At 33.6% G+C, this 144179-nt stretch overlaps 2 protein-coding genes across 2 annotated transcripts; both read left to right on the top strand.

Annotated features, from left to right (window-relative positions):
* Positions 1 to 19272: 19272 nt before the first annotated feature.
* LOC126890100 (uncharacterized) lies at positions 19273 to 20037 on the top strand. The gene has a single exon (XM_050658948.1). The coding sequence runs from the start codon at positions 19273 to 19275 to the stop codon at positions 20035 to 20037; it is 765 nt and encodes a 254-aa protein (XP_050514905.1).
* Positions 20038 to 70796: 50759 nt separating this feature from the next.
* LOC126889359 (uncharacterized) lies at positions 70797 to 135087 on the top strand. The gene is made up of 4 exons (XM_050657605.1): positions 70797 to 71342; positions 77495 to 77950; positions 88531 to 88968; positions 134334 to 135087. The coding sequence occupies exons 1-4, from the start codon at positions 70844 to 70846 to the stop codon at positions 134645 to 134647; spliced, it is 1707 nt and encodes a 568-aa protein (XP_050513562.1). The 5' UTR covers positions 70797 to 70843; the 3' UTR covers positions 134648 to 135087.
* Positions 135088 to 144179: the final 9092 nt, after the last annotated feature.

Raw genomic sequence — 144179 nt, 5'->3', positions numbered from 1 at the left:
AAGCGATGTCTTCTTTGACAGGCAGGAAAAACAAGTGATTTTGTCTGAATGGCGGTTGGTTAAAAAATTAATTAATTAAAAAAAACATGAAATCCTTTATAACAGGTATATTTGTTAAAATCCCTATACAGGGCTACATCACAGAACAAACAGAACTAGTTTTCAATCGGTTGACCGATCATCATCAGTGTTTTCTTGAATCTAACATGCTAACCACCAAAGTATGTTCACACTGCGGTGAAGAAGTAAGGCCGTACAAGATAACGACGAAGTAGAAATTTTCACAGAAGAAGACATACAAAAACAAATAATAAAAACCTAGAAAACGAAAAAGCAGCAGGAGAAGATGAAATAACAGTGGAATAAAATACGGAGGAAGAGAGTTACATAAAGAAATAAACCAGCTAATACAACAAATAAATATAATGAACAAAACAGACTACCAGCCGATTGGAATGCAGGTTTTATATGTAGTACCGGAATAAAATACGGAGGAAGAGAGTTACATAAAGAAATAAACCAGCTAATACAACAAATAAATATAATGAACAAAACAGACTACCAGCCGATTGGAATGCAGGTTTTATATGTAGTACCTACAAATATAAAAAAAGGAGATCGGGAAGAGTGTGAGAATTACAGAGCAATAACTTTATTAAACACCACATATAACATTCCAGCAAACATACTAAACAAAAGACTTAAATCATGAGCTGAACGTATATTAGGAGAATACCAGAACGGGTTGAGACCGGGGAGGTCGACGATTAAATCCATACATACAGTGGAGCAAATAATTCAAAAATCTAGAGAATACAACAGAGAAATACACCTAATATTCATGGATATAAATACGCGCTTTTGATACAATCAATCGGACGAAAATAATGGAGCAGCTAGAGAATGTTGGAATGCTTCGACATTACTTAATCTGATATTCAAAGTAATCATGAGGAGAACACATTTTGCAAACAAAAACATGATTACCGATCAACTTCAACTAGTAGCATATGCAGATGATCTAGTCATCATAGCAAAGGCGAAGATGACACTTATAAAAGCAGTTGGAAAATTACATAAGTAAAGGATCGTTTAAACACAGCGATATATCAAACAACTTATCAAGGTCAATCGAGTTGTTGCAACTTATCACTGTGTGTAAACGGTGCATCGCACAACTTATCAAAGTTGGAGTTGGGTTGAAGGTGGTATCGCATTGAATCGCAGCGTCTAAACAGCGTTTCAACTTGTCATCACAACTAGTTGCTGTGACTTATCGTTGTGTTTAAACGACGCTTAAGCGAAGAGAATAGGACTAGAGATAAACCAGCACAAAACAAAATACATGACGATAGAAAAGGATGACACAACTCAGAAATATCTAATAACACAGAACCATAAATTTGAAACTGTATCCACAGTTTATCCATGTAAGTTACTTCGTACTCTCAAAGAGAGAACGGAGGCAAGAATTCTGAAGGGCAAAAAAACATATGGAATGAGTAGAAATCTACTGAGAAGCAAGACTCTAAGTATAATATGAACCTGTATAAGACCTTAATAAGACCTGTTGTTACATATGGAATGGAAACAACGACTATTAGCGAGAAAGAGGAACATAGCCTTCTGAAATTTGAAAGAAAAATAATGAGAAAAATACTGGGCCACAATGTAACAAAAGAGGGAGAAATAAGAATGAAAACCAATGCCGAACTTGAAGAAAAATTAAAGAGAAAAAATATAGTCAAATACAAAAAATCAACCCAACGCAAATACGGGACATTTAGGCGTCCCGAGAGACTTTTTCGGACCCCGGGACAAATCGTTAAAAAACGAGACAATCCCGTTTTTACGGGACGTTTGGTCACCCTAGTATACAGGAATTTTAAGAAAACAGAACCGTTTTAGCCCTTTGCGGGCAAAGATGATACTATGTATATAGTTTCTTAGTTCGCAAGAAGTGTGTAGTGTGTATGTTTTCCTCTCGCCGTACAGGTACGGTAACTGTCGCTCTTAGCAATTATTTTAAAAGAGACTCTCTTTTTCGGCAAGCTTTAACCCGGTAATATGTACAATTTAATCGTTTAATCGCTTATGTTGTTAAAGTCGCTGTTTGTTATTAAACGTTTTTCGCTTAAGAGGATCGGTACGTATTTTCGGCTGCAATGCTATTCAAATGGGGTTTCATTTTTTTCGAATCCTGAGAAAACTAATAAGTATTTTTGAAAAATTTAAACGCAGAATGAAAGATTACGTTATTAGCGAGGGCCGAAAGTCCCTGATAACTTCTATAATGTATATTTAAATAAGTTACAGGGGTGAAAAACTAAGAGAAAATTTAGTGTGATTTTTAATTTCAAATATCTCATTCAAAATAAACTTTTTATTTATTCTAAGGGACTTTCGGCCCTCGGTAATAATTTAGTCTTTCATTCTGCGTTTAAATTTTTCAAAAATATTTATTGGTTTTTTCAGGATTCGAAAAAAATGAACACAATGCCGTGGTAATATTTTCCAAATCTATCTTTGTCTTACAACGCACTCAGCCGAATATAATATTGTCAGCATATATTGTCAGTCAGACACTGACAATCAGTGACAATTTTAAATATTTGACATTGCATCGGGAATATTTTAAGTTATTGATTAAGGCTATGGGTACATAATTCGCAAATATTTTACGTGTATCCCTACTTTTTCTGTCTTTACACGGCAAATTACGTGTAGTAAAATTCACACTGGTATGGATATGTAAACATTACTAGAATGTCATTCTACTTGAAAATGTCATCATTAATTTAAAGAGATGGGTTTTGAATGTTCTTGGATAACTGTTATTTTTATAATTGCAAATTATTAATTCAGTTAATAAATGTGATAATTTTTTCACTAACTATGTATTCAGTGATTGTAATAATTTATTTGTACAACAAAGACTAATACTCAATCGAGAAAAGAAGAAAAGTGTTAAAGTGATTTTTTAATAATATATTGTTATGGAACGCTTACAATTTTGAACAACTTTAACAACAAAATACTTGGATCACAGAATATAATATTATCCTGATGTATTCTCTGCTTAGATCTTCCACAAATAATACACAATAAATAACTTTTTACTAAGTTCACGTCTTAAATCAATTATTTATCAAATACACTATATATCAATAATTTTTAATCAATAACTCAACATATTCCCGATGCAATGTCAAATATTTAAAATTGTCACTGATTGTCAGTGTCTGAGTGACAATATAATGCTGACAATATTATATTCGGCTGAGTGCGTTGTAAGACAAAGATAGATTTGGAAAATATTACCACGGTATTGTGTTCATTTTTTTCAAATCCTGAAAAAACCAATAAATATTTTTGAAAAATTTAAACGCAGAATGAAAGACTAAATTATTACCGAGGGCCGAAAGTCCCTTAGAATAAATAAAAAGTTTATTTTGAATGATATATTTGAAATTAAAAATCACACTAAATTTTCTCTTAGTTTTTCACCCCTGTAACTTATTAAAATAAACATTATAGAAGTTCTCAGGGACTTTCGGCCCTCGCTAATAACGTAATCTTTCAATCTGCGTTTAAATTTTTCAAAAATACTAATTAGTTTTCTCAGGATTCGAAAAAAATGAATCCCCATTTGAATAGCATTGCAGCCGAAAATAAGTACCGATCCTCTTAAATATTATTGATATATAGTGTATTTGATAAATAATTGATTTAAGACGTGAACTTAATAAAAAGTTATTTATTGTGTATTATTTGTGGAAGATCCAAGCAGAGAATACATCAGGATAATATATTCTGTGATACAAGTATTTTGTTGTTAAAGATGTTCAAAATTGTAAGCGTTCCATAACAATATATTATTAAAAAATCACTTTAACACTTTTCCTCTTTTCTCGATTGAGTATTAGTTTTTGTTGTACAAATAAATTATTACAATCACTGAATACATAGTTAGTGAAAAAATTATTACATTTATTAACTGTTAAAATAACAGTTATCCAAGAACATTAAAAAGCCATCTCTTTAAATTAATGATGACATTTTCAAGTAGAATGACATTCTAGTAATGTTTACATATCCATACCAGTGTGAATTTTACTACACGTAATTTGCCGTGTAAAGACAGGTAAAGTAGGGATACACGTAAAATATTTGCGAATTATGTACCCATAGCCTTAACAGACAATTTTAATTTCTCACTCTCCTTTAAGGCTATGGGTACATAATTCGCAAATTTAAGTGTATCCCTACTTTTTCTGTCTTTACACGGCAAATTACGTGTAGTAAAATTCACACTGATATGGATATGTAAACATTACTAAAATGTCATTCTACTTGAAAATGTCATCATTAATTTAAAGAGATGGGTTTTAAATGTTCTTGGCTAACTGTTATTTTTATAATTGCAAATTATTAATTCAGTTAATAAATGTGATAATTTTTTCACTAAATATGTATTCAGTGATTGTAATAATTTATTTGTACAACAAAAACTAATACTCAATCGAGAAAAGAGGAAAAGTGTTAAAGTGATTTTTTAATAATATATTGTTATGGAACGCTTACAACTTTGAACATCTTTAACAACAAAATACTTGGATCACAGAATATATTATCCTGATGTATTCTTTGCATGGATCTTTCAAAAATAATACACAATAAATAACTTTTTATTAAGTTCACGTCTTAAATAAATTATTTATCAAATACACTATATATCAATAATATTTAATCAAAACTCAAAATATTCCCGATGCAATGTCAAATATTTAAAATTGTCACTGATTGTCAGTGTCTGACTGACAATACATGCTGAAAATATTATATTCGGCTGAGTGCGTTGTAAGACAAAGATAGATTTGGAAAATATTACCACGGCATTGTGTTCATTTTTTTCGAATCCTGAAAAAACCAATAAATATTTTGGAAAAATTTAAAGGCAGAATGAAAGACTGAATTATTACCGAGGGCCGAAAGTCCCTTAGAATAAATAAAAAGTTTATTTTGAATGAGATATTTGAAATTAAAAATCACACTAAATTTTTCGCTTAGTTTTTCACCCCTGCAACTTATTAAAATAAACATTATAGAAGTTCTCAGGGGCTTTCGGCCCTCGCTAATAACGTAATCTTTTATTCTGCGTTTAAATCTTTCAAAAATACTTATTAGTTTTCTCAGGATTCGAAAAAAATGAATCCCCATTTGAATAGCATTGCAGCCTAAAATACGTACCGATTCTCTTAAGTATGTACAACCTTTCTGTGATTCTCTTCTGTGTTTTAAACCAAAACAAAATACATCTTTTGAACCAGTTTCCTAAAAGTTCAGTCTTAATTAATATCGAAGGACAGTGTCCTCGCTGGGATATAGTCGTGGTCTTAAAAAATTTGCCGATGTCCAATTAGGGAAAATGAAATAATAACCCCCTTTCCCAAACGGTGGGGAGAGATCCAAATAAAAACTTCCCCAATGTACTTATACAAAATTGCGAGAGTGCAATAGTGATAAAGTAATTAAGATTCTGAACTTAACTAATCTACATAACTTAATAGTAGGGGAGCCAAGCGGGGATTTTTGCAGCTATTAGAGCGCGTCAGATTATTACATGGGGAGAAACCTTGTACCCTGAAAATGTACCTCCACCATATATTGGCTCTTAATGCAGGGGAGTTCGTTAAGGGGGCGCCGAAAAAAATCTGTCCGTAGAAAAACTCGAAATCGTCGATTAAGAGGAAACAGTAGCGATCAACAGGTAGCGAAAACGCGTTCCAAGATTGCGGCTTTAATTTTGAATATTTTTTCGAGATACTTGGCACACGTATTCGTAATATAATAAAGAATGGCGGTACAGAGCCCAATTTGAAAAATATATTAATATGTGGAAATTACTCTGTAATTAAATACAATATTAAAAAAATGAGCCTGTACCGCCATTAAGAACAAAAAAATACACTTTCTTCAAATAAACTTTTTTATTCGATGCCTAGACTTTGTGTCATTTTGGAACTACTAAAAATTTTTATTTCATTAGTAGTTCCAAAATGACACAAAATCTAGGTATCTGATAAAAAAGTATATTTGAAGAAAGTGTATTTTTTTGTTCTTCTTAATGGCGGTACAAGCTCGTATTTTTAATATTGTATTTAATTACAGAGTAATTTCCACATATTAATATATTTTTCAAATTGGGCTCTGTACCGCCATTCTTTATTATATTACAAATAAGTTTGCCAAATATCTCGAAAAAATATTAAAAATTACAGCCGCAATCTTGGAACGCGTTTTGGCTACCTGTCGATCGCTACTGTATCACCTTAAGATAAGGTAAGTTAAGTACATGCAAAACAGTGTATATTTCAAAAATTTGACGATTTGAGCGGGGCGTAAAGAAATGGGCGAGTCCCAAAGTTTAACAAGGAAAAAGCGAAGGAAAAAGCGGATGATACCAAACACGACTTCCCATGGAGAGGGGTGGGGGGTAAATTTAAAATTTTAAATACGAATCCCGCAATATTTTGCGAAATGAACATCAGATGGAAAATCTGTAAAACACACTTTCTTATTCAATATTTTTGAAAAATCTATAAAATCGCACCAAACATGACCCCCTCCACGGAGATGGGGTGGGGGTTACTTTAAAATCTTAAATAGGAGCCCCTATTTTTATTGCAGATTTGGATTCCTTACGTAAAAATAAATAACTTTTATTCGAGACATTTTTTCGAATTATGGATAGATGGCGCTATAATCGAAAAAAACCATTGTTGGAAATGGAAAATAAATAAAAAATGGAAAGTCCCCACTAAAATGGAAAACTTTACTTAACTTTTTTTGGTTTTAGGACCTACTCTTCACAACCCAATAGGTCCCCATAAAGCTCGCGTGACTGCACATTTAGCATACTTTGCTCCCCTACCATAAAAGTAGACAGTATTGTTGTTTATTTGGGTTTATATGACTGCGGATACTAAATCCATTCGCCAAAGTAGACAGTAATTTATGATTTGTAATCAGTTAATATATTGGTTTTATGGGTACCCCGTCAAAATAGCCCCGTCAAAAAAGCTCCGACAAAATAGCCCCGACATAATATCCCGCACACAAAATAGCTCCGACAAAACAGCGTGCAGACAAAATAGCCGCGGAATAATAGCCCGCCGACAAAATAGCCCCGACAAAATAGCCCCGACAAAAAAGCTCCCTTCAGAATTCATCATGAAATAATTCCTTAAAAGTACATTTTTTCGGAAGTGGTAATTATCCTCTATTCAGATGTTTATCTTAACCACATTAAATAAAAATGGTCTTTTCAGAGAACTCGAGTCCTGTCTTCCATGCCTCTTGGAAGTTTGAACATTTAAGTTAAGCGAAAATCAATGTTTATTTATGATATAAACATTTTTTTATGTCTTCGGGCAACAGTAAAATGCATTTTAAATTAAATAAATTAAATATATTTTTCCTTTTTGTCGAATAATTTAAATTAAAAAAAGTTTTTGGACACCTTGTATAAATAATTAAGTAATTGTTTATAAGAGGCTGTTTTAGCCGGGGCTATTTTAGCCGGGGCTGTTTTGACCGGGGCTATTTCGTGTGCGATCTATATTGTCGGGGCTATTTTGTTTGCGGGCTATTTTGTCGAGGCTATTTTGTGTTCGGGCTATTTTGACGTGGCTTTTCTGACGGGGCTGTTTTGACCGGGCTATTTTGACGGGTCACGGGTATATGTACACGCCATTACCGCCAATAACCTTTCATGGTTGACGTAATTCTCCTAATTGACACAATTATATAGTTCCTGTTTCAAAGCACTAGATACGACATTTCTAACTTTCAAAGAGACGATGCTAATATCTCGATTTATTTCATAATATGGCTTAAATGAAAACGCATACATACAGTTCCTCGTTCCCAATTGCAATTGCTATTTGCACCTTTAATAGTGCGGCCGATATGTGAAACAATTGCACATTTAATGATACAAGCATATAATTTGGACCACATTTACTACACATATAAAGGTTCAAATTTAGATATGAGGCCATCTCAGATTTTGCCTTTTACAAAATGGCGAGCATTCAAAATGGCGGCTATACATATGTGTTTAATAGTACCATAACTTTTGAACGAAAAGTCCAATTTCAACTAAATTTGGTAATGTAGGTTATTTTTTTGATTTTCAAGATGGATGTGGTGAACCAGAAGAATCGGTTTACCAGAAGTTGTGTTTTGACTGGTTGTTAATGTAAAAATATGTTTTTTTTTTCAATTTTTTCCCTCTGTATATATTAATTTTTCAAAAATGTAATACCGCAATTGAAAGGAGCGTAAAAATATTTTGTAGAAAATATTTCGAACTTTTTAGTTATCTTAATTACTATTTAATAAATGCATAACGTATCTTCACATGTACCTATGTGTGGCAGATTAGTGCAAATATTATATGAATTATTGTGTATTTAATGGTAGAAGCATATAATTTGGACCACATATACTACACACGTCAAGGTTCAAATTTAGATATAAGGCCATCTCAGATTTTACCTTTTACAAAATGGCGGGCAGTCAAAATGGCGACTATGCATATGTGACTAATAGCACGATAACTTTTGAACGAAAAGTCCTATTTCAACCAAATTCGGTATAAAGGTTCGTTTTTTCATGTGTAAGACCAAGTGTGGTATTATAATATCACCCTGTACAAAAGATGTGTTATTCAAAGAAAAACATATATCATTCATCGTTCGCCCTTGACCAAGGCCGAGCGTGAGGTTGCGAAAGTTCATTCTAATATATAAGTAAACGCCCGATGATATCATCATCATTATTATTGTAGTAGGTCGTTACTGTTATATGTAAACACATTGTTATGGTTAGTCGTTGATGGAGGCGATTGTAAATATAATGTATTTGAACCAAGAAAGAGAGTTTTAATTAATTGGGACCAGAAGGCATAACAACACACTATTTAATACATGGCGATCCTGTAAATTAATTGGGAGAATCTTCTGAAAATGGGCGACAAAAATTGGAAACACCGACGGCGGAAAATGGACCAGGACGAAGATGGACAGGAAACCCAGTAAAAAGACAAAGTGATAAAATGTAAGTAAGAATGTCTATCTTTATTAAAAATGCTTCCCTCGTTTTTATATTATTATTGAACATTGAATATTTATCTTTGCTGATTTTTGAATAATTTATAAAGTATCGTTTTTTTTTAAGAATATCTATGAATTTTGAAACATGAAGTGATTTTTGAATTGAATATTTTTATCGAAGTTTATTATATATGCTATTCTTGAATTTTTATTGAATTTTGAATCTTTATTGAATTTATTTGAAAAATCTCTATCCGATTTCGATTTTTTTAGTACGGTTATTTTTAAATATTGTATGGAATATCGAATTTTTTCCAAAAAATTTCTATCGAATTTTGAGATATCAACCGATTTTGAATACTTTTATCTAACTTTTGCATATGCTATTATTACATTTTTATTGAATTTTTGTCGAATATGTATACGATTATTGAATCTTTATTAGCCAGTTGTTTTTGTTATTGAGTATATAGATACATTTTCATCGATTTTGTGTTAAATTTTGTATGATATGAACCTGAATTAATATTTTTTGAGTGATAAATGATATTTTTTTAATGAATAATGATTAGTGATGACATACCTTGATATAAGAGCTTTAAGACAAACATTGCTATAAGCAAGAGATATATTTTTAACGAACCGACCTGAAGAGTCGAGATAAGGAATCTGGAGAACTATATAGATAAGAAGAAGAACTAACAATATTATAAGCTAAATATTACGAGGCAACTAGAGACAATAAGAAACCCACTGCTCTTGTCAAATTAGGAAGGTACTAATGATTTATAGAAGCTTGAAAGCTTATTTGAGACCCACTCTGTGTTTTGAAGGGTACCTATTTTATTCATGATTATTCGTGAATAAACAACGGCCTCAAAGCAAGGGACTGAGGTTGTGATATTTTTAGAAGAATTTTAACCGCATAAAATACCTATTTCGTGTTTTGAGTTAACTATACCACCTTAATGGTGCGTACAGATCAGGGCGAAAATTCGGGTTAATATTGGCGGAGAACTAAGACATCCGAGTGAAACCTCTTTTATTAAGGTAAAACGAAGGTATCGGAGCTAGTATATGAAGTGATGATTATGATGTTATATGAAATGATATATGAGATAAATGATATATGAAATATGTATATGAAGATGAATTATGTACACTGTAGAAGTGTTAGTATGTGGAGAAAATTGAAGAATTATATGAGTTGTAGTACCAGACAAGAAGAAGAAGAGGAAAATATGTGGGAAAAATGAAAGAAGAGACATAAAACTTGTCAGAAATGTCAAAATAAACAAGCAGAATTAAGAATAATATCAAATAAGTAGCTAATCATTGAATTATGTCTAAGAATTAAAATTGTAATTTTTTTTCTAAAGTAACGTAAATTATAAATAACTTATTTTTAAATGCATATAATGAATTCAGGTTAAATTTTCGTGGAAAATGGAAGTGTTTGAATTAAGGATAGACAATATCTTACAATAGTGTTAGTAGACAGTAAGCAAAGGGACACAAAAAGTGAAGTTCTTAGAGAGATTAAATCTTTATTATAGGTACAAGAGAGTTATTAGAAGTTTTTTTAGAGACATATTAAAAGTGTTAGAGAGATTACATTTCTATTATAGGTACAATATTTTAAAGTTAGTAAGGCGTATATAAATAAATAAAAATAAGACTGAAATAATAAGATGAAATAGTAAAGTAACGTTAAATTATTTTTTTATATACCATTTAATAGAAGTTTAGGTAATATTTAGCTTAGCTTAGGAAGTATTAAAGTCGAGATTTTATTACAATTAGATTAGTTACGGCTTATAGGCACTAAAAGACTATTTAAAAGTTAGGATCAATTTCATTCACTGTGGACACTGTTTTGATGAAGTGAATTAGTGAACGAAAAAAAAAAAAGGACGAAAAGACACGACGTGAAAGTACGTGAACTAGTAATAGGTTATAAAATACCAGTTTTAGTATAGGGAAAATATGAACTTTTGTGTAAAATAGGAAAAAGAATATACATGTTTAGGGAAAAATTGATTGATCTGAAATGTACCAGGTTACAGTTAGTTAGGATAGTTAGGAAATTTAATTTTTGAAAATAGTATTAGGTAATCATAAACACTCTGTGAAAGGGAAAGAGGGATATACACTCAGATATTCTTCTTCTCTTCTTAGGACTTTCTTTTTTTAAAAAAACGGCGATGATAGACAATCAATCTTATTTTAAAAATATGTAATTTTAACAAAACGGGGAGGTGTGGTATTATAATATCACCCTGTACAAAAGATGTGTTATTCAAAGAAAAACATATATCATTCATCGTTCGCCCTTGACCAAGGCCGAGCGTGAGGTTGCGAAAGTTCATTCTAATATATAAGTAAACGCCCGATGATATCATCATCATTATTATTGTAGTAGGTCGTTACTGTTATATGTAAACACATTGTTATGGTTAGTCGTTGATGGAGGCGATTGTAAATATAATGTATTTGAACCAAGAAAGAGAGTTTTAATTAATTGGGACCAGAAGGCATAACAACACACTATTTAATACACAAGGTCTTGAACCGGAAGAATTGATTTAACAGAAGTTGTGTTTTTCCTGATTTTTATATAAAAACATGTTGTTTTCTTACCAATTCTTTCACCTTGTATATATTATTTTTTCAAAAAGTTGATACCGGCTTTAAAAAGATAGTAAAAATATTTTTTAGGAAATATTTTGAACTCTTTAGTTATGTTAATTACAATTAATAAATGCATAACGTATCTTCACATTTACCTATGAACCTATGTGCGGCAGATTTGTGCAAATAATATAAGAATTATTGTGCATTTAGTGGTAAAAGCATATAATTTGGACCACACACACCACAAATACAAAAATTCAAATTTGGATATGAGGCCATCTCAGATTTTGTCTTTTACAAAAATGGCGGGCATTCAAAATGGATATGCCGCACATAGGTACATGTACATTCATTTATTAAATGGTAATTAACATAACTAAAAAGTTCAAAATCTTTCCTAAAAAATATTTTTACACTCTTTTCAATGGCGGTGTTACCTTTTTGAAAAATTAATACATACAATACAGGGTGAAAGAATTGAAAGAAAAAACAACATAGGTTTACATAAAAAACAGTAAAAACACTTCTTCTGGTAAACCGATTCTTTCGGTTCAAGACTTCGATCTTATTCATCAGAAAAAGAACCTTGATGCCAAATTTGGCAGAAATCGGACTTTTCGTTCAAAAGTTATCGTGCTATCAGTCACATAATATGTATAGCCGCCATTTTGAATGCTAGCCATTTTTTGTCAGGGCAAAATCTGAGATGGCCTCATATCTAAATTTGAACCTTTTTATGTGTAGTATATGTGGTCCAAATTATATGCTTCTACCATTAAATGCACAATAATTCTTATAATATTTGCACGAATCTGCCATACATAGGTACATGTGAAGATACGTTATGCATTTATTAAATGGTAATTAACACAACTAAAAAGTTCTAAATATTTCATAAAACATATTCTTACGCTCTTTTCAATGGTGGTATTATCATTTTGAAAAATTAATATATACAGGATGAAAAAATTGAAAATAAATTATTTACATAAAATAAAATAGTTTTAAATAAAACCAGGAAAAACACAACTTCCGGTAAACTGATTCTTCCAGTTCACAACATCGATCTTGTAAATCACAAATAGAACCTATGATACCAAATTTGGTTGAAATCGGACTTTTCATTCAAAAGATATCGTGCTATTAGTCACATATGTATAGTCGCCCATTTTGAATGACCGCCATTTTTATAAAAGGCAAAATCTGAGATGGCCTCATATCTAAATTTGAACCTTTATATGTGCAGTATATTTGGACCAAATTATATGCTTGTATCATTAAATGTGCAATTCTTATAATATTTGCACGAATCTGCCGCACTATAATGCTGGCCACTCACTTACGGATAACGAAGAGGATATGGCATGCAGGCCAAGACTGAAGGCCGTTATCGAAAACCGACACACACTAGAATCAGTTCGTTATCTGACGACCTTTTTCTTCAGGTAAAGATCTGTAGGGAATCGTAACTCTTGCCACACACAGTGCAATTATCGACGAGAAAGCATGTCCCTCTCACGAAAAAAAGCGTGTGCGTTAATAATTGTGCTAGAAAGTCGGAAGAAAAAGAAAAGAGCGTACTGGGTTAAAGATTGGCTCATGAAAAGAAACAGGTTATCTTTATCTCACATGGCATTTATGGCAGAATTAAAACTTTCCTGTACGGAAGATTATAAAACATATTTAAAAATGGATGAAACATGTTTTAAAAAGCTATTAAAACTAGTGATACCTTTAATAAAGAAACAAAACACTAGAATGAGAAGTGCCATTAGTGCGGAAGAGAGACTAACTGCAACATTAAGGTTTTTACCTTTCTCTCTTAAATCCCGATTCGCGTAACATTTATCTTTAACCTTCCATAGGCAAGGATGTGATTGATAAATATCAATAAATTGACGTAAAAACTCAGAATTCTTTGCGTTCTTGTTTGCCATTTTCTCTTTAAAAATCCGATTTGCCGATCGATGCCAGTTAAGTTAACGATCTGCAGTCCAGATGTCACACACTTGCAGTTTTGTGAAGCGATCGCGCCAAGGTCTGAATGACAACTGCGTGTGGGTGGTAGTTTTGACCTTCGGTTAAGGGCTTGTCAGGCGCCAGGCCTCTTCGTTATCCGTAAGTGAGTGGCCAGCATAACTGAAAATTATAATAAGAATTTACCAATATACTTACTGACTAGAACGTTGCAACAGCTGTAACTTTGAATTTGTCGCCAGGAAAATCAAAGAGTTTATAAAAAATCCATTGCACCGTAACAAGCCTGACGCGAAGAAAATTCCAAATTGAAAATACCGAGCGAAAATTGTTAAATATTTTAATTCACTGGATTGCGAAATATACACAGAAAACTGCTTTTCTTAACATCTATTTTGCCGAAAAAGGGTGAAGGTAACATCACAAAATTAAAGAGGCACATTGCTGAGTTCTGGAGTATATGTTAAAATGAGAAAATTTTATCAGTACAAGCGTTTATTAGATAATTAATATGTACTTTAAAAGATTTATATACTTTTAACAAGTAACGAAATTATGAAAAGTTAGTTTAATAATAAAGCACTGTTAATATGACAGTTAATGACAAATAAGCTCAGTCAAACAACTAATAGAACATCGTAATATTTTCAATTTTTAACTCATTATTTTTTTATTTGACTTTAATATCGTTCTAGATATCCTCATATTTTGAAATAAAAAAAAATCCCTATATTTTACGAATAAAAAATATATTCTGAAGTTGATGTTTAGTAAAATACCGTCTATTATGTGCAATTCCAAGTAGTTTTACGCTAATGACGTCGACTTTGCAAAGTAACAAGACACTTACTCAACATACACACTACATATGACACTAATACTCATGTTGTGAATGGCTGAATGACATAAAGTCCAGGTAATAGAAAAAATAAAAAAAACTTAATTTTTTTGTTAATTGTCATTTTTGACATTTTTGACCTGGTGTCATTTTCCCCCCTTGGTCATCCGTGTAACAAAAAAAGGTTGGTCATCCGAAGGTTAAAACGTAAACGACGTCAAAACTTGAATGATTCAAGCTCGACTTTTCAATAGGCTGTGATTGATATTATGTTATATTACATAATATACTATTTCTGCGACTATAATCGTCGGCCTAGTGTGAAAAATGTATAAGTCCAGAATACCTGTTTTTACGGGAGAGAAAAAAACTAACTATTGTCCATAACTCCTTCTTCTTCTTAAGGTGCCGAGACCGCTTGTCGATCGTTGGCTCTCATGTAGCCCAGCATATTAACAATCATTGTCTTATTTACAGCCGCACGAAATAGTTCAGTGCTAGTTTTCCCAAACCATTGGCATAGGTTTTTAAGCCAAGAAGTTGTACGGCGGCCCACACTTCTTTTTCCCATTATTTTACCTTGCATGACAAGGTGAAGTATGTCATATTTTTCTGGGTGACGCATTATATGACCAAAGTATTCCAATTTGCGTCTTTTAACCGTGTTCACTACTTCGCAACTTTTATTCAAACGTTTCAAAACCCTTTCTTTTGTGACTTTTTCTATCCAACTGATCTTCAGAATACGGCGGTAGACCCACATTTCAAATGCTTCTAGGTTTTTAAAAGCGATTCTGTCAGTGTCCATGCTCCAACCCCGTAAACTCTATAACTCCACTTGTATACAACTAAATACAGGGTGCCCAGAAACTCTACCGACAAACGAAAACAGGAGATCCCTCAGATAATTTTAAGACAATATTTAACACAATTCATCTAGTCCGACAATGCTTAATAAGGGAACTAGAGCTCTTTGAAGATGGCGTCTTGGAATTAGTTTTTCTTAAATATCTCCAGAACGCTTCTATTTAAGAAAAAAAAAACACGAACTGGTACGCATATTTATCTTCTAGAGATAAATCGATTCCATCAATTACTAATTTCTAGTACCGGTCATAGGCACCCGTTTTGGGTAGGGCAACGAGTATTTTACCGCATAACTTTTTTGTCTTTAACTTTTAAGCATTTTTGACACTGGATTATTAAATCGTGAGGTATTCTAGTACTAAAAGGCACTCTTGCTTTACGTCAGTAGGCACCGGTTTCTAGAAAAATCGATTTGAAAATGTTTCTTTTTTCAATTTTAAAAAAATTTGAAAAAAAAATTCAAATAACAACGGTGTATTTTACCGACTTAAGGCTTTTAGTACTAGAATACCTCATAGCTTAATCATCAAGTGTCAAAGATGCTTAAAAATTAAAGGCAAAAAAGTTATGTGATAAAATAACCGTTGTCCTACCCAAAACGGACGCCTATGACCGATATTATAAATTCGTAATTGATGGAATCGATTTATCTTTAGAAGATAAATAGGCGTGAGTTTTCGTTTTTCTAAATACAAGAGTTCTGGAGCTATTTTAAAAAAACTATTTACAAAACACCATCTAACAGCTTTAGCTTCCTTAGAAAGCATTTTGGGACTAGGTGAATTGGGTTAAATTATCTTCAAATTATCTTAGGAATCTCCGGTCGTCGTTTGTCGGGAGAGCTTCTGGACACTCTGTATAATGTGAAAATTGCGTAAGTCTCAAAACAATTAAAATTCACGTTCTTAGTAATTAATTTGTTTTGTCGTTTTAACCTGAACCCTGAAGGTACTCAGCTGTTTACAATGAACGACTTTTTATTGTAATATACAAGGACTTTTTATTGTATAAATAAATAAATACAAATATGTAGTAATACAATAGCATATTATGCAACGAGAATTAAATGAACGTCATTCGGAAGCGAGTATGAGGGATACGAAACGAGCCGCCTAGCGGCGAGTAGAGAATACGAGCTTTATAATGATAATTTAATGCAAGTTGTATACACGATTTTTTCTATGATCATGCACAACAAAAAATATATTCAAATTTATTAATTTTTTAACGCAAACAAATTAAGTAGTTTGTCAGTTTGTTTACATATTGAGAATGTCAAAGCGTATGTATTTGACTTGCCATTGGTCACTGCGCGTATGCCACCTTCATCACGAATGCCATATCGTAATGAAAATCTGTATCATAATGAAGTTCATTATGATACAGGTAGTGAAATCATGAGTTACCGGCCAAACCCGATTTCAGGTCAAACTAATTTGGCCTAGGCCAAACTAGTTTGTCCTAAGCGCGTTAGGATAAACTAGTAGTTTGTGCTATCGCGCGTAGGCCAAACATGTTTATCCTGATATAAATACACACACTTCAGGTCAAACTAGTTTATCCTGAAGTGTATGTTTTTATATCAGGATAAACTAGTTTAGCCTAGTCTAAACCAATTTAATCTAGTCGAAGGTAATTGATTACAGATTTGTTGCTGATTTAAACATAAGTTTAGAAGACACTATTAAGAGTTGTAAGACTTTTAAGTATTTAGGGTAAATGTTAAACCGAGATGACACTTGTATGAAATATATAGAAATGAAACTTGTACGGGGAAAACAAGCCACGAAAGCACCCCATGAAGTGATATGGAAGAACACTCTAACTAGAGAAAACAAAAAAGGATTTTTTATGGCATATTGCTGAATATTAAGAGCGGAAGAACGGCCAGTGACAACAATAACGAACCGAACAGTGACAACGAAATAAAATACGGACAGTTGAATTGGAGTTTATGAGAAGGTGTCTACAAATCACCAGGTAGGATAGTTTAAGGACAGAGGAAATATGAAACAGAATAGAAGTAGAATGCTCAATTACAAAAAAGTTGTGGTAGTAAAAGTAGAGCCCTAAAATGGTACGGGTATGTGCAAAGAATGCCGGAGCACAGGTGGCCGAAAATATTACTGGACTGATGGGCCAAACGGCTAAATACCATGTATTTTGTTTTTGAACAGTTTATATTTAGGCCAAACTCTCTTCCCACTGTGTCAATGGCATTTAAAAGGTGTTGTAATCCATTCATATCATCACTTAAAATAACTGTATCGTCTGCATATCTGATTGTATTTATCAGAATTCCATTAACCTTCACACCCCATTCCAAATTATGCAGCGCTTCCTTAAATATTCTATCTGAGTACAAATTGAACAACAGTGGGGACAGTATACAACTCTGTCTGACATCTCCTTGTATTTTGCATATTTCTGTTGATTTTCCATTTATGCAAGCTGTCGCTGTTTGACGCCAGTGTAATTTTTCTCTGATTCGTACATCTTGACTATCAACTCCTTTATCCTTTAATATTTTAATTAATTTGTGATGTTGTACTCGATCAAAGGCCATCTGATAGTCAATAAATACAGCAAAGACGTCTTTTCTTTGATCTCGGTATTTCTGCAATAACACATTTAGTGCAAAATGTGCGTCCCGGGTTCCCAGTCCATTTCTGTAGGAAGCCAAATTGTGTTTCATCCTGGTCTTCTTCGCATTTATCTCTGATTCCATTGTGGATGATACCGTAAAAAGATTTTCAAGGCGTGGCTCATAAGGCTTATCATTCTATAGTCGCTACAGTTTTTCGGACGCTGTTTTTTTGGTAGGGTTATAAATTCGGACTTTAACCAATCTTCAGGGATATCACCAGTTGAATAAACATCATTGAAAAGTTTGACTAGTATTCCAATGTTTTCCTCATTTACGAACTTTAACATTTCTGTAGGTATGTTGTCGGGACCAACGGATTTCTTGTTCTTTGGCAATTTTATAGCATGTTGTATTTCTGATTTTAGTATTTCTGGACCTTCACCTTCATCTAAAGTGTCCAGTTCTTCGGGCCTATCATCATTATACAGTTCATTTTTATAATTATACCAGGTATGGTATGTTAAACAGTAAATGGTTAAGATCAATTAGTTACCACTATAAACATCCTGGATTAGCCGATAATAGTATAAAAAGCCCGGTTTCAGGTAAAATTTAAATATGTTTTCTGGTAAAATTTGTCAATCTTCATTTCTTAATGTTGATTTAATTGCGTACAATCCAAACTCATTATAATTTCATTAATACAGATTAGGCTTATATTGACGAAACTGTACCGCTAAAAGGGTTTTTCGAATTCAATTGTAGTGCGCGACGGGGTTGATATTTAATCACCTTTTAAGTGGTTTTCAGGTATTTATATAATACGTTTATGGAACTGAAAACCAACCAGTATTAAAATACGATTTCTTGATAAAATTTGTTAGTCTTTATTTATCACGGGAAGTGTTAAGTAGTATTACTCATTTTATTCATTACGTTATCTATCATTATGTGGCGTCCGTGGGATAGTAATAATGGGGCTTCTTCTAGTGTTCCGGTAAAGAAGAAACATTTATCTGTAGATGCAAAGCAAATTGTAAAAACTATATACGGTACCTTACTTAAAAGAGGACTTGATACAACTTCCGCTACGAGTGAAATATGCGATTTGACGAAAATACCTCTGACCACAGTAAAAAGAATTACATACATCAAACTTCATAGAAACAAGCAAAAAACGTAAAGATTTCAGTTCCACCAAATGTATGGACGAAGCCGATAAGGACTTAATACGTCGAAAAGTCTATAGCATGTACGAAGAGCAACGCATACCTACATTAAGAGCTCTGAAGCAACGGCTCAATGTTGACGAAACCCAAATAAGCTGTAGCCTCACCAGCTTATGGAAAATTTTGAAAAGTATGGGCTTTCGATATCGTATAATTGACAAAAGACAAGTAATTATGGAATCTCATAGATTACATAAATGGCGTTCTGAGTATATAACTTCGATAAGAAAATTCCGTTCTGAAAATCGTCCGATAATTTACCTCGACGAGACATGGTTTGACACACATTCAACGCGACCTAAAGGATTTGCCGATCCGTCCGGTACATGTAAGACAAAAGCTCCGTCAAATAAAGGGAAAAGAATAACGATTTTACACGCTGGATCAGGAAACGGTTGGGCTCCAAATGCCCTGTGGCTTTCTGCAAAGAACATTAAAAACTCCTGCGTCGACTACCATGAAGATACAACGGCAGAACTTTTTGAAGAATGGTTCAAAAATAATCTTTTGCCAAACATTCCTCAGAATAGCGTGATCGTAATGGACAATGCAAGCTATCACAGTCGCCATCTAAGTAAGGCTCCAAACTCAAATAACACTAAATTGGAAATTCAAAATTACATGGAGACTAATGATATGTATTTTGAAGAATGTTATACCAAACAAGAGCTTTTAGAAGTTTTAAAGGCATTTTCTATAAAAAAAGTATATATTTGTGATACATTGGCAGAGGAAATGGGACATACAGTGCTGCGGCTTCCATCCTATTATTTATTGTATGTTTAATCCCATAGAACATATGTGGCACGAATTGAAGTCTAACGTGAGGTCACAAAATATTTCTCCAACGTTAAGTAGTACTGTTGTAGAGTTAATAAGAAAATGTGTCAATGATATTCTTCCAAATAGTTGGAGAAATTCAGTCCGAGACGTAATAGGTAAACAAAATTCATATGTTCGTGTACATCATAATTATAATTGGACCGATCATAATTAATTTAGATGGGGATAGCGATAGCGAAACGGAACTATGTGTGTAGTGATACTTTCATCAAATCTACAAATGTTACTATTAAAAAACGGTTCTTATCAGAACCACAAATTATTATTAATGTTTGAATGTTTGCTTTTCTATAATCTTAGCAATTAAAATAGATTTAATTTATTTTAAAACTCATTTGAAAACATTAATTTCTATTCGGGTATATAAGGCAAAGCAAAATATTTTACATCAATTTTTTTTTGGTTTTTGTAGTCGTAATTATTGTAATTGTCAAAAGACCAACTCTGTCTACCTCGGTTGCTTATCGCTCCGGGTGGGTCTTAACAATGGGCCAGGTCAGATAAATTTAATAATGTTTACGACCGCAGTAATTATATTTAACCATTTACTGTTGAACAAACCATAGTTCGAATTTCGTGTTCGTCTATTATCATTTTTCCCGACGAATCGGTTATAGTATGTGGAGTTTTCTTATAATAAAGACCAGCTACTTCTCTAACTTTTTTAAACATATTAAACGTATCATGTTTTTCATTAAACTTTTCTAATTCCTTGCATTTATCCTCCATCCATTTTTGTTTAGCTACCTTTATTTTTTGTTTAATTTGTTTCTGTTTTTCTTTGTATTCTGTTTTGTTATCTTTCAGTTTTCTTCTCTGCTCCATCGATTTTTCTTACCGCACAAAATTCCTAGGTTTTGGGCTTTTTAGTGCTTCGTTGATTCGCCTAAGTTTTAAATTATTATTAACTCGAAAACGAGAAAAATTTCAACAGCCCTCTTTGTTCACAGCGAACTAAAAAAAAAAACGTAAAAAAATTGTCCAGGCCAAAAAGTGGATTTATACAATTTGTTAATAATAAATTGTTTAAATAAATTCGGAGAACTTTTCGCCTAGACGACCTCCTGATTCTGGGGTATGTCATGAAAGTAATTATGCAATTAATCTCATGGAAATATTTTTTCCACCTACCTCTACCGAAAGTATACTTTTCCGGACCTGATTGTAGGGAGGAAAAGTAAAAGTGACGTCATGGTATTTCATTCATGAAATATAACTTATTGACACCCTGTACAATATCTATTTTCTACTATGTAAGTATCTATACATTTTAACGTTTATTTATAAAACACCCTGTATTTTGCAAAATGGTAAAAAACAGTAAATTGTTATTTTGATTTAACAATGTTTACATTAATAATTTGACTTATATGTGACAGTTGACAGTTATATTGTACCTACTTGTTAGTTTTAGTTTTAATAAATTTTGTTGGTTAGTTACATAAATAAATTAAGTAAAAATGAAAAATGACTTGTTATTAATTTGAAAAAGGTGGAAAAACCATATGTATAATATGGGAGTAAATTGCCTTTTCCTCCCTTGAATGATTACTGCCCTCCGCTACGCGTCGGGCAGTAAACTTCATTCTCGGGAGGAAAAGTGGCACTTTCCTCCCTTGTTATACAAATAGCTATTTCCACCTACCTCTACCGAAAGTATACTTTTCCTGACCTGATTTTAGGGAGCAAAATTGTACTTTTCCTCCCTAGGGAGGAAAAGTAACAGTTACGTCATGGTATGTCATTGATGAAATAACTTATTGATATTCTATACAATATTCTATTATCTATTACGTAAGTATATTTACATTTTAACGTTTATTTACAGCGCACCCTGCATTTTGCAGAATGGTAAAAACAGTAAATTGTTATCTTGATTTAACAATGTTTACATTAATAATTTGACTTATATTTGACAGTTGACAGTTATACTGTACCTACTTGTTAGTTTTATTGCTCTAATAAATTTTGTCAGTTAGTTACATAAAATAAATTATTTAAAAATGGAAAAAAACTTGATATTTGAGGAAGGTGGAAAAATCATATGTATGACATGGGAGTAAAGTGCCTTTTCCTAACTCGAATGATTACGCGTCGGGCAGTAAACTTCATTCCCGGGAGGAAAAGTAGGACTTTCCTCTCTTGTTATACAAACAGCTATTCCGAACGAACTCGATCTATTCGCTTTGTATAATAAGATAAAATTGCACAAAGTAATTAAGTATCGTTAACTAGATAAGGTAAAACCGCAAACGGGTAACTAAATATCAATTAAGTGATAACAAAAAACTGTTAACGAGCAACTGAAATACCGAACAATACGGAAATTAAGTAAAGTGTACAGCAAACGGGCATTAATTAAATGAAATTAAATAGCAATAGCCAGCCGTATTAAACATAGAGATGTATTGTTACTTGGAAAACGTTATATACAGGGTTATTGATTAGTGGGGTAAAACTCCGTAGATCCGTTATATTAATAGATAGCAATAAAAGTTAACCAAAATTGTAGCCAATTTTGAGATTCATATTTTAAAATTAATTAGAATGTTACAGGGTGCTCGATAATATAGTGCAAACCAAACTTATGTTTTTTTTTATAGAATAGCTTGTATTTTATTTTATATTCGAAATATTGTTAACTTCTCCATTACAAAAATATAAAGGTGTGTTATGTTATACCTGGTATTTCCAAAGTTATAAGCAATTTTATATGAAAATCGTAACAAGTTCAACTCACTGTATAAATAAACTAATAAGCACAAAATCAATGGATTATTGATGCCATATTATTTTATTTATTGTCAAAATTTTCATAAACGATTTTCTTTATATTGAGTACAGGGTGAGTCGGAAGGCAAGTACATTATTAAATTTAAAGTAATTTTAAATGGAACACCCTGTATTTTATATCACTATCGAAAAGTACCATTACCGTACTTTAATTTTTGTACAACATTCCCTATGTCTAAATTTATTAGTTTTCGAGATATTTTAATTTTTCAGAGCAAATTATTACTGACGGGTTTAATTCTTTCCACATTGTAAGTAAGCCATGACTAAATTGTCTAAAACTGACAATTTACGATTACTGATTATCAATCTGGTAATAAATGTAACAATGTAGCAAATAAAAAAAGAAATATAACTTATTAATAATAAATTTTACAAAAAAACACAGCCACAACATAAAACATTTTTGAAACAATTAAAAACTACTTTTTCCACCTACCTCTACCGAAAGTATACATTTCCTAATTGGAGGGAGCAAAGTCGTACTTTTCCTCCTTAGGGAGACAAAGTACTTTGTTCCCTAGGGAGTAAAAGTAAAAGTGGCGTCATGGTATGTCATTGATGAAATAAATTATTGACGCTCTATACAATATTCTATTTTCAATTACGTACGTATCTATACATTTTAACGTTTATTTATAGAACACCCTCTATTTTGCACAATTGTAAAAACAGTAAATTATTATTTTGATTGAACAATGTTTACGTTAATAATTTGACTTTGATTTGACAGTTGATAGTTAAACTGTACCTACTTGTTAGTTTTAGGTCTCTAATAAATTTTGTTAGTTGTTAGTTACAAAAATTATTATTTAGAAATTAAAAAATGATTTGTTATTTGAGGAAGGTGGAAAATTCATATGTATAACATAGGAGAAAGTGCCTTTTAGAAATCTAAAATGCCTAAGTAAGAAAAAGTAAGTAGAAATGCCGAGAAATCTAAAATACATAATAATTACTCAACATTTTGAGGCACAACAACATGGGTATCATCAAGTCACGTGGTTTTGCTCGATCGAATGAAATCGTTTCGATCGAGGACGCAAACAGCTATCGATATACGGTCTTTCTCACACTGTAGATTACTTATAGCGCGTTTCAGTTACATGAACGCGTAATTTTTTTGATCACCTGGCAGGTAGGAAATCTCACCAAAAAACCAGACCTGTCTTTTTAAAATATTATTTTAAAAATAAAAAAATACCCTGTCACAATAGTCCCCTTATTCTGGTTAATATTTTGTACACATAAATTCAAATTCAATTCACTGAAGTTCAGATGCTCCCCCTGAAAATAATCCTGGGGAACCCATACAAACATCTTGCAGAGTTAAAATCCCTTGCAAATCGCCTGCCTTGTGTATTTTCTTTATATTTGAATATTTAAATTTACTTTAAAGTCACCTCAAAGATATTTTTTGTTATAACAATTTTTGCCTTTTTTTAATTTTGGGGGGATTTTTGAGCAAAATGACTGCTGCCCTCCAGCCATACTAGCATTTTTGTATTAAGCTAACATGGAACAGTTACCTGAAAAATTTTCAGATTGCCTAAAATACCTATCCAAAAATGTCGAACATGTCTCGTGCTATTACTGATACATATTAACTCGGCACCTGCCACGTGGCTTTGCAAGGCGTCAACTGCCACGTGGGGTGCTCACAGCACCCTTTAAAAATTGTCTGTGATCTACTTGTTTATAAACAAAATAATGTGTTGAGTTACACAAGTATATAAAAAAACATGTTTTATTAACTTATTAGCTACTAATATATTATAAAAGTTAAAAAATAAAATTAAAGAGGTGTTAAAAGCAAATTAGCGAGTACCAACCCATAATAAATGAAGTGAAGTAAAATATCTAAAAAAATTAAAATTTATTGGGCATAGAGACTATATTAATAATTTAAATCGGTTATTACAATAAAAAATGTAAATCTGACCTGTTTATCAAAAACACAAAAAAAAATTAAAACTTAAACTGGCAGATAATGACACCCCGATTCGACTTTAGAGCTACAAGTTCAGAATGACACTAAATATCCACTTCAAAAGCAAACATATCTATGCTATATAATATTAAAGAAAGGTACTATGACGCACAGCACGGTTAACAAACTTGAAATACCAAATATTTGATGAAAATGTGTTATGGGGTGCTGGTAGTACCCCACGTGGCAGGTGCCGGGTTAATACCATTGCTATCCATTGACCAAATCCATCGAATAAAAACTGAAATAGTGAAAGCGTTGGAAGGAGATAAAATTTGTTCAGCAGTGTTCCTGGATATCGCAAAAGCATTTGACATGACAAGTATGACGCGACGGCCTGTTAATGAAGCCAAAGAAAATATTTACTATGCAAATCATTGAAATATTGCAGCCACACCTAGGCCAGCGAACATTTAGAGCTAAAATTAAAAACGAATACTCTGAGTTAAATTCAGTAAACGCAGGAAGCGTTCTTAGACCAGTTCTATACCTTTGTATACATCTTTCCTGAGAAAGAAAACAGGCAACTAGCCATATTTGCTGATGATACAGCAGTCCTGACAATAGGAGCTACTATAGAAGAATCTACGGTAAACCCACAAAATGCAATTAATGATATAGAACGCTGGTCACAAAAATGGCATATAAAGTTTAATGAATGGAAATCAGTTCATATTAACTTTACTAACAAGAAAATCAATTATCTCCTAGTGATCTTAAACAACAGCATTGTTTCTAATAAAAAACAGCGAAATTCCTTGGTTTAGATGAGGATGTCAAATAGAAATTGAAGAAACATTTTAAAAAGAAAACTAAACAGTTGAAAATAAAGTACAAAAGTATGTTTAAAGCAGGTATTATTAACTTTCCATCCAAAACAAAGTTCTGATTTAAAAACAGATATTGAAACTTGTGTGAACCTATTACCTACAATTATGGGGCTGTCGCAAAAAAAGCAATAATAACAATGTAGAAACGCTCCAGAACCGAATACTTAGGAATATTGTAAGTGCTCGTTAGTATGTACGGAATAAAGATTTACGTAGAGATCAAAGTCGAATGTATTCCAAATGAAATTAAAAATGAATACAGGCTCCATAAGCATCCCAACCATGAAGTACTTCAGTTTCTTGTCAACCAACCCCAGATGCGAAGGCTCAAGAGGACTATTCCGTTCGAGATTGTGTAAAATGTGGAAGTTGTGCAAGGCTTAATTAGTATTGTGCATTGTAGCCACAACAAGGACGGAGCAGTTAGTGAAAAGCAGAGTCAGTGTTGTGCTGTGTATCCACAACAAGAAAGTGGGTACTTCATGTTAACAAAAAGTTATAATGGACCAGGTGTCATCTAGCGTACAAATAATTTTAGAAAAATTAGGAAAGCAAAAATTGTAAAATGAAATGTCGAGAATTATATTTTTCAGTCGGACTGAGAAGTGTGTTATACGGAGAGAACCACAAAAAACTGATTTGAAAACTACAATATAAACGTTTTTTTTTGGATATTAAGTCCTGACCTTTGTCAAGTGTCCAGTTACAACGTTATTGTAACTTAATGTCACAAAAATAAACACACACTAAGGAAAAATCCACAACGGATATTACACGAACTTAACCCTTAGTCTTCCCACGGTACTTTTAAGTACCACCAAATTTTGGTACGCTTAAATCCCAAGTATTAAAGTAGATATTACTTGAGAATGTTCTGTATTAGTCATCAGCTGATATTTAATACTTCAAATGTCATTCAAATGATTCCCTTTTAAATACAGAATTAGATTTTTAGGTACTCTAAAGGACCGTTGAAAAAAAACAACGCTTTCAGCTTATTTTAAAAAGTTATCTGGAAAACGAATGTCAAAAACTGATGAAAGAGAAGAATGTGTTAAATAAACAATTTCAAGAATACCAAAATGCACTAAATGAATTACAAGTTCAAAGCCAACGTCAGCTAGCACAAAAAGAGAATGTAACCGAAGAAGTTAGTCTGCGGATGACCACAGTTGAACAGCAAGAAGATAATGACCAGGTTTCTCTGGAAAACATTAAGAAGAGTCAAAAGAAAGATAACGACTTAAGAGTTATACGAGATTGGCTTAAAAATGGAGTAAGACCTCTTTGGCAGGAAATATCTAAATACAGTCGAACTATAAAGGCGTACTGGGCTCAATGGGAATCCTTGCATCTTTCGAATGGTTTGTTATATCGGAAGTGGGAAAGTCCCGATGGAGTACGTATAGTTCAACAAGTGGTACTGCCAAAATCACACATTAAAAGTGTGTTGCAAGAACTTCATAGCAGCCTGTCTGGAGGACATTTTGGGGTAAAAAGAACACTGGCCAGGGTTCGAGACAGATTTTATTGGATCAATTGTCGCCGAGATGTAGAAGAATGGTGTAAGAAATGCGACTTGTGTAACAACACAGAAAAAGTAAGGCTGACTTAAAAGTACCGATGCGAAGTAACTGCAAAAAAAAAATTAAAGTTCTGGGAGACTAAGGGTTTGCTCACTACGGAGACCAAAGAATGGTATCCTAGCCTAGAACATGGTATCGTACTCTTCATATTCGTGAATTCTCGCATTTAAAATAATGTATTTATTTTACCTGACGATCGAAACTGTATTATCGATAGCTATGTAAAATAAAAGCATTATTTTGAATGCCAGAATTCGCGAATATGAAGAGTAGGATACTATACTCTAGTCTAGGATACCATCCTGTGGTCTCCGTAGTGAGCACACGCTAAGGGAACCAAAATAAAGATTTGGAATGAGTTTACCAATGAAACGTGCAGATCCTGAGATGATTGAATGTCCAACCGAATTAGAGAGGTCATAAAGTTTACAACCAATACTACTTCGTTACAAAAATATTCCTTCTTAGTGCGAATATTTAGTTGCCAACAAATTAATTTTTTTTATTTTTAATTAGAGTTAGAGTAAGTATTAGGTCTGGATCCCACGTATAAAATAAAAGTTGATTAATAGCAAGCTGAAAATTTGTTTATAGCTTAAGGGTGTCTAGTCTGACAAACTTTGATATATGGGAACACTGGAACAGGGGAAGTTTTAATTGTGGAACAGGTTAAAAATTTGGAATGGTCAGACCACGAAAACGGCGCATGTATTTTGTCCGACAGAAGAGACTTAAACTCTCCGAACAGAGATTAAACTCTCATGCAAAAATCAAACTGCTATTTATTTACAAATGGGCGTTTTAATGAGTGGAACATGTAAAATATGTCAAATGACAGGAATTATGACAGGTGATAAATAGCAGTCTGATTTTTTCATGAGAGTTTAATCTCTGTTCGGAGAGTTTAAGTCTATTCTGTCGGACAAAATAAATGTGCCGTTTTCGTGGTCTGACCGTTCTAAATTTTTAACCTGTTCCACAATTAAAACTGCCCCTGTTCCTGTGTTCCCATATATCAAAGTTTATCCGACTAGACACCCTTAAGCTATTAACAAATTTTCAGCTTGCTATTAATCAACTTTTTTTTAATACGCGGGATCCAGACCTATATATTGTAGCTTATCAAAATTGTAGCAAAGTAGCTTATCAAAATAGTGAATGTATTTTAAATGAAATTTTCTTTCGAATACTGAGAAAACTAATAAGTATTTTTGAAAAGTTTAAACGCAGAATGACAGATTACTTTATTACTGAGGGCCGAAAGTCCCTTAGAATAAATAAAAAGTTTCTTTTGAATGAAATATTTGCAATTAAAAAGCACACTAAATTTTCTCTCTTATTTTCAGCCCTCTAACTTATTAAAATAAACATTGTAGAAGTTTTCTTGGATTTTCAACCCTCATCAATAACGTAATCCTTCATTTTGCGTTTAAATTTTTCAAAAATAATTTTTAGTTTTCTCAGGATTCGAAAAAAATTAATACATTTAAAACACTTAAAACATTTTGACAGGCGACATTTTGCGTCAATGTCCTTAATAAATGATATTAGAACAAAAAAACTTTCAACAGTCTGAATTATGTATGTATGCACATATATTATATTTTTCCAATATACGTTCTCTAGGGATCGTAAATACGGTTGAGAGTGCCTGCGTAACAAAGCTCTAATAGTGAGCAGTAGATTGCAGCCTATAGATGCTTCAATCTTTCGCTTAGTCTCAACCCAAGGACCCAGACGCTCGAGATGTGAAAGCCTTTCTTCCTTCCATTAAAGGTGTCACTGAAAAAATCGACAAAATCCTAAAATCAATAAATCAAGAGGATTACAGACAATATTTACCCACCAACAAAAACTTTCCTGTCTTGTCAGATCAATGAAAGACAGCATTTCATACGATCAACACGGAGTTTATAAAATTCCCAAAATTATATACGCCAAGCCAATCATAGAATCTAAAATAGGATTTATGAACATTTCATTTCTGTTTTGTTCGCAATTTCGATTAAATTTCAGCCAACACCATCTTCATACAGGTCACAAAATTGACTTTGAACACTTCAAAACCATATACTTCACAACCTTCTATAAACCAAAAATTATCTGATGGCGCAGAGGTTACAACCCAGACAATATATTTGTCAGCGACAGAATTGGAGACCAGGTGACAAAAATCGTTGGAAGCGCCCTCCCAAAGACATAGCACAGACCAATAATTTGTCTTTCCAACGCGGCAATCAGATACGAAATTGTTCCTTTCAAGAGAAGGTTCAACTTTACTAAAGCAAAATGGGAAAAATTCTCTGAAACATTGGATCAAGAAGTTTCCCAGCTAGAACCTTGCCCTGATTCATACGAAATATTTGTAGAAATCGTAAAGCAAGTATCACGGAAATTTATCCCTAGAGGCTGTCGAACTGAGTACATAGCGGGGCTCAATGAGGAATCTAAACCCCTACTTAAAAGATACGAACAGCTATATGAAGAAGACCCTTTCTCGGAAGCGACAATACAGGCTGGGGAGGAAATGTTACATGCGATATCCGCCAACAGAACGGAAAGGTGGTGCAAGCTGGTCACGAGTCTGGACATGAAACAAAACAGCAGACGTGCCTGGAAGCTGATTCGGAATCTTGGCAACGATCCCGCTGCTCCGGCAGTCAACATGACAGAAGTCACACCCGATCAGATAGACCATCATCTTCTAATGAACGGTAAGACGACATCAAGAAAGAACAAGGTGAGAGCTCAACGGAATATCGACGAAGAAAGAGATGTTCTAGGTACCTCTTTTTGTCTAGAGGAGATGAGAGGCGCGATCCATCAAATGAAAGATAATAAAGCGGCTGGCCTGGACGACATACGAACAGAGCAAATAAAGAACTTTGGACTAAAAACCGTAGAGTGGCTCGTAAAAATGATGAATTGCTGCATCCGTACATTACAAATCCCCAAAATCTGGAGAAAAGCTAGAGTGGTAGCCCTCTTAAAACCAGGGAAGGATCCGGCGGATACAAAGAGTTTTAGACCTGTATCTCTCTTGTGCCACCTTTTCAAGGCCTTTGAAAGAATGATACTGAACCGGATCGCAGAATATGTGGAGACTAAAATTATTCCAGAACAAGCAGGATTCAGGCCCGGAAAGTGCTGCTGCAGTCAAATTCTTAATCTCACCCAACATATTGAAGATAGTTTTGAACAGAAGGAAATAACAGGAGTAGCGTTCATAGACCTAACTGCCGCCTATGATACAGTTAACCATCAACGGCTACTCGCAAAACTTTACGAAACTACAAAGGATTTCCGACTAACAAGGTTAGTGAAATGTCTCCTCCAGAATAGACGCTTCTACGTAACGCTCCAGTCCAAGAACAGTCGGTGGAGGGACCAAAAAAATGGGCTACCACAGGGAAGTGTCCTCGCGCCGATTCTATACAATATATACACCAACGACCAACCCATACACCAACAAACAAGGCAATTTATTTACGCTGATGACACAGCGGTGGCAGCTCAGGGAAGAACCTTCAATGAAGTCGAAGTGAAACTGACAGATGCCCTGGGAGACTTAGCTCTATACTATGATAAAAACCATCTGAAACCCAATCCCACAAAAACCCAGGTATGTGCTTTCCACCTGAGAAACAAGCATGCCCGAAGGTCGCTGGAGGTGGAATAGCGTGGTCAGATGCTGGAACACAACAAGACGCCAAAATACCTTGGCGTCCGTCTGGATAGAACTCTGTCTTACCGATACCACTGTCAAGATGTCAAGAAGAAAGTAAGTGCCAGAAATAATATCATCCGCAAGCTAACTAATACAAAATGGGGAGCACAACCACACACTCTCCGCACTTCTGCCTTGGCATTATGTTTTTCGGCCGCGGAGTTTGGAGCACCAGTATAGGCAAACTCCGCTCACGCAAAGAACGTCGACGTGGCTCTAAATAAAACGGTCCGTATAATATCGGGTTGCCTGAAACCGACACCTATCGAAGAGGTATACCCCATTGCTGGAATTGCTCCACCACCTATCAGGAGGAAGGTCACGTCAGAGGTAGAACGGAAAAAGCAGGAGACGGACCGAAGACCACCAAACTCAGCCAAGCAGACTAAGATCTCGGAAAAGCTTCCTGAAAACATCAAGATCCATCCCCGAAGCGCCAGAGACGCGCCGAATACACCTATGGCAAGCGTCAGCTACCGCGACACATTTTCCTCCCTCGGAGGAAATGGCTGCTGGACACAATTTACCGTATCCGACTTGGAAAGCGCTAAACAGACTAAGAACCGGCGTTTCACGTTGTGCTAGTAACCTGAAAAAATGGGGATACCAGGAGGACGATACCTGCGACTGTGGCGCGGTTCAGACCAGCCGGCATCTACTATCATGCACAGAGATGAGAGAGACCTGCACAGAACAAGACTTAATTATAGCAAATGACAGGGCCATCTATGTGGCCAACCATTGGAAATACAGAATTTAAAGTTGTTGGTGTTCCGGACACGGAAAGTAAGTAAGTATCTGAGGACCCATAGAGATTGAAAAACAGCCAAATTGTCTCAACAAATGAGATGACGGCATAAGGTTGCCTTCGACTTGGCGACCCCTCCTAAAGAAAACATCGTCCGCTCTATCTACCAATCCAAATCCCACCGCCAAAAATCTTTTCGCGGCAACTCCCACTTAAGCGTCAATCCAAATCCCGCAATGAATAATATTCGCGCCAACTGCCACCCTAAGGCCACGTCAGCGAACCACGGTATAAATGAGCGTTCCCACATCAAACACAACAGTATGGTAGTGAGGTAGTGAGTAGTGACTGGAGCCTCAGGAGATTGAGACCCCGGAAGCCCTGAAGATGACGTCAGAGAGGACGTCGAAAGCTCAGCCTAGAAAACAACGTATATACACAGTACATATTATATAACGTTTGCCTCACTACAGAGATAGGGAAATCAATGTGTTAGAGATAGAAGTACGTTTTCCAATGAGTAAGAGTAAGAAATATATATGTTGACGTCACAGACGTCGAAGGAATCTACCGTCATAGTTCAGCTATTCTCCGCTAGTTGGCGCCACTTTTACTCCAATTCGCCATTTTTAATCCAATTCACCATTTTTAGTCCAATTTGCCTTGACACAGACATTACGTCGAAGGAATCTACCGTCATAGTTCAGCTATTATCCTCTAGTTAACGCTATTTTTAAGTTAAAATATTAAATAAATTAAAATTAAAAATTTTAATCCAAGTCTTTTGTTAGTTTGGTGCTAGTCGCCACGGAACCCTCTTCTTCTTTTTGTCAACTGTATATTCTTCTTTGAAAGTTCGGCCAAGAAACCAACGACGCGGATCAATCGGGAAGCCTGGTAAGTTGAATTTTAATATTAATTATTTTATTGATATTGATTTAAGCTTAAAGTTTCATTGTATTTACTGCGGAAACGCGGAACAAAATACACTAGACCAGAATTTCATATTAACTTATATGTATACAGTGTTCCCTCGTATATTTCAATTTATAAAATATCTCTGGAGCTGACACAGTACTCGTTTTAAGATATTGTTTGAGTGCGGGGTTTATTTAGCAAGAGCAAAATAGAATCAGTGTTGACAAAGTGACGTTTATTATGTTTTTCGCGATTCTTTCTTATACTATATCGTGCAAAATCAACTGGTGTAATTTGGCACCAACGACGGAATGCTTGAGGAAATGTAATTGTTTTTTAATATTTTCAAACGAGACAATATCTGCGGATGGTGCAAACAAGGATTTTTCTTTAAAAGAAAACTTCAATATTTAGGTTTTAGAAGTGACAGAAGATGATATTTGCGACATATAGAAATAATTAAAAAATAATTTGAAAAATAGCAAGGAGATAACTCATCCACTTCTTATTATTTATTTCGATCTTCTTCTTATTTCGCCGTCGCCTTTCGAAGGTTGGCGATCTAAATTGCAATTGTAGTTTTGGAAACTGCTGTGCAAAAGGTTTCTGAAGAGGATCGGTCAAACAATCTCTGTGCAAATAATAAATTAATAATGAACAATTTTAACTACTAAGGATGCTAAATAAACGCACATATTTATAGTACAATAAACACACTAAATCTTTATGAAGAAATTATAACAATGGAACGAGAAGCATTTATGAAACTTAGACCTATAAGTACTCTGCAATTCTGAGCCGAACTTACAACTAACAGTTAAGTTCCCAAAATATTCTGTGTATCCTGCATTACTGTAAGGATGTGAAACTTGGATCACTAAAGTTAATATCATTAATAGAGTAGAAACCTTCGAGATGTGGTCTGATCATTTATACAACGTAAATTATCTCAAAATGTTTAAGCTCGTCAGTATATTATTTGAAACATGGAAACATAATAACTAAACAAATATAATCAAAATATGAATACTTGAATACTTAGTAAAATAACTTGAATAATTAGCAGATATCAAATGAATAAAAATTTTCAATTTCGTTGCAACACAAAACTACAACCACATCATTATTCCAGTTCAATCAGAGACTGCAGCAAACACCTCCACCGGTTTCGAAACTTATTAGTCTGTAATCAGGAGGTACATAATAATATGCTGTTCTCTCTGACCCAACTAGGACAAACACCATCGTGCAGTCACGGATTGCAACGAACGAAATGGCAGGGATGCCCTAGCGGCAACTGCTAGCCAAAAACTACGTTTTCAATCTAATAGCACTTCAAACAACATCCAAAAATGTTACTCTACATCCTACCAGATTGAAAACAATTTTTTGGTATAAACAATCCTACCAGGTTTCTTGTTTTCTTTTAACCCTTATCCGGGCAACACATTTTACTTACGTAACCGGGCAACTCGCGTCCGTTGGGCCCACCACTGTTCTCTAATATAATATTCATATTTACCCTTATATTATGTGTAATACTCATTTTTGATTTTTTATTTTAAAGTTAAATTTAAATTCTCTAGATTAAAAAAAGGTGCTACTATAGTACCTATGCGGTCTACCTCGAGGGTGCGATCTACCCGAAGGATTTGCACAAAATAATGAAATGCAAAAAACTTTTGTAGAAAAATTATTTATTCAAAACTAATAAAGATTTGAAGCCAAAGAAGACTTAATTAATAAATAAATAAAATCTTTTTTAAATCTAATAGGCCATTTTATTTGAAAAGAGGGATTGGTATTTACGCATACCTGGAAGAAGATTACGGTGTTGTTGCCTTTCATTATTGTGTGCAAACCCTTCTGAGAAAAGAGTATAAAAGGGAAAATATAGTAGGGCCATAAAACTTACTCCAAAGAATATCCACATTATGATTGTTGACACTCAGGTGCCCTGCAGTTAGTAGGAGTCCAATAAAGGCATATATCTCGGTAGAGTCGCAATATGTCCAGTTCTCTATCCCTAACTTTTTCGGCTTCTTTATTTTACACTTCACTATTTCGTTCACAATTTTTTCGTCCACAAACAAACAAAAGGAATCAACAAAATTATCCACACTTTGACCAGGGGCTAACATTACTTTGTGCACTTTGCTTTTTATTATGTCGCAGGATCGCATACGTCCTGTCGGTTGTGGTTGACTCTTCCAATTAGTTCCATCCTTAGCTTCAAAAATTACACACTCTGAAATCTGGGAACTGGTAGTTACACATTCTTCTTCATTATCACTCAATACTACTTGCTAATCATCCTCTTCGCTTGCTTCCGAAAGATGATCTTCAATTTCAGAGTCACTTTCAATGCCAACTACTTCAGGAGATTCTTCATCATCGGAATCCCATAAATTATTAGCAATATCTTACAGTTCTGCAGCTGATAATGGTTTTCGGGATATTTTATTCGCACTATCTACTTTCACTGTAATTCAATATAATTTTACTGGCTTAGTAGTTGTCGACACTAACATCGGTATCAAACGACTGATAGCAGATGCATTATTTATTTCAAAATATGTATAGGTACCTACCTAAAAATACTATTACATTCCAACACTCATTATCAGTTTTTACAATTCATTTAGAATAGATATAACACCTATTGTAAGCATCTCTTTGATGTTCACATCAAAGAGATGTTGAAATTGTTTGTTGCACGTTTAGACTTTATCATTGGATTTCCGGAATCATAAAAGTCTTTTACATAATCCACAAAACATTACCTGACTGCCAGATTAACTTCTGTAACAAAGATTTAGACTTTAAGTATAAATACAAATACGGTCCGACGCGACGGGTCCGTGTTGCCCCTTTACGTGACAAAATTTTTTCGACGCAATAATTTCAAAAATGGTAATGAATATTTTGAATGGCTCATGACTATGTTGAAGGAAACATACTTCTAAACAAATTCAGTGATGCATAAAATTCAATAAAATTTTTTTTATCAGTTTATGATAAAAGAATTGGCATCTCCGGGCCCACCTTGCCCGGATAAGAGTTAATTTACAGATATTTAATGGTGTAGTTCATTCTCAAAGGAAAAATAGAAGAAAATTTGCTCGGAAAAATATTGGTGGCGTCGAAATATTCGTCAATGGATTGGATTATCAGTAGATCAGTTGTCACATGCCGCACAAAATAGAGAAAAAAATGGGCACATTGTCATGGAGACTACCAGACCCTAACTCTGGTACAAATAATGGGTAAAAATTCTAATCGTGTGTAAGATGTTCTTAAATCGTCTAAGAGCGCAACGTTTTCGAGAAAGTATTTTAAGACAGCTGATTCTTTAATATATTGTTCCCTATGCTTCCTCGAACACCGTACCGGCCATCTGGCTGCTGATAAGGTTGCGTTCATTACTGCGCAGCACACCTGTACAGATAAACACAAAATCAGGGTGATTGATTAGTGTGATAAAGCTTAGTAGATTCGCTATAGTAATAGATAGCAATAAAAGTTCATAACAAAAATTGTAGCGAACTTTGAGCTTAACATTACAAAATTAGTTAGAATGTTACAGGGTGTTCGATAACACAGTGGCAGACCAAACTTTGGTTTTTGTAATTAGAACTCCCTATATTTTATTTTAAATTCGAAATCCTCTTAACTTCCTCATCACAAAAATATAAAGGTTTTTATGTTATACAGGGTATTTACAAAGCTTTAACCAATGTTCTATGAAAATCGTAATAAGTTCAGCTCCCTGTATAAATAAAAATAAGCACAACAGCAATGGTTTATTGGTGCCATATTTTTTTTGTTGATGTTGTTGAAATTTATAAAAGGGATTGATATTACTCATTTTCTTTATATCGAATACAGGGTGAGCCAAAACGCAAGTACATTATTTCTCAGTACGGTAAAATGGGGTGACTTTGACCGATTTTATAATTTAATCCTATAAAAATCATATTCTAAATTTTGCTACATTTTTGTATATGCAAATATGTTATGGATTTAGGCGTCTACTTTCAGTAGCTTAGATTATAATTACAAGAAAATAATCGTGATTTAGAAAAAAAAAATAAAAAATGCCTTTGGTCACCCCATCTGGGGGGAAGTTCACCGTATATGCTTTTTGCCTGTTAAACTTATGTTTCTTTTAGGTGGGGTTAATTTGACCGTTTTTAAACCATTTTTTCTTAATTCGTTATATCGGTGGATTTAACAACCCTTGGAATATTAATTCTTTTTTTTTTTATTTAAAAATGAATTTTTTGATATTTATAAATTTGATTCGTTAAAAATAATTTTAAAAATTATACAGGGTGGCTGAAGTATATCACAATAGATATTTTTCTATGTTTTCGGTCAAACTCACCCCAGCGGTCAAAGTAACCCCATTTTACGGTAATTTTAAATAGAACACCCAAATTAATAACTTGCTCTGAAAAATTAAAATATCTCGAAAAGTAACAAATTTAGACATAGGGAATATTGCACAAAAATTAAAGTACGGTAATGGTACTTTTCGATAGTGCTATTAAATAGAGGGTGTTCCGTTTAAAATTTCTGAGAAAAGAATTTAGTTGCGCTTTGACTCACTCTGTATTCGATATACAGAAAATTAGCCATATCAAAAATTCTTAAAAATTTTCACAATCAACAAAAAAAATGGAACCAACAAACCATTGCTCTTGTGCTTATTTTTATTTATACAGGGAGCTAAACTTGCTACGATTTTCATAGAAAATTGGTTATAACTTTGTAAATTCCCTATATAACATAACAAACCTTTATATTTCTGTGATGTAGAAGCTAAGAGGATTTTTAATATAAAATAAAATATATTGTGTTCCATTTAAAAAAACGAAAGTTTGGTCTGCCACTATGGTATCCAACACCCTGTAACATTATAACTACTTTTGTAATATGAAGCTCAAAGTTGACTACAATTTTTGTTATTACTGTTAACTTTTATTGCTATCTATTACTATAGCGGATCTACTGAGCTTTATCACACCAATCAATCACACTGTATATTGAATTTAAAATTATTTTAAGACAAAAAAATTTTTTGTCATTACTTTTTAAACCACAGAAATGTCTGGCAATTATAATTCATATTTATAATAATGTTTAAAAAGTAATGAAAAAAAATTTTTTTATCTTAAAATAATTTTTTCTACAACCGTGTTAAAAATGCAATTTTAAGTCATTAATACTTTAAAATTTTTATGGCACTGCAGTTCGTATTGACCGTATAGGCAATTTTGATGTAATGTCAAAAAAATTTAAAAATGGAATGTCAGTCAAGTTCAAGTAAAGATTTTTTCTAGATATTGTCCTGTAGTTACGTTTGTAGAAAAAATATTGTATGATATGCGTGTTAAAAAGTACATTTTTAAGGCACTCATGTGAATTGCAGAACGCGCTTCGCTCATTCTGCAAATTTTCTCATGCGTGCCTTAAACGTGTACTTTTAACAATTATATCATAAATAACTATTAAATTCGATATATTTACTTGATCAGGTGTGCTGCGCAGTAATGAACGCAACCTATATCAGTAGCCAGATGGCTGGTACGGTGTTCGAGGAAGCATAGGGAATAATATATTAAGAAACCAGTTGTCTTAAAATACTTTTTTTCCGACATTTCTAGCTCTTGGTCCAAAACATTTCGTTAGCTGACATATGGAAATCAAAATTGACAAGACCTTGGGGGAGGAGCTCATTCATAAAGTAACCATGGAACTACACACTGGGGTCTGAAAAACTCAGGCACATGAATCTTTCAATGTAACTTGCACATGTCTGCGTCTTTTGGTGATCCCTTGCACGTAAATTCAGTCCAGAGCCGACTACGTTGAGAGATAATCGCCGCGCCGCGTAAGTTTGTTGTATAGTTTGCTGTGACGCTTTTAGTGGAGCTGTGGGTACTTCGGACCCCAGTGTGCAATTAAGGGGTGTTAAAATTTTGAGGTGATTTTTTGTTATTTGCTAGTATTGCAGATTCTAAGACAAAATATTAGCGTCCACTAACAATCAAAGAATTAGAGTGGGATGCTGAAAACCTGGTGGGCGAATGAAGATGAACTTGAGACCACCGAAGATGATTTTGGAGACTTATCAGATGAAGACGATGATTATATTCCTGAACATCAGTCTGACACTGATAACAAACAAAGTGACGACAATAATGAAGAAGAACAAAGAGAACCCAATACCTCGCAGAGAAATATCGCCAGTATACTGGGAAATTTTTTTAGAATATCGTACTGTTTAGAATATCGAGCTCAATTGCATTATGTGTGTCAGAAACAAAAATGAAGTGCCTGGCTAAGAGTAAGAAATAGTTATCTAGTTTATCTTGTAACAACATTTATATTTTATTTTAGTTAAATGGTTTTTAAGAGACAAGTTTTATTTCACTGGAATTGTGTTTGATTTTTTTGGTCATATCTCCATATTTTTAAAAAGTGTAATGAAAGCACTAGTTTATGTTTTTTCACGTTTATCAGATCTAATGTGAAATGTTTTTCTTTGAAATAAACATATTTTGAAAATAAGATATTGTTGTTTATTGTTTTGTATTACATACCTCAGAAAAAACAAATAAATAACATTTATTGCTAAAAAATAACAACTAGGGTTTTCGAGACTCCAGTGTGAGTGTGCAGTCTACGTTAGATGAAGGAACTGTGCTGTTCTAGGGGTAATTAACATGGTTTATTGACAATGTTGTCTGGAGCCTATCTTTTCATTTGAATACAATGTTATTACTGTATTGGGAAATATTATTTGTTTTATATAAACAGATCGTCTTTTAACACTCATTAAATACGAATCAGTTTATGGTTTTATATTTTGAAAGCAATTTTTGAAGTAGAAGTCGAAACGTCAAATAAATTTAAGTTCAAACTTAAATTCTGGCTTATTCCCATCTAAAATGGTAAATTTCAATAAATAGGATACCAAAAATTGAATCTGTTATTACATGTTTCGTATACCCCAGTAAATGAAGGGGAAATACGGCGATACCGTGTGATTTTTCGTGTAATTTCGTGAAAATTTGGATTTAGGTTCAACTTAGCCTCCACTTCAAAGTTGAATTTGTGCCTTTGATTACTTTTACTCGGGGGGTGACAGTCATCCTTTCTCAGGGGTGAAAAAACACGTGTTTTAAATAAGTCCGGAAATGGATAAATTAACTAATTATAAGCAACTTTTGTTCCATAGAGTGTTTTTTTAAAAACGTCAATACTTACTTTTCGAGTTATTTGCGATTGAAATTGTTTATTTTTTTGGATAGATTTTTTCGCCGCAACTTTTTTTGGGGGCGGTTTTTCACCAATAACTCAAAAAGGAAGTATTTTATGAAAAAAAAATATTCTAAGCAAAAATATTGCTCATAGAAAACGAGAACAACGGTGTATTAATGAAGTCTATAAACCCAGTAAAAGCAAAGTTCTAGCTCATGAAAAATACGTTTTTATTCGTCAAATTTTAAATCGAATATTTCAACGTGAAATCACCAAAAAATAAACAAGTTTTCTGGAAAAACCCATTAAACTTTTTAAAAAAACTTTATTTTATTATTTATAAAACTTTCTAGCATCAAAACTAGGCGAGTTACACTTACAATAAATTTGGCTCTTTTTGGTAAAAAAAAACAAACAAAAAAGCATTTTTCCAAAAATTCTACAAAAAAAGTTTTTTACTATAAAACCAAATTTTTTCAAAACTAAGCATTTCGAACCCGTCAATCTTACAAATCGTATAAGTAATTAGACACACATAATAAAGTAAATGGTAAAGCGGTAACGATTAATTTTATTGGGGGTGCTAAATAGTGGGAGATTTTCCCGATTTTTTTTTTCCCAAAAAAGGGACCAACTTTATTTTGACCGCAACTCGCTTAGTTTTGATACTAGAAATTTTGTAAAAAATAATATAAAAGCTTTTTTTAAAAAATTTAAAAAAATAAGTTTTCCCGAAAACACGCTTTTTTGGTTTTGTATGGCCTACATTTTTGCTAGGAAAAAATACTTACTTTTTGAGTTATTGGCGAAAAACCGTCTGAATTAGTATATTGTACAAGAAGAGAGAAAAAAAATATATTTCTCACGAGCGCAGAAGTTTGTTGGCACGAGCCGAGGTACGAGGCGAGTGCCGCAAATAAAGCGATGGAGAAATATGTCGTTTTCTCACGTGTTTTACACTGTACTTTTTCTATGGATGCGTTTTTGTCAAGAGTTCAAACTTCAAAATTAAATAATTTAGGTGCTTTTATGTAGATTATATGCCAAAATTGAAATAAAATACATATGATACATATGTAGGTTATTAATATTCTTAATATTTATATACTTTTATTTATTTAAAATTATAGTTACCAGTTATATTTGAACAGTTTCGAAAGGTAATTCCTGGTAAATTTTGATTTGACACATTTAATTTGACAAAAATATTTCTGTTTGTATTGTGCATGTTATCATGGAAATCGCGATTCTACGTATGGAACCCGTGAGAAAAAATATTTCTCACTGAAATGGCTGACTTTTCTCACAGCCTGAGAAATTGTTCGTTTTGAATGTATGTAAGTAGTGAGAGAAGTTGCACATTGTATACCATCCATAGAAAAGCGTGTTTTTTTGTTGAAAAATACACATTTTCACTCGTAAATAACTCGAAAACTTAGTTAAAAATTCTATGAAATTAAAGTTACTTAGAATTAGTCAGGTTATTCATTTCCAGACTTGTCTTGAAAGTATTTTTTTCACCTCCGAGAAGGGGTGACTTTCACCCCCCAAGTAAAAGTAACCAACGGCACAAGTTCAACTTTGAAGTAGAACGGAGGGTCAGTAGAACCTAAAACCAAATTTTTATGCAATTAGGAGTTGTCCCTGAAAATTACACTCCAAATCGGTCGTTTACTGGGTTAGGAACATTTGATTGATTCGTGTCTCTACTACTCTCTGTAGATATCTGTAGTGACATATCCATTGCAAAACATAACTCTAATTTTTATATAGATAATTCTGATATAAGTGAATAAAAATAATTTTAAATTTTATCCTCAAAAATTGCTTTTTTCAATTCTCTTTTAAAGTTAATTTATGTTAACCAATATAATGAGTACATTTCTATGTTAACGTTATTTTTCACTTGCACTCTGTCTCGTTGAGTAAATTGGAATTTTCTGAGTCCTCCGCATTTCTCTTAAAATACGACTGAATCTGTTTGTGTTTCCTGAATAATTGTTGAACCTTTTTTTTGACACATTGTACTAGAACTAGAAAAAGAATCAATTAACTTAATACAACTGTACGTCCCAATGGAAGTAACTTCGAAAAAGTCATTATTATAGGCATTACAGGAAATAGTTTACCCAATAAGACGCAGCTAATATTTCTTTCGGAGAATCCAAGAAAAAGCAGAGATTAGCACAAAGGAGTGGGATATGGGGGGAGTTCAGGAGAAGAAATATTAAATTAGAAATGGAGTAAATATTACATGAGACTTCATGATCAACAATTTAAAACTAGGAAATACCGAGTGGGTACCAAATTGGTATGGTACATCTAAATTGTAACTTACAAGAGAGATGATAATTTTCTTTCCACTTTTGTTGGGTCAGATGTAATAGATCTTCGTTTATGATGGTATTTGGCCACAAAATATGAACAATTCTTGGTAGACATTAGTTAATAAAGACCTGCAGTTTGTGTATAAGGGTTTTTGTCACTTTCGAGGTTTGACATTCGTAGAGTAGAACAGATATGACATTTTACTGAAATAGTCGAATCTTTGTCCTTGTAGTATACTCGCCAGACATCCAAACAAGGTTAAGCTTGCTAAATGCTTTTTAAGTTTTTCGTATCCTCATACGAATATCATCTTCTGTACTTCCGTTATCTGTTATGACACTTTCAAGATACGTAGAGATTTGCACATTTTCAACCTGCATGTTGTCGACAGTAAATAGCGTGTTGTTTTTTACATTTATTCTCATGAACTTGGTTTTACTAATATCGATTTTCAAACCTATTTTATTGGCTTCAGTGGAAAGTGTCTCCAATTGGTCAGCCTCATCTTAGAACCTTTGTCCGAATAGGCAGATATCGTCGGCGTGTTCTAGATCTAGTTCAGATTTGGTAAGTTAATAGACGAGAACAACAAACTTATTGTAGATAAAGAAGAACAGTTACAGACTTGGGCAATTTACATAAAAGATTTGTTTACGGATTATCGTCATATTTCTACGAACTCTCTTGATCTGAGTGGACCAAAAATATTGAAAAGTGAGGTGATAAAAGCTATAGATCAAACGAAAGATGGGAAAGCAACAGGATGCGATGAAATACCAGTCGAATTTTTAAAAGTTTTTAACGAGAACAACATGAATGTAGTATTGAAACTGTTCAATAAGATATACGATACTGGTCAAATTCCATCGGACTGGCTGAAATCTACATTTGTGCCCATTCCCAAGAAATCCAATTCTAAGACGTGTAGCGAATATCGCCTTATAAGTTTAATGAGTCATACCCTTAAAGTATTCTTGCGTATTATCCATTCCAGAATACGAGCAAAATTAGAACACAGCATAAGTAAAACACAGTTCGGTTTTAGATGCGGTTTTGGAACTCGAGAGCCCCTATTTGCAATACAAGTCTTGATTCAAAAATGCCTGGATCAACAGAAAGATGTTTACGCCTGTTTTATCGACTATGAGAAAGCATTTGATACTATCAAACATGACAAACTCATAGAACTATTACATCTTTCAGGACTTGACACTAAGGACATCCAGATTATAAAAAATCTATATTGGAATCAAACAGCCCACATAAAGAATGGACATATGGTGAGTGAAAACATAACCATTTCTAGAGGGGTTAGACAGGGCTGTATTCTTTCGCCACTGCTTTTAAACGTGTACACGGAACAAATATTTCTAGAGGCACTAGAAGAGTACAATGAGGGCATCAAGATTAATGGCGTACCAATAAGTAATTTTCGATATGCAGATGATACTGTTATACTAGCCGATAACATCGAAGATTTACAGATGATGCTAAATAGAGTAAATACAACTGGCAACCAATTTGGACTGAAGATCAATAGAAAGAAAACTAAATTTATGGTGATCAGTAAAAAGAACATTCAACATATCGACCTGAATATTGAAGCCGAACGTATTGAAAGAGTACACCGATTTAAATATCTGGGATATACAGTAAATGATAAGTGGGACCCAGACGTAGAGATTAGGATCCGAATTGAAATAGCAAGATCCAAATTCATAAAAATGAGAAAGCTCTTAAGCAACCGCAACCTAAGCGTTAACCTCCGATGGCGCGCCACAAAATGCTATGTACTCTCTACGCTACTTTACGGAGTAGAAGGGTGGACGTTAACAGCAGCAACTATAAAGAAGTTAGCGGCTCTAGAAATGTGGCTGTATCGACGCATACTGAGAATTCCTTGGACAGACAGAGTGACCAACACAGAGGTATTGAGACGAATGGGTAAAGAGTTGGAATTGTTAACAACTGTTAAAAGGAGGAAAGCGTCATACCTGGGCCATGTGTTCCGTAATGATAAGTACAGTCTGCTACAGCTTATCGTCGAAGGCAAGATTGAAGGTAGAAGAGGTTTGGGCAGGAAGAAGAAATCCTGGCTGAGAAACTTGAGAGAATGGTTTCAAATACCAGAAGCTGCGAACATAATACATGCGGCACAAAACAGAGAAACCTATCGTTTGATGGTCGCCAACCTTCGGTAGAAGACGGCACATAAAGAAGAAGTTCTAGATCGCTTAGGCATGTGGTTAACGTCCATTGTATTTCTCTTGTAGCAGAGTATAGTTTGTTAATGTTGTTCTGAAGCAATTTCATTGTGGCATTTTTATAATCAAGTAATTTTAATAAGAAATAAGCCACAAATTTAGCAAAAAAAAATGATTTTATAATGTTTCGAGGCCCAAGTCGGGTGTCGTTTTCAAAATACAAAGTAATACTAAATTAAACAAAATGATTGTTGCTTAGTAAAAAATTCTAATAATAATTTATTTATTCTGTTTCATTTATATTGGCAATTCAGATATGTATTATACATTTTAAAATAGAAGACTTTAAAATGGTATTGCCAATATTGATGAGTTGCATTCCTGTGACGACTTTACTAAAAGATAGTTCATTCGATTACATGAAATCAACACAACTCAAGAATATCCGCCATAAAAATTCATAGCATGTGATCTGTCTTTAAAAAAGACACCTAAATGCAACGGCGGCAGTAAAATTCTCGCTCTAGATATTCCATAGTAAATCACGAGGGTAAACCAGGAAAAAACCTTGTGATACTATCCAGACATCGTAAGTATTTGGGCTTACATTTAGTTTACTCTCGAATCTAATACCAAATTCTGACTTTAATATATATTATGCTATTTTATATTATAAATAATATTAAAAATACATAGATATTATATACACAATACTAAAATATAAAATATGTACTGACTAAAACTCGATAAATATGTTACTGACTTACTAATCGTGGTATTTTCATTCTATTGGCTTTCTATTTTAGTATAAGTAACCACATCCTACTGCATTCTACCGAGGAATTTACGACACAATTGGTTTCATTTAACATAATTGGAGCAGCTTCTTTGATTTTTCTCTTTTTACTCTCTGCTTCTTTCAGGACTATACTTGAATCTCTTCACTGAACTACATGTTAATTATCCCATGCGTGTTGACATATTTGAGATCTATCAAATTCTCTATTTTTAATATAAGACTGATGTTCATTTATTCTAACGTTTAATGGTCTTGATGTTTCACCTAAATAAAATTGTTCGTATTCACAAGGTATTTTATAAATACAATGCATTGTTCTTTCTTGTTCATTGTTAGGTTATTATTTAATTTGAACAATTTAATTTAATTGAAACATCAAGACCATTAGACGTTAGAATAAGTGAACATCAGTCTTATATTAAAAATAGAATATATTAAAAATAGAATTTGATAGATCTCAAATATGTCAACACGAATGGGATAATGGACATAGAGTTTAGTGGAGAGATTCAAGTATAGTCCTAAAAGAAACAGATAGTAAAAAGAGAAAAATTATAGAAGCGGTTCTAATTATGTTAAATGAAACCAATTTTGTCGCAAATTCCTCGGTAGAATGCTGTAGGATTTGATTACCCATAATAAAAGAGGAAGTTAATAGAAAGAAAATACCACGATTAGTAAGTCAGTAACATATCGATTTAGTACATATTTTATATTTTAGTATTATGTATATAATATATATGTATTATTGATATTATTTATAATTTAAAATAGCATAATATTAAACTCAGAATTTGGTATTATATTTGAGAGTAAACTAAATGTAAGCCCAAATACTTACGATGTCGGCATAGTGTCATGAGTTTTTTTCCTGGTTTTTCCTCGTGATTTACTATGGAATCTCTAGCGCGAGAATTTTAGTGCCACTGTTGCATTTAGTTGTTCTTTTTTAAGACAGATCACATGCTATGATGTTTTTGTGGCGGATATTCTTGAGTTGGGTTGATTTCATGTAATCGAATGAATTATCTTTTAGTAAAGTCGTCCCAGGAACGCATCAATATTGGCAATACCATTTCAAAGTCTTCTACTTTAAAATGTATAATACATGTCTGAATTGCCGATATAAATGAGTCAGATTAAATAAGTCATTAGAAAAATTTTTTACTAAACAACAATTTTGTTTAATTTAGTATTATTTTGTATTTTACAACGACCCCCGACTTGGGCGTCAAAACGTTAATAAAACTTTTTTTGGTAAAATTGTGACTTATTTCTCATTGAAAATAGTTGAGTATAGTTTGGAGAGAACATCGTATGTAGAATAACAAAAATAGCTATGTTAAAAAGAAACGGAGACAGCACGCATCCCTGCCTGACTCCAGTAAATACGTCAAATTCCTCACCATTGATCCCATTGTGTGTCACGCTGCATTTCGCCTCAGTGTGCAGTGACTTTATAATGAAAATCATTTTAATATCAATGTTCGATGTTGTAAACGATAAAGTTATTTTAATTTTGAAAATATTCACATTTTAAAAAAACCTCGTAACTTACGTCTAACCAATTAAAAAATATATTAGCGTGTAAATCAGAAGGACTTTTTGTGCAAAATAACCAGTTTTTATTTTTTATATTGTTGGCTGGGGAATCTCTGTTCATTTGCAATCTCACTAATTATTTAAATTCTAAATTTATCGTTCCGGTGGGATTCCAACCCCACGTCAAGAAAGTCTTGTATCACCCTAAAACCCAAATCTTCACCTTTTTTCATAAAATGAATAATAAATGAGCTAATCTAATAAAAAAAGTATCATTTATGTACATTTTCAATTATTATCATAAAAGAAAATTTACGTAACATAAATAATATGTCAAATGAAACAAGAATATTATAAACCAAGAAGCAAGTAGGATAACAATCTAGTGACTTAATCAGTTGTGCAAAATAAGAGTCTAGAATTAGCTAACTCATAGTGTTAATGTAGACATTAATGAACGGATGTCTTTAACTTCATATCTTCTTCTTTTTTAAGTGCCGTCTCCCAATTCATGTCATCAACACTATCTTTACTTTATCTCCGCTCAACACTATCTTTACTTTATCTCCGCTCCTCTAAAGAGTTATATAGAACTGCATTTAAACCAGTCCCTTAAATTATTTAACCATGGCACTCTCCTACTTTCCATACACCTCGCACCTCGTCGCACCTAGCACCTCGTCGCACCTCGCACCTGCACCTCGCACCTCGCACCTCGCACCTCGCACCCCGCACCTCGCACATCGCTCCTCGCACCTCGCACCTCGCACCTCGCACCTCGCACCTCGCACCTCGCACCACGCACCTCGCACCTCGCACCTCGCACCTGACACGTCGCACCTCGCTTCTTGGACCTCGGACACCGGACTTGCACACACACTCACACCCACCAGTGTATGTAGTGAGGATGTGGTATGTAAATAGTTGGTCACGAAGGATAAGCACAAAAATAACCCGGCTACGGAAAAATTAGTTTAGGAAACGCTGGTCTATAGGAGTCTGTGCTGATAGGGGGTTTCTCAAGTTTGGGAATCATGTCTGTGCTGGCTAATTTCCATGAGGTTGGAAAGTAGGACATCTTAAGACAAGCATTGATTGTTTGGGTAAGCAGCAGGATAATCTTCTATGGATGCCATGAGGGCCAGGAGATGTGTTTTTACAAAATTACACATCTCCCTGACCGTTTACTCCTGCACAGGAGCCACCATCGGGTGAGGGTAAGCTACCATATGCTGGATGAGAGTACGGAGTATTTCTTCCACTCTCAACTCGGTAACCTGTCAATGTCGCTCATTAAAGTTTGGGTCATTTGGTGAGATTAAGGCTGCCTGAAGTGAGCTTTAGAAAGCTTCAGCCTTATCTTGTGGATTATTAAGAATGATATCATTGAAAATGAGATGTGAATGAGGCTTTGACTTTTGCTTAGTTAGGATTTTGAAATTGTTCCAGAATTTTCTACCGCCTGGATAGATCAGAGGTAACAAGCATCCACTGTGATTGTTTCATCCCAATAACCTCCAGCTTAGTGGAAGCCGAGAGCCGGTTATATTCTGTTTTGATAAGAGGGTCTCTGAATCTTTTATACTTTCTGAGTAATCGTAGTTTTGTTTTTTTATTTGCGATTATTCTAGGAGGTAATGCAGAAGTATATGGATTGTATCTTGTTAATGTTATAGCAAGAGATGAAGCTCCTTGTAGAAGACTTTTAATTTTGGAGATTCCAGTGTCAACGTCATTTGTAGTCGACATATCACCTAACTGAGGAATGGTATGACTGATATATTTGTAGAATTGTTAATATTTTACCTTAATTTTTAGGACCCCTGTATATATCTTTTCTCTTAATTATTATTGCGAGCGCGAAAAGGAGTCTCACACATATGGACCTGAGTAGGCCCAGATGGGTGGAACGAATTGGGATTACTACGGCAGCCGGTCCGAAATACTTCTAACGTTGAATTTTTAAGGCTTAATTAAGTAAGAATAACATTCGCAACTTTGAACCAATTTTAATAGTTTGGTCCTCATGGGAAAACGGAAAAGGGAGATTAGATGTATTTAAGATAATTTGTTTTAGCGTGGGGGTTGTAGAGTCAGTCGATTTTAAGATCAGAACGACGACCGACGTGTTATTGGGAATAAGACGTAAAAACACGCTTTAAGACGAATATTATCACAAAGCCGGTTATAATATTAATTAGACGCAATTATCTCTAAATACCTACATTTCTTTTTGTAAGAACACGTAAAATTTTGGTCGCAATTACACAAATACTTTTACACTTCGTCAATTTAATAGTATCAATAATTTAGTTATATTTAATTAAAACTGTTAAACATTACACGGACTTTTATTACGATTGTCTTTAACGAATCCTACATATTCTTAGAATACTTCCTAGTTAGCTTTACGATAATCGTTTAATTTGTAAAACATAGACTTACTTACATATATTGAGCGTACCTTCAGCGCTTCCTGACGACAAGATCTCTTGGACTGGTTTGATGCTATCTCTTTCTAGCACATTGTAGCGAGAAACTACAATGATTCTAACTTCTCCCAACTTAAAAATGACGTGAATGATACTGTCTCAGCTTTACTGTGTGTTAGAGTGAAGCAACACTGATAAAAAAAAAGATGGTGTCGTCACTTCGCTCATTATGACACTCTGTCTATATTAACATAAAAGTATATGTTGTAAAAGTTTAGTAGAAAATTGTTCTGGAGCATTTTTACATACATCTCATTTCACATAAATTTGGTCAATGTACTCAGCCACAATTCGAGAACTCTTTACCTTCAATATTTTTAAGTATTTTTTAAATTATTACCATATGATTTTAAACGGTGTTAGTGCATATCTATTTTAGCGGGTTTGAAATAATATTTGTGTATGTATATGAAAATAGTAATTTAAATGCAACATCTATAATCTATATTATTCATTTTAACAATGGAAATATTTGTCCTTAATAATATTTTTCATACAGAACAAATAAAAACTTCGTTTGTATAATGGTCTAGAAAGTTTATTGAAAGACTATTAAAAAGTCATCCAAATGGATTCGCAAAACGTTTTCAATCTAGATCAGATCATCTTCAGTGCCTAGAACGAAGTATTTCCACGTTAGAATGAATACAAAAGGTTAAAATTATGACAAGTTAAAGAAAAAATGTGGAATAGACTTACGTTCTGCTTAGTACATGAAACTAGCAACCTTGTAGAATAGGTGACATCGAGAAATATGATTTACATTTTTAAAAGATGATGTTAGTGGCGACTCTAAGTCGATGTTAAGCGATAAAATTTCAGAGTGCTCAAAGGGCAACATGATTCACTGCTCGATGGTAACGTGTGGTATTTGCCAGTTAGATGGACACAGACCAACAAGAATATAGGAGATGACAATCTATTTATCAGACTGAAGTGACATGACAAGACAGGTAGTTAATTTTTTGTTTGAATTAAAATTCAAATTATCAGTTATGCTTAATGGATGTTAATAACTGTATTAAAGTGGAATTTAAATTATAATAAAAGGGATTATATTGTAAAAGTCTAAAAGGCAGCTCTCTGTTACAGAAAGAACTGTTATTATTGTTATGTTAATAAAAATGTTGTTCATAGTAAAATCAATGACACCATTGATGACAGTTTAAAAAAGAGGAAGAAAGTTTAATTTAGTTTTGAAATGAAAAGAGAACTGAAAAAACTTGAATGTAAACAATTAATAGAAGGAAAATACAAGAAACCTATTGATATTGTAAAAAATTGAAAAAAGAGTAATGTTGGTTGCCTATGATTACGGTTGTAATGGGTAACAGAGAAAGAGAAAATGATAAATTTAGCTGATTATTATTTGAATTAGTTAACTAACAATTTGAAATCTACAGATGGTACTGGAGTGAACAGACTGAAATGGCTGAAAGAAAAAAAATCACCCATTTCAGTCTGTTAACTTCAGTACCATCTGTAGATTTCAAATTGTTAGTTAACTATTTCAAATAATAATCAGCTAAATTTATCAATTTTCTCTTTCTCTGTTACCCATTACAACCATAATCATAGGCAACTAACATTACTCTTTTTTCAATTTTTTACAATATTAATAGGTTTCTTGTATTTTCCTTCCATTAGTTGTTTACATTTAAGTTTTTTCAGTTCTCTTTTTATTTCAAAACTAAATTAAACTTTCTTCTTCTTTTTTAAACTGTCATCAATGATGTCATTGATTTTACTATGAATAACATTTTTATTAACATAACAATAACAACAGTTCTTTCTGTACAAGAGAGCTGCCTTTTAGACTTTTACAATAGAATCCCTTTTATTATAATTTAAATTCCACTTTAATACAGCTATTAACATCCATTAAGCTTAACTGATAATTTTAATTTAAATTCACAACCAAAAATTGACTACCTGTCTTCTCATGTCACTTCAGTCTGATAAATAGATTGTCATCTCCTATATTCTTGTTGGTCTGTGTCCATCTAAGTGGCAAGTACGACACGTTACCATCGAGCAGTGAATCATGTTGCCCTTTGAGCACTCTTAAATTTTATCGCTTAACATCGACTTAGAGTCGCCACTAACATCATCTTTCTCAATATTTCTCGATGTCACCTATTCTAAAAGGTGCTAGTTTCATGTACTAAGCAGAACGTAAGTATATTCCACATTTTTTTCTTTAACTAGTCATAATTTTAACCTTTTGTATTCATTTTAACGTGGAAATACTTCATTCTAGGCACTGAAAATGATCTGATCTAGATTAAAAACGTTTTTCGAATCCTTTTGGATAACTTTTTAATAGTTTTTCAATAAATTTTATACCATTATACAAAAGAAGTTTTTACTTGTTCTGTATGATTTTTAATTATGGTATACAGCCAGCTACTGGGACTTTTCCATTGATTTTGAGATAATATTTTATTTTAAGAGGAAACAGTAGCGATCAACAGGTAGCAAAACGCGTTCCAAGATTGCGGCTCTAATTTTGAATATTTTTTCGAGATATTTGGCACACGTATTCGTAATATTATAAAAAATGGCGGTACAGAGCCCAATTTGAAAAATATATTAATATGTGGAAATTACTCTGTAAATTAATACAATATTAAAAAAACGAGCCTGTACCGCCATTAAGAAGAACAAAAAAATACACTTTCTTCAAATAAACTTTTTTATCCGATGCCTAGATTTTGTGGCATTTTGGAACTACTAAAATTTTTTATTTTATTAGTAGTTCCAAAATGACACAAAATCTAGGAATCGGAGAAAAAAGTTTATTTGTAAAAAGTGAATTTTTTTGTTCTTCTTAATGGCGGTACAGGCTCGTCTTTTTAATATTGTATTTAATTACAAAGTAATTTCCACATATTAATATATTTTTTAAATTGGGCTCTGTACCGCCATTCTTTATTATATTACGAATACGTGTGCCAAATATCTCGAAAAAATATTCAAAATTACAGCCGCAATCTTGGAACGCGTTTTCGCTACCTGTTGATCACTACTGTTTCACCTTAATAGGGCTTTTCATCGATTGTCATTTGTTTCGAGCTTCTGTCATGTGTCACATAATATTAAGATATCTACGTCATACGTCTTTGGTTTGTTTCGTGGTATATACCAATAACGTGTGACGTAGATATATTAATATTATGTGACACATGACAGAAGCTCGAAACAAATGACTGTGAATGAAAAGCCCTATTCTACCAACTGGTCATCGGCATTTATGATCAGTTCATATTTCTGATGTTTCACACGACTGTTCCCTAATGATTTTAATGACAAACTCATATTTTTCTTACTTTGGTTCTCACCCATTTTACAACATAGAACAATGGTAAAACTCTTGAATTATCTGTCTTTCCGTGAACATGACTCCTTCGTTATTCGAACAGATAAAATTACACATAAGGTGTCAAATAAGATCCTAAAAATCGAATATAAAATTAAAAGGTGAAAAATTTGACCTTGGATTTTCAGTACAGAAAGTGCAACTGGAAGTCCTATCTTAAGGCTTTTGTCAAGAATGACTCAAATATCGTATATGTGTAATATGTAGTATGTAAATCGACGTAAAATTACACCAAGAATTCAAATTTAGACTTCCTCACATTGGGTGAATGCCTATACGCTGTGAGCTCGTACGTAGAGGGGATATTTACAAATTCGCGAGCAGTGGCAAGTCTGTACACGTTTACCGGAAATTTGACATAAATGTCAAAGTGATTAATTTAAAAAAAATTTTATGTAATTATGTTTATTTACAATCTACATCATTAAAAGAGTATTAAGTAAATTTTTTCCATGTTTTTGGTGATGAAGAAGAGACTTCCAATGATGTCTCGTCTTATTCTATTTATGTTTAAAGTTTTAAAATAGGTCCTAAGGCCAGGTTCTATCTAGTCTCCTTGTGACAGGGCCATTATGAAATAATTCCCTTACTAATTCGTTGTCATGGTGAATGGTAGGCTCGTTTTGTGATTCCGAGGCTCGATCCCAGGCAACCAAGTGACGTCAACAACGTCGAGGAAACGTCAGTATTTGGTGGAATATATACACGTGGTTGAACATTACGTCATATCGACGTATTTTGTAGGTGATTTTAAATACGTAAGATTATTGACGTTAAAATACGTTTAAAAGACGTTTTCATTTCAGCCAGCCTGACTGACGTCACGAAATTGGGAGGAGCTTGGAGCTTAAAAGTTACAAAACTAAGGTTATGTTTGTATCGTCGTTGTCGTTTGTTTGTCCTAGTATTTTGCCTATTTTGGATTCATTTGGATTTTGTTGGCTGTTTTGTGTGTATTTTTTAAAACTTTTGTTTGTCATTTGTAAATTTTATAAATTTACCACAATGCAAAGTGATTATTTAAGGAAATTATTATTGGAAAATCCGCAGATGTTTTAGAAAGGTAGGCGAAACAATTTTTATTTACTATTCATTTTTCCCTGATATTTATCAATAATGATGAATTTTGCAAGCAATAACATTATTTCTTTTATTGTTTTAGATATTCATTGAAGCTGAAAATAATTGAAGATTTAGATCCATATACAATTCAGTCATCAGAATTGGATTTTACAGTGCATTCCATCAATTACTGTTATAATGCTATTATAGATAGACTGGTAGAGTCTCACAGTTACTACTTTAAGCAGCAGATGAAAGCATACAAAAGCCTTCAGGCACATAAGAACCTTCACAACTGGATTTGTTTTGAAACATTTGATGTTTTGATGATTTCTATATTATTGTTGGAAAGGTAAGTCTTTATTTTATTTATTTACCATTAAAAAATATATGGATACCGTAAAATGGGGTGTAATTGACCGCTGGGGTGAATTTGACTAAAAATTTCGAAAATGATTCGAACATATGCTTATTTTTTTTTGGTTATTAATATTAGTAAATTTTATGCTAATTCTGTTCATTGTAAATGTATGTTGAACATATTTTATGTAAAATTTAAGAGTTTTTTTCTTGTATAAGTATACCAAAAAGCAGCCTCGAAATGATTAACTTAATTTGTAAGAAAATAAATACTCTTAAACTTTCTTATAAAAATCATTATACTAAAAATATTATTGGCAACTGTTGGTGTAATATTTCAACGAATCATTAACTGTAGATAAAAATACCAGTTACTAATTTTGAATAAATTTTTAAGTTTCATTACAATCTTCAAATTTGTCAACTTATGCACTTTTCGCTTAAATTTGGGGCGAAGTTGACCGCCGGGGTGAAGATGTCCATCAGGTCAAAACTTGCAGGACCTACATTGAATCGACGCTGCTATTTGTTTCGTAGTTTGAAACACGGACGGGAGCTGACGAGTAAAATATTTTTAAAGATAATTACCTACTTATCGACAATACATTTGTAGAAATTAGGATAAGAGGACCATGAACTTGCAGACATTTAATTACTGTGGAAACAGAATACTTTCACATTAATAATATAAAAACAAATTCATGGATTATAATAGAATATCAAACTAAGAGGAATATTAAACATTTTGCAGGACGAATTTCAGCGATTAAAGATGAGGAAGCTAATATTAATTTTCTAAAACTCTCAAAATTGGGAAAATTTATATGGCCTGATATTCTTGACGAAGACAATATTCCTCTAAGTAACATAATAAAAGTATTAAATGCGCCAAAAATTTGCCGAAGAGGCGAGCTGTGATATGTTTTGGACTTTTCTGCATATAATTTTAAATAAGTAACTTTCTTTATGTAATAAAAAGTTAATTAAAATGTTTATTTTAATTTAAAATCATTTTAGTGTGTTTATTGTGATGTAATTGTCTTTTTTTTACGCGATTGACTCTACTATTTTATTTATTTATATCTTTAGGCACTAAGTTTAATTTAAATAAAGGAAGACTTACTTATATTATTTTATTTACATCACTTATTTATTTTAATAATTACAAATAACACCAACTAACACATATAATTTATTGACAAACTCAAATTTATGATTTAATTAACTAAACATAATAATTCCGATAACTAATAAATACATTTCATATCTTCGATTCGAATACATTAAATTACGCGACGCGCTTCGATGAATGAATGACTGGCCTGTGCTTGAATCTCGGTTCTATATATACTTCGGCAGCGGTCGTCTCGAACGCCGTGGATAAGAATGGTATTGTCTCGTAACGCCGAGAAGCTTCGGGAAGAAATAGGCCAATTCGTGAGCGGACTAAATAGTGTCACATTGCCCCCTCCATAAAAGATGGTTCCTCCTGGAACCTTGTCGGGACTGGAACTGGATGCTGGTATCTGCAACTGGATCCTCTTTTACAACTTCCAGTTGTATAAAAGTGGCAGGGGACGGTCTTCGCTCCGCACCAGTAACTATGCGGATTGCAACAGACTAACACCCGGACCTCGGTGTCTTGAAAAATTTCTTCTACCATATTTCGGATAACTCTCCAGTCTAATTGGCGGCATTCTAACTTTGGCATGGCTAACTTTTGCACGTCGGACTCCAACACGTGCTCTCTCAATTGAATTAATGCATCCCATACATTTTGGTAGGTAGGTTGGTCATGGACAGTGTCTTTTGTTACCAGATAGAATAGGTAACGTGATGCATCTTGGAGTTTCAATGCTTTTCCAGGAGCTGGCAGTTGGCATTGAAGTTCTGCAACTCGACCAAACTTCCTTCGGAAGGCGGATGCCAACCCTCGTGCGTCTTTGATACCGGCCGGGATGGTATGGGCCAGTGAATAGTCATCGTTAAGTGCGAGTAGATCTCGCTTTTCTTCATTGGTAACACCATGTCTCGCTTTACCGGTACCTCCATAGGCCCCCATGATCTCCTCAAACGTGAGGTCAGGCATCTCTCGAACTTGGTTTACTTCCACTTCTTCATCTACGTCGTGGTCTCCCTCGTATGGCGCAAACCGGTTATGGTGGACTATCATCGGCTTTCCCCTAGGAATCTTGCTTATTGACAATGAGGTACGGACCTTCCCAGAACTGCTGCAACTTGGGAGAACAACCTGTTCGCTTCTTTGGATTATAAAGCCAGACTTTGTCGTTCTCCTTGAAACATCCCCTCTCGGCTTGGGTATCGTATCGTTTCTTCATTCGGTCGCTAGCGATCTGAAGATTAGAACGGACCAACTCATGTATATCGTCCATTCTTCTTCGTAATTCATTCACGTAATCCTCACCAGCAACATCTTCTCCAGGTCGACATCCAAACTCTAGATCACAGGATAGACGCATCTCACGTCCAAATAGGACTTTTGCTGGTGTTTGGCCAGTTGATTCATTAACAGCAGATCTATAGGCCATTGCGAAGGATGGAAGCTACTGGTCCCAGTCTCGTTGATGATTGGACACCATCTTTGTCAAATACTTGCCGACTGTCCTATTCATACGATCCACCATTCCATCCGATTGCGGGTGATAGGCCGTGGTTCTTGTCTTCTTCATGCCTAGTTTATCACAGATTCCTTGAAATAGATTGCTCTCAAAGTTTCTTCCTTGGTCACTATGGATCTCCAGAGGTACTCCGAATCGGCTGATACAGTCTTTGATTAGCACATCTGCAATAGTGGCGGCCTTCTGGTCTGGAATTGCGTAGATCTCCACCCACTTCGTGAAGTAATCCATTACCACCAGCATGTATTTGCATCCATTGTCACTTTCTGGAAATGGCCCGGCAATATCCAAAGCTATTCTTTCAAACGGACTTCCAACATTGTACTGTCTTATAGGAGCCTTTCTTTTCCGGTAGGGTCCGTTACTTGTAGCACAGGTAGTACATTTCTTACACCAGTCCTTCACATCGTCAGAACTATTCATCCAATAAAATCGTTCTCGAATTCTCTGAAGGGTCTTCTTTACACCAAAATGCCCTCCTGATGGACTGTCGTGTAACTGACGGAGTACTTCGGCTACTCTGCTCTTTGGAATCACCATCTGTGTTCTCCTCACTGAACCATCATCATTTTCTATTACTCGTTTAAGCAAGCTGTCTTCCAAGATAAATGAGTCCCACTGGGCCCAATACGTCTTAACTACTGAGCCTAGGCTTGATATTTCTTGCCAAGATGGTCGACGATTTTCTTCTTTCCATTTTCGAATCTTCTGTAAAACTGGAGCTTTTTCTTGTTCTTCCTTGATCTTGGTAGGCGTCCACTCGTCGTTGACCACTATTGTTCTTAGTACTGCTGCTTCCTTTGACTCTGTTTTGTTGGAATGGGAACATTCTGCTGGACACGGTCTTCTAGATAGAGAATCAGCGTTCCTGTGGCTAACTCCGGCCCGATGCTCGATCTTGAAATCATATTCTTGAAGTCGTTCAATCCATCTGGCTATCTGACCCTCTGGATTCTTAAACTGCATTAACCATTTAAGGGCGGCATGGTCGGTTCGGATTAGAAACTTCCTTCCGTAGAGGTATTGATAGAAGTGTTCCACTGATTTTACTACTGCTAGAAGTTCTCTTCTCGTGACGCAATAATTTCGTTCAGGTTTTGAAAGCACTTTACTAAAATATCCAAGGACTCGTTCCTGTCCTCCTTGGATCTGCGACAGCACTCCTCCAATTCCCACATTGCTTGCATCCGTATCTAAGATGAACTCTCCTTCTGGCAGTGGATGCCCTAATATTGGCGCTGTAATTAAATGCCTCTTCAAAGTTTCAAAGGCCGTTTGGCAGTCTCCATCCCAGCAATAATCCCTTGCTTCCTCTGTAAGTCGCGTTAATGGCTTAGCAATATCTGCAAACTTCTTAATGAATCTCCGGTAGTATGCACATAGTCCCAGAGAACTTCTCACTTGATGTTTATCAGTTGGTTCAGGCCATTCCTTAATGGAATCGATTTTTCCTTTATCCACGGCCACTCCTTCTTTGCTGACTATATGACCTAAATAATTGACTTTACTTTGAAATAACTGGCATTTCTTGGGATTTAACATTAACTGGGCAGCTTTAAGTCGATTAAAAACTTCTTCTAAATTCTTCAGGTGGTCTTCAAACGTCTCTCCCAAAACGATTATGTCGTCTAAATACACCAGGCACGTTTTCCAAGATAACCCTCTCAACACATTTTCCATAAGCCTCTCAAATGTCGCAGGAGCGTTACAGAGACCAAACGGCATAACGTTGAATTCCCATAATCCAGATCCTGTCGTAAAGGCCGTCTTCTCTTTGTCCACTGGATCCATTTCTACCTGCCAATATCCAGACTTCAAGTCCAACGTAGAAAACAATTTACTTCCAGCCAATGTCCAACGTGTCGTCGATCCGAGGCAGAGGATAACTATCTTTCTTGGTAACATTGTTCAACAAACGGTAGTCCACACAGAACCTCGTAGTTCCATCTTTCTTCTTGACCAGGACCACCGGAGAGACCCATGGGCTCGTAGAAGTTTCTATCACCCCGTCTTTCTTCATTTCTTGAACAATCCTTTCAGCTTCCTCTCTCTTCGCCTGTGGTAATTGTCGAGCTGATTGACGAATTGGCCTAGCGGTACCAGTGTCAATTTTATGTTTGACAACTGTCGTTCTTCCTGTATTTCCTCCTTTCGGTACGAATATGTCACGATATTGCCTAAGAAATTCCCTTAATTTCCTTTTTTCCATTTGATTTAGAGATTGGCCTGCAACTGCAACCATTTGGTCGAACTTATCGTTGGAATTATCTGATGTTGTCGTCTGACGGATTATGGACGTCACGGGTACACAAGTTCCTACTTTTGTCTCCTTCTTGTTGGTCACTGTGTAGTCATTAACATTAATCAATCTCACGGGAATTTCTTTAGCAAAAGTAACCAATTCCTTTCCAATTATGATTCCTCGGCCAACCTCCTCGTCGTGGTTCCATGGCTCCATCATAACAGGCGTTCCTTCTTCTACAGTTCCCTGTAGCCGCGCTACGATGATCGTTTCACTCCTCGCAGGCACAACTGTATCTTCTTTAATGGCTGCTAGCACAGTTCTGTCATCATGTGGATGAAGAAATACCTCCTCATTGCCAACTTTGATTACCCTATTCTTAAAATCCAATTGAAATCCATGCAAATTCATTACGTCCATTCCTAATATAACATCTTCTTCGATGTCTACAACTATGACAGTATGGACGAACTTTTCTGCTCCAATCCCTAATTGTATCTGGATTTCTCCGTGGGTGTTGGCATTTTCACCTGTGGCAGTCCGCAGTCGCAACCTCGTTGGTAAGATTTTCTTACGGCTGTTTATAACTGACGGTCGTATAATGGTCCTGGTCGCTCCGGTATCCACCAACAAAGTATACTTTTTACCATTTATTTCTCCATCCACATATACACTATCTTCACGACATTTCAAAGAAGCTATTAGTATGAGAGGGTCTTTGGAAAAATTGCAGGTCGAAGCTGCCCCCCTAAGGCCGACCCGTTCTAGTTTTCCTGCTGGTGAGTCTCTTGATTTTTATTGTACCTAGGGTACTTACATGAACTCCGTACGTGTCCCATTTCACCACAGTTCCAGCACCTTATGGTCTTCGTTTTCTTGGATGCAATGTCTTTCATCATATTAACAAGCTGGTCAAGTTTGTCCTCATCCTGCTCCTCTTTCACAGTCCTCACTTTACTGTACCCACCAGAGGCCTGGGTAGCTGATTCGTATTCGAGGGCGGCAGACAAGACATCGACCAGCGTCTTGTGACGAGCTAATCGCAGGGTTCTTTGCATTTCATGATCACGAAGGCCATCAATAAATGTTTGAACAGCCAACTTTTCCATCATGTCTTCGGGAGCTGTTGGATATGCATTTCGTACCAACCTGGCAATATCGACCTCGTATTCTTGAAGAGCTTCCTTCATCTTTCTTTTGTCTTCGATTTTTAAACTGCGACTGATAGACATGCTCTAAATGTTCGTGCCCGTATCGCATATTCAGTCTCTTTTTAAGCTGCTCGAAGTCATCTGTCTCCTCTACGGCTATGGTCTGGAGGACATCCAAAGCGTCGCCTCGAAGAGCAATAGTGAGGTTTACAGCTTTTTCTTTTTCGGACCATCCGTTCGCTCTGGCCGCCGATTCGAACTGTTTCATGTAGTTGTTCCATGATGACTTTCCGTCGAAATTTGGCACCTTAACACGAGCATGACCTACACTCCCTTCAACTATCGACCGTGGCTCCAATTTGTATTTGGTTTCATCATCTTTAATATCTGTTAAGATGGGTTCCATCCCTTTGTCTACTTTTTCCGTTTCCTCCATTTTCTTTTCTATTTCCTTGATCTTTTCTTCAAAAGTAGATTTTATGGACGATATCTTGTCGTCAAAATCCGAAGTGATTTTAGAGATCTTGTCAGTCATCTTGCTTTCGAGGGATGAAATATCACCCGAAACTTTCAAAATATCACTAGAAACTCTATGTTCTAACGATGTAATGTCTGTCGAAACTTTGTTCTCTAGCGATGTAATGTCTGTCGATACTTTGTTCTCTAACGATGTAATGTCTGTCGAAACTTTCAAAACATCCGAGGAAACTTGGGAGATTTCACCCGAAACTTTGTTCTCTAACGATGTAATGTCTGTCGATACTTTGTTCTCTAACGATGTAATGTCTGTCTAAACTTTCAAAACATCCGAGGAAACTTGGGAGATTTCACTAGAAACTTTGTTCTCTAACGATGTAATGTCTGTCGATACTTTCGAAATTGACGAGATCACAGCAGCATGCTTCTCTTCAAACAAATAGGTTTCTGGATCTTGACCCTCTTCTTGAAGAGCGTTCTTTAGACATTCGACTAGATCAGCCTTTTTCCCAGTAGTGTCCATGTCTCTCTCCTCTAACTGGTTGCGGAGCTCCTTAACGATCAAATCAGTGATTTTCTTATGTTGTGAAGACATTGTCACACACTTTATTTATTACGATTTATATTTAGTTATTATTAAAGATTCCACACTGTATTAAACCGAGCTTATATTACTTATTTATTTTTTATCCACTTCTGATCACCAGTGTGATGTAATTGTCTTTTTTTTACGCGATTGACTCTACTATTTTATTTATTTATATCTTTAGGCACTAAGTTTAATTTAAATAAAGGAAGACTTACTTATATTATTTTATTTACATCACTTATTTATTTTAATAATTACAAATAACACCAACTAACACATCTAATTTATTTACAAACTCAAATTTATGATTTAATTAACTAAACATAATACTTCCGATAACTAATAAATACATTTCATATCTTCGATTCGAATACATTAAATTACGCGACGCGCTTCGATGAATGAATGACTGGCCTGTGCTCGAATCTCGGTTCTATATATACTTCGGCAGCGGTCGTCTCGAACGCCGTGGATAAGAATGGTATTGTCTCGTAACGCCGAGAAGCTTCGGGAACAAATAGGCCAATTCGTGAGCGGACTAAATAGTGTCACATTATCTTCACCCCAGTTAACTAAAAATCATTTTTATTAAGTAAAACCATAGACAGTCAACTTCACCCCGTTCGGGGTGAAGTTGACCAAAGAAGCAATTTATTTTTTCTAAGTTTGGTTTTTTAAAATACCCGTTGTTTTTTCTACTAAAATTAAAGTTAAGACCTATACACATATTATGCAAAAATATATGATATATTTTATTTTGTTATCTAGAAAAGTTGAAGTTGAAAAACGGTCAACTACACCCCATTTTACGGTAACAGTATTAGTGTCTTTCGGATAAATGGGTTTTAAATATTAGATTTAGTTACGTTTATATATCTGTATGAAACCAGACATATTGTCATCCTAATTTGTAAACTGTGTAACTCCATATTTCTCTGAAAATGAGTTATTACTGCCATTTATTTGAAAAAATCCCTACTCGTTTAAAAAAGGATGCACATGCATATTTTTACCAGAAGAGTAAATAGTGACATCTTCGTATACACCGATCTCCCTTGCAGCAAATTTAGTACGAAAAATATGTAACTCCCCAGTTTGTCATACCACACGATTGACCTCACTGTTTAGAAAGTGATATTTTCAAGAAAGAGTTGGTGGTAAATAATATTAATACACTCATTAAACAATATAGGTACAAATGTTAGTACCTATCTATAAAATATTCCATTTTAGCATTATATCTTTTAAAATGGGAGATACATAGTATTCGCATTAGTCATATTTAGAGAAATAATTTTTTGTGCCTCTGTAAAATTTGGATAAATGGAGTTACACAGTTTACAGATTAGGTGGACGACATGTAATTGCTATGATAGAAAAGAGAATAATAAACAGTCATGATTGTTTGTTCTAAAATTATATTATATGAATGTCTGATTTTAAAATATTCTCAATCATTGTAAATAACGCAAATACTCTAATGAAAATAAATTTTTGAAGTTGAAGCCAGTTCCAATGGCATAGCAAATGCACATTGTATGTGTATTGCCGGTAATAGTGAAGTTTGCAGCCATATTGCAGCAATCTTATTTGCAGCTGAGTATACCCACAGCAAGACAGAAGAAGAAGAACCCAATGCATGTACAGATGTTACAGCTATGTACATTCTCTGGTGAAAAACTAATGAGTTTTCAAGCTGTTCGGTCAGAGTGATTGTTACGCTCTCTAAACGAACTGAAATATAAGACGGCTTTGGCTTCATGTTGCAGTGATATGAAAATGGTTAGTCATTTTTAATTATAATGTACTTCTTCATCATGAGTATTTATGTATAGGGCTTTTCATTCACAGTCATTTGTTTCGAGCTTCTGTCATGTGTCACATAAAATTAATATTATATCTACGTCATACGTTATTGGTATATACCAATGATACACACCAAAGACATATGGCGTAGATATGTTAATATTATGTGACACATGACAGATGCTCGAAACAAATTACAGTCGATAAAAAGCCCTATTAGTCTTTTAAGTGTGTATTATCAGATATCACATGTAAATTGTTTTTATCATTTTAATTTGGTCATTACAGTCCCTTAATCAAAAAATATATTTTTCAGGTGTCTGTGGATCTTTTTGTATGCAAAAATTTGTAATAATTATTTGAAATCATTTCGAGGATTATAAGAGTATGGAAATATATGTGAGAACACAGACTATTATAGTTTTGTCCTATTTTTTATCATTCATACGTCTTCTTTAAAATTTATAAATATAAAGCAGATAGTTTTCATTGAAATTCAATATATTGGGTCTTATTTGTATGTATTCATTTTTGACTAAAGGTACGATACCGATAACGACTGCAGACAGCAACTGCAAACATCAGTTGCAGTTCTCGGCGTTATGGATGTTACTACTTTGCACTATTTATCTGTATAAGACTGATTCCGACATCTGACTGCAAGTGCTGTCTGGCAGAACGTCAGTTGCTAATAATTATGCAAATTATTAGTGCAAAATAATGACGTCTGTCATGGTGACAACTGTAACTGCCATCTGCAGTCGTTGTCGGAATCGCACCTTTAAAGTGTGTGGTATAATTATAATAATTATATATATTATATAACTTAAATGGTTTAAACTTAAGTTTGTTATTACATTGTGACTTAAATGTTTAATTTGTTAATAAATGATTTATTAGTTTATATGTTGTTTCACTTTTGACACAGTAAATACTTATAATATAAAAAGTGAAAATTCTATGTATGTTATATATGTTGCATTGAGGATATTGTAATTCTATGCATTTTAACAAGCCTTCCATTTGGTTTTACTTAAATGGAAAAATTGCAATACTAACAATGCCCATACGAATAATTGAATGGGCCTGCCGAATAATGTTGTAAACGCCACATGGTTTATTTTTGAGAAGTCAAAGAAAAAGTTTTAATATTTTGATGATGGTGAGTTTATACATTTTAAGGGTTAGTAATACAGTTTTTAAATACAAAATACAAACTGTATTACTCACCTTTAAAATGTATAAATTCACCATTATCACAATATAAAACTTTTTCTTTGACTTCTCAAAAACAAACCATGTGGTGGACCCATTCAATTATTGTGTATTTCTAAAACCATAAAATGAAAATTAAATCTAAAAAACGACGCAAAATCGACGTAAAAACTACGTTTTTATATCACGTATTTAAAACGTGATAAAAATGACGTGACTTATGGTGGGACATATTCACGTGATTTTCGACGTCGAAAAAACGTGATAAGCTGACGTCGTTTGGTGATAATTATGACGTTTTTTCAACGTTTTATAAACGTTATTTGGTTGCCTGGGATGGATTTCTTCTCTAATGAAAGGTATATATAAGTCTTCGTAAAGTGTTTGATTAGTTACATACCAGGGTGCATCCACTATTGATCTTAGAACTTTCGACTGAAATCTTTGAATGATATTCAGTGATGTTGACTTTGCACAGCCCCAGAGGTGTAGTCCGTAGTACCAAATAGGTATGATTATTGCTTTATACAGAAGAATTTTGTTTTCGATGTTGAGTTTTGATCTGCGTCCAAGGAGCCAATACATTTGCCGAAATTTCAGTCTAGTTGTCTTCTTTTAGTCTGTATATGTTTTTTCCAAGTAAGGCGTTGGTCAAGATGGAGGCCAAGGTATTTAGCTTCTGTTACTGTTGGTATTCGTACATTTTCTATTCTTACAGGTGGGCATGTGTTGTGGCGGTTTGTAAACGTTATTTGAGATGATTTTGTTTTATTTACTTTAGTTCGCCATTTTGTGTATCATTCACTGAGTATGTCCAGATGGTGTTGCATGTCTTGTGAGGCTTATATGTGATCTTCATTTACTGCTAGTATTGCTACATCATCAGAAAACGAAGCGATCGTAGTATTAGAAGACTCTGGTATATCGGCTGTGTAGAGTGAGAAAAGCAGAGGTCCGAGAACACCACCTTGCGGAACTCCAGAGTTAATAGGACAGAGGCTGGATTTGTGGTCTTTGAATTTTACTGAGAAATATCTATTTGATATGTAGGATTTGATTAGGAGGAAATAGTTACTAGATAGTGTTAATTTTACTTTGTAAAGCAGTCCTCTGTGCCAAACTTTGTCAAACGCTTGTGAGATATCTAGGAATACAGCGTTGCAGTATTTCTTTTCTTCGAGAGTTTTTGATATTTCATTTACAATTCGATGAACTTGTTGTGTAGTAGAGTGATTTTCCCGAAAACCAAACTGATGTTCTGGTAGTAATGTTAGGAATTCATGATCTGCGTATATTCTTTGTAGCAGCAATCTTTCAAAAACTTTGCTAACGATTGGGAGTAGGCTGATGGGTCGATAAGATGTTACTTCATTGGGAGCTTTTCCTGGCTTAAGGATCATTATAATTTCTGCAAATTTCCATATTTTTGGAAAGTATGATAAACTTAGCATGCGACTAAATATTACTGTTAGCATAATAATGGCCTTACGAGGAAGTTGTTTTAGTACTTGTGCCGAGATTAAGTCATAACCTGGAGCTTTTCGTGAGTTGAGTTTGATTATTTCTTTCTTGACTTCTATAGGAGTAAAACTTTTGATTGGAAGGGACATTTGACATGCTGCGCTAATTAGTTCTTCCACTTCTTCATCAAGGTCTGGTGGCTCGGTTTGAAATACACTCGTAAGATGTTCAGCAAAGACATCCGCTTTTTATTTGTTGGAACGAGCCCATTCGCCATTTGCTGTAAGGTTTGTAATGTAATATTCGAAGGTTTCGTTGTTTGCAGCTTTGATGGCTACTCCAAGTTGTCTACGTAGTCTATTGTATATATGTTGATCTATGTTGTTTCTAGATCTTTGCCAGTTTCTTCTCGCCCGACGTTTTTCAGCAATGAGTTGCCGAGTGTGTAGGGGAACATTTGTTGTATGTGTCGGTCTGCGTTCAGTTCGTGGTGTAGATTGCCATGCCACTTCTTGCACAAGGGTGGTGAAATATTGAGCTGCTGTATCTATCTCGTGTGGAGATTTGATTCGCAAATTAAGATTAATGTTTTCTTCTAGGTAGTATTGAAAATCTGCCCAGTTGGTGTTTTTTGACGCTAGTCGAGGAGGGGGTGTGTTGGTTATAACTGTGGTACTCTTGTTCATAATAACTGGTGTATGATCAGATGAGAGGTCATAGCTTGATTCTATTAGACAGTTGTTTCTGGATTCTCCTTTGCTTGTGTAAAAGTCTAGAATCTGGAAGTTTTCTGGGGTCACTTGGCCAGTAAGTAGGGATTCCGTTGGTGTGGCAATCGTAGTTGTTGTCGGTCATTGCTTTTAAAAGGTTACGACCCTTTGTTGTTATGAGTCTTGAGCCCCAATGTGTGTGTTTCGCATTCCAATTTTAAATTTTACAAATTTAAAATTAAAATTAAAAACATTAATTATAAAAAATATTGGTTGGTCAAAGCTGTGGTATATATTTTTACCTTAAATATACTTCCCAGATAGCACATGACATCCCGAGGACGTCCGTTTCAGGTCCCAATTAAGTCCGAATGTACGGGGACCTCAATCGGACGTTCCCAGGAATTACAAATCCAGACGTCCCCAGGAAGTACGGTTACGGACGTCCCCAGGACGTCTGTTTCAGGCTCCGCTAAGTCAGAATGTAATGGGACCATAATCGGACGTCCCCAGGAAGTACGATTACGGACGTCCCTAGGAATTATGAATCCAGACCAGTTCAGGAATGGATCTAATAACCTTCAGTTATTTGCCATTTGCAGTGTTGCCATACTTTAACTGTTTGATTCTTGTATAATTCCAATCAATGGTATAATATACAAAAATATTAAGATTAATATATAGAGATAGATTTATAATCTAAACAAAACTTATACAGTTTATCTTCATTTATCAGTTGATCTCCCTTTTTATAACAGTGCTGGTTAACTTTGAATATAATCTACTGAATAATTTAAATTTTAATTAATGTCTTAATAGTAATCATTAATAAAAAGAATTTAAATTCTCTTTCGATTTAAAAACATTTATATAGTTGATCTTTATTTATCTTTTTTTGTAACAATTTTAATGAACTTCCCTCTGGAATGAAAATGCCTCTTTTTGAGTTTTTTCTATCTAGTAGGTATTTACACTGATATTGTACTATTTACTTTTCCAAACTTTATTTTTTTGGTGCTTCAAAACTATTGAAGCAGCTATTTTTAAAAGTAACTTTATGTGACGTGGTTATGTTTGTGAAAAAAATTGAGGATACGGCAACGGTGTCAAATTATGTCAAGCTAGAACCCTGCCTGGCCAATCATAAGATAGGGATTAGATTAACCGTTATAGAAGGAAATGTTAGGTTCTATTCATTAACAACTTTCTAATGCAAACAGAGACAGAGGAACAATTTGTACAACTAGATGCAATACTTCAGCAAAAACCCGATTTTAATCATGGCATAAGTGTTTTTATATAAGGTAGGTACTTAGGTATATTCCTTTATCTACGATTGTAGGTAAAAGAATTATCAAAATTTGGAGGAGAAGGAACATAAAAAGACGTCTTATTGTTTGTTAAATTTTAATAAAAAATTGTTTGATATACAGAAATAGGTATGTGATTTTCATTTTAAATGCAGATTTCATCTTTAAAAATTATGAGTAAATTTATATAAAATAATTTTAGAATTTTTTAACATTGTTTAATAGTAATTAAACGCCATGTTTAAAATTTCTGAAAACATTTTACATAATGCCCTAAAAAGGTTTGGTCGGAGGTTCCAAGGAGGTTTTGGACGACCGTCCCGAGGAAGTTTTAGTCGGACGTCCCCAGGAGATCCCCCATCGGACATTCTCGGTACGTATCGAGGATTTCCCAGGACCTGAAACGTACGTCCTCAGGAGGTACGAATGTCCTAGTGGTACATCCCAGGTACGTCCCAGGGATGTACTTTTGCTATTTGGGTTACGTTTTAAATACTGAATTTAAGTTTTTTTTAATGTTCCGTAGTATGTAATTATAATTTAATCTAAAAATCTTAGCGCCATCTACACGATAATTGTGAAAGTAACCGAAGTAAGAAATTCATATTTTATCAATAGAACGTCAAAATGATTAGCAAAATCTTAAAATAATCGATTAATTTATTTATAATCGATAACAATTAAATAATAAATTTAAAAATTACCGGTGAAAGTTGAATTAGTAATCCGCTAGGAGTGCCACCAGCGAAGCTCAGAGCGTATAGGACTTTTATGTCAATGACAAACATAATGTACAGTAACTAAAAATGTAGTGTTCTTTTAAAATTCAACAGTTTAGCAAAAATGACTAAATACTCCGTTCTTAATAATCCATCAATAGAAATGTTTTATACCCACATTTTTTAAGAGACTTCGATCGAAAACACTGAAATTATTTTTCTAATATTTATTTACAGCAATTTATGTTTAGTATTATCAAGTTTTAGATATTAAAATTAAAATACAATAAAATTGCCCTGTGTAACTTGATGCTCTAGAAAGACAGAACTATAAGACAATATTGAGAAATACTAATTCCACAGACTGTTAAAAATTTGAAAACATATATTAAAATATTAAAAAATATTAAATATTAGCCCAGTCGGGATAGCATTTGACCTTGCATTAGGAGCTGCCCCAAATTTTGTTTTTCTAATCTTTAGGGAGGGTCAATATTAGTATAAATTTAAAATCTCGACTGAATTCCGCCGTTGCGTTAGCCGCCATCTTGATTTAAAACGAGAACCGTTTTTGCTCAATATCTCCGCCATTTTAAGTTTTTTGACAAAAAGTGGAGAAACTGAAATTGTTTAAAATGCGATTTTCTATAGTTTCATTTATTATAATTTTTTTCGTTCGGTCGATATTTTCCGAGTTATGAGGGGAAAATAGTGACAGTTGTAGCATAATTATTGAATTATTGAATTATCTCGTTTATTATTAGTTTTACAACAAATATATGCCTATACAAAAATGAAGAGAATTAAATTTTGTATAATTTTGGTGCCGTATATTTTTTTGATAAAATCAATATTTAAGGTAGTACGTATGTGGTAAAAGTGCGAGCGTAAGACCTGATTGATTTTGTAGCAATTGTTTTTGTTCAATATCTCCGCCATTTTCAACTTTTCGACAAAAAGTGTAAGAACTGAAATTGTTGCAATTACGATTTACTACAATTTTTCGAGAGAACCAGTGGCGGGTCTACAAGGGGGGAAATGGGAAAATCCCCCCAAACAGGGTCCAAAATTTAAAAAAATTGTTGAAACATCACGATATATTAGCTGACATAAAACTTAAAATATCGACAGACAAATTCAACCAATCAAACCCGCTAGTTAATAAAATTAAGTGAACTTAATGCATATAATGTCTTTTTATGTCTTTTATATACTTAGTTTGGTTGATGTTTCATTGGAAGTTTCAAAAATTGTATAAAATATAATTCTCTTTATTTTTGTTTATGTACAATTATGTCGTAAATTTAATAATAAATGAGACAATTCAATAATTATGCTTCCCCTCCGCTTACATTACTTTCCACCTTTACTCGGGAAATATTGATCGTATAAAAAAATTGTGCCAAAGAAATTGTAGGAAATTGCATTTCCAACAATTTTCTTTCCCACCATTTAGGTTGAAAATTTGAAAATGGCGGAGATATTAAGCAACAACAGTTCTCATTTAAAATTAATATGGCGGCTAATGCAACCGCGGAATTCAGTCGAGATTTTAAATTTACACTACTATTGATCTCTGCTAAAGGATAGAATTATAAAATTTGGGACAGCTCGGAAACAAAATTCAATTCAATAATTATGCTTCCCCCACCACTTTTTACTATTTTCCCATGTAACTCGGAAAATATCAACCGCATGAAAAAAATTGTTAAAAAGAAATTGTAGGAAATTTTATTTTGAACAATTTTAGTTGAAAATGGCGTAGATATTGAACAAAAACAATTGCTATAAAATGAATCCGGTCTTATGCTCGCGCCATTACCGCATACGTACTACCTTAAATATTAATTTTAGCAAAAAAATGAAAGAGATCAAAATTGTGTAGAATGTAATTCTCTTCATTTTTGTATGGGTACATATTTGTTGTAAAGCTAATAATAAACGAGATAATTCAATAATTCAATAATTATGCTCCAACTCTCACTATTTTCCCCTCATAACTCGGAAAATATCGACCGCACAAAAAAAATTATAATTAATGAAATTATAGAAAATCACATTTTCAACAATTTCAGTTTCTACACTTTTTGTCAAAAAATTGAAAATGGCGGAGATATTGAGCAAAAACTATTCTCGTTTAAAATCAAGATGGCGACTAACGCAACGGTGGAATTCAGTCGAGATTTTAAATTTATACTAAAATTGACCCTCCCTAAAGATTAGAAAAATAAAATTTGGGGCAGCTCCTAATGCAAGGTTAGGCCTGTTATTTGTCTAACCCGACTGGACTATATCCTGTCACAAACAAAACATCGACATAAATAATCTAAAAAGATCTGTCAGGTATCTGTCTAAAAATAACAGTTTAAGTTTTATAATAAATTTATTATACCAACATTTAACATGAGTTTCCACATTGAAGACCTTATCCATTCGGAACATTTAATCACAGTAGAGGAGCCTGTCAACGCGTCAGAAAGCTCTCCAGAAGTACCTATTGAGCCGGGAGAAAGAGAAAGGATAAAGTCCAAATATTTGTCAATCGACAAAAAATATATTCATGATGAAACAGAAATAAGTGATGTGAAAAGGGAACGCTTACAAAGAAAAGACACCGTTGCAATAGTACAGCATATGAGAAATGCTTTACCCAAATACTGCATGGCGGAAATCCGCGAATTTAGGTTACCGTTGCATGAGGCTCTTATCATAAACTTAAAAGAAAGCGGATTTATAAGCGCTTCTTCCTATATCAAAGAATTAATCGACTATCAGGAAAACATGAGAAAACTCTCCGGACCGGGAAGTACTACTTTCGTACTGCCACAAATAAAGTTTGCAAAAGAGCAACTTGGAATTTTATCGCAATCACTTAAGACCGCTGAAAGATTTCATGAAGCAGGTATCGTATAACTTAGATATCTAAGGCTGATTTCTTATTCTTTTGAATCAGGATTTTTGACAACTGTAGATCTTTTACTACTGTATTTGGTACTTATATTATATAATACCGGTTTATAGCGCCCTGCGCATTCCGGTTCCTATTTTCAAGCCACGTCGATCTGTCCAATCTCCTGGTCGTAGATATCTCTCAGATTTTCTGGATTCCACTTATTTAGGTAGTTTTGGGCCTGCCCCTTTTTGAAGTTATACTTCTTTACGATCAAGAGTGAAATTTTATAATGCCGGGCGCATGCGCACACAGACAGTATGTAGTTCGTTGATGATCTTTCAAGATAAGTATGCATCAGCGCTGTCAGCGCAAATAAGTCATTAAAAGGATATATTAGTGTTGTTAGTAAATAATCTATTATTTATTATAATTTTTGTGTCTTTTGATTTGTCTTCCTCGGGAATAAGATATTTTATAATAATAGTAAATATATTTAAAGTATTTTTGTATAATTCACTTGGTCTATTAAATTTGTCAGTATGTATGAGAAATCTTGTAACCTGTCAAAGTAAAGGGAATATAGCTCAGTGTTAGAGCGTGTGATCGGAGATCGAGAGGTCCCGGGTTCAAATCCCGGACGATTCATATTTTTTTTTTAATTTTTGGTATCGGTAAAAATTTTTAAAAGTGGTAGGTAAGAAAGTTAGTTTAATATTTAAATAAAATACAAATAACCTGTTAAGTATATTAATTTCGTTGAAATCATAATAATAGCAATATAACTTCTTACGTGCGTACAAAGTACACACACATTCTTTTATTCGTTGCCATTCCATTATCAGCTTTGGGAGTCGACGTTCCTACAGTCTCTTTACATGGCCACACCAACATGCAGGGCGATCTTCACCAGAAGTCCATTTCCCGTGCGAGCAACTTCTGTTGTGTTCGCTTATTAGTATGGTATAACTAGTCCCAATCCCAGACACCCAAAGTTAAAGTTATCTTCCAACACCAAATTGTTCTATTCGTCCACAAAAAGCCACACCATTTTGAGCGTCAGGTTTGGGGGGGGGGATCGGTAAATTCGTAGTTTTTTCGTTTTTCATCAATATTTCCAAAACTATGCGGTTTAGCATAAACAGCCTTCTATACAAAAATGTTCTACATTAAATTTTAAATAAAAAAGGTCCTATGCATGAGCCTTCTAAAATGACCATTTCCAAAGTTACAGAAGGAGGTATAGTATAATTGGTCCAAAAAAGGCATAACTCAGATATTCAATGTGATAGTTTTCTTCCAACACCAAATTGTTCTATATGGTCCACATATTCTTCTATCCTTCAGTAAAAAGTACACCATTTTAAGCGTCCGGATTGGGGGGGGGGGGGGGGAGATGGGGGAAAAGTCGGCAAATTAGTAGTTTTTTTACGTTTTTCGTCAATATTTCTAAGACTATATACAGAGAGAGTCTGTAATTTGGAATAAATTCAATATCACAAATACTAATTTTTTTTTTGAAAATTGCTCAGACCCGTCGATTATTATATCAAATTGTCCTTTTTAACATACAATAATAATGTATACAGGGTGTCCCAATTTAGAGATATGACGTCATCGTTGATTTTCTTAAATGTTAACACTGTCATTTTGATAGCTATTTTAATAGGGTTGTAAAGTTATACATAACTGCGAAATATCAAATTTTTATTCTCTACCATTTACAAGATAATAAAAAATAACAAAGTTATGTCTGTAATTTGTAATAAATTCAGTAATTCAGATATTATTTGTTTTTTTGAAAAATTCTCAGACCCGTCGATTAGTATTTCAAGTTGTCATTTTTGACATACAATAATGATGTACCTATACAGAGTGTCCCAATTTAGAGATATGACGTCATGGTTGATTTTCTTAAATGGCAACACTGTCATTTTGACAGCTATTTTGATAGGGTGTGTAAAGTTTACATAGCTGCAAAGTTTCAAATTTTTATTCCCTATCATTTATAAGATAATAAAAAATAACAAAAATATGAAAAACATGTAATCAAATAATAATTGAATTTAATTATTTCAATTAAGCAAATGCTCATAATGTTGCCCATTTATTGACAGTAAGGGCAACATTATGAGCATTTGCTTAATTGAAATAATTAAATTCAATTATTATTTGATTACTTTTATTGATTGATTTTTTTTATCTTGTAAATGGTAGCGAATAAAACTTTGAAATTTTGTAGTTATGTATAACTTTACAAACCCTATCAAAATAGCTATCAAAATAACAGTGTTGCCATTTAAGAAAATCAACGACGGCGTCATATGTAAATTGGGACACCCTGGATACATTATTATTATATGTCAAAAATGACAATTTGAAATTAATACTAACCGACGGTTCTGAGCATTTTTCAAAAAAACAATTAGTATTTGAATTATTAAATTTATTCCAAATTGCAGACATAACTTTTTATTTTTTATTATTTTGTAAATGGTAAAGAATAAAAATTTGATATTTTGCAGTTACGTATAACTTTACACACCCTATCAAAATGATAGTGTTGCCATTTAAGTTCTTAGTTCTTCAAAATACTCCGCCCTTCTGTTCAATTTTTCTGTTGTTTCTCCTAAAAGCACACCGTCTTTACCTCTGCAGTAACTTGTTTTACTCTTTGCAATTCCTCGTGATTTTTTGACTTCTTGGTAGAAATTTCTTTTTTCCTTGTTTATGTATGATACTTCTATGGTTTTCAACTGTTTGTCAAGACGTTCTCTTTTCCTTTTTCTGTAGATTTGTTTTACTTCTCTTCTTGCCATTTTATATTTTTCTGTATTCTCTGTATTATTTTTGTCTTTTTCAATTTTGGCTTTATTTCTATGTATCAATGCTATTTTACAATCCTCGTCAAACCAGTCTCTTCGTTTCTCTGCTTCTACTTTTCCTAGACATAGTTCCGTTGCTTCTGTCATCGCTATCTGCATATTCTTCCATTCTTCATCATTCATCAATATCTTCTGCGGTGGGGAAACGAAGTCTTTTATTTATCTCTGTTACAAATCTGTTTGCCGTTTTTTCTTCTTTAAGTAATTCTATCTTGTATATTGATCTTTCTTTTGCTGTTCTTGGGTCTCTTGGCAGCTTTTGTTTAAGTTTGGCTATCGTTAGAATATGATCGCTATTGGTATCTGCCCCTCTGTAGCTTCTGGAATCGGTAATTGCTCTGATATGTTTACTTTATATTAATACGTGGTCTATCTCGTTTTTTGTCCTTCCATCTGGAGATATCCAAGTTATCTTATGAATATCCCTATGGTAAAATCTTGTGCTTACAATTTTCATTTTATTTTCTGTTGCAAATTCAATTAATTTTTTCCCATTTTCATTTGATTCCTTATGCAAACTTTTCCCACCCGTTATACTTCTGTAAATCTCTTCTCTTCCTATTTTGGCATTCATATCTCCTACAATTATCTTTATGTCATATTTCTGAATTTTACCCATCAAATTACTTAGCTTCTCATAGAACTCTGTCTTGGTTTCTAGGTCTTTTTCTTCAGTGGGGGCATGTGCATTAATGATGCTAATTTTTCTGTACTTTCCTCTTATTCTTAAATAACATATTCTATCTGATATTGCTTGGAAGTCTATAACTAATTTACTTATTTTTTCTGTCACCATAAATCCAACTCCAAAATATCTGTTTGTCCCGCCACTCTTAAAAAGGTACTTTTTCCTATTTTGACTATTTCAGTTCCCAACTGTTTTGTTTCTTGTAAGGCCAGGATGTCTACTTTGTAATTCTTGTAAATAATGTATTTGGTAAATTAGTAGTTTTTTACGTTTTTCGTCAATATTTCTAAAACTATGCTTAAGCGTAAACAATGTTTTATACAAAAATGTTCTACATGAAATTAAAAACAATAAAGGTCCCATACATAATTGTTATAAATTCAACGGTTCCAGAGTTATGGAGGGTGAAAAGTGGAGGTTTTCGATATTTTTATATTTTTTTAGCAATTTATAATAGATATTATTACTGATGAAAGAAATTTTCTTTAACAAGATTGTGTTTTGTAAATAAACTTTGCTATTTAATTGGCCGATAGTGTGTTAGTGAAAACCCCTTGAAGAAACGTCAACCTCACCACCCAAAATCATCATCAATTGCCCAAATAATATAAAAAGTATCGAAAACCTCCACTTTTCACCCTCCGTAAATCTGGAGCCGTTGATTTTATAACAATTATGTATAGGACCTTTATTGTTTTAAATTTTATGTAGAACATTTTTGTATAGAACAATTGTTTACATTAAAGCATAGTTTTAAAAATATTGACGAAAATCTTTAAAAAATTACTAATTTATTGATTTTTCCCCCATCTCCCCCCCAAACCGGACGCTCAAAATGGTGTAACTTTTTACTGAACAATATGTGGACCATATAGAACCAGTTGGTGTTGGAGGATAACTTTCACTTGATATGTCTGGGTTATGCCATTACTTGGATAAATTAAGCTGCATCCCTGTCGTAAACCCTAAACCACCATGAAGCACTTGGATAATCTGTTGATATTTGTTTTGTTTGAATGTTGTTATAGAATTTTTGCACTGCTTTTATTAAAATTATATTAAGAGTGGATTTTTCCAGGACTAGCAGGAATTTACACAGTGGTACGGTATCATATGCCTTAGTTAGATCGACGAATATTTCATTGTCTCTGGCTACTTTTTTTTGAGTTGGTTGAGCGTGAAGATGTAGTCGAGGCTGAATCTTCCTGCTCGGAATCCTGCTTGTTATTCGATCTCTAAAGGTACATAATATTCAATTTCTATTAGAGCTTTTAAAGTTTTTCCATAATAATCTGTTAAAGGTGCTGGTTACAGTACTACAGCGATAATTCTTCAAGTCTTCATTGTTACCCTTTTTATGTAATGGGGTTATCCATCCTTTTTTCTAATTTTCTGGTATGTATTCTCCATTTGTGTAGTTGTTGAAAATTAACGATATAAATTTGGTCAATTTTGCAGTTCCATTTTTTTATAAGTTAGGAGTTCAGTTATAATTTTCGGAGTTATTTTGAACGTATAATTTTCTTTGCTTCTTGGAGATCTTACCTATGAGTATGCCCAATTTCATGTCAATCTAAGCGTTTTTTTTAATTCATGGGTTTTGCAATATTTTACCGCCAAAGAACGCACTATGTATGTATATGGTACTAAACAAAAATAACTAAAAAAATCTCTCTCCCCCCTTATCTGGGAGACACTTCACGATCGTGACATCCGGGCTTATAACTGTCATTATTTTCCCCCATAACTCTGAAAATATCTACCGCATGAAAAAAAATTTAATGACAGAAATTATAAAAAATCCCAGTTTCAACAGTTTTAGTTCTCATACTTTTTGTCGAGACGTTGAAAATGGCGAAGATATTGAGCAAAAACGGTTCCCGTTTAAAATCAAGACGACGGCTAAAGCGACGGCGGAATTCAGTCGAGATTTTAAATTTACCCTACTATTTACCCTCGCTAAAGATTAGAAGAATAAAATTTAGGACAGCTCGACATGCAAGGTGTAATATCATTAGGACAATCTGTATAGAATAATATGTTTTAAGTTAATTTTAAATAACCTTATAAGATTTGTATTAGTGAAGTGACATTGAACTCAGGTGAACCCATAAGACGTGTTGTTTTGAGTTAAGAATAAAATATAAAATAGACGACTAAACACGAGAGAATGAATTATATTATTGTACGTAGAATTGCGACACGGTTTGGCTGATATAATGTTATTGTTTATAATACACTTCGAAGACTTATAAATAAAGTATGTTGTAGCAGATGAAGTAGTAATTATTTAAATAAGGACTATAAGGGTTAATTGTATACCAACCCTTCAACTTTCCTTACAAAGGTTAGGCCTGTTATTCGTCTAACCCGACTGGACTATCCCTGCTATCTTTATTATCTACCGCATACGGAAATTGTTGTAAGGAAAAAAGTTAGGCGTCTCGTCAAAATGAAGCTACTCACGAAAAATTAGCTTGTTAGTAGTAAACGGTGAAAATAAGCCAAGGGTTCCTAACTATGAAATTAATATCACTAAGTTATAGTCTAATTTGATATAATAATACTAACATTATAATAATCTTACACAGGGGCGTATTCCGAGGAATGTCAAGAATTTCTAAATCTTGCTGTTTCGTTTGGGTTTGGCCACTGTGATTGGTGGTGGCTAGGAGAACAACTTCTAGTGCAGTCCATACGTGTCTCTTCTGAATATTCAGAGAACATAGGGCATAAATATGAAGCTTTAAGTAGATACTCATATGCTAGATTTCTAATGGACAATGTGAAAGAGTTTCAAAACGCAGAGAAACAACTAAGACTTGCGAGGCATCTGGCACAAAATAAGGTATGGACAGGCAGAGTTTACTTTCCTAATGAACGGGGAACGTTATACATGCAAACAAATCGAGCAATATTTGATTGTGTACTTAAGCAAGTAAAGACAATGATGGAGACAGATATGGAGAAGGCCATCATTTTAGCAGATCAAGCTAGACGGAGGGCAGCAGAAGCTTGCTTTAGACTTGGAGAAACAAAGGCTTTAGGTAAGTGATAAACTCTACAGTACCTGGCCAAATTATTACGCCAAGTAAGGAAAAATTTACTATATTATGAAGTTTTTTTTTCTCATGATTATGAACATATTTGAAAAAATACTGTTGTGTTCCTTTTTTGTGGATACTAACTTTAAGGTGCGTATCCATTAGGTTTGCTGCTCCGCTCTCCCTGCAACTGCTCCAATCGATACGGCATGCGCTCCTCTACATATAAATCTCCACCGATTGGAGCGCCCAGAGGAGCGCGAACCTAATGGATACGCACCTTTATCTGTAAAAGAGCGCATGTCGTATCGATTGGAGCAGTTGCAGGAAGTGCGGAGCAGCAAACCTAATGGATACGCACCTTAAAGTTAATATGCACAAAAAAGGAACGCACCTTAAAGTTAGAGGGATCGCGGAGCAGCGAACCAAATGAATACGCACCTCAAGAGTTTATATCCACAAAAAAACGAATAAAATGATATTTAGAGAAATTACTTCATATAATATAGTAAATTTTTCCTTGCTTGGCCTAATAGTTTCGCCAGGTTACTGTACAGCTGGTTCCTAAAAAAACTGATACGACTCTTAGTAAGATTTGATTATTTTGAGCAGTGTATAATTGGTCTGACATTATACCGGGTGTCCACTTATATTTTCCCCCATTTTAACTGCCTATAACTCCTAAACGGCTCAAGATAGAATTATGCGGTTTTCGCTGAAATGTTTTATTTTAGTGAAAGTTTTGTCTGAATGGACTGAATTTTTTTTATCGCTTTTAGATACGAAAATAAAAATGGCGGATTTTTGAAAAAAAACGTTGACTTTTTTTAATGGAACACCCAGTATATTTTTTTCTACATTGAAAGAAAGGTCATTCACCTATCCAGCGATATAAAGTTTTTCAAAATCGGTTGTCAAATGACTGAGTAATTAATTTTTAAAATGAGAGGTGCAACGTAGATATCACATACCTAAATTACATAACTAAGCAAATTGATATTATGTTATGTGATTTCCACATTGCATCTCTCATTCTAAAAATTAATTGCTGTGATTTAACAACCGATTTTAAAAAAATTTATATCGCTGGATAGGTAAATGACCGTTTTTTTCAAATTTTTAGGTAAATGACCATTTTTTATATTGTTGTTAAATAAAAAATGGCGGATTAAAATAAACGTTGTTGACTTTTTTTATTAAAACACCCAGTATATTTTTTTGTAACTTGAAAAAAAAACGGTCATCTACCTATACAGCAATAAAATTTTTTTTAAAATCGGTTGTCAAATGACTGAGCAATTAATTTTTAAAATGAGAGATACAATGTGGAAATCACAACATAATATCAATTTGCTTCGTTATGGTATTTAGGTATGTGATATCCACGTTGCACCTCTCATTTTAAAAATTAAATACTCAGTGATTTGACAACCGATTTTGAAAAACTTTATATCGCTGGATAGGTGAATGGCATTTCTTTCAATTTACTAAAAAATATACTGGGTGTTTTATTAAAAAAAAAGTCAACAACGTTTTTTTCAAAAATCCGCCATTTTTATTTCATATTTGAAAGCAATATAAAAAATTCAGTCCATTCAGACAAAACTTTTGCTAAAAAAAAACATTTCAGCGAAATCCGCATATTTCTATCTTAAGCCGTTTAGAAGTTATAGTCAGTTAAAATGGGGGAAAATATAAGTGGACACTCGGTATTATATTTATTATGACAGACAAATAATAAAATAAACAAACAAACAGCCATTTTTTGAGGTTGAAGTTATCTGACCAATTTTTACATAAACATACTTAGTGTAAATAAAATATTTTTGTATCACCAATAGCTCCTATATCCATCGATGTTTTGGCTGTTTTTTGCATCCATTCGTGACCAGCTCTTCGCTTGATGTCATCAGTCCATCTGGTTTGAGGTTAGCCTCTACTTCTCTTACTTGCAGTTGGTCGCCATTCAAGAATTCGCAATGTCCCACGGTTGTCTTTCATTCTTCCTACGTGTCCTGTACATTCCAATTTTATCATGGCAGTCTTCTAGAACACTTATGTTACTTTTGATGGTCTCCTTATCTCTTGGTGAATGTTAACCATTATCCGTTACATAGCTCTCTGAGTCACTTGAAATTTGTGGATGACGCTATTGTTAAAAGCCCATGTTTCAGTTCCATATATCAGAACGGACAATACGTATTGATCGTAGGTTTTGACTTTCAAGTATCTGGTAAGTTTGATTTAATTACATTTTGTAATCTACCTACCAAATGCTGCCACTCTAAAGAATATCTTCTATTTAAATCAGCCTTTAAGTTAAGTTTAGCATAACGAGTTTTTGTCCCAAATATATATACTAGGGATGGCGGTTTTTGACAAAATACCGGTTTTCGGTTATACCGTTTTTTTTTGCTTACGGTTTAACCTGGCGGTTATAACCGGCCAAAAAAACCGGTTTTTGGAAAAACCGGTTTTCGGTTTTTTTTAATCCAATAGGTTACAAAGTTACATTTACAATACACTTTAGTTTGCGATACTCCATTCGACTCGATATGAACATGATCAAAATTAGTACTATCGAAAGAACATGTATTATTTTTAACACGTTTGTATATTTGTAGAATAGGTACATTTTAACTCATTTAATACTTCCTGTATGAGTGTATCGTTTTAAAAACGTAGCGAAATTCTTGGAGATTCGTATTCGTAATCAGTAATTCGATATTCATAGCCAGAGCATTATTTTTGGTAATCAGAAAAAGTCATTCACCCACTTTCAGTGTCAAGAGTTAAGTGTGAAAATAGATGATGTTTGCATATAATTCAACCAGATCACTTCTTATGTAAATATTATAATTACAAATACCTTTTCAAGGAAATATTATAATAAAACTTAATAATTGTTTCTGGCTGGTGTGAGATTGCACTTTCAGTTTGCTTCTGTATTTTATAAAATAAAATAAAATTTGAATTATGGTTTTGTTTGGAATAATTACTTGAGAATAATAATTATGATTGGGATCCAAAATAATACCTAACCTAATCCTAATCACCGTAAAAACCTAATAACCGGTTTTTACTTTAAAAAGAAAAAACCGGTTATAACCGGGACAAAAAAACAACCGGTAAAACCGGTTATTGCGAAGTAAAAAAACCGGTTTTAGGTTTAAACCGGTAGGTTTTTCCCATCCCTAATATATACGACTTAACCCTTTATATATTATTCAGAAGTGTAACCAGGATGATCCTAAGTGGGGGGGTTATACCTACTTGATGGTCTCTGGGGGTATGGAATAGTAGCTCAAAGTACATCCAAATGGGGGAGGGGGTTATAACCCCCAAAACCCCCCTGGTTAGCCTATGACATTATTATCTAGATTTATATCCTTATTTATGTCTTAGACAAGACGAAAACGGCGGGTTCTTTGGAGAAAATATTCCCATGAGATTTTTTTGCATAATCACATTCGTGAGACATTCCAGAATAAGAATCAAGAAGTCGCCCACGCGAAAAGTGGTCCAAATTTTTTTTATTTATTTTTTTAATCAAATTGCAAAAATTAATGTTTTTGGCGGGAACAATTTTTTTTTAGATTTTTTGGAACATTCTGGATAAAAAAGGTCTCTTATAATTTTTCTCTAAAGTTAATCATTTTCGAGATAAAAGCATTTGAAAATTGAAAAAAACGAAAAATCCCGTTTTTCAAGGCTTAATAACTAGACCGGGCAGTATCGTCGCCCCCGCTAGCGCAATTATTCCGATTCGATTTTTTTTGCACAAACTTACTCAAAAAGAGGTCCTTATAACATATCCACAGGGTGCCGGGCGGTGCCGTGGTCGAAAAATTAAAAAAAAATTTTTTTTTTTAAATTCACAAAAATAATTTTTTATTCCCAAAATTTTTTTTTAGATAATTTGGGTCATTCTGAGCAAAAAAGGTCTCTTGTCATTTTTCTCTAAAATTGACTGTTGTCGAGTTATACGCGATTAAAAATTGGAAAAATGCGAAAATGGCCATTTTCAAGGCTTCATAACTCGATCAAAAATGATTATTATGAAATTCAAAAAGCGAAAAAGTCAAGATTCAAATACCTTGTTCAGCGTTCTGAAGAGATTGTTGTCATTAATTTATTATAAAGCTGTTATTTTTAGTTATTAACAATTAGCGCTATAGTCCAACTGTATCGTCGCCCCCGTTAACGGAACTATTTCGATTAGATTTTTTTGCGCAAACTTACTCAAAAAGAGGTCCTTATAACATATCCACAGGGTGCCATGCGGTGTCGTGGTCGAAAAATTTTTTAAAAACAAATTCACAAAAATAATTTTTGTATTTCCAACAATTTTTTTTACATAATTTGGGTCATTCTGAGCAAAAAAGGTCTCCTGTCATTTGACTGTTGTAGAGTTATACGCGATTAAAAATTTGAAAAATGCGAAAATGGACATTTTCAAGGCTACATAACTCGATCAAAAATGATTATTATAAAATTAAAAAAATGACAAAATCAAGATTCAAATACCTTCTTCAGCGTTCTTAAGAGATTTTTGTCATTAATTTATTACAAAGCTGTTATTTTTAGTTATTAACAATTAGCGCTATAATCTAACTGTATCGTCGCCCCCGTTAGCGGAACAATTTCGATCAGATTTTTTTGCACAAACTTACTCAAAAAGGGGTCCTCATAACATATCCACAGGGTGCCTTGCGGTACCGTGGTCGAAAAATTTTTTTAAACAATTTTTTTTAAACAAATTCACAAAAATAATTTTTTTACTTCCAACAATTTATTTTAGATAACTTGGGTCATTCTGATCAAAATGTCTCTTGTAATTTTTCTCTAAAATTGATTGTTGTCGAGTTATATGCGATTAAAAATTTGAAAAATGCGAAAATGGCCATTTTCATGGCTTCATAACTCGATTAAAAATTATTATTATGAAATTCAAAAAGTGACAAAATCAAGATTCTAATATCTTCTTCAACGCCTTGAAGAGATTTTTGGCATTATTTTATTACAAAGCTGTTACTTTTAGTTATTAACAATTAGCGCTATAGTCCAACTGTATCGTCACCCCCGTTAGCGGAACTATTTCGATTAGATTTTTTTTGCACAAACTTACTCAAAAATAGGTTTTTATAACATATCCACAGAGTGCCGGCCGGTGGTCGAAAAATTGTTTAAACAATTTTTAGACCACGGCACCGCCCGGCACCCTGTGGATATGTTATAAGGACCTCTTTTTGAGTAAGTTTGTGCAAAAAAATCTAATCGAAATAGTTCCGCTAACGGGGGCGACGATACAGTTGGACTATACCGCTAATTGTTAATAACTAAAAATAACAGCTTTATAATAAAATAATGACAAAAATCTCTTCAGGGCGCTGAAGAAGGTATTTGAATCTTGATTCTGTCACTTTTTTAATTTCACAATAATCATTTTCAAATAGAGTTATGAAGCATTGATATTGGCCATTTTCGCATTTTTCAAATTTTTAATCGCGTATAACTCGACAACAGTCAATTTTAGACAAAAATGACAGGAGAGCTTTTTTGCTCAGAATGACCCAAATTATCTAAAAAAAATTGTTGGAAATAGAAAAATTATTTTTGTGCATTTGTTTAAAAAAAATTTTTTTAAAAATTTTTCGACCACGGCACTGCCCGGCCCCCTGTGGATATGTTATAAGGACTTCTTTTTGAGTAAGTTTGTGCAAAAAAATCAAATCGGAATAATTGCGCTAGCGGGGGCGAAGATACTGCCCGGTCTAAACTCAGTTAAAAGTCATTTTAACATTAATTCCTATGAAAGTCAGAAAGTAACTAAATCAAAGCTTAAAGCCGATGAGTGCGAAAGATATGCAATTCAGGCAGTCCAATGGCGCATCTCACTCGAACTCACATTTACAGCCGCGTCAATACGATCTTACAGGATCATGAAGGTCATTACATAATTTCTTCAGGATCATGAACGGGGAGCTTTAAGTTTGATTTAGTCACTTTCTGAGTTTCATAATAATCATTTTTAACCGAGTTATTAAGTCTTAAAGATAGCCATTTTCGCGTTTTTCAAATTTTAAATTGCTTATAACTGGAACACAATCAATTTTAGAGAAAAGTTATAAGAGAACTTTTCTGTACGGAATGGTCCGAATAATTAAAAAAAAAATTCCGGGCCGAAAATATTCATTTTTGCAATTTGATTAAAAAAAATTATAAAAAAAATTGGACCACTTTTCGAGTGGGCGACTTCTTAAACCTTATTCTGGGGTGTCTTACGAATGTGATTATGCAAAAAAATCTAATGTTAATATTTTTTCCAACGAAACCGCCGTTTTCGGATTGTCTATCTAGAGATTCGTTGGTTAGATATTTAGTTTTTGCTAAATTTATCTTTAATCCTATTTCTATCCCATTGGTAGAACTGGTGGAATTGATCATCATATGAGATTCACCTTGGGTCCTTTTGGTCTTGGGGAAAGAAATGAACGAGGCGATAGATTAATAGAGTTCTGTGGCCAAAGAAAATTGTCTGTAATTAATACCTACTTCCAACACCACCCACGAAGACTCTACACGTGGAAATTCCCGGGCGACAGAACAAGAAATCAGATAGATTTCATAATGATCAATTCAAGGTGGAAGTCCTCAGTTACTAACGCAAAAACTTATCCAGGTGCAGATTGTGGAAGCGACCACCAACTCCTTGTAGTTGTATTCCGAATATGTTTTAGAAACAAACACAAGCCCACTCCTAGAACTCCCGGGTTTACAGAGACTGAACTTTTAACTTTCAAAGAAAGAATAAACCCAGTGTTAACTGCGACAAGCACTACCCCCATAGATGATATCGAGACTTTATGGGGAGGTTTTAAAAGAGATATATTAGATACAGCTAAGCAAAGTCGCCAACCCATAAAAAACAACAGTCGTAAACCATGGATCAGTGACCAAACATGGAAAATTATAGAACAAAGAAGGCAACTTAAAGTTGGCAGTTTTGATTTAAACGACTATCGACCTGATCAAGAGAAATCCAAAGAAATTACCGGAAAGATAAAGACAAATATGTGTCTAACATTTGTCAGGAAATAGAAATCCACATCGAAATGAAACAAGAGATCTCTTTCAGAAAGTAAAGTTACTGGCTGGGGAATTCAAACCCAGAAATTACGCTATAGAGGATGAGACAGGTAATATGGTAAGCGATATGGATGCGGTTCTGAAGATTTGGAAGAAATACTGCACAGAACTCTATAAAGCTGAAACTTCTAACATTAATCATATAACAGCAATGCAAGTCTCAACAACAACCCAAGAACCAGATATTCTATGGTCTAAAGTCGATGAAGCCATAAAACACCTCAAAAGTAATAAATCAGCTGGTTTCGATGACATCACGGCAGAACTTTTACAGAACATGGGTGAACATGGTCTCCAATTAATGTGGAGACTGTGCAATCATGTATGGAGAATCGGCAAATGGCCCAGTGATTGGTGTACCGCACTATTTACTCCCATTCATAAGAAAGGCGTAACCACAAAATGTAGTAACTACGGAACCATCTCACTAATTTCACACCCAACTAAAATTCTGTGAAGAATCATTAAGTGTCGCATGCAGACATACCTGGATAGACAAATACCACAAGAACAGGCAGGCTTCGTGAAGGGTAAAGGCACAAGGGAGCAAATTCTTAATATGCGACAACTCATTGAGAAAGCACGAGAATTCAAAATTCCGATGATCATCTCCTTTCTGGATTATCAGAAGGTATTTGACTGTGTAGAGTGGACAGTTTTGTGGAAAGTTTTACATGAGATGGGGGTTCCTGATCATCTGTCAGCTCTGGTGAAAAGCTTATAAGAACAGTAAAACCAGAATAAGAATTGAAAACCATATGTCCGATCCTTTTAAAATAGGAAGAGGAGTCCTACAAGGATGTATTCTATCTCCTTTTTAATTTCTATGGCGAATATATAATGAGAAAAGCACTCGACAAATGGAATGGCGGTAATTCTATCGCAGGAAAGAAGATCTCAAATCTCAGATATGCAGATGACACAATATTAATACCTGCATCCAAAGAAGAAATGTCCAGCCTGCTGAAGCTAGTGGAAGCCGAAAGCAATAGATGTGGTCTCAAAATCAATAAACAAAAAACAAAAATTATGATAGTAGATTATTCAAATTCCCTTCAGACAACAGGAGCCTTAGACCAGTTTGAAGTGATTAACGAGATCAATTATCTAGGATCCTACATCAGTAATACAGGATCTTGTGAAACAGAAATACGTAGAAGAATAGGCATGGCCAAAAACGCTATGAGTCGATTATCGAAAATCTGGAAAGATCGCTCCTTGTTGAAGAACACCAAAATAAGATTAGTACGTGCCTTAATTTTTCCCATATTTCATTACGGATCCGAAACATGGACAATGAAATCGGCCGACAGAAAAAGGATTGACGCCTTTGAAAGGTGGTGCTGGAGAAGAATGTTTCGGATCTCTTGGACGGAACACAGAACAAATTACTCAATCCTCCAAGAGCTTAATATTCAGACTCGACTTTCCTCTATTTGCCTCTCCACCGTCTTAAAATTTTTCGGCCATATTGCAAGAAGAAGTGATGATAATCTTGAGAGACCTATAATTTCGGGAAACGTTGAAGGGAGCAGAAGTAGAGGTCGCTCACCTACTCGATGGACGGATCAAGTACAGAAAGCCAGTGGAAAAACATTCTCTGAATCCATGAGGGAAGCTCAGGACAGAAGCCGATGGAAAGAGATAGTTGCTCGTATTATAGGGAATCACGACACTCAGCAATGAGGAAACGACTGAGGAGGAGGAGGATACATACATGGTTGCTGTGACCTTTCATCTTTTTTACTTTTTTCCGTCATCAAAACTATTATTTATAGTCCTGGATATAGCGTCAAGTTTGACCGGAGCATTTTAGCATGGCTTTTTTTTATATAGTCAGTTGTTCCAAAGGTTATTAACAAATGTTTTGTCAAATGGCCCACAACCGTGGCTTTTAGGCAAGAAAAGATAAAATATGAAACTAGATCGAAAAACCTCATAACTTACATTATGTCAAATATTTATCTCCGTGCCTTACATCCACCATGGCCTAGTGGTCAGAATCAGGCTTCTGCCTTTCACCCAGGCGAGTCGGGTTCGATTCGCGGCGTCGGAAATCCTTTTTGTTTTTAAAATGGACATTTTGATTTAAAATAATTGCTTTTATAATACTTTTTTATATCGTGCCGTATAAATAATAAAAACGTGGTATTAAAAAAATATAACCACAATTATTTTTCAGATCGAAATGTCAATTTTAACCCGGAATTGGTCGCTAGCTAGATTATTACGAGAGTGGTCGCGCGTGAGATTTTCTCTCACATATCCAAATTTTGCCTTTTAACAGGTTTTAAACTTTTTTTATTAACTAATAATAAGAATACAATAATATAACATCATAATATAGATAATAATATGATAAAATCCAAAAACAAAAATTAATCGGAATTAAACCAATATTAATCAATCTCCGTATCTTCACAATTTACGGCACAGCACACAAGTATAACAAGAATCCTCTGGACAAATTGGTTGATGACAATAATTACAATTTTTTACATTATTTCAGGTTTTACGTGAGAAAATAAAATTAATTTTTATACACAGTTGGTGGCGCCGGTGGTCGCTCGATGAGAGAATCTCTCACATGAAGCTCATTGACTCAGCAATCTGGTGATATTACGTCAACTGAGTCACTATAATCTGAGCGGACGAGTCTATTAGATTGTTGAGAAAGGATAGATAGGAGACGAGAAGAAACCTCAGCGCGTAGAATTTAGCAGAAAAAAGTTGTGCGCAATTTTCTGAAACCGTGAGAGAAAATCTCATATAGCGACCACTGCCGGGTTAAAATCAAAAATATTTCTGACGCCGGGAATCGAACCCGACTCGCCTGCCCGGTATTCTAACCACTAGGCCATTATGGATGTAAGGAACGGTATTTTTAAGTATTTTTGACAAATAAGTTTTAGGGTTTTTCCATGTACTTTTATATTTTATCTTTTCTTGTCTAAAAGCCCCGGAGTCGTGCCAGCTGACAGACATTTTCATTATCAATCAAGTACTACCTACCAGAATAAATTCAGAGAATGCGTGCTAAAATCACCGTAAAAATTTGACACTACCTTCCAAACTATTATACCACATTTAAAACAATTTACAGACTAAAGGCACGATTCCGACAACGACTTCAGACGGCAAACGGCAACTGTAGGCGGCAGTTAGAGTTGTCACCATGACGAGGTCATCACTTTGCACTATTAATTTGTATATTTATTAGCAACTGACGTTCTGCTGGATAGCAGTTCCTGTGTGCAAATTCCTGTGTTCCAATTTAATAGTACAAAGTAATGACGGTGTCATGGTGACAACTCTAACTGCCGCCTGCAGTTGCTGTTTGTCGTCTGCAGTCGTTGTTGGAATCGCACCTTAACAATAAAATTTTTATGGTGGAAACCGAAAACTGCTAAACAGTTCTTTTTTTTTTGTTTTAGTATTAAAAGGAATTTGCGAACTCGAGACTAGACGTGCAAAATCTGCAATCAATTCGTTTTTAAGAGCTTTGAATATACAAGAGCGTTGGGGCACAGTAGAAGGAATATGCAAGATAAAAATCCACCTAGCCAAAGCATATCTAATGGACGACTGTGCTAACTCTTCCCTTAAAATTCTGATGGAATTAAAAGACCATGCTGAAGAGAACGATCTTCCATTTTATCTAGGACAAGCCTATAAAAATCTTGGAGAGTACTACTTGTTAATCGGCGACCCAGAAAGAGCTACACCCCTGTTGGACGAATCAATCAAAATATTTCAAACTTGCAAAGACAGGCCAAAAGAATCGAACGCAGCCAGAGACATGAGAGCAATTTCTGGAGGTCTGCAGTTATTTCCAAAATATGTTGATGTTTTGCTAAAAGCAGGAAAGCCAGGTATTATTAATGATCAGGTAGCCCATATTTGTCCACTGCTGAACGTAGACCTCCTGTAAAATTTCCCACCTATTTCTGTATTGAGCTTCTTGCATCCAATTTGTGGTAATACGCTTTATACCAGGATACAATAACTGAAGATATGACATGGAGTCGGTGGGCGGGGCCTACGTAGCTACGTCACTCTGTGAGTAGAACAGCGTTAAATTCAGTGTGGTAGCATAGTAAACGGTGTTTATTTTTTTGTTTAAGATGAATTTTATTTATAATGTGTTATACTTTATAACGTGTTTATAATGTGTTATACAATCAATCACAAAGTCTCGATCCGAATATCAAGTTTTTTAGTTTCCCAAAAGAAAAAAAAGTGCGATGTGTGTGAAAACAATTATGTAAACGTAAACGTGCAGACAATTTTAACGTTAACAACGCTCGTATCTGTTCAACACATTGTAACAGCGACGATTATGAACGCAATCTGAAACACGGGCTGCTTGGATATTCTCCTAAAAATTTTCAATGCCACTTAAAAAAACCTATTCCATCCCAAAATTTAGCCAAAGCGGGAAAAGACAAAGTGGACTCTGGTAGAGAGCAACTAACTATTTCTAATGGGAAATAAGCCACAATTTTACTAAAAAATGATTTTATTAACTTTTCGACGTCCAAATCGGATGATCGTTGTCAAAATACAAAAAACATTAATGAATTAAACAAAAAGGTTGTTGCTTAATAAAACATTCTTCTAATAATTTATTTAATCTGACTCATTTATATCGGCAATTCAGACATATATTATACATTTTAAAGTAGAAGACTTTAAAATGATATTGCCAATTGTTCATTCGATTACATAAAATCAACTCGCAATCAAGAATATCTGTCACAAAAAAAAATCATAGCATGTGATCTGTCTTTAAAAATACAACCACATGCAACGGTAACAGTAAAATTCTCGCGTTAGAGATTCCATAGTAAATCACGAGGCAAAACCAGGAAAAAACCTCGTGATACCATCCCGACATCGTCAGTATTAGGTCTCACTTTAGTTTACTCTCAAAACTAATACCAGATTCTAATATATTACTTACGATAATAATAGTAAGACCTAATACTTACGATGTCATGATAGTATTACGAGGTTTTTTCCTGGTTTTCACTCGTGATTTACTATGGAATCTCTAATGCGAGGGATCGCTTTTACTGTCACCGTTACATGTGGTCATTTGGTTGTATTTTTAAAGACAAATCACATGCTATGTTTTTTTTGTGACGGATATTCTTGAGTTGGGGTTGAGTTCATGTAATCGAATGAACAATTGGCAATATCATTTTAAAGTCTTCTACTTCAATATTTATAATACATATATTATGTCTGAATTGTCGATATGAATAAGTCACACTAAATAAATTAATAGAAGGATTTTTTACTAAGCAACAACATTTTTGTTTATTTCATTAATATTTTTCGTATTTTGAGAACGGCAACCGATTTGGACGTAGAAACGTTAATAAAATAATTTTTTTGGTAAAACTGTGGCTTATTTCCCATTAAAAATAGTTAATTACAAAAATGCCAGAAGAAAATAGCTTCAGAACAACAATAGAGAGCAACGCTGTGTATTCTACAGTCTAATATACAGTGCTAGTCAAAAGTCAGTACCCCCTCGTAACTTTTGAACGGTTATACTCATAATAGTGAAATTTTATGGGAGAAAATGAGTGGACGTAGGCTTCTTAACTAATCATGACAGGTGACGTAATAGTGACAGATGACGTTACAGAGCCACTGTCACCAATAATTTTAAATGAGACCTTATGGCAAGTGATACCTCGTTTGAAAGGTATTCAAAATACCTCTTCAGTCTTACTAATTTTATTTAAGTTTGATGAATAAATGAAATAAATATAAGATTGTAGTTTCGCATTAAATTGGTAAAAATTCAAAATGTCGCCTATGGTTACTTGTCAAAAAGGTTGACGTTAACCTAAAAACTGCTAGACAATTAAAAAACGTCAACTTTTTTGACAAAAAAACCATAGGCAGAAATTTGAATTTTTATTAATTAAATGCCAAACTACAATATTATATTTATTTAATTTATCAATTAAATTCAAAATCAACTTAAACCCAAAAACAATAGTATGACTGAATATGTATTTTGAATACCTTTCAAATGAGGTATTACTTGCCATAATAAGTTCACATTTAAAATTATTGGCCACAGTGGCTCTGTAACGTCATCTGTCACTATCACGTCACCTGTCATGACCAGTTAAGAAGCCTACGTCCGTTTATTTCCTCCTCCAAATTTCAATATTATAAGTGTAACCGTTCAAAAGTTACGAGTGTGGAGTGTGGGTACGGACTTTTGACTTGCACTGTATACCTAATGAGACGTATCTTGCCTAATAATAAAAGATCATGTTTGTAATTGATTTCTATTATTAGATTATGTTCTCAATAATTATATTTAATCATACTATACAAAACAGCACTTTTCGAAAATTTCACAACTGGTAATAAAATCTAAAATCCCCAAATCATAATGACAATGCATTCGAAATGTAAAGGATCTACTCACAACGTGACGTCATGCGAGACCTGAACGAAATTAGGAACGCTGCGTGTCGTATCTTGGGATATTGTATCATGGCTTTACACAATACCGTCCATCTAGTCGGTGGTCTCCCTCTGCTTCGATATGCTTTTTGTCTTGGTCGCCATTCCAGAATTTTTCTGGTCTATCTATCATCCGTCAAGCTGGCAACACGTCAGGCCCAAGCCCGTTCACCCATGGCTATTCTTTTAATTTTTTCCGTGGCTCTTATTATTCTTCTTATTTCTGTTAGGAACTATATCTCTGAGAGTAATAACTAACATTGATCCTTCCATAGCATGTTGGGTAACGCTTATGATATTCATTTTTCCATTGTAGACTAAGAGCCGCTATAGGTGAAATTTCTTTATCATTTTAGGCACGATGGGACCCTGTAACTTAAATAGTAGATCCTAAAAGAAAAGGTTTGAACACTGTGCCGTCACTTTTCAGTGGCACATGCGTCGACAGTGGCGCATCAAACTTTCCACTTATGGACTGGATACATAAATTAAAAAATACCCTCCCTCACTACCAGAATTAAATTTTTTTCATTTATTTAAGTTCTATGTGATTAAGACATAAGATTCATCGTAATTTTAACCCACCCCCACTTCCCCTGCCTCCACCATCAAAAATTTTATTTTTCGATTTTATTTTTTTTTGTGGGATGCAATCAATTTCAAAATTTCAAAAAATTCACACGCATAGTTAAGGTTTTTATAAAACACTTCTATTTTTTATAGACCTGTAGGTTGAGTGTACATAACCCCAAAAAAAATTTTAAAATTTTTTTTTGGAAAAAGTATATAACTTTTTATTGGCGATAGCTGAAGATCTAATTTTCTCTTAATCTTGTGTATTTTATCAAACACTATATTTCTAATTTTTTCAAATTTTTATGTAACGCTGGTCACCTTCAAAAATCCAAAAAACTGTTTTTTAAGGGGGTTGTGGGGGTTTGAACGTGTTTCTCCCATTTTTAAATATTCTAAAGGACTCAGTTATTTCAAGTTACATATAGCCTATAAAATTGACATTGATTTGATATATTCTTAAGTCTATAAAATGGGGAAAATCCCCAAAAATCCCCCAAAAACAGTTTTTCGGGTTCTTGAAGGTGGCGAGCCTTACGGAAAATCTGAAAAAAATTAGAAATATAGTGTTTGATAAAACAGACAAGAGTAAGAAAAAATTAGACCTGCAGCTATTCCTTAAAAAATACCCTTATACGCTTATGACCTTAAATATTCCTTATACGCTTTTTTGAAGTTTTTTTGATTTTTTGAGGTTATGTACACTCTACCTACGGGTCTAATAAAAAATAGACATGTCTTATAAAAGCCTCAGCTATGTGTGTGAATTTTTTTGAAATTTTAAAATTGATTGCTTCCCAGCAAAAAAATAAAAACCAAAAATGAAGTTTTTGATGGTTGGAGGCAGGGGAAAGGGGTGGTGGGTTAAAATTACGCTGAATCGTATGTGTTAATCACATAGAACTTAAAAAAGTATAAAAAATTGAATTCTGTTGATAAGGGAGGGTAACTTTGAATTTATTTATCCCGTGCATAAGTGGAAAGTTTGATGCGCCACTGTCGACGCATGTGCCACTGAAAAGTGACGGCACAGTGTTCAAACCTTTTCTTTTAGGTTCTATTATTTAGTTATTACTTTAATAGTTACTGTTTCCGCACCGTAGGTAAGAACTGGTAAAATAAATTGGGGAAAAACCTTCATTCTCAAACAAACTGGAATATTAGACTTAAAATGTTGTTCAATCAACCATAGGCAGTCCACCTGAGGCCTAAGGCAATTATCCAGAGGCCCACATTACGCATCGGACGCATCGTACGCAACGGATTTTATTTTATATTATATAGGTATATTCAGAAAAAATATCACAGGCCATGATAAGTTGATTATGGGGATTAAAATATCATAAATATTGCCCATTTTTCATGTTTATTGGTCTTTCTCAAGATATCTCGAGTAATCTAAGTATGAAACTTATTCCCTTTAAAGAAACAACACATTTTTCTAACTAATTATACATTTTAATATGAAGGAGGACATAATATGGCTGTTACACATTTATGTAAATGGAAAATACTAGGCTGAAAACTTCAGTACATAGAAGGAGAACGAAGGCTATCTTAAAATAATGAACTTTTAAAAAATATTAGAGTTGTTAATGATGTTACTGAGAGAGGTGTAAAATAGATATCAAACATTTCATTGTCCCTCACAATAGATGAAAAAGCAAGCAAAGTGTTTTACAAGTAGTTGAAAACCACATAAAGTAAACAAAAAACTAAGTTTTCACTCTAACGGCATATAAAACAACATAATGCTATTCTACATCCCACCAGAATGAAAACAATGTGAACCTTCTCTGGTTACACCTCCAAGGCTTCTACAATTTGCAAGCCATACGGATGCTGAGACTAAGGAAGATGAGGGAATTCCACAATTTACAATTCACGTCCCATCTGCTCAGCGCGGTAAAGTTCCAACGAGAATGGTTCCCTTCATACTCCAATCAGAGTAAATGTAAATCAAAAACGAATAACCATTTTCAATTTCGTTGTAAAACGAAAATACAGCCGAACCATATTCTAGTCCAATCAGAGAGTGCAGCAAGCTCCTCTACCGGTTTCGAAACTTATTAGTCTCTCATCAGGAGGCACATATGCTGCTCTCCCTGATACAACCAAAACAAACCCAAGCGTGCAGTCCCGGATTGCAACGAACGAAATGGCATAGATGCCCTAGCGGCAACTGCTAGCAAAAAGGCTAAGTTTTCACTCTAATGGCATATAAAACAACATAATGCTATTCTACATCCCACCAGAATGAAAACAATGGGAACCTTCTCTGGTTACACCTCCGAGGCTTCTACAATTTGCAAGCCATACGGATGCTGAGACTAAGGAAGATGAGGGAATTCCACAATTTACAATTCAGAGGAGCTTGCTGCACTCTCTGATTGGACTAGAATACGGTTCGGCTGTATTTTCGTTTTGCAACGGAATTGAAAATGGTTATTCATTTTTGATTTACATCTACTCTGATTGGAGTATGAAGGAAACCATTCTCGTTGGAACTTTACCACGCTGAGCAGATGGGACGTGAATTGTAAATTGTGGAATTCCCTCATCTTCCTTAGTCTCAGCATCCGCATGGCTTGCAAATTGTAGAAGCCTCGGAGGTGTAACCAGAGATGGTTCACACTGTTTTCATTCTGGTGGGATGTAGAATAGCATTATGTTGTTTTATATGCCATTAGAGTGAAAACTTATTGTTTTTGCTAGCAGTTGCCGCTAGGGCATCTATGCCATTCCGTTCGTTGCAATCCGGGACTGCACGCTGGGGTTTGTTTTGATTGGATCAGGGAGAGCAGCATATGTGCCTCCTGATGAGAGACTAATAAGTTTCGAAACCGGTAGAGGTGCTTGCTGCACTCTCTGATTGCACTAGAATATTGTTCGGCTGTATTTTCGTTTTGCAACGAAATTGAAAATGGTTATTCATTTTTGATTTACATTTACTCTGATTGGACTATGAAGGGAACCATTCTCGTTGGAACTTTACCGCGCTGAGCAGATGGGACGTGAATTATAAATTGTGGAATTCCCTCATCTTCCTTAGTCTCAGCATCCGTATGGCTTGCAAATTGTAGATGCCTTGGAGGTGTAACCAGAGAAGGTTCCCATTGTTTTCATTCTGGTGGGATGTAGAATAGCATTATGTTGTTTTATATTCCATTAGAGTGAAAACTTAGTGTTTTTGCTAGCAGTTGCCGCTAGGGCATCTATGCCATTTCGTTCGTTGCAGTCCGGGACTGCACGCTGGGGTTTGTTTTGGTTGGATCAGGGAGAGCAGCAAATGTGCCTCCTGATGAGAGACTAATAAGTTTCAAAACCGGTAGAGGTGCTTGCTGCACTCTCTGATTGGACTAGAATATGGTTCGGCTGTATTTTCGTTTTGCAACGAAATTGAAAGTGGTTGTTCATTTTTGACCACATAAAGTATTTTACCGATTTCAGAAAGGCAACTTTGATTAAACAGGCTTTTACTGATGTAGTTACTATTTCCATTTAAATCGAATTGTAACAGCTTTGTGTATTCCGTTACATTAAAATTTATAATGAGTTAGAAAAATGGGTGCTACTATGCAATCTACTGTCGCATTTCTACTATAGCTTGCAGTCTACCGAGAGAATCGGTGTAAAAGCTGTACTATTACAATGCCGCCAAAAAAATGTTTACAACGTGAGTCAAAGTATGATAGCCTGTGATATTCCCCATGTTCCGCCCTCTTCTTGAATATGTTGTGTATCCAAAAATTATACTCGTTTTTCTAGTTTTTTTTCTTCCTCTTACTCTTCTGCTAACAATCAAGCAATAATAACTTTTGTTCTTCATCGCTTTCGTCCATTCTCAAAAACACTTTCCACAGGTAAACGATTGCTGCGATACAGTGGACGCAGTATGAAAAATTAATCGGTTTGATGCGATCCATCCGATGCGTACGATGCGGACCTGTGGATGCTTACCTCTATCCTTTCTTGTATTTCAGTGGTCTGATTATCTCAGCCTAAGTGAATCCCATGTCCTACATACTAGGCTGACTGCAAGGTTAGTCATAAATTTTGTGTTTGAGGTGTTAATTTTAAGACAAATTGTATTTGAAGCTTCCTAGAGTGTTTCCAGTATTTTTGTAACTTTCTTCAGGTATCAAAACGATGTCATCGGCCAATCTAGGGTGCTTCAGATCCTCTTCATTTATACTAATTCCCATATTATCCTCTTGTTTCATTCGCTTGAACATACAGTATGCGGCAAAGTAAACAGTAAGTACAGAAATGAATATTGAGATGTTTATGATTATTCATATTAGGGGAGTGCAATTAGAACGAAAACATGCATTGTTTCGGAAAAATTCAAACAAGCTTATATTTTTCTAAAACTTTTTTGTAAGTTCTACTCGCATATTTGTATAAATATTGTTTGTATTAAATTTTTTTGTATAAATAATTTTAAAAATATCGTTAAATTCAACATTTTACTTTGATAAAAAATATGTTTCTATTTTGTTTTTAATTATGCTGAATCCGAATATGGCATTACAATTTAAAAATTCTTATACAGAATCTCTTATACAGTATGTCTGCGTAGCTAGGAACCACATGCGAAACTTTTTTATTATGAATTTTACATAAAAAAGTTATTCTTCATAAAATTCTCTGGATAGTTAAAAATTTAAAACTCAACCATCATATATCAAATTTTATCAATTTTATACGAGTTATGTCAAAAATATAAATTTCGTTAAAGAGTAAAATACCTTCATATTCCAGAATATCAAAAAATGCTATTATGAAAAGTTGTTTGAAACTTAAAACTATGTTTTAATATACCTACAATTACATCATTCTAATCGAAAAAAATTTTTTTCTCAAATTACGGATACCCATCATCATTTTATTTCAATTATGATAACTAGTTTATTATCAATTTTACGAAAAAAGGTTATTCTTCATAAAATGCTCTACCTGGTCTAAAATCTAAGATACAACTAACAGATATCAAACTTTTGCAATTTTATACGAGGTATGTAAAAAATATGAATTTTACTTAAGAGTTAACTGCCTTTATTATTCACAATATTTTAATTAGAAAGATGTAATTGAACACCGAAACATATTTTTCAATTCCAAACAACTTTTCTTTATCACAAGCAATTTTTCTTTATAGCAATTTTCGATATTGTGAAATATAAAGGTACTTTACTCTTGAGTGAAATTCATATTTTTTGACATACCTCGTATAAAATTATTAAAATTTGACATTTGATGGTTGCATCTTAGATTATATACGATGCAGAGTATTTTATAAATAATAACTTTTTTTCGTAAAACTGATAATAAAAAGTTATCAATAGGTTTCAAGTTACACAGACATACTGTATAAGAGCTAGAAATTTTTTTTCTTGAACATTTATTACTGTTAAAGTTTATTATTAAATGTATTTTAGGTAAGTTTTATAGAAAAAAAGTTTTGATCACTATGTATAAACATTTTTTTAATTTTCGGTTTTGGTATTACATTTTTGTTATCTTCCTTAATTTTCTCAAAGAAATATTTTATTTCATTTCTAAAGTGAAATAATTTAGTGCATTTTAAAGATTACGTCCTAACCTTTAAAAAAGAACCTACAAAACTGTAATAAATCTGTTCAAACTTGAGTAATAGCGTCTTACAGTGGTGATAATTCTGTAAAACAAAGAAGTTTTCAAAAATTACATTTTTTGAGACGTCGTATCATTTGAATTAAATTCTTGAGATTTTTTTGAGAGAAACATCCTTTAGTAAGATATTTGAAAGGTAAGCTGTGCAAAATTGAGAGTTTTATAAGGAAAATTGTATTAGTTACACATTTTTAAATCATTTTTAAACCAAATTCATGTAAGTCTCACTTTCCGCCCACAATTTATAAAATCTCATTTGATCCATTTTAAAGAATTACAATAACTCAACCGTGCACTTCGCCGTACGCTAGTTTACAGTGCGCCAATGTTTGTGAGAAGGGTGACTTTAGAGTTATAAATAAAAAATTATAGAAGCTACAGGTTTAATTTTAGAAAAATCTTTGCAGAAGGTTTTTTTTGTAAAATATTCTGAGTTTTTCAACGGTCAAATCAGTTTTTTTCTACAATTTACATTTTCGGAGTTATTTAAAAAAACATCTAATTTCGCAGTTCATTTGTTTAATAAAAAATGAAGCACCCACTTCTCGAGTAGAACTTTTTGATATGTTGTTTATTAAGCATTCCTTAATGAAATTTCAAAAAGTACTATCTTGTTTGATTTTTTCCGAAGTGAAAATCTATATGCACTCCCCTATACATATATTTAATATACATGATATAGACTTGCAAACGATATTCACGACAACGTTTCCGATAAAACAGATGTTAAAGATACCCTCTGGCATGAAATATTTTTTAATTCTAGTCCGCAATTTCGGAATGTCAGACGGTGGATAGGTCTACATCCATCAGCATTCCTTATATGTACGCATCAGGTAGCGTTAGGTCTGGTGAGTGGTCCCAAAATAATTAAGTAGTATTCAAAGAGACTCCCTAGCCATGCGAAAAGTTGCCCCGTCTTGCTGACACCATTGTTGATTTTAAGTTTACCCGTTTGACCGAAAAAATTACTTCACGATAAAATTTTTTTTTTGCAAAACTGAGAACCATCCTGAAGCACCTAACGTTACACCACATTTATATAATTATGGTATAACGACGTTCTGAAACCACTAAGTACGTTTAAGCACATGATACATACAAAGAGGCATACTCATTTCAGTACTGTTTGAGTTTATTTGGCCGCATACCGTATAGGCCTGGATCCCGCGTACCAAAAAAAGTTGATTAATAGCAAGCTGAAAATTTGTTAATAGCTTAACGGTCTCTAGTCGGACAAACTTTGATGTACGGGAAAACTGGAACAGGGGAAGTTTTAATTGTGGAACAGTTTAAAAATTTGGAACGTCAGATTATGAAAACGTGCCATGTATTTTGTCGGACAGAATATCCAATTGATTTGTTATCTTTTCATTAAACATTCATGCAAAAATAAGACTGCTATTACTAACCAACATAAGTCCTGTCATTTGATATGTTCTTCGTGTTCCACTCATTAGTAACTCAAAAAACGTTATATTTGACTTACTATTATGGTATTATTATTCTTTTTAAGCTTTATTTAGTTACAGTAAAGCATTTGTATGTATATAGTGAGTTTACTGACCCACACTCCTGCAGGCGAAAACTATATTAAGTTGAGTTACGGTAGTCTTCGTTGCAAGAAACAGCGGAAGGTATTGCCAGTTTGCGTCAAACTGTTTGACTTATTATAGTTTTCTCCAGTTAGCTACTAATTTTAGTTATTCTGATTAACTATAGAAGTGTATTTTATAAAAAATTTTTAAATAGTAGTTAGTGTTTTGTTTCAATAAATCTGTTACTAGTAAATCTAGTCTAGAATAAGTATTTTTTCGTTTTCGACGAAAAGTATAGTAAGTATACAAAATTTAGCAAAAAATCTGTTTTTGATATGTTTGATCTGCGAAATGCATTAAAACCCTTTATATGTATATAACATAACAGAAATTTAAATTTGTATGATGAATTTCTTCCGAAGATAACGTCATTTACTGTTACTAAGTATTCTTTTTTCCTTAATTTTTTTTGAACGAAAACTATAGTAAGTCTACAAAATTTAGAAAAAAAAATGTGTTCTTTGTTATGTTTAATCTTGGAAATCACTTAAAACCCCTTATAGATAATATATTAGAAATTTCAGTGTGTAACGCGTATTTCTTCCAAAGCAAAGATATCATCATTTCTTAAAGCGAACTCTGCGAAAAATTTTCAAACGCGATTATCTCAGTTCAACCAAAATTGCTTTGTTGCATGGGTCGAATTGGAAGTTCTGTCCAACAAAATACATGGAACGTTTTCGTAGTCTGACGTTAGTAAAAGGACAGCACCGGTACGGGCCCACAAAAATTTTATTTCCCTAGATCTACTGACAAACTGGTCATTTCACAACATCTGGCAACAGCGCCTCCCATAAGAGCCTGTGTATTAGAGTTAGATAGAAAATCAATTTTTCCCCAGATTCTGGGGAAATTTTAAAAAAATTTTAAGGTTCATTCTGCTCATTTTTGTCTCGTTTTGTGGTGGAGGCGCGACTGCTCGTCGGATAGTGACATGTGAGGTATCGTCGGAAAGGGGATGGGGTAACGAATACGTTAACACAAAAACAAAGATGGCGGCATAGCCAAAACGGCAGTACAGTATATCTCCGTTGTTATCGGTTTGCTCGTGACGTGTGAGGTATCATTGGAAAGGGGCACGTTGGCTCGTTGGATCGTGACGTACAAAGGGGTCGTTGGAAAGGGGCACGTTGCATATACTATATTTTATCTACGACCATAACATAATATATGCTATTTAAACCAGTCACGTGCAGAACTCTAAGCTTTACGAGTTGCATACTATATTTTATCTACGACCGTAACATAATGTATGTTTAAGCGATGGTGACATTACATCCCGTTGTGATTTTAATGATTGAAGCTTGTGATACGTTAAAGGTGAGCTAGCATCTATATGTCATCGTAAAAAGACACTCCTTCTCTCTCTCTCTCTCTCTCTCTCTCTCTCTCTCTCTCTCTCTCTCTCTCGAAACAATTCATAAAAGATACAGGCGAGTTATCGATGAACACGAAATAACGTACAGCAGTGTATGAGGTAATACTAGAAACAAAATATGATTAATCAAAGAACATATACCATTCTTACAGTATTACCAAACCAACAAACATCCTCGATATAATCTTCTCTGATTGAGGACTAGTATACACGGATCTCCCTCCTATCATACACATGTTCCTTACAAAGAACATATTCCATTCTTACAGTATGACCAAACCATCAAACATCTACTAAAACAGTATGGCCAAACCATAAAAACGTACCTTACGCGGTATAGATATCAGCTGAATGATCACTACTATACATAGGTCTCCATTGAACAGGGTGTAATCAGAAAGTCGAATAAATTCTTTTTCTTTTCAGCTGTAACAGTGATTTTTCTATTTGTTTGTGAAATCGGTGTTCACGGTTCTTTATTATCAGTTAAAATATTATCTGTCACTTCAGACATGGATGCATTGGCAAAGGAACATTGGGTATATAGCGTCTAAAGGTAGAGAGACGCACTATAAGATATAATAGAATCATTCTTTTGATATGTCCAATCCATCCCTCTCATGAAATTTATCAAATATAAAGCAACAGTATTGCATCAAAACCAACATTCGTCTACATTTACACGTTTTACACATACACACATCCTTCAAAATGAACGTAAACCATCCTTAGAGCATGGCCGAACCAGCTAACTCATCCATCATCTGCTCTTTACATACATACAGATATCCTTCAATATGAACGTAGACCGAGTAAGTAATGTTATACATAGGTATCAACAGAAAATTTAATATGGTCAAAGAACTCGTCAGTGCCCTTCCGACAACAATAACAAATATAGTGAACTGCTTAACATGGATCTTATCTGAAAGATCACTTAGTCTCCACTAAACGTACATTAATATACACCGGTTTTGTATATGCGTATCATTTTAATGAAAATTACTGAATCCAGATGATATTGCGAGTTGCATACGATATTTGATCTACGGCAATTCGGGTTTTTATGTTGGTATAAGGTCTCTGGTAAGAAATGGAAATATATATTGTATTAGAAAAAAATCGTTTAACAATTAAGCATAACACAAACAACTGTTTGATATGCTGATATGATGTATATGTTGTCATAGAAAAGGCATTTAACATAGCTTAATAAGCAGTATTGTTAAAATAAAAAAATACATATACACTATATATATTATCTATGACCATAAATTAATAGAGTGCATAGCTACATAGACTGTCAGAAAAAATGTTAGCAGGTCAGTTAAGTAGTACGTAATGGTTAAATGTAATAAATATGTGTAAACGTTAATAAAGTAATGATAATAAATTAGTGAATGTATGTAAAGCGATGTATAAAAATGATTGAAAGCATGCGATGAAAGGAACGTAACCAATTCGGTTCGAACATAAATTTCTTGAAACTACAAAAATATGTTCTTAACAGCAGTCACCAACGTGAAGGTACGGTTACATGACTACCAGGAGAGGTTATGTTAATATAGGACAAACAGTTAGTATGAATGAATATACTATATTTTATCTACGACCGCAACATATTCGGCATTTTTATTCCAATGCGCCATTTTTATTCAAATTCATCATTTTTAATCCAATTTGCCATGACATTACGTCGAAGAAATCTACCATAGTTCAGCTATTATCCGCTAGTTGGCGTCACCAAATCGTTATTTTTATTCCAATTCGCCATTTTTAGTCCATTTTTATTCAAATTCGCCATTTTGATCCAATTTTCCTTGACATTACCTTGAAGAAATCTACCATAATTCAGCTATTATCCGATAGTTGGCGCTATACATCTCGTTAGCATTGGTCTGATTGGAGATTGTGATACGTTAAAGGTGCGGAGAGTATCGAATATGTTATTTAAACCATAAACTAATCATTATGAGCTGCATACTATATTTTATCTACAACCATAACATTTGGCGCCACCAATTCGCCATTTTTATTCCAATTCACCATTTTTATTCCATTTCAGTATTTTTATTTAAATTCGCTATTTTTATTCCAATTTGTCTTGACATTACGTTGAAGGAATCTACCATAATTCGTTCTAAATATGATTCAAATAAAATCCCATACATAAAACAAATTGAATTCATCGATATGAAAAAGAACTCCGACTGAGTGCATTATAAATGACAAAGACAAAAAAAATCTAGAAAGAAGATATTTAATAGAAAAAGATTGCAAATTTTCAAAGCAAAAGTCTTTTAGAGTAATTCGATTGAGAAAATTATATATACACAAGTAAAAAATCGAACTCCTATTGGTCCGATAAAAAAATCAAATACAACAGCATGTAAAAAGGCTTTAGTATTTTCAGTCCTATTGGTCAACATGATTATTTAACAGAATAAAATGACACAGAAAAATGAAATTTACCTCTCCGTAGATACACCACTGCTAATATGGAAAGATATATTAGAAACTTTATTTAATTTTATTTAATAGCTAAATGATATATGGAAAAATATTAGAAACTTTGCTTAATAGCAAAGCAATTAGAAGGTAATTTAAAAAAATACGTCACACTGATGGAGAAAATACAGTAATTAAAGACCCATCAATATAATTACTGGACTTTGATATAAAAACGAGAAAATCACTGAAAATATTATTGTATTCGAGTTTTCGAGACAGTTAAGTACATTTGGTATATTGCAGTCAACATAGCAGTAAGGTGAGTACTATTTTTAATTTATTCTGATTTTTTATTTATATTCGTACCTTGTTATATGCCATTTTTTCTGTTTTATTTTTCTAGTATTTCTCGATATTTTTGGCTTCTTATATATGAGAGTTTGCTTCTTTGTTCCTGAAGCTGAACTGATTTTCACGTATCCGTATATCAATTGCCCATATGTGATAATTGTATTGCTCTTTGTACATTGTTGTCTCTTTTTTGTAAATATACTGCTTCTCCATTCGTCTGGCTTTGTCCAACTTCCATAATTCTACTAAATATACCTATATAAATAGCATGGAAAACGAGTTGCAGCAATTCATATCTCTCTCTTTCTTACAATGTCTCAGAGGCATTCGATTTTATTGTGGTTTCCAGCGCTTTTTCTTTTTTAATTCTTAATAAAATGATCTAATTAGTTACGTGATGAGAATAAGATATATACAAAAATAAGAAAAAAATGTTTTATTTCTTTGGAATAAAATAAAAAAGCCAAGTTGGTTGATTGGTTTAAAGCTTTGCAGTGCAGGAGATTTGAACCTATGGTCTAACACTTACTTATTTTCAATGCAATTTAACAAAGCCTTAAATCACTCGACCAACGTGGCTTTGGAACTTTGCTCTAAAAAATAACGATGATATTCACATGTTACGACATTCATATTGATAATAAAAAGAAATAAATATTTTTCAAATAATATTTTATTCAAAATACTGTTATTTAGAGTGTGAGCTTTGGTATAGGACACCCATGTGGTAGAATTACTTCGGAGGGAATGAAGTTGCATGAAGTCTTGCATTCAGAGTCTTAATTTCTCGATTTTTTTGTTTATATTCACAACATATTTTAGTCTGATTTTAGCTTATATTCGTAACTTTGGATATATGTAATTTTTTAGTCGAATTCTATTTATCTTTGAGCCTTAATCTATCCAAAATTTCGATAAATCCTCAGATCTATTTTTTCGAATTATTCTAATTAAACTAAAAGATTTTTGCTTAAAAATTTTGCAATATTCTTTCTATTAGAGTCCTTCCTCTATCTATCATAAGGATTTTACGGCTGTCACGCCTTCCTTCTTTCAGCCAAAGCCTCCAGTCCTTTCTGTTCTGGTATTCTCCATCTCGTCTTTTCTTTTAGATATATATTTTTGTCTTTTTTGTTTCTGTTCTGACAACAGCATTTCCTCCCTTTATTTTTTAAGTGCTTGAATTACTTCGGAGGGAATGAAGTTGCATGAAGTCTTGCATCGCAGAGTCTTAATTTCTCGATTTTTTTGTTAATATTCACAACATATTTTAGTCCGATTTTAGCTTATATTCGTAACTTTAGATATATGTAATTTTTTTAGTCGAATTCTATTTATCTTTGAGCCTTAATCTATCCAAAATTTCGATAAATCCTCAGCCCTATTTTTTCATCGTTTAACAATTTAGCATAACACAAACAACTGTTTGATATGCTGATATGATGTATATGTCGTCATAGATAATATATATAGTGTATATGTATTTTTTTATTTTAACAATACTGCTTATTACACTATGTTAAATACCTTCTAGATTGTCGCTGCGCAGGACAGAGAAGGGTGGAGACATCTTGAGGAGGCCTATGACCGACAGTGGACAAATTTAGTTGAGTGTTGATGATGTTGATAAAGTTAATCAGTCTTTTTCTTATAGATAATTCGCATGTTTGTTTGTCTATCTATTTGTATTTCATGACTCAGATAGATGTATTTGTCGACCGTTTCGATATATCAGTTTTCTAGTTTCAGTGGTCCGCTTTATACTAAATTGGTCATCATTTTAGTTTTCCCAAAGTTTATTTCAACCCCTCTTTTAGGAAAACTCGTTGTAGATCTTGGAGTATTGCGGTGGCTTCTTTTAAGTCATCGGCTATTAAAACTACGTCATCTGCAAATCGTAGGTGGTTCAGTCTTTCGCCATCGACAATTAAACCTCTGTTTTTCATTCTAACATCTGGAATGCATGCTGCATTATGACATTGAATAGTTTTGGTGACATGTTGTCTCCTTGTCTAACTCTATTTTTTAGTTTTATGTTTTTGAGTTTGTGTGTGGTGATTTATTGCTGTTGTGGCATTCGTATATCAACGGTTAAATACTGAAACCTCATAAGTCAAAATTTACAATTTATCAGGAGAGCGAACAAATTTCGCCATTTAGTGTATGTTTTTCCTTTCTCTGCTTTCTGTTCTGTTGAAAAGTACGTCTTGACTAGTTTTTTTTTCAAAGTACGAATTAAATAAATACAAGATTAATCTCGCTAGTGTCAAAGGCTTTTCAACGAATTCAACGATTCTGTGAATTATTATAATGTGCCACGAGATTAACGTGCTGTTTAAAAAGAAATCGAATGATGGTTATTTCAAAGAGTTTTATTTTGAGCAGCCACATACAGTATACAAATTAATAAAACCAAGTGTTTTGTGAAAGTGATCAATTATCACTAACAATCGTAAGTAAATATAACAGTGAAAGAAATAAAACAAGATATATTTAATATAAATTTATTATGGATATCTAAACATTACATTATAATTCATTATTCCGTGATTAATACATTCACATTTAAAAAATAAACGTTCTGATGCTTCCTTATAGCAGAATGCCGTAAATTTATTATTTTTCATTATGTAATGTATAAGTTTAGCTGCATATCCTCTTCTCCGATGGTTAGGCAGTGTATATATGTAATCTAATACTCTTGGTACATCGTGTTGTCCGAGGGGGTCAAAATCACGTTTTGACAACAGAACAAACGAAGCTGGTTCTCCATTGACATATAAGATGTAGCAGGTAACTTTTGTGTTTGTTATCCATTGATCGATAATTACATCATTCAAATTTAACTGCTTAATTTTTCTGACTGCGTTCGGACCTCTAAACAACTCAATATTTTCCATCTTACTTCGTTGAATGATTGATTGATACTGATTTTGCTTTACCCATTTTATCACAGACCATCTATACATTTCGCAGGGGTGTAAGAGTATCTCAGTATTCTAAACCGAAGGCTTGTATCTATATATTACACAAATTGAAGACCAATTAATATATTACATAGAAGCATCTTCCTCTGTGTGTCGTGCTTGTTTTCGTTGGCTATCATATTATCCAGATGGTGAAATATTTCTCGGTCGGTAGTTGTATGATACAATTCCTCAACCGTTCAACATGTCCATTGTCTAATATTATGCAGCCAGGACAATTGTTTTCTTCCAACACAGCGTTTTCCTTTGATTCTACCCTGAATGATCACCTGGAGTAAGCGATATTTAGGTCCTCTCATTATATTATCAAAGTATTGGACCTTTCTCACGTAGAAGCATACTTGTCCATAATATCTTTTAAATTAGCCGAGGGGGCGTTAAATTAGCCCACGTCACGTTGCCATAGAGAAAATTTATTGAATGTTGTACTATTTTTAGAAAACTTGTTTTAACATGGGTAGTAGGTTATTTCGTATATTATCATTATTTATAAAAGACATTTACTGATGCAAATCTAACAATATTTTATCTCTATAGTAATATACAAACTCTGCTAAAGCAGTACTTAAAATACTAAAATTGCAAGAAATTATAATTTGCACTAGCTCCAACAAACCTACAGAAGAGGAACAGGGTGTTGTTTTTATTATATTTACAATATTGTAGTAGTAAGCACCAAACTTAAATTCACTTAAAAGTCTCACTCTTTGCTTGATAATACTTTTATGAATAGACATAAGTTCTTTAAGTTGGTCTTGAACCAACTCGATGTACACAACATGTTTTATAATGGAAATAAACTTTGTATTTTCACGTTCAAATTGGCAAATTGTTGTAAACGGCTCACACTGGATCATTTTCTTCATATTTCTTGGGATTCAGTGGTTCTTGGAAAAATATATTAATAATTTTGTTTTCAATAATATTCATAAGTTCAACCCATTCAAATGAATCAAATGATATTTTATCTAGTTTTCCAAATGACTTATCAGATATAATTATAGCTGGTATAAACGACCGTGCAGGACTTAAACCAATGCCTACTAGAACAGTAAGGATCTGTTTTTAGGTGGATGTGGGAGGTGGCATTCAGATTTTTGCGGATAAAGTTAGGTGATAGCTTCGTTAATAATAATTGATTTATGCTCCTTCTCAAATGTGCCCGGAACATTAATAAAAAAAATAAAATATTTAAAAATTTCAAAAAATTTCGTTTTTTTCTACTTTTTTTTTGCTTATAACTTAAAAACTGTTCATTTTAGAACAAAGTCCTATAGGAATTAAACAAATATAATTAAATTTTCTATCAGATGCGATTGGTTAAAAATGTCTTAATTTATCACCCTTGCTTCAAAATAGCAATAAATATAAAATAAGGGGGCAAAACAAGCCTGTCTTTATTCAATGATTTTCCATCACTTAGGTTACACTTGGAACCTTCCTAATTCGCTTAGAAAATTTTTGTAATGTTCTAAAACCGTACACCAAATTTCATTAAAATTGACTTACTAGATTTTGCATAATAATTTTGCAATCTAAACTTTTTTTAAAAAATTATAATTTTTTAAAATCTTGCACAACAAAAACTAGAACATACAAAGATTTGTCAATTTTTTTGCATATAAAGAAGTACTCCACATATCTAATACACTTTACAGAATTGAAATCGGATTATTTAAGCAGCCTCAGCAATGTTTTAAAGTTATAAACAATTGTTTGGCTTATAAACAAATTAGTGCTGTGGCCAGGAGGGGGTGCTACGGGCTCCTTTATTTAGATGGATTTACCCAAGTTTTTTTTATGTATTTTGACCCATAGAACACGAATTTTTTGGGTAACAGTTGATCCGGATGTGGATAAGATTGTTATAAACAAAGAACTTGAGGAATTACATAACATCGATTTTTCGCAAAATAAAACATTTTTTTGTATTTCTTGGGTAATTCTAAGCAAAAAATGTTCTTACAAGTATTTTCGTAGAATGCATAGTTTTCGAGATAAACGCGGTGGAACTTTCAAAAAATTGAGAAATTGCAATTTTTGAACGCGAATAACGTTTGATTAAAAAATAAAATACCAATTCTACTGAAAGCATTTGAAAGTTTAAGTCAAATTATACCGGTTTTAATTATCTGCATTGCTAAAAATTAATTTTTTTATTAGTAAACAAAGCCATTTGTTTATAAGCCAAAAAAATGTTTATAAATTTAAAACATTGCTGGGGCCCCTTAAATAATCCGATTTTAATTCTGTAAAGTGTATTATATAGGTAGAGCACCTCTTTATATGTAAAAAGATTAGCCAACTTCTAAACAGTCTACTTTTTGTTCAGAAAGATTTTAAAATATTTGAACTTTTTTAAAAAAAGTTTAGATTTCAAATTTATTATGCAAAATCTAGTAAGTCAATTTTAATGAAATTTGGTACACGATTTAAGTATGTCACAAATAATTTCCTAAGCGAATTACTAAGGTTCTACGTGCCATCAAAGTGGTTAAAAAATATTGAATACCAACAGACTTATTTTGCCCCCTTATTTATCTTTATTTTATTTTTCTACGACTTTGTTCCAAAACGAATCGTTTTAAAGTTATAAGCAAAGAAAGCAGAAAAAAATCGATGTTTTTCGAAATTTTTAAATATTTTAATTTTTTTATTAATGTTCCGGGCATATTTGAGAAGGAGCATAAGTCAATTATTATTACTGAAGGTGTCACCTAACTTTATCTGCAAAAATCTGAGTGCCACCTCTCACATCCAAAAATAGACGTTTTTTCGCACATCCTTACTGGTCTATACTTCTATGTAGGCCATATTGAATTTTGTATAAAGTAAATAATAACGTTCTGAAATGGCCTCGGCTTCATATTTTCGCAGTACTCGATGGAGTTCAGCGTTGTACACTATATCTGAATCACTTTCTGCCATATCACTATACATGATGATTTTTGTTTACGCGTACAACAACTTTTACGACTAATGTATATTAAGAACTGTTTCGTTTCACATAAAATGCTATATAATATATATTACTCTAATTCAGGATTATTTTTAATCGTATTTTATTGGTTGAAAACCACCACGTGACATCCCTGGCTATACCTAAGCGAAGAATGCCAAATGTCATTTAAAAAATGAAAGAAAATAATGTGGAACAGAAAACATTATAGGTGAAAGAAGAAGCATTGACATGTAGTTGATGATTTGAGACTGAAAACATTATAGCCCAATAGAAGACGATTGAAGTGACAGACGGAGAGAGAAAGAGTGTCATAGTGTCATTTTCTCTGTTGACTGACTGCTATCCGAACTAATGTTTTGCATTCCTTGCATTTTGTATTTTCAGTACTGAACTCTATGCATTCTTTGAGTTATGTTTTCTCACACATATTTTATATATTATGTTATTTACTATAAGCTTATTTATACATTCCACTTTCCTATCTATGCGGCGATGTGTTATGTGATACATTGTTCTAAATTAATTTATGGTCCTAGATAAAATATAGTAACTGTATTTTTTATTTCAACAATACTGCTTATTACACTATGTTAAGTGCCTTTTCTATGTTGATATATACATCATATCAAGTTATCTAACAGTTATTTGTGTTATGCTATATTGTTAAACAATTTTTATTTGATGAATGAAAACGTGTGGGTATTATTTAGAAATATCGAGTGTGTTAGTGATGAAAGTGGTCGGATAATCAAGATGTTTGAAATGTTTTCATCACAAATCTGCTATTTATACTTATTGCACATGAAGGGAAAAATGTAACCAAGTTCGACAAATATGTTAAATGAAGCACTTTTACATTGTTTCTCCCAAATCTACACTTTGCAGGGACCTTTGGAACATAACATAATACCATTCAGTTTTCCGTCCGACTAATGTGTGCCGTATACCCCGCATTAAGGTATTGTATTTATTCTGTTTCAGATATTCCTAGCGTTCAGACGTGTGCACTGGTGAGGTTTAATTTCGATTTTTTAATAATTTTTAATTTTTGAATTTTGAAATTTTTTCAAAATTTTAGATTTTTTTTGAAAATTTTTTTGGGTTTTCAATTTTTAAGTTAACTTTGAATTTATTAGTTTTCTTTTAGTTTGTGTAAAGTCATTTAAAAAATGTTGGCTAAACTTATTCAGTTAATTGCAACCATCTTGGGATCATTATCCAGCAATTATAACGAGGAACACTACGGAAAAGGACTGGTAGAGTGTAGGAAAGCAATTAAAATGATTAATAATGGAATGAGGTTTGCAAAGACCATTGGTGAGAAGCAGCACCTCGAAGCCCAGATGCGACAGGTGAAAACGCTTCGAAATCAGTTAAAGGCCGAACAAAAGAAGGGGGCGGGGCTTAACACTCGACCGGAGACTGCTTACAAGAGGGTACAATGGGATGACTCTTTATCAGCATTCAACTCTAGAATTAGAACGGGAGTCATCTCAAACCTTAAACACAAGGACCCTGGCAGTTTTCTTAATGATTGTAAGGCAATATTTAAACGGAGAATCCAAAATGCTCTAAAAAATGACGCCGCAGTGAAAGTTAACACGGCATTCGGAGGAGAGTTTGAAATCGTTCAGGGAGAAAAAGTGCTTAACGATACAAAATATTTTACTACTTCAAACTCTGCCATATATCGAGACACCAATCTTGATGAATGGTTTGAAGAGAAAGTAATGGAACCTATCACTGCAAAATTGGAGGAATTCCAAGAGCGTGATAGTGGTTGGGCACTAAAAGCTGTTGTTAACCTGGGGGTCAACATCAACAAGTTTACCCCACAGCTCGGATCCTCATTCGTTGAACTTCCTCCACAGATTATGAGAAAAGAAGCATGCGTAAATGTCAAAAATGATGATGAGGCATGCTTTGCATGGGCTGTAGTTAGTGCTTTGTATCCTGCTAACAAACATCCTCAAAGAGTATCCAAATATCCACACTATTCAGATGTATTCAAATTAAAAAGCATTCAGTTTCCAATGACTATAAAACAAATTCCTAACTTTGAAAAGCAAAACAATATTTCGATAAACATATATTACCTAAAAAAAGATAAACATTTTAAGATCCTCCCAACCTACCTAACAAAAAGTAGACTAACTAAACATGTGAATCTGCTTTTGATTCAGGATAAATATGACGAGTCGCCTACGAAGTACCACTATGTGTGGATTAAAAATTTATCACGCCTCCTCTCTAAACAGTTAAGTAAAGAAGAGCATAAAAAATATTTCTGCGACCGTTGCCTGCATTACTCCCGCTCACAAGAAACATTAGATAAACATACAATAGACTGCTTAAAACAAAATGAGACTGGTATCAATATGCCTGATAAGAGAAACAGCATAGTAAAATTTAAAAATTTTAAAAATAAAGTAAAGGTTCCATTCATGGTATATGCGGATTTGGAGAGCGTTCTAAAACCCACCGTTGATCCGAAAAAACCTCAAAAGCATATACCTGCTGCCGTTGGGTATTACTTTAAATGTTCCTATGATGATTCTCTGTCATTTTATCGCTCCTATCGTGGTTCAAATTGCATGGAATGGTTTGCTGATGAAATGAATCAGCTTGCTGAGGACGCCTCCACCGTATTTCTTTGTCAATATCCGATTCATATGTCTACAGATGATGAGCGAATGTTTCAGGCTGCTACTTACTGTCATATATGTGAGCAACGCTTTTCTATTAAAGATAAAAAAGTTCGAGACCATAATCACATGAGTCCGGAAAACAATTATCGAGGGGCCGCTCACGAAGGGTGTAACATCAATTATCAAGACACCCACACCATTCCAGTGGTCTTCCATAATTTGAGCGGATATGACGCGCATTTTGTCGTTTCCGGCATTGCTACACGCATGAAAGGCTCCATTGATCTTCTTCCTATCACTAAGGAAAAGTATATCTCTTTTACTAAACACATTGATGATGCTCGAATCCAGTTCCGTTTTATCGATAGTTTTCGGTTCATGGCTTCTTCTCTTGAGAAACTTTCTTCGTATTTGCCCAAATATCCAAATCTCTGCGCTCAATTTTCATCTCTCCCCGAGGAGCAGTTCAATCTTCTTACTAAAAAGGGCATCATGCCGTATGATTATATTGATTCATTTGATCGCTTCATTGAAACATGTCTACCGTCGATCGAGTCATTTTATAATAACCTTGAGGATAAACCATGTCCTCGTCGCCATTATCGTAGAGCCCAAGAAGTCTGGTCATCTTTCAATTGTTCCACTCTTGGCGATTATGTAGATCTCTACATGAAGACAGACATTCTTCTTCTAGCAGATGTCTTTGAACAATTTCGTTCTAGTTGTCTTAAAACTTATAATCTTGACCCTGCTCATTATTACACTTTACCTGGCTTCACGTGGGATGCTATGCTTAAACATACAAAGCAGGAACTTGAACTTTTAACTGATCAAGATATGCATTTGTTTGTCGAGCGCGGAATCCGCGGAGGACTTAGTCAAGTATGCTCCAAACGTTGCGTCCATGCTAACAATACGTATATACCCACTTACGATTCATCTAAACCTGAGTCATACCTTATGTACTTCGACGTTAATAATCAATATGGCTGGGCGATGTCACAATATCTTCCATATGGCGGTTTCGAGTGGGTTGATGCTAACATCGATGTCTTGTCGGTTCCTGATGATGCTTCTGATGGGTACTTCCTCGAGGTTGATTTAGATTACCCCCACCATCTCCACAATCATCATAATGATATCCCGTTCTGTCCAGAATCTCTAAATCCGAAAACCATGAAACCACCTTCACGACCAAGAGAACTTACTAAATTAATGGCCACCTTAAGCCCCAAAAGAAAATATATAATACACTATCGAGCTCTTAAGCAAGCATTAACTCATGGCTTAGTACTGAAGAGGATACATCGAGTTTTAAAATTCAAACAATCCCCATGGCTAAAGTCATACATAGACCTTAATACTGAACTTCGAAAAAATGCTAGGAATGAGTTTGAAAAAAACCTTTTTAAGTTAATGAACAACGCAGTATTTGGCAAGACTATGGAGAACGTACGCAAGAGAGTATCCATTAAACTTGTAACAAACTGGAAGGGTCGGTATGGTGCAGAAGCACGAATTAGTGATCCATTGTTTAAAAATGTAACTATTTTCAATGAAAATTTAGTGGCAATTGAGATGAGAAAGGATGAAATTTGGCTAAATAAACCAATATATGTTGGAATGAGCATTTTGGACTTGGCTAAAACCACGATATATGACTTTCAGTATGGTTATTTAGCCGATAGATTTGGAGAAAACTTCACGACTTGCTACACGGACACTGATTCAGTAATAGTAGAGATACGTGGAAAAGATCCATATGAGACGATGAAATATGACTGCCACGAGTATTTCGATACATCTGACTACGCTGCAGACAATCCATATAATATTCCCCAGGTTAACAAAAAAATTCCAGGCTTGATGAAAGATGAGAATAATGGTCGCATTATGACTGACTACATAGGGTTGAGATCTAAATTGTATACAACAAAAGTTCTAATTACAGATAATGACATTACAAAGAAACGAAAAATACTACAGAATGATGAGTATGATGATGATGAAATTGGGGCGATAATCAGAAATTTAGGCGTGACAAAGAAAGCCAAGGGGGTTAAGATGAGCGTGGTTCAAAATAAAATAACTTTTGATGATTACGTTAAATGTCTAGATTCATATCAATCTATGTCAATTCAGCAAAAATTAATAAGATCTATTAATCATGTTGTATACTCCATGGTTCAAGATAAAATAGGCCTTAACTCAAACGACGACAAAAGGTGTAAAGTTCCAGACACCTGCAATACATTAGCCTGGGGACATTACTCTATAAATGCTGCACCCATGGATGTTGAATAAATATGCTATACTTTATCAGTTCCGACGCTAATGAATCTGGTGTAAGATAGATTAGGTCGACTAAACATTAGGTATACAGTTTAGGAAAACGATTGTTATCATTCTATTTGTTGTATAATGATCTTGAGATGTATGTCGATTAGATTAACATAAAGCAATATTTGAATAAGCCAGTCCAATTTTAACATTTATCGTTGATTTTTATTTTCTTGACGTTAAGATGGATGTTGATTGAATAGTATAATTTTTTTTAATCCTAATTTATTTATTACAACTAAAATGTTAAATATATATCTGAATCAGACTTTTTTATTATAATCCTAATCTAACTCATTCATATCATGCATCATTTTTATATCATATGATAATTCTAACAGATCATAGTTTCCAATAACTTAGTCTAAATTAAGTATAATTATTAAGATTAGCACATTTAAAAAAGATGTTTAGTTATGACCACTAAAAAGATATCTGATATGGACCATTAGCAAATTAATGAACCGTTCTGGTTAATTCTAGAGCTGTTGCTCATGTAGCCTTCAAGTTAAGACAATCGATAACTTAATGGTCATCTTTACCCGATTTAGTTTTAGGTCTTCGATAGCCTGTCACAAAACAGGAGTCGGAAAATCCCTAGTTTTAAGATTAGATAACCTAGAGTTATCGAAAAAATTTACCCTCAATAATTCATTTTGAATACTAAAGAACATAGTAACGAATGAATTAACACCAAAGTATCGATGTTTTAACATTAATAAGAATAAACAAATGTTGTCCATCAGATCAATAAAAAAGATGTCTACTAAACCAAGTTAAATAATGAGCTGATCTTAGTAAGTAAGTAAAGTATATTGTAATTATTAAATATATTATCATACAATGTAAAAGAATTCATTCATACTAACTGTTTGTCCTATATTAACATAACCTCTCCTGGTAGTCATGTAACCGTACCTTCACGTTGGTGACTGCTGTTAAGAACATATTTTTGTAGTTTCAAGAAATTTATGTTCGAACCGAATTGGTTACGTTCCTTTCATCGCATGCTTTCAATCATTTTTATACATCGCTTTACATACATTCACTAATTTATTATCATTACTTTATTAACGTTTACACATATTTATTACATTTAACCATTACGTACTACTTAACTGACCTGCTAACATTTTTTCTGACAGTCTATGTAGCTATGCACTCTATTAATTTATGGTCATAGATAATATATATAGTGTATATGTATTTTTTATTTTAACAATACTGCTTATTAAGCTATGTTAAATGCCTTTTCTATGACAACATATACATCATATCAGCATATCAAACAGTTGTTTGTGTTATGCTTAATTGTTAAACGATTTTTTTCTAATACAATATATATTTCCATTTCTTACCAGAGACCTTATACCAACATAAAAACCCGAATTGCCGTAGATCAAATATCGTATGCAACTCACAATATCATCTGGATTCAGTAATTTTCATTAAAATGATACGCATATACAAAACCGGTGTATATTAATGTACGTTTAGTGGAGACTAAGTGATCTTTCAGATAAGATCCATGTTAAGCAGTTCACTATATTTGTTATTGTTGTCGGAAGGGCACTGACGAGTTCTTTGACCATATTAAATTTTCTGTTGATACCTATGTATAACATTACTTACTCGGTCTACGTTCATATTGAAGGATATCTGTATGTATGTAAAGAGCAGATGATGGATGAGTTAGCTGGTTTGGCCATGCTCTAAGGATGGTTTAGGTTCATTTTGAAGGATGTGTGTATGTGTAAAACGTGTAAATGTAGACGAATGTTGGTTTTGATGCAATACTGTTGCTTTATATTTGATAAATTTCATGAGAGGGATGGATTGGACATATCAAAAGAATGATTCTATTATATCTTATAGTGCGTCTCTCTACCTTTAGACGCTATATACCCAATGTTCCTTTGCCAATGCATCCATGTCTGAAGTGACAGATAATATTTTAACTGATAATAAAGAACCGTGAACACCGATTTCACAAACAAATAGAAAAATCACTGTTACAGCTGAAAAGAAAAAGAATTTATTCGACTTTCTGATTACACCCTGTTCAATGGAGACCTATGTATAGTAGTGATCGTTCAGCTGATATCTATACCGCGTAAGGTACGTTTTTATGGTTTGGTCATACTGTTTTAGTAGATGTTTGATGGTTTGGTCATACTGTAAGAATGGAATATGTTCTTTGTAAGGAACATGTGTATGATAGGAGGGAGATCCGTGTATACTAGTCCTCAATCAGAGAAGATTATATCGAGGATGTTTGTTGGTTTGGTAATACTGTAAGAATGGTATATGTTCTTTGATTAATCATATTTTGTTTCTAGTATTACCTCATACACTGCTGTACGTTATTTCGTGTTCATCGATAACTCGCCTGTATCTTTTATGAATTGTTTCGAGAGAGAGAGAGAGAGAGAGAGAGAGAGAGAGAGAGAGAGAGAGAGAGAGAGAGAGAGAGAGAGAGAGAGAGAGAGAGGAGTGTCTTTTTACGATGACATATAGATGCTAGCTCACCTTTAACGTATCACAAGCTTCAATCATTAAAATCACAACGGGATGTAATGTCACCATCGCTTAAACATACATTATGTTACGGTCGTAGATAAAATATAGTATGCAACTCGTAAAGCTTAGAGTTCTGCACGTGACTGGTTTAAATAGCATATATTATGTTATGGTCGTAGATAAAATATAGTATATGCAACGTGCCCCTTTCCAACGACCCCTTTGTACGTCACGATCCAACGAGCCAACGTGCCCCTTTCCAATGATACCTCACACGTCACGAGCAAACCGATAACAACGGAGATATACTGTACTGCCGTTTTGGCTATGCCGCCATCTTTGTTTTTGTGTTAACGTATTCGTTACCCCATCCCCTTTCCGACGATACCTCACATGTCACTATCCGACGAGCAGTCGCGCCTCCACCACAAAACGAGACAAAAATGAGCAGAATGAACCTTAAAATTTTTTTAAAATTTCCCCAGAATCTGGGGAAAAATTGATTTTCTATCTAACTCTAATACACAGGCTCTTATGGGAGGCGCTGTTGCCAGATGTTGTGAAATGACCAGTTTGTCAGTAGATCTAGGGAAATAAAATTTTTGTGGGCCCGTACCGGTGCTGTCCTTTTACTGACGTTCCAAATTTTTAACCTGTTCTACAATTAAAACTTCTCCTGTCCCAGTGTTCCCATACATCAAAAGTTTGTCCGACTAGACACCGTTAAGTTATTAACAAATTTTAAGCTTGCTATTAATAAACTTTTTTTGGTACGCGGGATCCAGGTCTAGTAAATTCGAGTACAGCTGTAAATACTATCGGGGAGATAGATCACCATATCTAATCCCACGTTGTCTTCGGAACTTTTTGTTATCTTCCTGCAGTCGGACACAAGCTGTAGCAGTTTCGTAGATACTCTTCATCAAATACTCCGGTCAACTTACACATCCGAGGCTACAAAAATTACCATCAAGCTGAAAATTGGCAGAATTGTTCAAAATACAATCATAAATGAAATCTAAAAAGTCCTCATAAATCCGACCCGAGCTAAAAAATTTACGCGGGGTCAAAGGTCACCAAATATAGTTTTTAACGATTTTCAGCGAAACGGTATGTTTTATCGTAAAATTAGTTCTAATAAAAAATGTAGATTAAATAATTATCTATAAAAAATTTCTTATTACTTTTTTTCCTAAGAGCCACGTTTTTGAGATAAAACGATTGAAAAAGTTTTAATCGTCATAATATGCGCACACGTTTCCACACCACCTGTTTAGCGCGTTTTTTAACGTGGTTTACCCAGTAGGCCTATTCCACGGATCTGTTATGAATCTATTTAATTTAAGGCTATTGAATAATTAATATTGGCAAGGGTTAAAAATGATAAAAGTTATAAAAAGCGGTATAAATTAAAAAAAAGGGAAATTTATAAAACTGGTTCATAATTTTCTAATACTTGTGCTTCCTCTTCTCCTTGCTCTTCTTCTTCTTCTTCACCTTTTAATTCTTCTTTTTCTTCTTCTTGTTCTTCTTCTTCTAAATCTAAAATTGCCCCAATAATGACACATGGCATGGTTCCTCGATATAATCAAATGAATCCTCAATTTTTGGTGATTCAACATTGTAGCACAACCGGTTTTGACAAGTAGTGCATGCTACCGAACAAAACAGTCCAACTTTCTTGCAACCACATTTAGCGCTACATCCCTTTTTACAGTTGCAAAAAATTGTGTTCAGGAGTTTTCCGGCGCAGGTTGGAGTAATGTTTGAATTGATTTTAATGAACTGTCGACTAATTTCCATCCCCAGTCTTTTGGATCTAGGCTAATAACCAAGCCACACTTTAAATTGGTAATATGTATACCCGAAAAATATGTTGATAAGCAGCTGCTGAGGTTGCAGGAAGACAAGATAATTGCACTTGTTTTTTATTTCGAGTATTTTTAAAGAAACATGCATATCGAAACTTATCTAAGCACGTAGTTGTTTTAGGCGCTCCATACAAAGAGAGAAGAAAGCTAATTCCGTTGGAAATAACTTCTTGTGGAGTGGAGTTAGTTTTTTTAAAAACTTCAGCACATGCAAGTAATATTTAACACATATTTTCACTCCGGAGTAGTACTCAAGACTAATTAATACCTCGAGGGTGTCATCTACCTGAAAGATTTCGCCACCCAGGAAGATAACGGTGTAATTTGCATAATAGTAAACAAACTAAATTTGCATAAAGTTTATTGTATATTGAAATGTTTATTAGTACTTAGCAATAAACATTTTGCCTAGAAAGTTGGCTTTAAGTATTATGTTCAAACCCTTCTGAGAAAAGAATAGGTAGGATGATTAGATTAGCCGACGTACCAATATAACGTGTTTATTCCGACAAAACCCATCTTTACAAATTTAATAAGACGCATAAGTAAGAAGAATTATTATAAGGTAATACTTTGTCATATCAATTTACTATTTTTCTTGGGAACCAGCCGTAAAATTGAAATAATAATTCTTATTATTTTCGCGTTACATCACCTTTGTAAAGATTTTTTTGTTGGCACTGTAATAAATGCAGCTTATACATTACATCCCTCGGTAGACCGCAAGCTGTATAGTAGAAACATTATCATAATTATAATATCTTATATTATTATGTGTAATATAAGTTAAGTTAACCGATAGAGTAATAATTATGTTTACTTGTATTACAGCTTCAGTGATATATATAGGGCGAGGCAGATAAAGGGCCTATTAGAAATATCTCGAGAACTAAGGGTAAGAGAGTCATGAAAATTGTAATACAGGGGTTTTGAGGTATGAACTATTTAATGAAAATATTTTGGTCTCTTTGCTACTTCCGGTTATACCGGAAGTTGATTGTAACTTCGTTTTTTTAAATGGGACACCCTGTATATTTTTACATTTTTGGATTCTACTCGCTGTCTGCTTTCTTAAAATATGAGGTTTTGTAATATTATATAGGGCAGTTTAAAAGATAATTAAATTTTTTTATAAATTCTGTAGCAAACTTCACACCCTGTAGAATTGTACTGATTTGATATAAAAAACTCCATTTATGTTCAAGTGATTTTTATTATAGTCTGTTATTATTAAAAATTATTAATATAGCGAAATGTATAATTTTAGTATACAGGGTGGGTCGAAACTCGGAATGATCATTTTCTGAGTTTTCTTAAATGGAACAGCCTGTATTTTAGTATTGTAATGAAACGATATTTTATAGTACTTTTTTATTTCTTAAGCATTCTCTATACCTAACTACATGAATTTGTAAATTATTCGTAGTTCTTTAAGCCAAACATGAATTGTAACAAAAATTACGTTAAATTTTTTTAGGATTGCCGTAAAAATATTCAGTCATAAATAATTATTTGAAAATAAATACATGTTAATCTAGAATGATCCTTAAATCATTAAAAACAAATCATAGACACATAGATTACGAGAGCGTTCATACTTCATACTAATGTGCAAATTCTCAGTGACACTAACATTTAATTTATTTTAATCATTTACAATAGTTTTTGTTCGATCAGATTTCTCGTAATCTAAATGTCCATTTCGTTGAAATCGCTCTAGTAAATTTTAATAAGTTTCTCTTTTTGGTTGTCATCTATCATGGAATTGCTGATGATAAATTCTTATTGCTAGTAGCACATTTATACTCATCTAGCACATCTGTTCTACTATCTTAGGACAAAAAAAACATCTGAATCAGTTCCTCATTAGAAAAATTCATATTAGTAATGGTAGCAACTGGAACATCAAAAATAGTAGAATGTTTAAGCAAAGCTTATTTTAGTTTAAGCATATTTAGTGTCAAAATCAAAGCTAACTAGATAGAATATTGTATGTATGTATTTATTAATATTAAACACATTAACAATCTTAACTACGTAGGTATTTTGATATATCAACCAGTATTAATAAATTAAGGATCAGTCGAGATTAAAATGTGTTTATTTTCGAAAAATTATTTTTGATTGAATATTTTCACGCAAACTTAATAAAATTTCACGTAATTTTTGTTGCAATTGTTTGGCGTAAAGAACTACAAATAACTTACAAATTAATGCAGTTAGGAATAGGGAATGCTTAAGAAATAAAAAAGTACTATAAAATATCATTTCATTACAATACTAAAATACAGGGTGTTCCGTTTAAGAAAACTCAGAAAATACTCATTCCGAGTTTCAACCAACCCTGTATACTAAAATTAAACATTTCGCTATATTGTTAATTTTTAATAATAATACACTATATTAAAAATCACTTGAACATAAATGGAGTTTTTTTTATATCAAATCAGTACAATTCTACAGGGTGTGAAATTTGCTACAAAATTTACAAAAAACCTTAATTATCTTTTAAACTACCCTGTATAATAATACAAAACCTCATATTTTAAGAAAGAAGACATCGAGCAGAATCAAAAATGTAAAAATATACAGTATGTCCCATTTAAAAAAACGAAGCTATAATCAACTTCCGGTATAACCGGAAGTAGCGAAGAGATCAAAATATTTTCATTAAATAGTTCATACCTCAAAACCCCTGTATTCCAATTTTCACGATTCTCTAACCTTTAGTTCTCGAGATATTTCTAATAGGCCCTTTATCTGCCTCACCCTGTATATGTGGTGTACTAATACATAGCATGACGATTAGAATTCTTTTAACTATTTGAATCGTTGTATCCCAAAAACGGTGACCCTTACGAAAAAAAGTATTAAAATATTTTTTATAGATAATTATCTAATCTACATTTTTTCTTAGAACTAATATTTTATGATAAAACTTACCGTTTCGCTGAAAATCGCTAAAAACCATATTTGGTGACCTTTGACCCCGCCTAAATCTTTTAGATCGGGTCGGATTTATGATGACTTTTAGTCCAGGGCCCATCTGTTTTGAGATGGACGTTGAGAGGTGACTCAATTTTTTTGCATAGATTGCTTGAAAATAGTTCAAATAATAATATTTGAGGTATCCTCCCTCTCAAAAAGGTCCGGAACATTGTTTAAATAATTAAAATGTCAAACAATGAAGGAAAAATTCGATTTTTTTCTTCGTTTTTTGATTATAACTTTAAAAGTATTCATTTCCCAGGAAAGATGTACTGACATAAAAGTTGCGTAATTAAATTTCCTATAATATGGAATTAGTTAAAAGTCGAAAAATAGTCACCCTTGTTGCAAAATAGCAATATTTGCGAAAAAAAACCATTCAAAAACAAGTATTCGCATTTTACGTTTTTCAACCATTTATGCTGCACTTATGACCTTCATATTTCACCCAGAAAAACTTTATGATACAGTTAAACAATACTGTAAACTTCATTAAGATCGGTTCAATAGATTTTGCAAAATAAATTTTGCAATCCAGCTTTCGCAAAAGCAATTCATTTTTTCAAAATGTTACAGGACTGAAAATAAAGCAGATACCAAGTTGAAATTTTTTTGCTTATAGAATTGAACTGTACCTTTCATTTGCGATTTGTAAAATTAAAATCGATTAACTACCACGGCGTCAGGAATTTTTTTAAATAAACATTAATTATTGGTGCTACGCGCAGGACAGCGGTGTTCGATTCACATGAAGTTGATTTCCACCAAAATTTCTTCCAATCTTCATCTAATATATTATTTTCTTACTGCATATTTTGTTGTATTTTAATATTTTAATTCCACAAAAATCAAACTAATTTTATTATTTTTTGTGAAATATTATTTAAACAATTGTATATGTTTAATAATAATAAACATTTATTCTCAAGTTAAAATATATGAATAAAGAAAGTTTTTGCTAAAAAAAGTGTTATTTCAAAGGATAGAGTATGTGTTTTTATTTTGAAATAAATAAATTTATTTATTTATATCGAAATGTAATAAAAATTAAAATGTATCAATAATTATCAAAGGTCATTGGAATGCCCAATCAGAGCAAACTATCCGGTGTCCTGCGCGCAACACCAATAATTAATGTTTATTTAAAAAAATTCCTGACGCCGTGGTGGTTAATCGATTTTAGTTTTGCAAATTCAAAATGAAAGGTACAGTACACTTCTATAAGCAAAAAAAAATTTCAACTTGCTATCTGCTTTATTTTCAATCCTGTACCAGTTTGAAAAAATGAATTTTTTTTGCGAAAGCTGGATTGCAAAATTTATTTTGCAAAATCTATTGACCCGATCTTAATGAAATTTACAGTATTGTTTAACTGTATCATATAATTTTTCTGGGTGAAATTTGAAGGTCCTAAGTTTAGCATAAATGGTTGAAAAACGTAAAATGCGAATACTTCTTTTTGTATAGTTTTTTCCCAATTATTGCTATTTTGCAACAAGGGTGACTATTTTTTAAATTTTCAACCAACTCTATATTGTAGGAAATTTAATTACACAACTTTTATGTCAATACAACTTTTCTCGGAAATGAATACCCTTAAAGTTATAATCAAAAAATGAAGAAAAAAATCGAATTTTTCCTTCATTTTTTGACATTTTGATTATTTAAACAATGTTCCAGACCTTTTTGAGAGGGAGGATAACTCAAATGTTATTATTTGAGTTATTTTCAAGCAATTTCTGCAAACAAATTTGAGTCACCTCTCAACGTCCAAGTGTACTAATATTTTTACAGATGCGCCCTGGTCTATTTGTAGATTTCATTTATGATGGTATTTTGAATCCTGCCAATTTTCAGCTTGATGGTAATAATAAATTGTAACCTCACTCCTATTTTTGAGTCGAACTAGACCGGTCTAAAAGCAATATATCGGTAGTCAATGCGGCAGTCATCCAATGTTCCCTGATGGTATGATGTTATGTTCCCTGAGGGTCCGTTTCGACAACCTATGACACTTCCGGGGTCCGGATTTAATGCTACCTGTGTCTGGTTGTTCTAATTATGTTTCCTTGCGGATTTTTGTTAAAAAGATATTCCCCTTAAACAAATTAGTGTTTCGGTCGAAATTTCTAGGTAGAAATTGTTTTTAATTTTTTTTACATATTTTCAAAAAACCTTTTTACCACATAGTAGTGTAAGGGTAAGCACAGCACAAGTAAGTCGCGTATGTAAGCTGTATGTGTCGGTCGCGGTCGATGTCGACATCCATAGTTCAGAGAAATAAGGGAAAAAAATATCGTGTTGGTGACACAACCCCCTCCAGGCCTAAACCAAATTTTTCGAGTAATATGGTCATCTACAATAATAACCTATATGTTTCCTGCAGCCGATTTTGATGATATACATAGTTATAAACAAATGAAGATCAAAAAACGGTAAATTTTCGCTTTTTTCGTCTATTACTAAAAAATTGGGCATTTTAAACAAATTTGAGAGTAATAAACTAATAAACCGTATAAAAAACTACAATATGGCGTTCGCTGAATATGTCTATCCTTATTGGTTGCTTAGAAAATTGCCAAATAAATCATAAATTTTGAGTTTTTATAAATATTCATAACTCATGTAAAAATTAACTTAGAACCTTCTTATTACACGGAATGCTGAGACTTATGGTGCTTAAATCATAACCTAAATTTCAAAGCAACTGGTCAAATAGTTTAAAAGTTATTTAATTTGTTTTTCCAAAATTAATTTTTTTTGCAACACTGTAAGTCAGAAAATGATGAAGTTACAGTAATATTTTGGATAGTTTATGAAAGAAGAAAATTTACAGTATTTATTTAATTTAAAAAAAATGACAAAAAGTAAGTATAAATATTGCAAAATAATTTTGCAAAAACATGTGAATTAAAAAATGGGGGGGGGGGGGGCTAACTTTGTCCCTAAATGTCCTAGAACAGTTGTTTTTCTTTCTAAATGTGTATAAAAATTCAGTATTTCTAAATGTGAAAAAATAATTTTTCTACGGGTAACGGTTAAAAAGTTATTCTAATTGTTTTTAAGTAAGCAAAAAATCGACATGTTTTTGCAAAATAATTTTACACTGTTTAAAATTATTTTTTGTCATTTATTTTTAATTAAGGTAATAGTATAAATGTTCTTCTTTTATAAGCTGTCTGAAGTATTATTGTAACCTTGTAATTTTCTCACTTATAGTGTTACAAAAAAAATAAATTTGGGAAAAACAAATTAAATAACTTTTAAACTATTTGACCAATTGCTCTGAAATTTAAAATATAATTTAAGTACAAGAAGTCTCGGCATTCCGTGTAATAAGAAGATTCTAAGTTAATTTTTACCTAAGTTATGAATATTTATAAAAACTCAAAATTTATGATTTATTTTGCAATTTTCTAAGAAACCAATAAGGATGGACATATTCAGCGAATGCCATATTGAAATTTTTTATACGATTTATGAGTTTCTTACTCTCAAATTTGTTTAAATTGCTTAACTTTTTGGTAATAGACGAAAAAAGCGATAATTTACCGTTTTTCGGTCTTCATTTGTTTATAACTATATATATCATCAAAATCGGCTGCAGGAAACATATAGGTTAATAATATAGATGTCCATACTACTCAAAAAATTTGGTTTCGGCCTGGAGGGGGATGTGTCACGAGAAAACTCTTATTTCTCTAGACTACCATGTAAAACAAACATATTGTAATGAACGTAAGCGAACAGAGCAGGTAATTTGCGATGGAGGTTTAGCGCGATGCCATCTAGGAGGTTTACATCGATGCCTTCGAAAATAAAATGAGTTTATTTTACATGGATGTCTACTGCGCCGCCTACAAGGATAATCTGAGATGATACTTTTTATATAATCCCTTTTTTTGTATTCAGTTTATTTTTGAATTTCTAAAGTAATTAAATTCAGTAAATTTTTGAAACACGAAGGAGGATCTTATTATTTACAGCCAATTGATAGTGGTTCTAGCTCGACTGACAGCGCAGGTGACCTCCTTGCTATGTGCTGTAGACATCGATCGCGACTTAATTAGTGCCATCCACCGCGACCTACACCTCCACCGCGACTTACTTGTTCTGTGCTTACCCTTAGGCAATTAATTTTTTTTTAACAAATCAAAACATCACCTTTTTGCCCGCAAAATATGTTTTTAGCATTTTTGGGTGATCTTAAACAAAAAAGATCTTCTGTCACTTTTCTCAAAAGGTGGTAGATTTCGAGTTTTAAACGATTTAAAATCTGAAAAATGTGAAAATAAGCATTTTTGAAGCTATTAACTTCAATTTTAAGATTCTGATGAGTAATGGGGGCTTATTTCAATTTAGATCGTTGTTTTTAATTGTTAATTATGCGCGTCCACTCACCCTTAAGCGCCGCGGCGGCGCGTCGCCCTGTATGGTGTGTATCGCACTATATAATTGGCGTGTTTAATTAGCACAGTGGCAATAAATAATTGAAATAATAAATAATTTATTAAAAAAACTATGTTAATAATATATTACAAAATTTTGATGAGCTTCAAGTATTTGTTGGGAATTTTTCGCATAAGTACGTGTAATATATATTACGTGCGACAGAGACGCACCATAAAGTGCGACGCGCGACGATTAAAAATTAAAAAACAATGGTCTGTATTAAAATAAAACCCGATTACTTGTTAGTCCAGAAAGCCACTGCGCATCCGCTAGGAAAAATATTCTAATTCAAATTTTTTGCACAATCTTACTCAAAAAGTACTCCTTTTAACAAATTTACATGTTGCCAGGACCAAAAAGTGGTCAAAAATTGTTTAAAAGTTTTTTTTTTTGTTTTTTTCCTAAAATTATTTTTTTCGCATGGAAAAAAGTTTTTTAGGTTTTTTGGATCATTCCAAACCGAAAAGGTCTTTAGTGACTTTTCTCTAAAAATGATAGTTTTTGACATATAAGCGATTAAAAATTGAAAAATTGCGAAATCGGCCATTTTTAACCCTCGAAAACTATGTGAAAAACTGAAAATTTTAATGTTGCCAAGGTAGGTAGATATTCTTTAAACATCGATTCATGAAATCCCGAAGAGTTTTTTGCAATACACTATTCAAAACTTCTTTGTTTTTTAATTGCTAATCAAGCGTGCGCGACACTATTTTCCACCGACAGTATGGTGCAAATGAAAGGAATAAATTAGTTCTTTCGTAAACCGGTGACTTTAAGGAAAAATCCCGAAACAGGTCGATTTTTATTTTTAAGTTATGATATTGTGGCATATATAGTATACTAGTGACGTCATCCATCTGGACGTGATGACGTAATCGATGATTTTTTTAAACGAGAATAGGGGTCGTGTGCTAGCTCATTTGAAACGTTATTCAATTCTCTATTCAGTAATATAAACATTTACATAATTATTTATACAGGGTGTCCAAAAAATTTTTATTAAATTAAATTATTTGACAAAAAAGAAGTAGAAGGACACCCTGTATAAATAATTATGTAAATGTTTACATTACTGAATATAGAATTGAAGGACCTTTCAAATGAGCTACCACGCGACCCATATTCTCATTTAAAAAAATCATCGATTACGTCATCACGCCCAGACGGATGTCACTAGTATACCATATATGCCACAATATCATAACTTAAAAATAAAAATCGACCTGTTTCAGGATTTTTCCTTAAAGTCGCCGGTTTACGAAATAACGAATTTATTCCTTTCATTTGCACCATACTGACGGTGGAAAATATTGTGTCGCGCACGCTTGATTAGCAATTAAAAAACAAAGGTGTTTTGAATATTGCATTGCAAAAAACTCTTCGGGATTTCATCAACCGATGTTTAACGAATATCTACCTACCTTGGTAACATTAAAATTTTCAGTTTTTGACATAGTTTTCCAGGGTTAAAAATGTCCGATTTCGCAATTTTTCAATTTTTAATCGCTTATATGTCAAAAACTATCATTTTTAGAGAAAAGTCACTAAAGACCTTTTCGATTTGGAATGATCCAAAAAACCTAAAAAAACTTTTTTCCATGAAAAAAAATAAGTTTAGGAAAAAAACAAAAAAAACGTTTAAAAAATTTTTAACCACCTTTTGGTCCTGGCAACACGCAAATTTGTTAAAAGGAGTCCTTTTTGAGTAAGATTGTGCGAAAAATCCGAATTAGAATATTTTTCCTAGCGGATGCGCAGTGGCTTTCTGGACTATGTTAGAATCTTGAAATTGAATATATAAGCTGTCACTTTTGTCAACCTGAACACTAATAATTTACACATGACTTTTCATGCCTCGAAAATGCGTTACCTATGTATATTTTCGAATTTTTCAGATTTTAAATCGCTTGTGACCAAGCGCGGCTCCTCCTTAGGGTCAATTGGTCAATGACCCCCCTAAAATAATCTCATAAAAATACCAATTTTATTAAAAATATCTTTTATCTAAAACTTCACTCTGAAATATAAAATTCTCTCTCAGCAATCTGCATTGGCAAAACAAATATAATAGATATAATAACGTCGCGCCTCGCGCTATACACAAGCCCGTGGCTGGGCCGTATTTTAAATTGTCTATATACAGTTCTTATGGCTTATGGACAAATGCATGTAAAATAGAAAAGAGACGGCAGATAGCAATTTCGTGGGCGAGAGTGGGAGTGACCTTTCCGTCGTATACCTCTAGTAGAGTCGACGGCCTCACGTTTAGTTAGTTACCGTCTGCTGATTGGATTTGTGGCTGCAGTGTGAGAAATGCATTTTTTTGCTATCCGTGTTTACTGTTTTCGAATGACGCTGTATGGGCGAAAAATGGAGTAACTGACATTAAGCATTTAAAAGTGAAAATTACAAAACATGCCTCTTCAACTACTCATATAAATTCATCAATGAGTTACGCAAGTTTAGGACGTGTTAACATAAGACAGCAACTTGATAGTGTATATCGTAAATCTGTGCATGACTTTAATGAATTGGTATCTAAAAATAGGTATATTTTAAACAAACTAATCGACTGTGTAAAATTTTGTGGAGTTTTCGAAATTGCATTGCGCGGTCATGACGAAAGTGACAGCTCCAATAATCGTGGAATTTTTCTGGGCCTTATCGATTTTGTTTCTGAACTGGATTTAATGTTTAAAGAACACATTGAAAAAAGTACAGTATTTAAAGGAACATCGAAAACAATTCAGAACGATATTTTAGAATCAATGTTAGCCATTGTGCATACTCATATCATGAAGGAGATTGGCCAGACAAATTTTGTGGCCATTCAAGTAGATGAGACCACAGACAGCTCCAATAAAACGCAGATGATTATCATATTGCGATATGTATTAACTGGTATTGTACATGAAAGATTTTGGAAATTTGTTAACCCCCTAGGTACTACAGCACAACATTTAACTAATGTAATATTGGAAGAACTTCAATTATTAAAAATTAATGAAGCACCTGAAAAATTGATTGCCCAAAGTTACGATGGTGCATCAGTCATGAGCGGTAAACTGGGAGGAGTACAAACAAAAATTAAAGAAATATACCCAAATGCACACTTCATTCACTGCTATGCCCATCAATTTAATCTTATCCTCCAAAAAGCGGCGAGTCAACACAAACCGATAAAAATATTTTTTGCAAATTTACACGGATTTTCGTCCTTTTTCGGCCGATCTCCAAAACGTACGATGGTTCTGGATAGAGTGGTTAAAGTAAGGCTACCTAAAGCTGCGCCTACTCGATGGGCTTTCAATACAAAATGTGTTGAAATTGTATACACTTATAAAGATGATTTAAAATCTTGCTTAGAGGAAATTATTGATGAGGAGCAAGATGGTAACAATATAAATCAAGCAACTGGTTTAAAAAGACATTTGGAAGATGAGCATTTTTTATTTTGGTTAAATTTTTTCCATAAAATAATGCCCCATGTTGATATATTGTTTAAACAATTGCAAATGCGAGACATTGATGTTATATCTGTCAAAAATTGTATCCTGTCTTTTAACAACAATATCCAAATAATTAGAAATACTATTTTGGAATCAGAAGTACCAAGCACATCAACAGCAAAAAAAAGAAAAACTACTGCAGAGGATCCAAAGCGACGAACTGCACTTGAAATTTGTGATATTATTATATCTGAAATAAATCACAGGTTTAGTTTCAATGATCATCTCATGATTTCACAGTTATTCTACATAGAGAAATTTGAAGCATACACTACCAACTTTCCGCAAAATATTTTAAAAATGGTGACGGCTAATTATCCCACAGTGAATATTTCCAAACTAAAATCGGAACTTGAAGTCTTATATTGTCGTGAGGATTTTCGCAATAGTGCTGGTGCAGTAGCCATACTTCAGCTTTTTATTAACATGAATTTGTCTGAAACATTTTCTGAAGCAGTGAAGTTATTAAATATTTTGTGCACACTCCCTATGACAACCGTGGAAAGTGAGAGATGTTTTTCTACTTTAAAAAGAGTAAAAACATTCCTGCGTAATACGATGGGACAACCTAGACTTAGTGCCTTGTCTATGCTGAGCATCGAGAAAACGCTTGTCAAGAGCATTCCAAATTTCAATGAGAAGGTCATAGACTATTTTGCAGAACTAAAGGATAGAAGAATTGACTTAAAATATAAAAATATTTAAAGTAAGTTTCGTTTTAATAAATTTACAATTTATTATACTATAAATATTCCTATCTATATATCAGTCAATAACCTGTTCATACCATTTTTCCTATATTTTTTAAAAGATTTACTCTAAAAAAAGACAAATTTAATTTTCGGAAAACTAGGGTAAATAGTATTGAGTTTTATCTAAGTCTGTATTTTTTATCTAAAATATAAATGCTAAAAGATCTTTTAAATACTTTAAAAAATCAACAGTTTGAAGTTTTCAAACCAAAATGACCCCCCTGAAGATTGACCCACGAGCCGCCGCTGCTTGTGACTGGAAAAATATCAACTTTTGAGAAAAATTCCAAGAGAGCTTTTTTGTTTAAATCACTTAAATAAACCTAAAAATATTATTTTTCGGGGCAAAAAGGTAATTTTGAATTTGTTTAAAGAAAATGTAAATACAAATAAATCACCTGTAAAAAAATGAACAACCTGCCTGAAGTTTCGAATGAGTTTAGTGCAACTGATTCTCATTACGGAGTTGAGATATTCATCTGTTAGCTAATGTCTGTATCTGTGCTGAAATAAAGTTCATTATTGAAAAAGCGGCTTCGCACACATAAGTTGAGCCAAACATATTACACAATTTCATGGCCAAACATATTCAAAATTGCAAAACACTATATTCTGAATTTAATCGCGGTCCGCACAAAACTATCCTACGGTCCGAATGCGGACCGCGGTCCGCCTATTGGTGACCCCTGATCAGTATCACACACCTCTTCATATTCTACGAACATAAAAAAATAGGCTTGTTGTATTGTGTGCACTTTTTTATCAGCGTTTTATTCACTTGAAAATAATCATTTGTTCCGTATTTGGAGCAGAACCAAACTTGTTCGCAAGGTTTGTAACTATCCAGTTTGTTCACAAGCCGTTTTGTTATAATCTTTCATGAATAGTTTGTATGTACTGCAGGGCTGCTTTATCCATTAGGCAATATAGGCAGTTGCCTAGGGCGGCAAATTATGAGAGGGCGGCAAAAGTACTGTACAAAAAATATATTTGTATATAAAAATTAAAATCGAATATCATATAAGTACGTATTACATCCATAAATGGAATATAAGTGGGCATTCATTTCTAGAAAACAAATTGCATTTTCTTAACACTATTCATTCAAAAAGGACAGAAGTCGTAAATTTCGGGATTATTGGGCCGTCGGCAGCACCGCAAAGGCGGCGTGCGCACTATTCTATATTTTTTTTAAACTGAATCCTTTCGGGTTATTCGTGGTTGAAAATTTGCCATTTTCATCGAAAAATGTCGCCTTTTCGGATGGTTTTTTTGCGAATACCTTAAAAATTATGTATCTAACGAAAAAACTATATAAAACATTTTTGTAGCTTATGAAAAATCAAAGAGATTCGTTCCTTCATAAGTCTTCTAGTGATAAAATAAAAAGAGATATGGTAGGTGAAAAGAAATTTTTTTTGTGCATGCTCAAATGGGAGTGTTCAACTTAGTAACAGAGAAATGGTCGATTTTAATGGTATAATGCTATCAATATCTTTTGTAAGTACTGTCTGAAAAGACCTTCAAAACGACCGCACTGTTAAATTTCGATTACATTCAAACTAAGCGAGATATGGTGCAACAAAAAGGATGACTAATTTATTTTAAGATAAAATGCGAAGTATGTATATTTTAACCCCTCATCCACCAGATTTAAATGCATCGTTTTGCTTCTACAATACCTTTTACTATAGTGTTATTTAGATGTTCAACAAGTTGAACGGGTTTAAATGTATGGTTTTTGAAAAAAATAAGATCAAATTATAGAGAGCATTTTTAATTTTTTTTTAAATCTTCCTTTTTCTCCACATAACTCGAAAATGAAAATGAGATACAGTAATGAAAGAAAAATAAAACTGTTATCTAAAAGAAAACCTACATTTTTGTAAGGTATTTTTTTACGTAACTCTTATCACTTTCGAATTACATGGAGAAAAAGAAGATTTTTAGGAAAATTTAAAAATGCGCTCTATAATTTGATCTTATTCTTTTCAAAAACCATTCATTTTAAACCCGTCCAACTATTTGAATATAGAAATAACACTAAAGTAGAAGGTATTCTAGAAGAAAAACGATGCATTTAAATTCTGGTGGATGAGGGGTTAAATTAATATACTTCTTATTTTTCCTTAAAATACATTAGTCACAAGTTTTTTGCACCATATCTTGCTTAGTTTGAATGTAGCAGACATTTAACAGTTCTCGTTTTAAAGGTCTTTTCAAGCACTACAAAAGGTGTTAGCAGCATTATACCCCTAAAATCGACATTTCTCTGTTATTTTAAGTTGAATACACCGATTTGAGCATGCACCCAAAAAAAATCTTTTTTCATCTACCATCTCTTTTTTTATTAAAACAAGAAGATTTATGAAAAATGAATCTCTCTGATTTTTCATAAACTACAAAAATGTTTTCTATAGTTTTTTTTTCGTTAGATGCACATTTTTTATGGTATTCCCAAAAAACAGTCTCCGAAGAGTGTCATTTTTCAATGAAAATAGCAAATTTTTAACCACGAAAAACTCAAAAAGTAGTGAGTTTTCAAAAAAATTTATAAAACAGTTATTGCTTAGAATTAGGTTATCTGGCCACTTCCGGTGTTAGTTTGATAAAAAAATTTCCACTCCCGAGAACGGGTGGGAACCACCCCTAAGTTAAAAGCGTCATAGCGTAGACTTTGTTTCTTGAGCTATTCCCTACTTACAGTGAAAATATCAAGTAAATTAATGCAGTAGGATGGAATTCGGAGCCAAATATCCTCACTGACTGCACTAATAGATACCTACATCATTCATACATGAATGCATTCACTTAAAGGTTCATTTGGATACCACAATAAAATCACCAATCAGCAATAACTGACATATCTAAGTATTTAAAAAATAGTGGATTGAGAGATTTTGATATTGCTTTGCGCATTTATTTGTGCCTCCCAGTTGCCAACCAAAGTGTCCGCTGAAAGGTCATTTTCGAAAATGTCAAGAATTTAAAATAGTCATGAAAATAATTTCCGATCAAGTATGACGCAAGAACGTCTTAACAATTTGTCGATTTTGTCCATAGAAAGTGACGAACAAAGGCGATAAATTATAACATTATAGATGATTTTTCCAAAGAAAAATCAAGAAAGAAATCTGATGTGATCGAACTGAAATGACAATTTTTATGTATTCTTATTTAAATAAAAAAAATCTGCTTGCAATTTTTTTCGCAAAAATGGTATATGCTTGAAGGGCGGCTACTAGAGAATTACCTAGGGCGTTAATTGACCTAAACGCGGCCCTGATGTACGGAAGAGCACACTAGTAGGTCTTTAACTCTGAAATGTCACCTTTTTTGTACATTATTGGTATTATTGCATTATGCCATTGGGAGGAGGTTACGGCTCTTGTCAAACAAACATTGGCCATGTTTTTCTATACATCTGTTAATATTTCTCTTCCTTCTTTGATTTGTTCTATGACTATTCCATCTTATTCAGATGATTTATTATTTTTTATGTATTATTTTGTCTGGTTTATTATTTTATTGGTATTTGACTTCGATTAGGATATGAGTAAAAATGTTGAGTAATTTTTAAAATAATCTTCCTTGTTTGTTTTAGTTTTTTTCTTTTTATTTACAAGTTTTCAAATATTGTTGGATACTAATTTTTTGGGGCAGAACCTTAAAGTTTTATTTCTTATTAATTTTTTTTTATTTTTAAGGTATTATTGGTAAACGGAACTTAGCTGCTATTCTAGCATGGAAAAATGACAGAACCGACTTTTGGAGCAGCAAGGAACACGTCATACCTTATACTTCTTGTGACAGTATTATAGTGGAAAGTGTCAAAAAAGTTGCAGAGAGTCGTGCCCATATACTTGATGCTAGGTTACGTAGCTTGTCAAGAAGTTTACTTCATTCCTCTGTGGCTGAAAAGAAATCTTCCTCGGAAGAAGATTCAGAACCATCGGTCAAAGACGTCTTTACTCAAGAAGTGGTTCAAGAAACGTCATACATGGAAATACCTGAAAACTAAGTTTATGTAAAACATGTATTTTGTTATTTTATTATCTTCTTCTACGTCGACCATTTTTCATCCACTTCTCAATGTAGGTCTCTCCCAATTGCTTTAATTTTTCTCTATCCTGCGTGTATCTAATCCACTATTTGCCTTTACTGCTCTTATGTCGTCTATCCATGGTTTTCGGGGTTTCACCGGGCTTCTTGTCGTCCTCCTTGAACTCCATTCCAGTATTTTTGGGAATTTATTCCAAAGTATCACTTATCTTCGTTTTATGTAAAAATCCACGAGGAAAAAGTTTTCCTGTGATTGGCTGTATACCATGTATTACAAAAAAGATAAAATCCTTTATAAAAGGTGTATTTGTTAAAATCCCTACAAAGGGCTACATCACAGAACGGATCTAGTTTTCGATCGGATGACCGATCATCATCAGTGTTAACCTAAAATGTGTATAACCTGATAATATAAGATAATGCAAAGTACTTAAAATTTTGACTACGATTTTAAAAAGTTATAGGTTATACTCACGTGAATCTAACATGCTAACCACCAAAGTAAAAATACGTGCGTAAAAACCCTTTGCAATTAATCCGTCATAGGAACATAGAAGTAAAATGTGAAATTTAACATGGATGTTTAAAATATCCAATCTTTCATGCTCTAGGTACCATTGAGCTCGAATCTGACTTGTTCACATCATGACTGTATGGTGGCAAGTGGCTGTGATAGAGGAAATTCTGAACGATGACATGGCAGAAATGACAGTTCCACAGGAAGTTAAAATTTCCCTGTTAGTTATGAATTCTTATTCCATTTCTGGGTCCCGTTCATGTCACATTTTCATTATTAATCTCATAAACTTCTTACATTTCACGCTCTCCCCTCTTCCCTATGGTTAACCACATCATATGACGGTTTGTTTTGTCGAACCATTAGAGTTCAGAGTAGTCTGAAGAGGGTCCTTGGGAATTAGTCGCCTGAGTTTGATCTTATCTCATACATCCCTTCTAGATTATGAGACATTTTTACAGTTTTACAGTTCTGTCACCCCCACTGTGATCGTTTATTGAACTTACACATATTCTAACAGCTACCGACTATTCAAATAAAATCGATAACTTAAAATCAACATAAAATTGCATTTCTAAACCCTAGATGTACACACAAGAGGGCTTAATATCGTTCCTCAAGTTTCGATCTCACGTGTAATGTGGTTTGCCTACCACTTTCACTACAAACATTCTAACTATTACATCAAGTTTATTTTCATTTTAACGGATTATTTACCACAGTGGGAGTGACTGTTGTCACTGTTAGTGATTTAACAAGCTTTACAATAGATTTCACATAACTAACAGGGAAATTTTAACTTCCTGTGGTACTGTCATTTCTGCCATGTCATCGTTCAGAATTTCCTCTATCACAGCCACTTGCAACCATACAGTCATGATGTGAACAAATCAGATTCGAGCTAAATGGTACCTAGAGCATGAAACATTGAATATTTTAAACATCCATGTCTAATTTCACATTTTACTCCTATGTTCCTATGACGGATTAATTGTAAGGAGTTTTTACCCAAATATTTTTAACTTTGGTGGTTAGCATGTTAGATTCACGTGAGTATAACCTATAACTTTTTAAAATCGTAGTCAAAATTTTAAATACTTTGCATTATCTTATCAGGCTATACACATTTTAGGTAAACACTGATAATGATCGGTCATCCGATAGAAAACTAGTTCTGTTCTGTGATGTAGCCCTTTAAAGGGATTTTAACAAATATACCTTTTATAAAGGATTTTATCGTTTTTCGTTTTATGCCTTATCTCGGTGTTTCTGATCTTGTCTCTCAGTAATATTCCAAGAATGATTCGTTCCATTGTCCTTTGCGTCTTTTCTAGTCAGATTTTCTGGTATGGGGTAGAGTCTCCACACAACAGGTACAAACGGGTAGTATGCACCTTTTTTTAAGTTTACAGGAATGGAGGTGTTACAGAAGATCACAACTGGCCCATGCCAGTTGTGTTCTTCTTTTAATGTCAGCGTTATTTTATAGTTATTTTATATCATATTTATATACAATATAATAATTATTGCAAAATATTAATTGTCAATTTTTTTACCAAATATCTAGAAAGTTTTTCGGTCAAAACATTTATCAAGCATTGATTCCGTATAGGACAGGACTAATCAAATTAAACCAAGCCTTTTCCAATTTAACCCAACCTAACAGATAGCATGGCGGTCAGAGATGCACGAATAGACAACAGAGGAAATCTTTTTAATAAATTATCCCAAATTTTGGCATATGCAGATGACGTGGACTTAGTTGCCCGCACAACACGGAAACTATAAAAGAAATATATATGTACCACCTTCTCAAATGCCTCAAAAAATATGGGCCTGAAAGTAAACGAGCAGAAAACTAAGATGTTACATCAACACCACAACAACAGAGCCAGAAGCATCAGTCACCAATTAACTGTTGATAACTCTACCTTTGAAGTGGTAGACAAATTCACATACTTAGGCTCCCTGATCACCAAGGAGAACGTCATGACGGAAGAAATCAAGTGAAGAATAATCCTAGCGAACAAATGCTATTTTGGACTGAGTAGACATATGAGAAGCAGAAACTTAAGCCAAAAAACAAAAATAACCATATACAAAACCCTTATACAACCAGTGTTGACATATGAATCAGAGACCATCTCCAAGGCAGATAAAAACCTTCTGCTTTTATTTGAATGAAGGATCCTGAGAGGAATATTCGGTGGCATCTGTGAAAATGGTATTGGGAGGAGGAGGTACAACTACGAGGTATACCACAGATATAAACATATATTTGGTGGTAATGACTTAGTATCTCTTATAAGAATAGAAAGACTAAGATGGACAGGACATCTAGCAATATCACAGCATAACAACCCTCCTAGAAGAATCCATATGTCACAACTTGTGGGAAGTAGAAATAGGGGTAGGCCAAAACTTAGATGTAAGGATGGGAGAAAAATAGGCGCAGCAAACTGGCAACGGTTGGCAATGGATAGGACTGACTGGCGTAATAGACTTGGGAAGGTCGAAGCTCTTTCATAAGGCTGTAGCACCATTGATGATGATGATAAACCGATAGCATGTCATGTGCTAATTAAATGCTAATAAATGAGTCATGGATAACCCAAGTAGCTGATGTAATGAGTCTCAACCGATTTGAGATTAGGGTATAAAAACATTTGGCTAGGAACGGCAACTCTTAAATCACAATTTAAATAGTCTCCAGATCATGATGTTATAAAAGATAAGACCGTCAAACACTAAGTGAATGAACGTTGTTCTACAATTTTCACTGAAGAGATTTTACAAATTGATGAGGAAATGGTTCTTTTCAAAATAACAAGCCGTCTCAAGCAGTACAACCAGGGTCAGATATGCTCGCTAAGAGCGGTTCCAGACCCGTCGGCTGGAGAAAGAGGGGGTGGGTCTAGTGGGTAGGTGGCCCGGTAAGATAGAGATAGGATGAACTGGATTGGATCCAGTTCATCCTATCATCAGATCCGAACAGATACGAGGACTGAATCCGACATACTTGGGAAACATTACCAGATGGTCTTAAGAAGATTCCCACCTCCCAAAGAAAGCAGTACAACCCAAAAAAATTTCTTCTGGTTTGATATATCAATTTAAAATTTTTACAGTAAACTGCCATTCAATATAAATTGGTTCAGCTGATAACGTGACCTCGAGGTTTCTTTCAAAACACCAGAAAAATTCTGGTCTAATTTACAATTATTATTGGAACTAGTTTACCAGCATAAACTTGCATTTAGAAATGGTATATATTTCGTAGGGTCTTTGAGGCAAAATGGACTCGGTGGCTCTGAACTGATATCAAAAAAATGAAAAAAGAAGGAAGGGGTTCATTTCAGAAAGAGAAAACTATTGTCGGTAGTATTCCCCTGACTGTGGCGAAGTTATATGATTTTGGAGTCTATCTCAAAATACCAACAGCTGAAATCCCGACAGCCAAAATTCCGATACGCCAGAAACCTTCTTCTTCTTCTTCTTTAACTACCGTGCCCAAATTTTTAGGCGTGGGTAGCTTCCATAAAAATTTGCCGATATAGTTCTCGATCTTGTGCGGCAGGTAACAATTGATCTGCTGATAAGCCAGTCCATTGACGAAGGTTTCGGAGCCACGAATATTTCTTTCGACCAATTCCTCTTTTTCCGTCGATCTTTCCATTGAGTATTAACTGCAGCATCCTGTATCTTCTCTGTTTGAAATGCGTTGAACCCAGATATTCTGAGAATTTTACGATACGACCACATCTCAAAGGCTTCTAATTTGTTCATCATGTTAACCTTCATGATACAGGATTCACATCCATACAGTAATACAGGATACACATAACATTTTAGGAACTTGATTCTTAGTTGTAATTTCAGCTGAGAGTTGCTCAGAATAGATCTAAGTTTCTCAAATGCTCCTCTTGCAATTTCTATACGAGTTTTAATTTCTGCATCCGGATTTAGTGTCTCGTTTATCCAACATCCTAGGTATTTAAAATGTTTAACTTTTGTTATTGATTCATCATTGACAATTAGTTGCATAGGGCCGACGTCTTGTTTACTAACCACAAGTAACTTTGTCTTTGTTGTATTTATGTTAAGTCCGTTATTGGAGCATTCTCTAGTGACTCGATCTATAAGGAATTGAAGATCTTCGTTATTTTCAGCCATGATCGCGGTGTCGTCTGCATATCTGATGTTGTTAATAGTTTCTCCCCCGATTCGAACTCCACATTGTCCTTCCAAGGCTTCATTAAAAATTATTTCTGAGTATACGTTAAACAAAGTTGGGGATAACACACAAACCTGTCTGACACCTCTTTGAATGCAAATTTTGTCTGTTTCTTTGCTGTCTACCAGAATAGAAGCTTCTTGATTCCAATATAGATGTTGTAAAAGTCTCAGATCTTTATCACCTATTCCAACCATTTCTGGATATTCAGACAACCTATCATGTTGACCTCTATCAAACGCCTTCTCAAAATCTATAAAGCAGACGTAAATTGGTTTCTGTACTTCCCATGATCGTTGAAGTAATGTTAACATCGAGAGCAAAGCTTCCCTTGTTCCCAATCCTTCTCTGAAACCGAATTGTTTGTTTCCTATTGTCTCTTCACATTTCTGCTTGATTCTATTAAAAATTATCTTAAGAAGTAGCTTGAGAGAGTGGCTCATGAGACTAATTAGTCTAAAGTCTTTACAGGACGATGTACTAGGTTTTTTTGGGAGTGGAATAAATGTAGACTCTAACCATATCTGTGGCATCATGCCAGTCTCGTATATATGATTATAAATGTTTGTTAGTTGTGAGACATTGTCGTCATCCAGAAGTTTGAGCCAGTCTGATGGTACTTGGTTAGGGCCTAGAGATTTCCCATTTTTGCTCGGTTTGATGGCTTTCTCTACTTCCGCTTTTAGAATACTCGGCCAGAAACCCGACAGACCAAAATCTCGACAAATCAAAAATCCGGCCAGATTTTCAAAAGTATAATACATAGTATCCTATAAATTTTTTGTACGTTACAGTATTATTTCAAACATTCATATTTAACTAATATTCATTATCTACTTTGAAATAAATTAAAACTGATTAATTCGCGATATTTTTGCTTTAGATATTTTTAAAAAATAATCCAGTTTTAAATGGATAACTTTATCCAGTTTTACTTATTATATTGTAACGTGATCCAATTTTACTTATTATATTGTAACGTGATCCAGGTGTACCTATTATATTTTAATGTTATCCAGTTTTACTTATTATATTGGGTCAGTAACTTAAAAAATAGTTAATACCAAATTATATACATATGTTTGAAGGGTACAAATGCCTTTATGGATCTTGAAACTTATTAACCCTCTATGCAAAAAAAATCCGCAGTGATATTAATAAACAACCAGTATTAATTATTGTATAGTTGTTGCCTTAAGAAAAATGAATAGTACTAATATTTGTACTACTTATTGTTAGTTTATGGTGTCTTTTAAAATACGTAATAATTAGTATATAATATGCTCTACCTATGATTTGGTACTGCATTTGAAAAGGAAAAAATAAATATTCAAAATGTAGTGGTCGGGATTTTTACTTTTATTTTAATTACTTTTCACTTTGTTGATATTATGGTGTTTTAAGCATCGCTTTTATATGGAACATATTGCAATTATCTAAAAATATCCAAAAAGGAAGAGTTACCTCTACTAGAAATTAAATCAGAAATTTTACAGACATTTTTTTTGAAAAATAAGGTAAGTTATGGTTCTAAACGAGGATGTCCATCTAGTTCCAATGTGTGAACAGCATACGAAAAATAAACACGAAGAAATAAAAATAGCAAGGCAAATGCAAATATCTTTTTAGAAGACACTACAACTTCTAATAATTGTCATCTAATTCTTGATGTCACTATAATTTCTAATTGTTTTAAAAATTTCATACGGAATAAAATTTTCATAAAATGTTGAATATTTAATATAGGTACAGTCGAATGCGCTTAATAGAATACCTCTTATCGGAATATCCCGCTTTAAGGAATAGAAATTTGAGGCCCTGAAATGTTTCTACTAGCCACTAATGATTGGTTATTATAATATCCCGGTTATAAGAATACTTTTGCTTGGCACGAAGGTTATTCCAATAAGAGGGTTCGACTGTACTATACGTAGTTTTATTGAATAATGCTGTTTTCTGCAGGCGTCCCGAAAATAAAACTTTCTCTATGATCTTTTAAAGCGAAAGTACCATTTTGCACAACTCGTACCGAAAGTAGCTATTTTCGGGACTAATTTTTTCACTTTCGGGACGCTTTTTTTACTTTCGCGACGATTTTGGGTAGCTAGGTAACGGTTTTGACAATAACATCAACTTTGTATTTTATTATGACAACGCTTGTCATTTAAGATTCGTGTGTGTTTTCGCCAACGAACTGTCAAAACTGATGGAATGGCCCCGTCCCATTCAAACAGTGAAGCGAGATTGGCACCAACATACAAGAGAGAGGTCCTAGAGAGACAGAGAATTTGCCAGGTAAAATTTGCTACAACTACAACCAGAGTTGCCAGATGTGATTTTATAAATCCCTCGCTTAGAAACTGAAATTCCCTCAAATCACCCAAATTTAAATTTTTGCCGTATTTTAATAAATTAGTAGTCAAATGTAGAGAACAGTAAACAAAAATTATACTGCTTATCAACAGAGGGCCCTGGAAATAATTCATAGGTCCTATCTTCTTCGATTATATGAGAGTATAATATACATTTCTATGTGTACATTTGCAAATTTAATCTCCCATTACCCCTTAAAATTATCCATAATTTTCACCTCAAAAAATCTCCCAACCATTTCTGCTTAGTGAAGTTCTCCTATACGCTTTCAAATTATCCCAAAATTGTGGGAAAATATCCCAATCTGGCAACTCTGACGTACCTGACTAGCACTGTCAATTTGTTTGTTTTTTTTTAGTCAGCACAGTAATTCAAGAAAGAGCCAACAGCCACCACGAGAAATTGGAAGGCCACCACAACCAATTAATAGTACCACTACTGCAGCCACTAAACAACAGAAGATTGCGAAGATTATGGCCCATAGATCTTCGCTGAAACTGAGGTGAAACCGCTGGGTGATGTACCTCATAACGCCATTTTAGTGTACAATACTACATTGATATAAGTTATTGTACTTGTTATCAAATTAACTCATAGAATATGTAATTCTGATTGTTAATAAATGCTTAAAAAAAATTTGTTTGTTTACGAAAGATGGCGATTATCTTCCCTCCTTTACCTGATTATCTTCTATCTCATCCTGGCACCATTAAATTCACTTCATGGCGATTCCATCAGTGTTGACAGTTCGTTGGTTTTCGCTCAGTTTTTCGTTTTTCAATTCCAAGACATTGGAAAAGTACACTAAACAAAGAAATAGAACCAAAAAAATACTACGAGAAAAAAAAAGAAAACATTATGAAGCTAAACTGAAAACTATAGAGGCAAGCTACAAAAATAATCAAATAAGGAACCTCTACCAAGGGATAAAAAATGAGAAACGAGGGCACCAACCGAAAACTGTGCATTATAAAGACAAAAATGGAGAAATGATTATGGGTGAACCAGAGATATTAGTACGCTGGAAGCAGTACTTTGATGAGCTTCTATATGGACCTGAAAAGACAGACGATAATAACGAGGAAACAGAGGATCTAGTAAATGAAATACAAAATCAACAGGGTGAAGAGCAGGCTCCGACTATAAGCGAAATTCAGAATATCATCGATAAATTAAAAATGAACAAAAGCCCAGGAAGCGACGGCATAACGGCTGAAATGATTAAATTTGGATGAAATCAGTTAGTAGAGAACATCCATAAACTAATTAATAATATATGGGAACAAGAAATACTACCTGAGGAATGGACAGAAGCAATACTGTGTCCTATTCACAAAAAAAGGAAATATGGCTGATTGTCAGAATTATCGAGGCATAGCGCTGCTAAACATAACGTATAAAATATTGGCTATGCAGATTAAAAACAGATTAACAACGAAGGTTGATAAAAGCATAGAAGAATATCAAAGTGGGTTCAGAAAAGGCAGAAGTACTGTGGATCAGGTCTTCACACTACGAGAAATACAGGCTGAAAGTTACGAATATAATAAAGACACCATGGTTCTTTTCATTGACTTTAAACAGGCTTTCGATCGAGTGAAAAAAGCTAGTTATTCACAGCATTGCAAGACATGGACGTTTCTCCAAATCTTATTAGAATTATAAAATTAACTCTCCAAAGAACAATGAATAAAGTCAAGATAAACAATACTATAACAGAAAGCTTTGAGGTCAAACAAAGAGTGAGGCAGGGTGATCCATTATTGTCTATAATGTTTAGCATATTACTAGAAAAGGTTATACAGGAAGCAAACATTAATAGAAGAGGTCTGATCTACCATAAAAAACATCAGTGCTTGGCATTCGCAGACGATTTGGTAATCTTGGCTAGGAGCAAAATAGAACTTATCGAAACAGTCATGAAACTCGAGGAGAGGGCAGCAACCAAAGGATTGTATATAAATGAAGCAAAAACAAAGTATATGGAATGGACAAATAAGCATTTCGTTCGGGGGCAATACATAACAATGACAACATCGAAGGGAACACAGTATAAATTCGAAGAAGTTGAGAGATTTGTGTACTTAGGAACTGTCTCCACATGAGATCCTAACTGTGAAGAAGAAATACAAAAGAGAATTATGTCGGGCAACCGCGCAATATTTGCTCTTAATGGGTTGTTAAAAAGTAAAAATATATCACGAAGAGCAAAACTAAGAACTTACAAGACCGTAATAAGGCCGATAGTAACGTATGCTTCTGAAACATGGGTCACAACAAAAAAACATCAAGAGTTGTTATTAGTTTGGGAGAGGAAAATACTGCGCAAAATCTTCGGTGGGAAAAACTTAAATGGACAATGGGTAA

This window comes from Diabrotica virgifera, chromosome 8 (genome assembly GCF_917563875.1).
Source record: "Diabrotica virgifera virgifera chromosome 8, PGI_DIABVI_V3a".
Lineage (NCBI taxonomy): Eukaryota > Metazoa > Arthropoda > Insecta > Coleoptera > Chrysomelidae > Diabrotica > Diabrotica virgifera.
The sequence above is the reverse complement of the archived record's forward strand: the minus strand, read 5'-3'. Positions and strand labels throughout refer to the sequence as shown.

Excerpts from the sequence above, each read along its gene's own strand:
- LOC126890100 (XM_050658948.1), top strand. The coding sequence starts at position 19,273 with ATGTACGAAGAGCAACGCATACCTACATTAAGAGCTCTGAAGCAACGG.
- LOC126889359 (XM_050657605.1), top strand. The coding sequence starts at position 70,844 with ATGAGTTTCCACATTGAAGACCTTATCCATTCGGAACATTTAATCACA. Across the intron at positions 71,343-77,494 it reads TGAAAGATTTCATGAAGCAG|GGGCGTATTCCGAGGAATGT; the intron begins GTATCGTATAAC and ends AATCTTACACAG. Across the intron at positions 88,969-134,333 it reads GCTAAAAGCAGGAAAGCCAG|GTATTATTGGTAAACGGAAC; the intron begins GTATTATTAATG and ends TTTATTTTTAAG.